This window comes from Periophthalmus magnuspinnatus, chromosome 12 (assembly GCF_009829125.3).
Source record: "Periophthalmus magnuspinnatus isolate fPerMag1 chromosome 12, fPerMag1.2.pri, whole genome shotgun sequence".
NCBI classification, from domain to species: Eukaryota; Metazoa; Chordata; class Actinopteri; order Gobiiformes; family Gobiidae; genus Periophthalmus; species Periophthalmus magnuspinnatus.
In genome coordinates this window covers 4,224,239-4,367,309 of record NC_047137.1, presented here as the reverse complement: position 1 = coordinate 4,367,309, position 143,071 = coordinate 4,224,239, and the positions used below count along the sequence as shown (strand labels likewise).

Here is a 143,071-nt window from a genome sequence, read left to right as displayed (position 1 = left end):
TCAACAGTTTGCTGTCACCACTCACTCACATAGTTAATATGTCACTTCAATCTGGAACATTCCCAAGTGCTTTGAAAACTGCGGTTATCAAGCCTCTCCTAAAGAAGAGCAGTCTTGATGCCACAATATTGAACAATTATCGACCAATCTCAAATCTGCCATTTTTAGGCAAAGTCCTTGAAAAAGTTGTTTACCAACAGCTTATTAACTTCCTTGAAATGAACAACTCCTTTGATGTTTTCCAATCAGGTTTTAGACCCCACCACAGCACTGAGACTGCTCTTATCAAGGTGACAAATGACATCCGCCTGAACACTGATGCAGGCAAAGTCTCAGTCTTGATCCTGTTAGATCTGAGTGCTGCTTTTGACACTGTTGATCATGGGATCCTCTTACAGAGACTGGAGGACTGGGTGGGCATCTCTGGTACGGCACTAAACTGGTTCAAGTCCTATTTAGAAAACAGGGAGTACTTTGTTGAAATTGGAAAATGTATATCAGATAAAATGTCCCTGACCTGTGGGGTGCCCCAGGGTTCAATCCTGGGACCCCTGCTGTTCAATCTCTACATGCTGCCGTTAGGCCAGTTAATACGCAGCAATAATGTGTCTTACCACAACTATGCAGATGACACTCAGATCTATGTCTCACTAGCAGCAGGTGAATATGGACCAGTGGATTCACTCTGCCACTTCATCCAACAGATCAGTGTGTGGATGCAAAACAACTTTCTCCAGCTAAACTCAGACAAGACTGAAGTTATCATCTTTGGCCCACAGAAACATAGAGAAAGTGTCAGCAGTCACCTCCAGTCTCTCTCTCTAAAACCTTCAAATCAGGCTAGAAATCTAGGGGTAATAATGGACTCAGACTTGAACTTTAACAGCCACATCAAATCAATAACATCTGCAGCTTTTTACCACCTAAAAAACATTGCAAAAATCAAAGGTATACTGTCGAAGCCAGACTTAGAGAGACTTATCCATGCATTTGTCTCCAGTAGGTTAGACTACTGTAACGGCCTGCTCACTGGCCTCTCCCAACGAGCCTTAACACAGCTGCAGTACATCCAGAATGCTGCTGCTCGGGTCCTGACTAGAACCAGGAAGTATGAGCACATAAGTCCTGTGTTCTGGTCTCTGCACTGGCTTCCTGTAGCTCAAAGAATAGACTTTAAAGCAGCTCTGCTTGTGTATAAGTCTCTCCATGGCCTAAGTCCAAAGTATATCTCCGACATGTTAGTGCCATATGAACCATCTCGCAATTTGAGGACTTCAGGGATCGGCCTCCTGCTGGTGCCCAGAGTCAGGACTAAACATGGGGAATCAGCGTTTAAATTTTATGCAGCTAAAACTTGGAACAGTCTTCCTGAAGATGTGAGACAGGCCTCTACTTTGACAATGTTTAAATCCAGACTCAAAACAGTTCTGTTTAGCTGTGCATATGACTGACAGGTTTTTATTCTGCACTCTTCTCTTTTAATGTTGATTTTATGATGATTATTTGTGATTATTTATGTTTGATTTGTGTGATTTTAATGTCTTTCTTATTCTGTACAGCACTTTGAATTACCTTGTGTACGAATTGTGCTATACAAATAAACTTGCCTTGCCTTGCCTTGCCTTGCCTTTAACACAAGACTAGACTAAAAACCTACCTATTCTCCCTGGCATTTAATACCAGATAGACCAGATATCTTGGTGTTTTATTGTTTATTGTGTCATATTTTCTGTTTTTGTTGACTTTTGTTTGAAGCACTTTGGGCAGCTTAAGTTGAACTTTAAATGTGCTATATACATAAAATTGAAATGTACAAAGTGCTGTGTTGTTGTCTTGCTTAATTAAAGATGGCAAACTTTTTTTTTTTTTTTATGCCAAAATTATTATATGTCACACTGCTGAATCCTACATGTATCACTTAAAAGTAAAAGGCAGTGGGCATGTACCACAGTGAAAATGGGAATTTCAGAGTAATGGGATCTTACAGTAGAATAAACATTTCTCAAATACACACGAATCACTCTTAATACAACTCTGAGTGGGTAAATGATAAGGGGAAATACAGTGCCTGGCCAAAAAAAAAAAAAAAAAGTCGCCACCAAAAAGAATAAATAAATAAATAATAATAATATATTAATATTTCGTTGGACCACCTTTAGCTTTGATTACCGTATGCATTTTCTGTGGCATTGTTTCCATATGCTTCTGCGATGTCACAAGATTTATTTCCATCCAGTGTTGCATTAATTTTTTTTGATGGTAGAGTCTAACCGCTGCACAAAGCCTTCTCCAGCACATCCCAAAGATTTCAATGGGGTTAAGGTCTGGACTCTGTGGTGGCCAATCCATGTGTGAAAATGATGTCTCATGTTCCTGAACCACTCTGTCACAATTTGAGCCTGGTGAATCCTGGCATTGTCATCTTGTAATATGCCTGTGCCATCAGGGAAGAAAAGATCCATTGATGGAATAACCTGGTCACTCAGTATATTCAGGTGTCAGCTGACCTCATTCTTTGAACACAAACTGTTGCTGAACCTAGACTGGACCAACTGCAGCAACTCCAACCTATTTGTTTAGTTAAATCCAGGTAGTGACTTTTTTTTTGGCCAGGCAGTGTAATTATAACATGGTTAAAGTTCTAGTCTAGTCTCACTTTACAGGTGGAATATCTTTACTGAGGTACTCCCACAAAATATTGAGATATAAATTTTTGTCAATATCACCCACCCCTGAAGCAGCATTATTGCTTGTAATAAAACCAAGATTAAACTGTCTCATGGCACCCAAAATAGTAATTTGTCAAAGTCTACATCTCTGAGGAGAATCTTGGATTAAAGACTTGGCAGACAGGTTGAATATATGAGATTACTGAGGCGTATTTGCATCCCCAATACCTCAGTGAATAAAACATGCTCTAAATCTGCGCTTGAGTGCTCACACATTTTACAAGGGACCGGTCCATGCGCTTATCGCCGTGTCCTTGGTAAGACCTCAGACTGTAATAAACTCTCTCTGACCTGATGGTAATCGGACTGCAGCACCTAGTTTTCTTCCTCCCCCAGCAGCACTGCCTCTCCTCTGTTCTGCTCCTCTCTCCGGTGCAAAGCTAACGGAGCGCGGGGTACATCAGCTGACAAACAAGGTCGGCCTATGGACATTTATTCCCTCTGCATACATGGAGCGGGCAGCACATCCATCTCCACCTTAAACAGCCACTGTGAATGCCATTATGTACGCCCATGTCATAAGCCAAAGCACAACCGCCTGGCAGCAATAGAATCAGTAAATAATAGGCCTACAAAAAATAGGCTTACATATAATAAAAGCGAAACACAATTTTCTGTTGGATATGTTCTTGCTTTGACTGGAATGTTCCACATGTTCCAGTATTAAACGTATGTATGTGATGTTTTTTTTTTTTTTTGCTGAGAGAATACCATAAAAGCATCCATTCTTACTGTGAGTGGGCTCACCTCTCCATACATTTACGCTGTAACTTGGCCTGGTGGTGTCCCCTGATTGTTTAATGTCATATTGTTTACCATTCCTGGCAAAGAAATAACATCTCCATGGGAACAATCAAAACGGTCTCATAGTGCAAAATGTTTCAGTTAAATTTATTAGATCTAAAGTTATATAATACAGAAATAGGTTGTGTATATTTATTATTAACAAATGATTTCATGATCATAGATTTTTCTTAACCACTCCAAAACATTCCGGACGTTTTGATGAGATATAACTGCTGGAAATGCACAATTGCACATGGATGGCGCAGGTGTTTTTATAGAAAAAGAGACGGATGACAGAAAGAAAACAGGGCTGTAACAGTCAGGGCTTGGCACACAGATAAAAGTGGCATGATGAGCTGCTTTCCACTGATGTGGCAATACAACAGGGTGTAAGACAGAGAGAGAGGATTTCCCAGGGTTTTTAAAAATAAAGCACTGCCCCAATCCAGCTGCTGGCCCACAGGAAGATAAAGAAACATCCACATTCCACCAGAAAAGTTACAAAAAATACAAAATTAAGGCATGTTTTTTTTTTTTTTTTAAAGAAACACATATAAACATGAACATTTTCTGGATGTGTAATTTTATCTGGATTCAAGATAAGGCAAGATAGGGCTAAACAAGGAGATAATTTATTCCCTCTGCATACAACATAGGACATGATGGCTCGGCGCTTATGGGTGGATTTAGGTGCCATGCTAGCAGATTTCTATCAAGAAGCATGAGGGGAAGTTAGCTCCTGATGTCAACACTGCATTCTGCCACAGCTAAGCAGAACAGACAAGCTGCAGCGCCAGCTCAAATCAGATGTTGGCACTGTCAGGAGAACTAATTGGGAATTATGTTATTGTGGTTTGTGACAAATGGTCCAATTGAAAATGGCAGTGGTATTTTAGTCACTATTTCTGGCTCATCAGTAGATGGAAGAAATATATATGCATGCACAGTGGATTTCATAGAATAATTCATGAACATTTTTTATGGAAGTGTGCATATTTACTGGACTGTAGTAGCAGTATATTGCTTGCAGTGATGAATGCTGTTATTATTTGTCTAAAAGGAAAATTGTAAGTGCCTCCAGTTGTGAAGTAAATTATAAACTCTTGACTGCTGTGCAATGAATTAATTTCTGAGTTCTTGCAGAGCATTCAATAAAACAGCTGAGCTTTGCTGAGCGCTAAGTGTACAGTTCATTTTTAGACTTTCTATTAGCACATCACAGTGCGAATAGGCAGAACAAAATCTATATTTCACATTTACAATGATTTGATGCATACGTTCTGAACCTATTTATAACATGATTTGTTGCAATTGTTAATATTTGCGTTGTATACTAATTATATTAATTGCCAGGAATGTTACCAAGTGTGGCATTAAACATACTGATCTTGCTTGTATTCAATTATAGGATTCTACTGGTGAACAAATACCTTGAAAAACATGTATTCTTACTGTGAATGGGGTCACCTCTCCACAGATCTGACTTGTAACTTGATCATGTAACATCACCTGCTTGACTACATGGAGAAAGATAAGATGGCTGTGGAACATTTCTGGCAAAGCAATTGAATGGAGACAAGCACCAGAAAAGTTCCACAGTGCACATATTTCCCCTCACCATTTACTCACCAAAGTTTTATTTGGAGTGATTTGTGAATATTTGAGCAATCTTTATTTGTTTTCAACCATATTGCAGATCAACTCCCTGGTACATGCCCACTTCTCTGCAATTACATCTTTCTACAATTTTATTTTCTTAATCAGTGATACACTTAGGAGTGTACAGTCAGTGTCGCGTAGTCATTGGCACAAATGAAAAAATCTGCTGCTCTCTAGTGTGATGTGCAGTTATCCATCAGAGGCGCCGACTCTATGTGGTGATGGCGTTCACTGTAACTTCAGCCCCCACTGGGCATTGCAGTTTTCTAACATGGAAGTCAGCTGACTTGTTTCTTTTATTAAATAATTTTAAATGAATATTGCATTTTTAAAAGTCCAAATTATAACATAATGATCCACGGGTGTCATAGGTTTTAACTATATAAGAGACACAAGCACAATATGTCTTCTTTAAAAGCAAATATGGTATACAAAAAACTAATCTACAGTTTACAGTTACTCATATAGAAGTAAAGCATGTAATATGCATTACGAGTACTTATAGTACTTATAGTAATCAAATTTGTTAGTGAATTGTACTAGCAAACTAGAATTTCTTGGCCCTTAACTAACCTCACTAACACTTTTAATTCCATGTTACAACAATGCCCAGTAATAGTGATACAGTATATAATGTATCCTTGGTGATGTCAGTTCTTGGTATCCTGTCATCCTTCTGCCTGAAATATGATATAAAAACATATAGCCTAAGCATCGTCAGAGTATTGACTGAAATTTTTAGTGAAGAGCTTAAAGCAGGGGCATACTGATCTGGCAGAGGTTCCTCAGTGGCCCATTTCTGCAGTGAATACTAAAGCAGCAACCACACAGGGCAGCTAGAAGTGTCTTACACAAAGATGTCGGAGACTAAATAGCCCAAGGTGAAGCAGAGAGGGATGGCTGTGGTGAATGGGCACTTTTATTGAGGAGAGACAGAAATGAGGCTGACTAATGAAATAAGACTTTAGACAAGAGACAGAGAATACATCTGCTGGATAAAAGTGGAGTTCATGTCATAGTGAATCATCACCTAGACTGCAATGGTTTGATATTCCAAGCACAAAATACATGTACTTAATTTTCTAGCTACAGCTGACTTGGGATAGCCTGACCAATCTGCACTTTGGTCCACATCTAGTGGTGGGCAAGGCCAAAATTTTCAATTTTTCTTTTCCATTACAGTTAATGTATATTCAGTATTATTATAATGGCTTTATCATATCATCACAGGAGCCACTTCACCATTTAGATTTTCATTATTTCTCAGCCCTACACTGAGGGACTGGTGTAGGGCTGAGAGAAAAAAAAATACCCATACACAAGTTAAGTGAGATTGAACCAACAGCCTTTGAGTTTGTGGGTGAATGCACAAACCAGTGAGCCACTGCTGCCTCGACTAATGCTTGCAATACAGAAATGACATTTGAGCACTTAGCGAGGAGTGGATTATATGGAACTGTCCGTAGTGCTGAAACAGGGAAGTAGAGAGAGGGCTAGCATAGAAAATAAATAAACTAACTTGAAGGTATTGGATACTGACATTAGGGATGCAACTAACAATGATCTTAATAGCCGATTAGCCGGTGATTATCTTTTTAGGTTATCAGATTAGTCTAGATCTATTGTGATTTTTAAAAAATATGTATTTTAAGGATATATGTTAAGTGACTTTTAGTCACTTATCACTGTAGTAAAACAAGATTGGCAGACTAAAAGCATCTCCTGGATAAAGGGGATTCCATCTGTAGGGCTGTCCAGACCTGCCTCACTGAAGCCCCTGCCCCTCCTCCCTTCAGTGCAGTCTGGTTGTATATCTCCACAGACAAGCAGATCATTTGGCCAACTAAACTGTGATTCCCTCTGTGACGCACGCCAGACCTGCCTCCTCCTCCTTCTCTTCCTCCTCCTCCTTTGACTCCTCCTTTGCCTCCTCCTCCTCTCTTGGTCTGCACTGATCTTTTGGACTGGGGTGGAGGTAATTATTATTCCCCTGGTTAACGGGAAACCCTGCAGTCAGCAGCCACCCACGTTCCATGACGTTAAACTACAAATGGCAATGATGAGCCACGGAATCCCGGAGATGATGATGACGAGGAGGAGGAGGAGGACGAGGGGTAAAAGTTTTAAGTCAAGGTGCAACGAGGGCTAAAAAGAATTCACTTCTAACTTTCTGTCATGCGGACTTCATTTTCAAAAGTAGATTTGCTTATACAAAAGCAGTTTAGTTTCATTGACAGCAATATGGTGTATGAGAAAATGCTGCATGTGTCTTACCTTTTAATTAATTATTATTATTTTTTTTACATTTATATAGACTAATATGACCAAATCAATTAATAAGTGAATCTATCATTTATGTTGTTTCTGCAGTGATGCTAGAACTGATTTCACTGATATGGTGTACTGCATGTCAAGCCTCAGAGAGCACAAACATTTCAGTGAGTTAGTCGTAGTGTTGTCACCATCCTAAAATCACTAACTCAATTCTAATACTAATGAAATGGCTTAATTATGTACTTCAGTGTAAAATGACTTATATTATCATATGGTCTGTGTAAATCCTGAGTCGTCCAGATAAGTTCCATAGCAAAAAAATGTGCTATTATAATGTGATCTAATAGTAGTTCTCACTATTTTAAAATGATTGAGGAAATTTTTTATACCATTTTGTAGTATCTATGTGATATTTGTATCAATACTATTAGTATCAAAATAAGTGTCAGAGCTACGAACTGTCTTCATCTAGGACTATGCTTGTGAAAAAGCCTAGTAATTGATACTAAAACTGGTGTAAAAACTAGATGTCAGCATGTATTAAATGACTACATCAATGCACCATAAGACAAAGTGTATACATTACTGTGATCTTACTATTGAATTTGAGTTTGACATTTTTTAGCAGTATGGTTTGATTCAACTACTGCAACCATCTTATGCAGCAAAGCGTAAATATATGTGTCCCTTTTTATTGTATACTAAGAAGTGCATTTTCCATTTGTCTAGTAGCTTCACATGACCACAGTGTATAGGTGAACAGAACATAATCCTCCCCTGCATGCACTGGTTGTACACAGTGAATAGCCTGAGCAGCAGGTGCCCTCTGTATGGTGCTGACAGTGATGAGATGGCTCTCTGCTCCACAAAAGCAGCCGTCTCTGTCCTCGCTATGCCCCTGAACACAAGTGGACAAAAGTGGAGCCCAGTCTGGACACAACAGAAGGAGATGTCAGGCCAGTCTCTCCCTCCATGCTCAGGTCAGACTGTCATGCACCCCTCTGCAGCGCCAAACTGATGCATCCCTCATAATGGAGCAGTTACACATATACAGAGCTGTGATGTATTTGGCAGCTTTGGACACTAAAGTAGACATTATGTAATTACAGTGTGTCACATTAAATAGAATTACACTTGTGTTTGTCATTGAATTTCCTTTACAATGTGCCTTTGTTTCAATGTGTTGCTCTACTCTACGAGGGGTCAATATTTCAATATATTGATATATATCGTGATATTTTGTTGATACAGTATCAATATCAATATATTGCTTATATCAATGTATATTTTAGCATTTGTTGATACATTTCACAAAAATAAGTTGTAAGTAAGGCAGAGGACACTCGTATCCAATCTAAAAAAAAGTGCCCAGGATCTGAGCAAATACTACAAAGTTTGAAAGAAGAAATGGGTCCACCAAACAAGGGTGTAACGTTTTGGGCACATCCCTTTGTCATAAGTCAGACCACATTACAAAATGAAGTTGTGACAGCACTGCATTTCAATCACTTATTTAGGGAAAATTAACATATTTATGTAATGTCGGTGGTATATTCACAGTTTTGGTCATTAAATGAAGTGCATGTAGTAGTTTAACAGCAAAATACTGTTGTAAAATGTATTGTAGAATATCATGTGCTATCTATTGATTATCACATGTATCAAGCATCAAATTATGGAATCGTGAGGGGCCTTTGATTCTCAGCGTATACTCTACACAGTTCTGGCTGAGAGTGGTACATCAGAGGATACATTTTCCATTATATGAAGGGAATATGCAGTAGAAATTGACAGAGTAATCCCTGTTCTTAGCAGAGGCTCCCTGCTGGCTGGAGGCACAGTCAGATAAATCCACAAGAAGTCCTCCGAGCACACTCCTAGAGACTGCCATGTTTATGGAAATATGCAAATGTGCACAAGTGTGGAAAGACTGAGGAGCAGAATGTGCAAATAGTTTAGTGAGTAAATGGAAAGTGCATTATACATTATGTAAGTCCAAACTTACAGAAAGGCCAGTGTTGGAGAGCTTGCCTTAGGGGGAATCAGTCAAAAGCAGAAAATTATAAAATATTTTAAAAGTCCTTGGATTACATTGATAACGTGTGTTTGAGCAATATCCACATTGTAATACATTTTAATGTCATTATTTATTTTATTTAATTAGTACTGTTCTTTTAGAAACCCATACACCTGTTATGAAGAACCCTGACCTTGTGCAATGCACTTTACATACATGCCTTGCCTCTGAAACTTGATGCCATACGTTTCCATTTTTATAGCCACATTGCACCATCCTACTTTGACTGTTGCCATTATTTTCTGTGTCAAACTTTGTCACACACAGAACACATTGATGCATCCTGACAGGGTCATGGTGAGGTCACGACACACATGTTGCTGTTATATGGGCTGTCACGTGTTTATGAGGTGTAAGCAGATGGATTTAAACAACCAATTAGTGTCATATAATAGCATCTCCTTCAATCTCATTACAGAGCATAATGGCATTTATCACAGCTCAACTCTTTATATATATTACAGTGGGAACCACATACGTGACACCCATGCCCATCCCCACCTTGTTTCACCTTGGTTACTGCAGCACACCTCTTTATATGCTCTCCTGCCCTCTCCCTCCATACTAAATCGTAACATGGATGACCAGGGTGACAGATTCTCACTATGGTGCCTAATGTTGTCTCTGGTTGACTGGAGAGCAGTGCAGTTTGATTTGTCTCTGTAGGTAAAGAGGGGAAGTGAGAGAAGAGAAATTAAATATAAGGAAAGGAAGGGCATAATTGATATACTCACACTTCTCTGGTAATTCTCAATCCTCTAATGTGGATCCAAATCGTGCATCAAATACTGGAAGCGGCTTTCCTTTGGCCATTGTTGGCCCTTTGTATCAATAATTTATTATCATGCGAGACACACTAAAAACAAATCAAAAACTACTTGAGGACATAACTTTCAGTCAGAAAGAATCACTAGAATAAGCATTCCAAAGATGCATAGTAAGGTAAAATACAGACTTGCATTGCAGTGCAAATGAATACTGAAGTAATATTGTTAGAGAGAAAGAGATAGATCAAGTTGTCTCTAATGTCCAAATGTAACTGAACCCACAGATTTTGTGACATTGGAGGATAAGCCGCTATTTAGATCCAAAATGTAAAATATGACCTTGAATTACATCAAGCAAATATAACAGCTATTTCCCGCCCTCACGTCACCTTTGTGTGTGTGCAGAAGGAACAGTGTGTCCTCCTTGTAGAGAAAAGCTGAGATTTGCTTTTGCTCTGGGACATTACTATGAAGCTGAATGGGAAGTCATACTGTCAGAAAGCATCTGTCTCCCTGCTACAATACAAGCACAAACAGGCTAGTGCAGGGGAGACGACTGCAGCATGGGCACATATCGTCACCATTACGACTCGCATCATGCAGGTAGAGAGGGGAATATACACTGGGACATTAGTACTACGAAGCCTGAATATCAATTACGCAGCCATTTAGTAAAGCCAAGATAAAAGCTCACACCATATTGCGTAACAGACTAATGGAGAGACAGAGTGATTCAGCATTCATACAGGCGGAGGAAAAAGTGTGGCTCTCATAACTGAAGCCAATTATTATATTATATTATCTGAAGAATGATCAGTAAATTTATTGTAATTTTTGCTATCCTACAGTGACTGCAGCTACATATCACAAATGATCTGATCCAAATGAACCCTGACCCTGACACCCCTGTTGTTATACTTGTAATATCCTAATTGTAGTAGTTACAGTTTCAGGCTAGTATTAATAGTAGTAGTAGTAATAGTAGTAGTAATTCTAGTAGTAGAAGCAGCAGCAGTGGTAGTAGTAGGAGTAGAGCTAGTAGTGGTACAAACAGTAGTCTAGTAGTAGCAGCAGCACCCCCACCACCAGCAGCAGTAGTAGTAGTAGTAGCAGTACTAATACTAGTAGTAGGAGTAGTAGTACAGGCTAGAGGTAGTAGTGGTAGCTGCAGCAGCTGCTGTTGTTTTTGTTGCAGGCTAGTTGTAGTATGTGTAGTAGTGGTAGTAGTACCAGCAGAAGTAGTAGTCTAGGTAGTAGTAGTTGTTCTTGTTGTAGTTGTAGTTGTTGCAGGTGTGGTTGTAGTAGTAGTAGTAGTAGTAGTAGTAGTAGTAGTAGTAGTAGTAGTTGGTAGTTGTTGTTGTAGTTGCAGACAAGTTGTAGTAAGTGTAGTAGTGGTAGTAGTAGCAGCAGCAGAAGTGGTAGCGCCTAGGTAGCAGTAGTAGTAGTAGTTGTTGTTGTTGTTGTTGTTGTTGTTGTTGTTGTTGTTGTTGTAATTGCAGGCTAGTTGTAGTACGTGTAGTAGTGGTAGTAACAGGCTAGTTGTAGACGGTGTAGTAGTGATAGTTGTGGTAGTAGTAGAAGCAGCAGTAGTAGTAGAAGTAGTAGTGTCGGTTATTGGTAGTAGTGGTAGGGACAGTAGTTTAGTAGTAGTAACAGCAGCAGCAACAGCAGTAGTAGGCTAGTTGTAGTAGGTGCAGTAGAGGTGGTAGTAGCAGCAGCAGCAGCAGAAGTAGTAGTCTAACAAGTAAAAGTACTACTAGTAGCCTCGTAGTAGGAGGGGAAGGCTCTATACTCATCGCAGCAGTAACAGTAGTGATAATAGCAGTATAATCTAGTCGTAGTAGTTGTAATAAACAAAGAACAGAAATGTGTTCAGAGAAAAACCCATGGACAGAACAGGAGCAGGAGATAAGAGACGAAAAGGGGACAACAAAGGAGCATAGAGACATCAGAAGAACAGAACTTTGTTTGATTTACTCACCAAAGCAGTTCAACTCCAGGTCAAAGCACTGACCAGACGAGTCATGGCTCTGTGATCCCACTGGTGTTTACAAGAACTGTGCTTAAGCTCTTTTTCAGAGGTGGGTAGAGTAGCCAAAAATTCTTCTCAAATAAGGGTAATGTTACTTCAAAAACATTTTACTCAAGTATAAGTAAAAAATAGTGGTCCAAGAAATGATTTAAGTAAAAGTGAAAATAGCCAAAGTAAAAATTGCACATTGCACTCATTGCACATTCCAGCCATTGCACATTTCGCTCATTGTACATTACACTCATTGCACAGTTCCCATTATTGTACCATCTGAAATATTGCACATTCCACGCATTGCACAGTTCCCATAATTGCACATTACACTCATTGCACGTCCCATTATTGCATCACACACTCCTTTAATGGTGGTGGTGCAAGGGAGTGTAGGACTTTTAAATTAGGCAAGCTCTTTTAAGGTTGACCATGTTGTTAAAGTCCAATAGTCTATGCTTTTTCAGGACATGACAGTGGTGGTGGGAAATGTTTTTTATAAAGTATTTTTAGGCCTCTTTTATAGAGGCTTTCAATGGTTTTAAGTGTCGTGAGGTAGGCAAGAGACCAAGCAGTTAAACAATAGTCAATGTGAGAGATAATCATAGAGTAGAAATAAGTTTTAGCAGCACTCATGTTTAAGTTATTCCGGATGTGACAAAACTTCTGATTATTGAATTGAATTACCTGGGACACTTTTTTTAGATGACTTTTGAAGGATAATGTTCAGTCTAGGATAACGGCAAGGTATTTAAATTATGTCTAGTATGTTTACGTAAGATATTAACAGTTAATCAGATAACTACACTCACGTAACATATAATTACAATTATTTCGCTGGACTTGTTTTGTATAGTGTTGTGTTTAAATAGTGCTAGCAATTGTTCATAGAAATATATTTTTGCAGAGGGAGGATGATACAGACAAATGGGAGTAAAAATCATCTCTGGAGAGAGAGAGCTTTTTACTGAGACGTTCTCTATTTTGACCTTGTTTTGGTACACTTGGTTGAGAATTCTAAGTAACTTTTTACATAAAGCAACATGCCCCCTCCTTCCCCCTGACTCTATCCCTTCTAAACACCTTGTAGTCAAAGTCGATGTTTGAGTCACTTAATATGTGATCCAGTGGCTCATACTTGGATGGCATTCTGCACACAGAAACCCCTTCAGTTTATAAATCATATCTGAAGGAACAGTGCAAAAACACAAATGTTCAAATTAACATGAAGCTTTTTGTAGACTCACAAACGGAAGAGAAACCAAAACTTTTAAAAGTACTCTTACATCAGCAAAAAAAATATTATTCAAGGACTTAAAGTATCCTACTAGAAAAATATTCAACACTTTTCTGTACTAAGTAATATTTCTTTAAAAAGTAAATGAACTTCTTAGAACAGTATAGTCAAAAAAAAATTTAAAAAAATGTTATGCTTCAAGTGTGCCAGGTCCATAATAAAAGTGTAATTTTGTTGTTTGAGGAGTTAGTATCTTTGTGATAGTTTTAGTTTGAATAGTCATATTGTTTTACTACACTGTATGACCTTTTAGAAATTTCAATGATTCTTGCAGTGTTGAAAATGTGTGGAAATCTATACTAATTACAGCTCGCAGCATTTTGGTAGGTATCTAAAATCAGCTGAATAAAATCACTTAACACAACAGCATGGTGCCATCAGAATAATGAGAGAGTGTGTAATTATCTAATCGTTATGTAATCACTGAACTTGTAGATTGTTTTTTTAAATTATGGAACTATGACTGTTTTGGTTTATTGCTTCTTGTTTACATTTAAAGCCACATTGTGTAACTTTCTAGATCACCTGCATGATTCCATGGAAATAGAAAGGTAAAATCTTACTTCAGAACATTCTCTTCTCAAATAACCATGGAAATAGATCAGTTTTACGGCATACTGTGGAATATTGTAGCCAAAGGAACAATATTTCCATGGAAACAAGCCAAGTAAGAATCAGATTTGTGGAGATGCAAGCTCGCTCACAGTAAGATGGTTTTCTATGTTTTTCAATGCAACTTGTGCAACAAAGTGAAAAATCATACTTTTACTCTTTAGCTAAACGTTACATGGTGGGGCTTTAATGCATCTGAATTTCCTTTATGGCTTTTGATGAGTGATGATATCGCTTGTATAGGTCAATAATCTAAACAAATAAGCATCCTGTATCGACTCGATGGCTAAGAGCTCAAAAACGATGGATTATGGAGATGATTGAGAGTAATGACAGAGGAAAGTGGTGCAGGATGGAGTAAACATGAGCACAGGGAGGCTTATAGATGGACAGTGCAGAAGACCTGATGACAAAGGCGCATTGATCTGATTATAGAATTTTTTTAGAACTGTATGTCCGCATTCTGCCTGGAAAAGGTCAGCATCTCCTGCTTCTCACCATCTCTCTTTCTCTCTTTGTCTCCATGGCCTTGGGGCGGACAGACCTGCCAGAGCATAACATTTGTGCCACCTGCCAAGAGACATGAAGGACAGAGTAACAGAATACTGGTTCAAGTTAGAGACACTTAAAAGCCCAAGAGGTGTCTTAAATGAAGACTGCACCAACTGGGATTAAATATGTAGTGAGATATCCATAACATCATCAAAAGCAAATTCATAGTTACTCTCTTGTACAAGCACAGCTGTTTTGTGATTCCAAAGGAGTGACAATGTTGCAGTGGATTAAGTGTTTGGACATTGACTGGAGGCTGGTTCGAACTTGGTTTCAAAATGGTGCCCGGATATGACAGGAAGGGCATCCGGTGTATAAACTCATCAAATCACTGTGTGGATGGTTCATTGCGACAGTCATAACTCAGTATGAGAATACAACAAAAGAGACATTATTACATGTTTTTTATACAGTGTTTTTAAATCTGAGAAAATGTATCAATTTCTTGCTTAATTGTGTTGATATATTGGACACAGAAAAAAAGACAGGGAGATTTTTAAAAGTTAATAATAAAAGTTAATCTTACCATGAAAATAGGCTAAAAATTCTAGGCTATTTTTCTGGAGTTAAAAGTCATTCTGTGTGATCCATCAAAGTCTGGTTAAGTTCAAGATTAAGTTAAGAGCTGTGCCTGTGTCTTGTTGTTGCACTATTTACACAAACGTACAATGGCTTACAGTGGATAGAATAGTGAGTTCCAAATTCAGCTAATTAAGAGGCTAAGTACTGTGCGCACTGTGTATTCATCTAACCAAGGTCAGAGCTGAAACAACATGGTGCGTTTAGTGGGAGATTATGGAGGAGAAAGGCCATGTTCACTGCTGAACCAACAGACTCTTCATGGGGGAGGAGCAGTGATGAATGAGCAGTGTCAGACAGCAGGCTGGAGGAGAGCATTGGTGACAGCTACTCTGGGACAGGACAAGAACAAAGACTACTAACATTTCACAACTCATCGTTCATAGTAGGCATGATGTAACTGCTTAATGGTTATGTAATTGCTCTATAATTTTAATATTGAGTTTATTACTGTATTTATGAGCTTGATGAAATGATGAGAGAGAAAAACATAACACAGCTATAGCTATACTTAATTTGGAATGATTTTGTTGCCACACTAAAAAATAACCATAATCTTTGGGCAGTACAGTTAGTTGAAAAGTAAATGAGTATTCAAATGGAAGTTGTGCCATTGGACTGCTGTACTATTGAATAAAATAAGAATTTTATTATAGCCTACATTTTAGGATTTTTTATAGTAGGAGAGTGATTAACACTTCTGGGTCTGGTTCTCAGATTAGTCAGAATATAGCTCAGTGACTACTGGCAATCTTGTAATGTCCAGGTTTCTCCCACTGTCCAATAAACTACATGAACTTATCAGACTAAATATCCCAGGTTACATCCTGCTTAAAACAACTGGTTCTATACAGCTACAATAAAAAGAAGCATGTGTTGTGGCCACAGATGTCCTGCTTACAATGTCTACAATTCTGTACAGTTATTTGACATAATATTAGTAGCTGTTTTGTGATGGAAAACACTTGGATAAGAAAGATTCACAAATGTGTTGTCTCTAACAGTTGGACAGTTGGACAGTTGGATAGTTTTTCCATATATATTTAGCAAAGCTGACATGATCATTTGAATATGTGTTTGCTCTAAACTAAGTGCATAGGTGTATCAAACGCCTACACTGTGGCTCTGTTGCTATCTTGGGAGAAGTTCTGCTTCTTTTAGTAGCTGCAAACACGATGACGCCACTAGCCAGCAGTGCTCTCACCTCGTGTTCCCAATCATCCATGTTAGCGGGATATTATTAGACTGTAGACAGCACTGAGCATCAGACCTCAGCTTCACTTAACTCCCATGATGACTGACTGAAACACAAACAACAATGCCAAATTTTCAGCTCACCAAAGTTAAAATTACTTACTTTTACAAAGGGTGAAAAAGCATTAGAAAGTTGGACTTACAAGGACACAAGAGGAAAAATAGATTACTCTTCAAAAATGACAATACAAATAAGTTATATTTCTCTTAATTTGAGAACAATTTGACTGGTCAATTACATTTTATTGGTAACTACATCATAACTGGCAGTGGCAAGAAGGTGCCAAGTTCAACTTCCGGGTCATCTGGGCCTTTCTGTGTGTTTGCATATTTGTCACTGAGTCTGGATAGATTTCCCCCATCAACCCAAAACATGTAAAATAGGTCAAATCCCCCAGCTAAGGAACTTATGACAAAGCCTAGGTCAAGCTTTGGAGATTGGTCCCCGGACATTGCACTGTGGCCCACTGTTACTCCAGTGACAAGGATGGGTCAAATTCAGAGAACAAATTTCCCTACCTTCCACATTAACAAAATTATTTAACAAATCTTCTGAAATCAATATACATTCCTAAATTAAAGCAGCTTCATTTATTGAAGATTTGTATTTCGTTTGTACAGCATCAACTACTAAAACTAATATTCATCTTTTTCTGTAGTTCACATAGTAAAAGTGAATGCCAACATGGTTTCAATTCACTACAAGCTACAATTACATTATATAATTTGGTTCTCTGTCTCATAGATGTGCCTTCTCCTCCAGTGTGCAGAGACCCAGAGGGATGCTCCAGGAATGAAATCCAAAATGAAATCCAATAAGATAATAGTGGTAACTGTTTCACACTATAGTACACATAAGAGCATGAATGGAGCAGTTTCATTATCTAGATGCATTCACAGAGCTGGAATCTGATTTTATAAGTTTAGAATGTATTCCACAGAGACAAAGTGTAGTTCCCCTAGGCCTGAGCTACATGTTGTGGGCTGTATCTCAGACAGACTGGATCTAATTGGGATCTTATCTGCTCATCCTGTGCAAGCTGTAGTCACTCTAAAGCATTACCTACATTGAAACATTGTGGAGGAGAATCAAATAACCCAAAGATAACCAACATCCTTTAAATTACATGGCTTTTCTCACAGCCTACAAAGACAACTCTAGGGGGTCTGCGGGAATAATAGCTTTTTTCTGCCACTGAATCCAGCATCCATGAATCCACTACAATACAGTGCTTTATACAGCTGTTACAGTCTATGTGGTTTGAGAGGAACAGGAGTGTGTCAGGGTGTTCTAACTTTGAGGTCAGTTTCACTCCTATAAAGTCTTCACATGTAAAAATGAGATTAACCAAAAATGAGTTTGTTTATATATTTTAATTATTTATTTAAAATATGATGATAATGCCAGCAACATATTATCAACTTTTACAAGCTTTTAACAATATTATAATGTTTTAGTTTGTTTTGTTTTTTTTCTTCTGATGATTAACTTGGTGTATTACAAGCATTTTTGAGTAATTTTGCATGGTCCTGCATCTGAGTGCCATTTTTTCATCTGTCCCGCCCACTGCTCTGAACTAAATAGACTCTGGGTAATACATATGGGTTTTGAGTCAACAGACCAGTTTCTATTACGATGCTGTTTAGAATGAACAAAACATGAATGGTCAACATGTAAGAATTGCATACTAAATACCTGAAAAAGTATAATATGTAGTGAAAGTACAAGCCTGAGAAAAGCTCGGTGTGTGAGGTAAAAAATCATAAACCTTTTACTTAATAAATGGCAGGATTTTGAGAATACAACACAATGAATGAAGGAAATCCAATCATATTAAAAACACCAATCATAGAGTTTCTCAAATAGGATTACTTTTTTTTCATGTTTTATTACAATTGTATTATAATTTTTAAAAATGTGATTGGAGTATGTAACATTGCGTGAAGGCCCAGTCTCAAGCCTTTTTTTTATTGATGTGAACTGCCGATATATTTGTGCTATAAAAGATCAAAAAGATCAGAAGCCCAAAAGGAGGAGGAAGAAAACATGTTATAGTCTGCATTTTTAACTGTCCAGTAATATTTAATACAGTTTTATCTAATGAGTTCTTGGGTCAACTCACTAATAGAAATTATCAAGTTCAACATTTGTGCATTTACTTTTTCAATACTTCAATACTTGCCATGAAGTATCTGCCATGAAGTATCCTCCCCATCTGAGAGTATGACATCATCACATTCTACAATTTACCACCCATAGATAAGAATTTCAAAGGAGTCTGAAGTTCCGTTTGTCTATATTTTTTTCACAGAAGAGATTGTATGGGGCTCAGCTGGCTATCCTCTGTCAGTTTGTAGGATAGCGAGAAACAGGTGTGCAGAAATCGGTGGTAGTGACATATTGGAAAGACAAGCTGCTGTTTTCTCCTCCAGGAAAAGCTGGGAAGTCATTTTGTCACATTCGAGTCTGATTTGTCTGACAACTTTTCGGGTTCCTGAAGTTTTAGACCCCAAATGAAATGAAGATAAAGAGTAGATTTTTCCCTTTCAACCCTGTTACCTCTCTGTCTCCGTCAACCAATCACAGTCTGTGTTTTTCTCTCAACCAATCACTTTTCAAGCTATTCATACATGTGTTTTATCTACTGTCTTTTCACTCTTTAATCTACTCTACCTCAGTAACAGTCTCATCACTCACATCATACATCATTTCATAGTGACATTGTGTCCCTGGGCAAGACACTTCACTCACCTCACCTGATTGTGCCTCTGGACGGCAGAGGGCGAATGGTGCCGATTGGGAACCTTGCTTTCGTCAGTCCACCCCAGGGCAGCCATTGCTACAGTTTCTTATCAACAGAAAATAGGGAGACAATGAGTGAATCAATAAATATATATAGCAACTTTGAGTGTCTGGAAAAAGCACAATGTTAGGACTAATACATTATTATGTTATTGTTATTATTCTCATTATCATTATCATTTTTGTTATATTATGGCGAGGCAAGGTAAGTTTATTTGTATAGCACAATTCATACACAATGTAATTAAAAGTGTTTTACAGAATAAGAAAGACATTGAAACAAGAATACAAACAAATGAAAACATAAATAATCATTATTAAAAGAGAAGCGTGCAGAATAAAGATATGCACAGCTAAACAGAACTGTTTTGACCCTGGATTTAAACATTGTCAAAGTAGAGGCCTGTCACACATCTTCAGGAAGACTGTTCCAGGTTTTAGCTGCATAAAACTGAAACGCTGATTCCCCATGTTTAGTCCTGATTGGGCACCAGCAGGAGGCCGATCCCTGAAGTCCTCAGAGTGTGAGATGGTTCATATGGCACTAACATGTCAGAGATGTACTTTGATGCTATGCCATGGAGAGACTTGTTCACAAGCAGAGCTGCTTTAAAGTCTATTCTTTGATCTACAGGAGCCAGTGCAGAGACCAGAACACAGGACTTATGTTCTCGTTCTTCCTGGTTCCAGTCAGGACCCGCAGCAGCAGCGTTCTGGATGTACTGCAGCTGTTAACACATGTTTAGACAGGCCAGTGAGCAGGCCGTTACAGTAGTCTAACCTACTGGAGACAAATGCATGGATAAGTCTCTCTAAGTCTGGCTTTGACAGTAGGCCTTTGATTTTTGCAATATTTTTAGGTAGTAAAAAGCTGCAGATGTTACTGATTTGATGTGGCTGTTAAAGTTCAAGTTTAAGTCAATTATTACCCCTAGGTTTCTAGTCTGAGTTGAAGGTTTTAGAGAGAGAGAGAGAGGAGGTTACTGCTGACACTTTTTCTATGTTTCTGTGGGGCAAAGATGAGGACTTCAGTCTTGTCTGAGTTTAGCTGGAGAAAGTTGTTTTGCATCCACACACTGATCTGTTGGATGCAGTGGCAGAGTGAATCCACTGGTCCATATTCAGCTGCTGCCAGTGAGACATAGATCTGAGTGTCATCTGCACAGTTGAAGTAGAACACATTATTGCTGTACATTAACTGGTCTAATAGCAGCATGTACAGATTGAACAACAGGGGTCCCAGGAATGACCCCTGGGGCACCCCACAGGTCAGTAACATTTTATCTGAGACACATTTTCCAATTTCAACAAAGTACTCCCTGTTTTCTAGATAGGACTTGAACCAGTTTAGTGCTGTATCAGAGATGCCCACCCAGTCGTCTAGTGTCTGTAAAAGGATCCCATGATCACCAGTGTCAAAGGCAGCGCTCAGATCTAACAGGATCAAGACTGAGACTTTCCCTGCATCAGTGTTCAAGCAGATGTCATTTGTCACCTTGATAAAACAGTCTCAGTGCTGTGGTGGGGTCTAAAACTTGACTGGAAAACATCAAAGGAGTTGTTAATTTGGAGAAAGTTAATAAGTTGTTGCTAAACAACTTTTTCAAGGACTTTGCCTAGAAACAGCAGATTTGAGATTGGTCAGTAATTGTTCAATATCGTGGCATCAAGCCTGCTCTTCCTTAGGAGAGGCTTGATAACCAGAGTTTTCAAAGCTCTTGGGAATGTTCCAGGTTGAAGTGACATATTAACTATGCAAGTGAGTGGTGATAACTGTTAAGCACAGACTTTAAAAATTTAGCATGTAACAGGCAGCATGTAGATGAACTCAGACTGGTGACAATCCTTTAGACAGTTTTGTCAGTTACAGGTGCAAAGTGAGTCAGCTCTAAGTGTCTAGGTGGGTGCCGGGTTGTCATTTGCGTTGTGGTATTAATGGCATTTTTTATGCCCTGAACCTTGTCATTAAAGAACACTGCAAACTCATTGCACTTAGATGTGGAAATTAGTTCTAATGGCAGCGGAGCTGGGGGGTTTGTTATTAATCTGTTTACTGTTGCAAACAGGACATGAGAGTTGTTACTACAACTTCCAATAATGTCAGAAAAATACCTCTCCCTTATTCTGCATAAAGTGTGGTTGTACCTGTGCATCTTTTCTCTGTAAATCTCATAATGAACCTGAAGCTTTGACTTTCGTCCCTGTGGCACTCCCTTTTCTGTGCCCTGACTGAGTCATCATTCCTCCATAGCACTTTCTGCTTATATTTAACCATTTTGTCCAGAACATTCAAAACACTCAAAGTCACAGAGTTCAACAAATCATCAACATTAGAACATGAGGCATTTTCAAAGTGTATCATTTCCATAAACAGTGGACCTGTTATCATTTATGTGTCTCCTTGGAACAACTGCAGGACCAGCCACTGGTTTAGGAATAACAGACTGGTCAATAAAGACAGAGGAATGATCAGACAGAGCAACATCCACCACACTGACATTTGAAATATTTACTCCTTTTGTAATGAGCAGGTCCAGAGTGTGTCCTCTGTTGTAGATGGGCTCGCTGACATGCTGAGTCAGCCCAAAGGTTTCAAGGACAGAACGGAGCTCTTTAGCGTTTCTGTCAAACACATTATCCACATGCACATTAAAATCACCTGTAATCACTAAACATCAAATTCTGTGCATACAACTGAAAGCATCTCAGTAAAATCATCAATAAAACTCAGACAGTGCTGGGGAAGTTTGTATATGACTAAGTAGAGTATGGAGGGGATTGTTTTAGCTCCATTTTAAAGGAAACATACTCAAAGGATGAACACACCCCAAATGACAACCTGTGAGTGACCAAATTATCTCTAAAAATTGAACACACACCTCCACCCTTTTTGTTTACTCGTGTTTCAGATTCAAATTTGAAGTTGGGTGGAGTTGATTCCACTAGAATTGCATTACCTGTGTTTTTGTCGATATTATGTATTCACATTGCTCTTATTTCTATGTAAGCCTAAGCAATTCAAATATGTTGTCTGGGGTACACTCTATAGCACCAAGACACAATGTTTTAAATCAAAAATAATAAAGGGATTTTAAATTACATCCCTCTGTAATGTGCCTTTTGCAAGAGTCTAGTTATCTTCGAGCGCTAAAACAAAATAGATAATTTTGGATGGTATCACACAAAGGTGCACTCGCTGCAAAAAAAAAAAAAAAAAATGTGTGACCTACTTACCTGGCTTAGTCCTTTTTGTCCCCATTCCTACATGCCCGCAGGCTCACTGAGAGAAGGAGGGTGGCAAAGGCATATGCCATTACAAACCATAGCTGGACACTCTATTTAATGACCCTGTGTAAATCAAACCCTGATTTCTCATTAAAGTCAGAAATGTCGCCTTGAAACCACCTTCCCTTGAACCAGTTCTCCATCTTGTCATATCACTTGTAGTTTGTCATTTCATGATTTGCTTCAGTCCTTGTTACGTCACCAACACGCCTCTATTTCTCTGTCAGATTACTTCAATTTCCTGGCAGTAAATTCTTGGGTCATATTCCATTTGCATTCTTCCCAGTAATGTATCAATTGAGGGTTGTGCCAGTTACTCTGCCCAATCTGTTCATTTTGTTGTGACCCAAATTCCCCCCAGTGTTCTCATTAATTAGCTGATGCAAGGCTGTGCTCCCCGGGGAGGAGGGAGATTGAAAAAGCTCATTATAGGATACATCAATAAGGCTAGATTAATCGGCCTGAGGTATGGAGATATTGTGTTGTATGTGGCACAAACAAGGCTACAGGTGTGACAGCTCTGCCCCAATAAACATTTTTTTTTTTTTTTTTATTGTAGTGTAGTTTCCCCAGAGTCTTTTAACAACCAAGGCTTTGTGTATTCTATGATATGTTTGGCTTTCATCTCATTTTCCTACTTGTCTATCTTATTGTAGATGAGTGGACTTGCAAGCCATAACTTGGACTCTAGTCAGACTTTAGAAAAAAAGTATTTTTAGGGGAAAAAAAGTAAAAATCAATTCTTATTTTTAAAAGAACATCAAAATAGTCACTGCTCTGTTTGTGACTTTTTGAAGGACTATTTACAAAAATGATTTTGATTGCAAAAATACAAGCCATAGTAGGTAATTTAATATAAAGGCTTAAAAGCACAGCACTTGAACTCATACTTGAGGCCAAAAAACTTGAGATGTGCAAAACATGGACTTGGAACCACCAGAGCCTGTTGTTGTACTTCTACTTCATTCAGAATATCATGAATTTGTGCCTTTTGATATAAAGTGATAGCAGGGCCTGCCCAGCCTATAAGTGAACTAAGCAGCTGCTTAGGGCCACCAGAAGGCCCCCAAGAGACCATACATTTATATTGAAAATAATTATTGGAAAGGGTTTTTTTTTTTGTTTTTTTTTTGGAAACTTAACAACGCTCAGATGTTCATACTAGTCTAAATATCCCTCTTGAATGATTAGATGTGTTTTATTTCCAGTACCTAAATATGTGATCCCTACATTTGTTTTTGAGTCGGGCATTGGTGTGGAGAGCTGCATGTTTATGTCAGAATCCTCCTTTCCACCATTTTCCCTGTTGTCTCTCCTCCAATCTGGGCATCAGCTTACCTGATCTGACAGCTGGCACACCTGGATCCAGTTTCCCTCTGGGTTTTCATCCACCTCTCACAAGTTTGTCATTGATACTACTGCCCGTCCCCTGCCCATCCCTGCTCATCCCCTGCTCGTCCCCTGCTCGTCCCCTGCTCGTTCCCTGCTCGTCCCCTGCTCGTCCCCTGCTGCCCGCCTACCTGCTTGCCTGTTAGCCAGCCCAATACCTACCTGCACCTCTGGACCCCCCAGCCTGATACTTACTGCATTTACCTGATTACTAGCCTGGACAATTAACAGTTAAGCTACTTATAAGTTATGTGCTGTTTTTGCTTTCCTAAGTAAAACTGTGACACCGATGTGAAGGTCCCACCAGGACTTTTTTAAACTGGCTGTTTTTGGTTGTGGTTGATCCTTTTATTATCTAAACCATCAGATGATGTGAATGTAGCCTAAAACAGGTTACTGCTCCTGTTGTCAGATTAACAACGTTGCTTGTGGCAGTTGCCTCTTTTTGTTCCGGCTACTTGACAAATGAACGACTCCTCAATGTGTTCTAAATGCTCTTTAATTTTGATTTTCATTTACATGAAACTTCCACTAATATCATATAGAAATGTATGTCGCATAGCTCAATTCTGCATTAAAAGCCTGACAATAAAAATCAAAATAAGTCAACCTTCAAATCAAACGCAAGTCTTTTTGTGGTCTGTTCTTTGAAAACATTTTTTGAAGATTTTGTGCAGTGATGCGGTCGCTGTATCAGACCATTGTGGTATAGAAAGAGCTGAGTCAAAAGGCAATTTACAGGTCAATCTATGTTCCTACCCTCACCTATGATCATGAGCTCTGGGTAATGACCGAAAAGACAAAATCACAGATACAAGCGGTTGAAATGGGTTTCCTCTGCAGGGTGGCTGGGCGCACCCTTGTGAGGAGCTCAGTCACACGGGAGGAGCTTGGAGTAGAGCTGCTGCTCCTACACATTGAGAGGAGCCAGCTGAGGTAGCTTGAGCATCTGCTCAGGATGCCTCCTGGACGCCGACCTAAGGAGGTGTTCTGGGGATGTCCCACTGGGATGAGGCCCCAGGGGAAGACCCAGGACACGCTGGAGTAACTATGTCTATTGGCTGGCCTGGGAACACCTTGGAGTCCCACCGGAGGAGCTGGAGGACGTGTCTGGAGAGACCGGACATCTGGGAGTCCCTGCTTAGACTGCTGCTCCCACGTCCCGGTTACAGATAAGCGGAAGAAAATGGATGGATGGATTTTGTGCATTATTTAATGTTCAGTCCATTTACACCAACTTCAAATTATCTGATGTTATGTCCAGACCATTTCTCATGTGCAACTCTTACTTGGACACTGTATACTTATTGAGTAATATCATTTTGAAGTGAGTTCAGTCTTGCTTGAGTACATATTTTGGTTACTCTATTCAAAAAACCATTTTAATAGAATTGATAAATGTAAGCCCACTTTAGCCAACTCTAACACATTAAATGCAGCAGAAATCAGGAAAAAAAAATCTGAAAAAATGTCTTGAATTAAAAAACTTCTCTGAGGGCAGCCTCCAGATTCCCCTTACTTACATGTTTTTATACTGTTATACTTGTGGCTATTGCCGTTTTGAGCCGCTAGAATTTTCAGTCTTTTTACATCTGGTTGAGATGATGACAGCGTTGTCTTCATTTTGTCATATATGAATATGTGGCACTGATGTGGCGAGGGACCCAATGGAAAATTATGCTTAGGGCCCTCTGAAGGCTACCTGCATCATTTTTGGATACAGACTTAATATGCTATTGAATAAAGCATGGTAATTTTGTGTAAAATTTTCAATATCTTGACATTAACATTTTAGATTAGTAACCAAGTAATCCATACCTTACAGTATCACAAAATGTAGTAAAAAACAAACAAAAAAACACCCAAAACAAAAAAAACCAACATTTACAAATAAAAATACAATAACTTTTTTATTATTATTTGGGAAGCATTGAGAGACAGATAGTATCTTGACAATTTAATATAATTTATTATAGACTACAACAGTGTATTAGTACCAAAACAATTACTAAAACAATATATTTAAAAAAAATGCAATTTGTGGTTTACAGGCATACTGGTAAACATTATGGACAAGTAATGGACAAATGAATGCCAATTGTAGGGCACAAGTGGTTGTGTGTCTGTATGGGGTGAGCTAAGGCTGCGCTGCATTAAAGCGTGCCACAGTTCCACTCATTATTGGAGCACTCCATCCATTACAATGCCCTGTTTAATAAAGTAGGCAAACATTCATTCCCTCAGACAGTTCATTGTGCTCTTTTTTGGAAAGAACCCAAAGAACTAAAAACACAAAGTGCAAAAAAACTCATCCCATCATTAAGCCACTAGTCCTGTCATTGTCCCATGCTCACATTCACTCACTTGTCCTTGACACCTTATAGGCTTCAAACAGGGCTTCCTCTTCCCTACATGTAAAAAAGACATTATATGTCTGTGTCTGGCAATCACACTGGAAAACTATCTACAGTACAAAATAACATTGAAAAATTACATTGATCTGCATATTTTTTGAGCCTAAATCAATATGTGGAAGTACAACTGGAAACTAATGAATACAAATCTATTACAGTACTGATTAGGCTTAGGTTTGTAGTAATGTAACAAATAATAGGTCAATTTCACTAAGGAGATTCACCAAACTGTCCAATCAGTGTCACCGCTTTGTGAAACAAATCTATTGATCTCTTTAAATTAGCTAGTAAACATGCATTACAAGGCATTTCTGGAATGATGTGCTTTTATGATTAACTTAGTCAGCAATAAAATAGCAGTTAAATAAATGTTGCATATTGATTAAATAACATGACAGATTCACAAACAATTACATTATAAATATAATAATATCCTTAACCATTACCATAGGGTAATGCTTAAGGATAATACACTATTTGAGATCATATCTGCTATGCAGACTGGCTGAACTTCAAGGTTCACACAGCAGATCCATAGTGTGCTGCTCAGTCTGTGTGAAGGGTTCATTACACAAGCAAATGGGAGGTTCACATTGAGGCCAAAAGAAAAGGTTCTCTTTTGGGAGTGATTACTTTCTCCTATGTCCTTGGACTGTGACAATTGACAATTGTGAAATTATTGGTACACATACGTTTTATTTTGGGAATTACATTACGGCCATGGCTGATTAGTAATGGACTTTTTAAATCTGAACCAAATAATCTGCATGCTTCAGTATTATATATTTTTTGTATCTCCTACATCTTTTTAATATTAATTTACACTACATTTGTAACCGTCTTTTTGTTATTGCACCGATTTATAAATTTGAGACCACAGAAGGCTGATGGGTTTTTTCAAGTTGTTGGTAAGAATTTCTACTTAAGAATTCCATTTGTATCTTAATATTTGAGTCACTGAACAAACAAGGTCTTTTCCTTGACACAATGCTAATGAGAATGCTCTTGACAAAGAGGCCACACACAAAAGTCATGTTAAATGAAGTAAAAAGTAAGAAATGTCAGTTGGGGTGAATAGTGATGACCTGTTCAAACAGGACTCATTTGGCTGGCCTTGAGTGGCTGGATTGCTGAGACACAACTTCTTGCTTTGATGGCTCATCCTTTCGGTTGTTGGAGGCTCCTGGAGGTGAACTCAGACTATGAGAAAAACTGTCTCCTCTGTCCACATCTTCATCCTTTAACATCAGCAAATTGTTTATTTTACAGAGGAAAGGTTTCAGGAATACATGAGCTTATGAGCCTTTTAAAGAACCCAAAGCCAAAAAATAGTATGGGTTAAGGTAACAAAAACCCAGTGTTAAACCCGATACCAAAAAACTCGCACCGTTTCTGCAGTCTCCTCCCCTTCAGTGTGCTCTGTGGAGCGACTGTACAGCTCCATGTCAGACAGTGCACTCTCCAAGGCCTCCTCCTCATAATCAGTGTGGTAGTCAGACCCCTCTATAGAAGGGAAACAGTGGGCACCAGGAAGGAAAGAATCACATAGTGGATGAAAACAGTCAAATGTGTAGAGTAAAAAAAGCTGAGGGGATAATAGACATGGTGACTGTGAGAAATTGACTCAGAAGAAGAGCACATGAAAAGTGTCAGAAATGACCATTGATGAGTGGAATGGCCAGGAAGATGGTGCATGTGTCAGCTCTGTCCAGCAGTGTGGTTTGTGTTATTTCTGGTTTAAATGAAGGTTTTAAGATACCAAAATTGATTTACCATCCATTACAGCTGGTTTAACAGGTTCAATGCGAGACACAATTTCTGCCAGGTCAGTGAAAGAGGCATTGGGGCACGTTACCACCTAACATTAGGAGGAAAAAAAAATCAACAAATCAATACATAAAACCCAATAAAATTTGCATTTTTTTTTTAATTTGCAAAACTATTTTTGACATTTAAACTTATTTGAGAAAAGCATCCCAAATTAGCAGAATAAAAGAGAAGCCTTTCCTGAGGTATAAGTGTTCATCAATCATGTACTTATGGGTTAGGGCTAGCTGTAAGTAGACATAGACTATACTACTATACTTGCCTATCCAGTCACAGCTTCTTTCCAATAAATAATCCTCATCAACCCTTATATTTGCCCTTGTACAATTTCACTTGGCTTACCTTAATTCAGCAGACGAGAACTGGGCCTGGGTTACTGTCTACTATGTGCCTTACATGATCTAATAACATGCACTATCCAGTAAGTATGCATGTGTGCTTGTTTTGTTACACAATTAGAAATTATTCTAATGCTGTTGTTATTGAAGTCCCTTAAGCAGTAAGAATAGTTATAAAAAAAAAAAAATGGTTATAAACTTTAACAAAAGAGCATTCATCCCGAAGTCTGTTTCATTAGTTCCTAGTTACTTTTGTCTTTTTCAACATTTGATTGACAAGGGCTTACACTGTTCTTGCTTTGGGTGTGGAACTCCTCTTGGTGTTTGTCCTTTAACATTTTCTCTACCACCCCACTGCGACACCACACATCAAACACTGTTTTGCCATGCTGGTATCCTACCTCCTATTAACAAGTGAGGAAAGAAATAACAATCAATCACTCTAATTGTACCACCAAGCTAAAAGCAAGAAAAGTGTAACATACAGCAATCTCATCAAACTTTCCAAACTCTAGTGTTCGATATCGGTCAATGGGAGGCCTGATGTACTCGCAGTAGTCACTGTTCTTCACCAACTCCAGCTGCCTCACACAGCACACGTATGCCAACCGAGTCTGAATCTCAGCCATGTTTAGGACCTAGGGCAAATATGTTAAATACAAAAGTACACTGCATATGTGGAGCAGGAGTACTCTTCTGTGCTCTGATCTCACCACTCCTTTTTACCTTGACTTTCTCTGCAAGGGGGTTGAAGCGTTTCCATAACAGCCACCAGCCGGAAAGTGAGTCGCCGTAATTAGTCAGGTTGGTTTCATCCCGGCTTCCCACATCAATAGCGATCACCACTTTGGCCCCCATGGAGCGTGCTACATCAGCTGGGAAAAGAAACCAAGTGTTCAGAGACTTAAGTAAACATAAGTAATAATTATACATATAACTGAACAGAAGTTGAAAATGTAGGCTAGTAAACTTCTATACACCTGGCAGGTTGTTGATGTAGCCCCCATCCATCAGCAGGTGTCCGTCTTTGGGGTCACAGAGTGGAGGAAGATACCCAGAAAGAGACATGCTGGCACGGACATATCGCCACAGGGAGCCTACAACAGCAGACAGACTTAAGTGCCTCCAACAGGGAGACTTATCCATTTTAACAGGACCAGGGTATTGTTCATATACAATTCACCTTGTACAACAACAACAAGCACATACCATCTGTGTGTACTCTCATTGTAGAGGAGCTGATGTCGGTTGTAATGTTAAAATATGGTATCCAAAGATCCTTTTGAAAAGATAAATATAGAAAAATAAGATTACACACTTGCCCATAACTTTTTTGAAGGGTTAATGTTCTCTCACCTCTATCTGTTTGCTTTTGAACAAATTACTGAGGCTTGAATTAAAGCCAGCTCCCGAAAACATTGAAGTGATTGGGTATGTCAAATCCAGAACTTTTTTAAATACTGATGTCATTTCCTGCAAGTGGAATATTTATATTATCTCACTGTTTACATTTGATACGCTGTCAGAGTAATAACAATTCTGTAGGACAGGTGATATAGAGACGATTGGCACTAACCATGGCCCATTCTCGGGCCCTGATCCTCATGTGGCTGTGGCTTCGGTCTTCAGCATATAGTGCACCCATCAAGGAGCCAATAGACGTACCACCAATAATGTCCACAGGGATCCCAGCTTCCGACAGAGCACGCATTATTCCCACTTGGGAACAGCCTCTGGGTTCAGAAAACAGAATGTTAAAGAACTATGGTGAGCACAATTAAGCTTCAGATCAGAATCCATAAAAAGCAATTCCGTAATAATGTTCATAGAACAAACTTAATTACCTTGCCCCTCCCCCTCCCAAAATAATTGCGATGCTGTTTCCTGTCAGGACTCGAGCCAGTCGTGAGAAATCTGAGTGGCGGTCTGCTGGTTTTTCAAACACACGTTGATATAGTTCACGCTGTAAAAATAATATGACAAACAAAGAAAACCTAAGACTTTAGTCACTGATAAAGTTAAAATAGCTTAAAATAGTCCAACGACAAAACTTTTTTTTTACTAGCTTGGGTAGGCTTCTTTTTGAGAAGACTCTTCTGGGACAAGAGAGGTGTAGGTGTCTGGAGATCCAGCTCCTCATATTGAGCCACTCCACTGTGCCTTTGGGTGGAGGGCCATCTTCTCTGTGCAACAACACCAGCTGCTTCTGAGCTCGCACGGCACTGCCTTCCAACATGCGCTCCAGCTGCAGCAAAGGATCACACACACATGTTCTTGGTCTTTTTCAAATAAAAAGCCCTAACATACTCAGAGTAAACACAGTTTCAATCGATGCATTATTTCACATGCCTGTGTGCCTAAAAAGATAAAACATGTAGCATGTTTCATGTTGTCCCAGGGTAAATGTTGATCCATATTTTATTTTCTTCAAGCATCACCAGTTATATGGGGATACAGCCAAAATTTTCTAGGCCTATTTGTAAACCACTGGCAACAATTACTTTAAAGTCTTCCATCAGCCTGCCCTTTATTAACAATGTCTAGTTTTTGTAAATCTTTCCCCTATGCAACAAGGCCAAATTATCACAAGCAGATTTACCAGAGGTCAGGGTGTGTATATATGCATACCTATAATATTTCAAATATGAAAAAAAGAAATAATAATAATAATAATAATAATAATAATAATAAATAATACAACAGTATGCAGATCCTCATTAGCATTGAGTTGCACGTCATATCCTCAGATTAATATAAAATACTGTAGTTAACTAGAAAAACATCCAGTTACTGTTTATTCTCATGTCAGCACTGTCCTAGAGCTGCTCACCTCCCCAACAGTCGGCTCCTGCTCCCCAAGTCCCACGATAATGATACAGTCAGCCTGACGGATGCACCTTTGAGTCCATGGAGTCAGAGTGTAGTCTGTTTGATACAACACTATGCGATGGATGTCTTCCTGTTGGCCAAGCCAGCTGGACAGGCGATACTCGTGGACACTAAAGACAAGACAAACAGGGGGCCTTAGTTTTCTGGAAGCATACATTGTTTTCATTTTCCATTGTGACAATAAAGTCTTCCTGATGTCAAACAACAAGGAAACAAAAATGTTGCTAATTTACCTGTCGAGTGCAGCACCTCCAAGACTCTGTTTGATTGTATCACTGGTCAGCAACAAAGTGGGACCTAAGTGTGGCATCAGTTATGCAACAAAAGATTATGGTATCAACTAAACATGTATGTTTCAGAAATATCATTACATGGACTAAAACAGTTTAATCAGGTTACTATTAGTTTTACCTGCAATGCATGAAGGCCTTCAATTGAAACATTGAAACATCTGAGCATTCAAAATGAATAATGCAATACAAGACTGCTCTGTGTTGTACCTATTGCAACAAGGGCATGCTGCAGCTCCAAAGTGAAAGCAGTGAGAGGGACTTCCTCAGATACAGGCAACACTGCTACAGTGGACAGGTTAGAAGCTTGGTTCCCTGCATCCCATTTGCTGCCAGGGAGGGCTAAACTGCGGGCTGAGTATAAAACAGTACATCTTCGTAAATCTTCAAGGTTATGCATTACAATTCATCTCTTGAGACATTAAATACTTAAGGACTGATTTATAAGTGTTTTAAGTGTTGACTCATCTGCAAAACCAAAAAGATATGCCAAAAATGGAGCAAAGCAGTTGGCATTTCGCTCACACATGCTAAAAACTTTTTTTCTTTTTTTTCTCTTGAAACTGAATGAATATTCAATACAAGGTGTTGCACCAAAATGCATTTAAAAAGAGGTGAAAATGTAATATTACAGTTTAGCACAAGGACTGATAAATCAGGCCGCTGGAACTGACAGGGAGAGTGACATTTCTAATAGGCAGACATACTTGTCAGTGGACCATTGACCTGTCTGAGGATCTTCTGTCCAAGCAAGTGGATTAATCTGGTGACAACCTGAAAAAGTATTGATAAAGAGTTGAGTCATATAAAATAATACCCATACCTTGGTTAGATGGCCTAAATTATCATTATTGAGAACATGATTATTTTTAATAATTTGAGAAATTGTATTAAAATCACTTACAAAATATTGTATACTCAAACTGACAATTGAGAAGGTTTCATGGAAATAAAACCTACCTGGGGAAATTTCCTTTTAATGGAGCTGAGAGCACCTTGTGGTAATTTGGCCAGTTCAGAGTCTCGGACTGCATGGACTGTGGTGGCTCTGTTCTGATGAGTGACAGCTTCAACCTGCAAAGAAATTCTGTTTGTTAGGCAACAAAAGATTATGGTATTGTAAGTACCATTTAAATTTCAACTGTATTTAGCTGATACAGTGACTTGACAAAATGTTCTAAACCAGGGGTGTCAAACTCATTTTCACTGAGGGCGACATCAGCAAAATGGTTGCCCTGAAAGGGCCAGATGTAACTGTAAGACAATATAACTGTAAGTTGATGTAACCAAATGTAATGTAAATGTAACTACTTTTTTAACTATTTAATAAATACAGAAACAGTTACAAATATTGCATATGCATTTGCATAGATGTAAAAACTATGGTTGTGTAACTATGTATTTCATGATAAACTGACATTTTAAGACAGTTATACCTTTTAATTGACCTTGCCACAGGCCACAATAAAAAAATAAATAAATAAAAAGAAAATCACATTGACGTCAACAGCATCACAGTAGTGCTAAAAATGTCTTGAATGTAACAACCTTTATACCAATCTTATTCTCATCCCCATCATTCAGGCTCCCTCCTCTAGGTAACAGTAACCATAGCATCCATTACAGCATGTATTATTAGAAGCACTGTAGCAAAGAGCAACTACCTTGGCTAACATAAAGGGAGTGTAGCTCATATTAATCTTGTCAAGACAAAATAAAATACTATAATTAAAATCACATGAGAAAGTGTTGTGTGACTTTATAGAGGAATTGATATAATTTTGAATTAACTTTTTGCACTCCCTAATTCAAATAAACCACATTGCGTAACAGGGTTAATAACTAATAATGACTTACCACTCCAATTAGGTCCCCTCGGCCATACTCTCCTATTAACTCCTTTTTACCATCCTCCTTCATGATTACAGAACGGAGTCGACCACTAAGCACGATGAAGGTGCAATCTGACTTATCCCCTTGCCTAAAACAAGATTCAGTTTTACTATTAATAGTTGAAACATTTTTTTTATTAGCCATTACCTATAGACAGCTCTACCAGCCTCCACAGCCATCCAATCAAGAGCAAAGTCTATCTGTCTGACAAAGGAGGACATCCTTTTCACAACTGTGTGCGCCACATTGAGCACTACTTTTGGTTCCACACGCATAATCCTGAAAGGCCAAAGCAAATTAATAACTTTTTTTAATGATACATTTTTTCTGCAAGGTAAACAGACTGATCTTACTCATAAAAGTGAGTTTTGGAAATGGAGAGGAAGCTGCAGTCTCTCTGAGCTCGCACAGTAAATATGAGGGGTTCCCCTGTTAGCACAGCAAGCTGTCCAACAAGCTCTCCAGGGTGGGTCACAAACAAGCGGGTCTCCTCCTCACGGTCAATCATACGTTGATAAACATGAAGAAGTCCAGATATTACAAACTGAATGCTTACTTCCTACAAGGACCAGAGAGATTTTGTCATATTAGACAGTGAGGTTATAAATGTGAAAATTTCAGTTTTTCCACCTGGTCTCCTTGACGGGCAACAACAGAACCAGCTTTGACTTGATGCAGAGTCACTCTGCCATCAAGTAGACTGGGGTCCTGGGATTGAAATCATACAAGAGTAAAAAATGTGTATTGTATTTCTAACTCAAATATAGACCACATGTTACTACAAAGTAATAACTTCAGCATAGTCTACTATTCTCTGTAGTATATCTTCAAGGTCTATATAAAGCAATCCTATATGAACTGAAAATATCTTAGTATTGATCAATTTTGTTTCATTATTCATTATCCATTTCTGCAAATCACTTAATATACATTTTATTAAAGTATTCACTCAAGTTTTCTTTTGTTTGTATCCATCTCCTCACCTGCAGTTGAATGACTCCCAGCAGATCTTTCTTTGCAGCATGGAGGATTGTGCCGCTTTTACTAAGGTGAATGGCATCAGACTGCCCTCTGCTGTCCGTATAGTAAAACACCTCTATTGGTGTGTGATGCAGGGTCACAGTTTTCTTTAGACTGGACTATATACAGAAATATAAAATCTTAGTGCAGCATACTGGGTTAATTCATATGAATGAAAAACTCAAACAGAAGAATCTCACTTTTGGCAATACAGGACTAGGTGGTGTCTCGTCAATTGTAACACGGGCCCGTTCACAAGCCATGTTCAGGTCATTACCTATAACATTAAGTGCACATTCAAGGTCAGTTTGTTTCTCTGTTTAACATTTGTCTAAAACAATGGCCTTTATAATGATAAGGTGCAATAATTATGGACATGTTGTGTATTGCTTATGTTCTTGATGGTGACTTACCTGAGGATTCGGGAGGCAAAGAAATAGATCGTTGCTTTCTATAGTTATTTGAAGGGCTGTCCTTAACGCCATCTCCTGCAGCCAAAATAAATAATGGCCATTAGTCTAAAATATAGACATGAGAAATTATATTGTGTTTAGATTTATCTTTGGGTGCTGACCCGTATCAGGAGGCTCAGAGGTCACACCAGATAACTCATCCTGGAAGTGGAGCCGACGAATCACCTTCCCCGAACTGGCCTCACTAATTGCACTGTTCACATTTGTCAAGGGAACAGCCTGGTTCTCCTGTGAAAAAAACTGTGTATTACAAAAAAGTCTATAAAAAATATTATTACACAAATTTCTATTAATATAGGTATATTTATTTATTAGTAAATTTTGTACTGGATTGAAGAGCTCCGTTGTTAAACCCAGGTAGTTATGTAATGCCAGAAATGTGACTCTTTGAAGGCGCACCATAATAATCTGCAACATACAGATACACATATAAATATATTAAGCTGTATGGGATTAAAGAATCTAATGCCTATCACATGTCATACCTGAATGACGCGCACAAGAGTCTCCGGGTAATTTTTAAACACTGATTCAAAAGCAGATGCTGGCAAGCGTAATATGGTGGAGCGAGTAGCTGCCCGTGCAGTCACAGTCTTATAGGGTGCAGGATAACCCTAGAAGAGCGCAAAAATAAATTAACTATTATTTTTTATATTTTGTACATACAGGTTTATACTTAAAATATAAAAAAGGAAATAAAATGGAACTATAATGTTAACCATAAAGATAGAAAGTATGTACTGTGATAACATCCAGAATACTCAGCAGACTGTGAACACTATCTCCTGGTAGCACATCCTTTACTAATGGTTCAGTGCCATCCTGTAAACATAAATGCTGGTATGAAAAGTGAGCTAAAACCTCTGTATACTCCCAAATTGGAGTAAAAGGTTTCTAAAATATATTTAACCAAATTGAGTAAACTGAACTTACATTCTCATGTATACAGAGTTCTAGACGTCCATCCTGTACAACATAGATGCTGTCATCATCATCCCCAGGCCTAAAAAGACCATCACCCTCCTGCAGTTCAATAAAGACCATGTGACGACAAAGCTCAAGGAAAAGAGGCTTCTCAAAATGGCCGAGGACTCTACAGGCAATGACATCAAGAATAACAATTTGAAATACAAGTCAAGACATTAAGAAGAAATAGCCTTTGCTACTTTGCAATATAAATATACTACCTGACATTTTTAAGCATATAGAGGACCTCAGAAGGAAGGTTAGAGCTCTGCACATCAAACTCAGTTAGGTCGGCCTCCAGAAGAGAAGGAGGTGGCTCTTTAGGCTGCAGAGTTGGAGGATCCTTACGAATCCTCAAGATTCTGTAAATAATAATGATTTCAATTCAAAAATATTTATATAGCACATTTGAAATACAACTTATGTTGCAGAAGGTGTTCCACATAAGATCACCAAAAACACATATATATAAAATACGACACATAGGCAAAGAACAATAAACATTATAATGTATACAAGATTAAAAAAAAATTAAAAATCCACATACTTGCGTGCTATGCTTAGTACTTTGGTTCTCTTACGTATCCGTTGTGATGGCTTTGATACAGAAGTAGAGGAGGGAGCAGGTGTAGATGAAAGTGTCTGAACCTGGGATGACCACCAAACATAAGTTATTTTGTCATCACTTTTTATTTGTATTATGATTGTGTTATAACCAGTTTCAACCTTTCGCATGATCTTTCTTCCATAGAATAGCACTTTATCTCTTTTCCTAAAGCGGTAATGTGGCACACCAGGCTGCTGTTCACCTGATACCATTTTTAGAAAGCCAGACAAAGAAAACTGTTGAAGTAGCAATGAAAGTGTTATTTCAGCAACAAAATCGGGAAGTAACTCACGAGAATGTCTGTATCTTCTGTAGAGAAAGAGCACTACAATCCCAATCAGTGCAACAGCCACTCCAGCTCCTATCAGCACACCTGTAAGCTACAAAAAACACACTTGAAATGTGAAATCGATGCATGCAACTTATACATAAAGTGCCACAAATTACCATCGTAGTCTGCATCCTCTCTTCCACAAACTGTTGCACCCGCTTTGCAAACTCATTTTTACTATTGACCAACATCTAAAGCAAGAAAAAATATCTTTCTTAAAACAATTTAACCAGAGGTAATTACACTAATTCACGATAATATCAACAATTATAAAGGTCAGCCCAAATCAAAATTATTTTCATATTTTCCATTGAGACTTTGAGCTTACATTACTGGTCCATCCACAAAATTCACTGTGTTCTTCCGAACCGTTGCAATCCACACTATAACACAAACGCATTTAAAACCTATTAAACACACTGACAGATTATTTATGTTGTTGATCACGTGGCACTGGAAGAACATGCATCTCAACATTAGCTAAACAGTCATACTATTGGAAAATGTTCCTAACTCAAGCACACAGAGATAACTGCATTATCAATCTTTATCAGAAGATGACTGAATCAAGTCTACCAGCTGTGCAGCCTGATGTTGGTTACACAGCAGACAAAACAGCAGCTGCTAGCTAGCAGAAGACAGTTGGATTTAGCTAGTTTTCTCAAAAAACGACATTCCATAGACTGTAACTATTAGGATGTAAAAAGGTAAACTTACATTTTGAACATTTCATGTGTTCCGCTTAATGCGATCTTAACCGTGTCAGCAGTAGAAAAATTAGCAAAGTTAGCAAGTAGCTTTCAAAGTTTTTTACACTAACGTCGACACCATCTTTGCTCCGCCCATATCAAACCAATCTACCAATAGGACTTTGCGATGCATGATGTTGCTATGATACCGACAGTGCTCAGCCAATCAGAAACGCACTGGGAACTGAACGTTTCCTCTGTTTACAATTTTCAGAAGAGCACTTGACTAGATCGTCACAAAAAGTGATTAATAGCGTAGATGTATGTAGACTTATGTGGTGTAAACCAGACTCACACCTTGCCTAACATGTTCTTTTTTGGGAATAAACCAGATTTTATAATGTTCAAGAATAAGTTAGTCCTTATTCTTGAACATGCACATGAAATAAGCATGTTTCATCTTGTGCAGGCACCACACCCTGCATAATTTTAAGGCTATACTTAAAACACATTTAACTCCCCTGAATGTGTTTTTATTTTATCAATTATTCATTGCCATATAACCAAAAGATGAAGTGCAATACAGCCATTAAAAAGACTTATTATAAACATCATGAAAATGTTATTATTTATTGCATTGGCTATAAGAAATCTATAGCTTTGCTACATAAAACAGACAGTTATACATTTACAGTTTCAACTACTTTTCCATACAGGTTTTTTTCCATCAGGTCTGTTGACTAATGCACTCTACTTATTTATTTTAATATATACAGTTACAAAAAAAAATGGTGTTATTTTTCCCAGTGAGTAGCCACAGTTGAGTAAGCATTCAGTATCTCTGCGTCTTGAGGGCAGGTGTAGCGAAACTCCTTCCTTTCGTAGGCATTTTCCATGTAGCGTGAGATTCCTTTCAGGGCTCTTAAGTCCACGTCACGGTATTTCTTAGACACAACCTGCAGAAAAAAGAATATAAAGCTCAAATAACCAAATTTGTCCTTTGTACTAAACATGGAAATATATAAAATCATGTCTGGCCAGGAACATCTTATTGCAAATGCAGCAACTGGCCATAAACAAAAAGTATAACATTATGATAATATCTTACCTTGACAATGTTGAGTTTAGGAAGCAGGTTGCAGTCTGCCAATGTGAGCTCATTTCCATCCAGGAAGAGCCGCTTGGATTCTGTGAGGTTTGGATTCTGGTCCAACTCATGCTCCAAAGGAGTCAGGAGATATGTGTCCAACTTTGCGAGAGACCTTAAAAAATTCTTCTCCAGTTCTAAAAACAAAATGTACACAAATGAATGGTTTGCCCAGTTACTTTATCATTTAAGATGTAATGATACACTTACGGTCATGTAATCCATTGGAGATCTTGATATAAGCTGAAAAAGTGCGGAAAATGTCTTCACCAGCAGTTTTGGACTGATTGTAACGGCAGCACAATTTTGGATAGCTGAAAGATAGAGAGCATAAACAACATTTTAACCTTAACACTTATTTAATGTCATTATTTAGAGAATATGGGTCAAAATGCCGCTCACTTTGGTGGTGCTAATGTCTCCTCCAAGAACTCCTCAATCTTATTGGTGTCTGTTTTGACCTCATCATTGTAGAGAAGGAAGGGTGGCTGGGATCCAGGGGCCAAAGACCTCAACAAAATTGGGGCCCTAAGACAAGGCAATGAATGGTTAAAATGTTTATACTAAGATAATGAAATATTTAGCTTTTTATGGAAGCCCTGAGCAGCAAGTGAAAAAAGGTGCATAATTTGGGCTCCATTTTCTCAGTTCAATATATTTTCCCCTTCTATTTTGGGGTTGTAGGTAAAAGGGGGAAAAAAATGATAACATTTTAAACCAGCATTTGTTTTTTTTGTTTTTTTTTTTCTTTTTCTTGTTTGTTCCTTACCCTGCTATCAGCTGGTGCTGGTGGTGGTGCATCCCTGTGCATGCGTATGCGACAAGGCTCTTCTAACTTTAACTAAACTGAAGTTGTGTAAAGCTGTGGTAGTCAGTGGAGCTTGGCCCTGCTAGGATATGGTACTCCTTATAGCATGGTTAGGACATTTCACAGTCCTCTGTCTGTGGCTAAGCTTTGATGCAAATGAGTATGCTGTGTCTCAAAGATAAGTCATGAGCCTACAGCACAATGCAGTGTCATAACTAGATTACTAATTGGTTTTCAGATAATATCAGCCAACTTGGGTGACTACATACACCCCAACCAATACATTGTGTGACGGTGTAATTGTTGATTCTTATTCCCCCCTTACTATTCACAGAGAAAATAAAATAAAAGACAAGATTTTTATTTTATTTTTTTTGTTAAATATTTATCATACCTCTTCATGTCTACTGTTGTCAAGGTAAAGTTGGCTCCTTTTAACCACAAAATCATGAAAAGTCGTTGACAGAATGGACAGTTGCCAACACTCTCTGCATCACTGCTTGCCTGAAACACAAAAACAATCTGCCTAATTTGAAAGGACACTTATTATAATTACTCTTATCAAACACATTAAACCCACATTATATTCCTGCCCTGCCTGTTGTGCTGTTTAACCTCCAAAGAATTTGAGCAAACCTGTATTTATATCTGATCTAACCTGAGTCAATCTTAGCAGTCTTCTACTTTAACATCTGAAAGAAGGACAAAGAAAGTGTATTCTAGGCATGCTCTATGAGAAAATACTATTCAATAGATGTGTTTGCTATGTATTTACTATTCATGTTTTCAGCTTCCCTTTAAAGGCAACATTTGGGGACTTTTCACCATTCAAAAGACATAAATTGATATAAATATTTCAAATTGCTTTGGCAACAATCCTAATTTTTTAATCTTTCTGAAACCTATGGAGACTCAAACTATTGTAACTTAAACTTAAGTGAGACTGAACCAGGGCAAACCAAGGCTGACATTACATTTTAGTTATTGTTAAATATAAATTAAGTTGTGTGCCAAGGTGGGTGTACCCCATTTGGGGAAGCTATTGAAATGTATAGTATTAACAATGAATGTGGTAATTGTATTTTTCCATACAAAGATTAGTTTTCTATTTTTTGCTGTTGTGTGGTCATAAGAGCAGTGACTCTAATGTATGTAAAAATCTGGACTACATCAAAACACATATACTACTTTTTACCTTGACAAAGAGCTCTATTTTCGGCTCTTCCGCCATCCTTATATCTCCACCAATGGTGTGTCCTCTGATCACCAGTCCACAAAAGAGACACTGCAAAACAACAAACACTTAACATAGGGACCTAACATGTGAAACATTCATAAATCATAAAATGTACTTACATTAGCAAAATGTACAAATCACCCAAGTTTGCACCTGCTCTTCTGCTTCCTTTTGGCGTTGTATGTGTGTGTTTTGAGTGTTGGCCACACCTGTGAAGAGGTACACACCCCGTGGTACTACCAGTCCAACTTGTAGGTCTGGCTCTGAGTTCTAGCATAGTCTGTCCAAAAGCTCTGTCTTCAGGTCACCTCCAGGCACTGTCATTACTGCTCTCTTCCTGTTGTCATGGCCCTTATCAATTCAAATTGATAAAATACAGATAGCAAAGTGCATGCTAATGAACAATTATGGTGCATATGTTGCCCCGTTGAACACTTACAAACATACACATAGATACATCTGTGTACAAAGTGGATTAGATGTGTTGCCCAAGGACACAACAACATTATATGCAGTTTCATAAATTCCAAGTGGGGGAAAGCTCTATTGTGCTATTTGCGGAAATAGAACAGTAGCTTTTGTTAACTATGTCTGTACCAAATACGGCCAAACTCCCACATGTAACATGTGGGAGTTTGGCCCTATTTGGTACAAACATATTATACCCATTGTTACAATTGTTACAGGGCAATGGGGAGCAGGAAGGAAAAATGTAGGCTACTGATTTTGTGTTCTGAATAATTCTATCTAATAAACATTCAAACAGTGGACATTTTCCTGAGATAGATTCTACAACTGTAAAATGTATCAATAAAATACCATATAATTGATACTATTATCCAACTCCCAATATGACATCATCTGTACCGCTGCTAAAACAACAATAACATGCCACAGTAAATACCTTGTCTTGTCAGCAGTGTTGTGTTTAAATGTCTCCTGTCTCCTCAGTAGTTTTTTTTTTTTTTTTTATTCATAAGCCTATGCTTGAAGTGGTTGATCAGCATTCATTCATGAACAACTAAGAATGTCGTCATTTGACAGGAATGCAGCACAGGGTATGGAGTTTCTGTGATTCAGAAAAACAGAGAGGTAAGGAAAAGCACTGGGTTTGGATATGTTCCTCTCTCAGATGAGGCAGGAACTATAATTTTGAATTTAATTTGAATTTAATTTTGAAATAGGGTAGGCCTATTTTCATGAGAAGTAGATACAAGGAAAATCCACAGCATTATTTAGCTATCTTTATCCTCAGAAGTTCTGAATTTTCTGAAGTCATCTGTCATGTATTTACTGAAAAGGGTGTTTTAAAGTCCCATGTAAGCAACCATTTGTAAACCAACCAGTCCAAATGTCCCATTCTCTCTGCGTAGTTTATTTTTACTTTAAATTATCCCCACAATCATATGGCAAACTGAAGCTCAGCAGTACAAGACTCCTTTCCTTTCAAAAAACACATGGTTGAGTATTATGGTTATTTTATTTTCAAATATTTACAATGTTCCAGCAGTGTATTTGTTTAAAAATGTGGTCAAACCAAGTAATTGTATAATTGTTTGGGTATGGATTTCCTTATTCCCCAATAAAATTAAAATTTCTGTCCAACCCAATTTGTAGGATTTTGACGCATTGTGCAATTTTTGTTGTGGTGGACGGTCCACCTGCTTGTCTCCTGCCTGGTCACTACGCCCCTTCAGGATAGTTTTATTTTTTTGCTGGTACTATTACATTTTCGTTTTTGGGCATTACAGCTGACAGTGTAAAACACACACAGTTACAATAGGCTATAATTTTGGAAAACATCAGATATTAATTTAATTATATTTTCAAATCAGGTTCAGTGTGTTTTTTTTTCCCTCTATAGCAGACAGTTTTCTGATGTATATTTTTAATATAAAACCACATAAGAGTTTGTGTCTTATTCATCAGATTCACAATGTTCTCATGCTATGTTTCTTTTTTATGTCTAAAACTTCTACAGATTGCAAACCGTTATTATTCACAAGAAAAGATTTATAATGATACAACACAGGTTGATCAGGGGGATCAGAATTTTCAGGAACACCGACTTTGACTCCTTAATTGTATTTGATGGAAATGGGTGGCGCTAGAAGGCTACTTATGTCCTCCAGTCCATCTATAGAGATGTTTTTGCTTAGAATGTTCAACAATACGACATTAAAGGTGCACTGTAACATTTCTGGTGGAGGCTCAGCTGCTTGTCTCCATGCAATGTTCTTGCTTACCAGAAATGTTCCACTGTAACTTATTTACTATGGAGACAAGCAGATGATGCCTACGACAACGTCAAGAGAGTAAGACTGCATGTTTTTCAAGTTTTTTGAGAAGTAAAAACATCTGTAATCAAATAAATGCTATACATATGTGTAAATGCCATATTATGAGGTATTCCAGGCAAAGCAATGACATCTTAACATAGAGAACCCTCCCCACCAGAAAAGTTAGACAGTGCCCCTTTAAACTTATCTTTCTCCATGGAAAGATGACAGTGTATAAGGGCCACTTATATAAAGTGCAGAAATAGGAAATAGGATAACATATTTTCTAGTTTAAATATGCAAATCTGCAACCATATAGGATATGGTTGATCATCTCATGACTGCTTGTACGCTACTCATAGCATGCAGCTCACTGTTTACATCCATTATTGTGGTGTTCTGGCAAATTAGATTTTTTCTGGCAAATGTGTGTGTTTTTTTCTTACAAAGTGATGTGTTTAAACTAAAAAATCTGCTATAAATGGCCGTAATATACTGTTGTACTATTTGAATAAATGCAAGAGAGTTCATTTTAATGCCATTGGCTATTGTGGAACATTTCAGACAAAGCAATAGCATTTCAATGGAGACAAGCACAGGCCTATGGCAAATCACCCACCAGACAATTTACATAGTGCATCTTTAAAAAGCCCCTTCAGCAATATGAGGTGTACATTTACAAGTAAAAATGTGTGTAGAAAATTAATTTCTGGTGACAAATACAGCACTGCTCTTTACTGTAGACTTCAGTATTTTTCTTACAGTATATGGGTGTAGGCATTATTAGTATTATTAGAGTAGATACTCTAGCATACATTCGCACATAGAGGAGTATCAAACTCTCTAATTGGCAGAGAGCAGTGGATCTGTTCAGAAGTGCAGAATGTTTTTTGTCATATTCATCTATGTTAACTCTTTTGTGGTTATGCTCAGAAAGATGTCAGCTATTTGCTTATTAGCTTGTATTTAGCACACCCCTCTGTGTCTTTTGCATGCATGTCAAGCTACAGGGGCCTCAATGGCTGAAAAAAGAAAAACTGTTTCTCAGCAGCTAAATCTTTAACCACATCCTATGTTGAGAAACACACACTGCCAAACAGGAGTAACCATGGATTTTTTAAATTTAAAGGTACAGTAACTTTCTAGAAATGGCATGTTACCTGCTTGATTCCATGAAAATAGAAAGTTAAAACCATACTTAGGAACTTTCTCTCCAGAGATAAATTAGTTTTATGCGATACTGTGGAGTATTATAGCCAAAGGACAACATAGCCAACATTTCCATGAAAACAAGCCTCCCCCAGGAGTCAGATTTGTGAAGCTGCACGTGTTTTTCAGCGCAATAAAACCATTCAAAATGAAAACAAAACATCCTTTTATTTGGGTCAGTTTTTTTGGCTAAAAAGTTATAGTGTGGCTGTAATGTAATGCATGTAATGCATTGGTACATTCAGAATTTTTTCATTAAAAAAAGTAAATACATTTTAAAAAGTAAATAAATGCGTCATTTCTGGTGACAACACCAGTCAAATAAAGGAAGCTGTGAGCAGCAGCAGAAGTTAACTCCCTTCATGCTCTGATTCACACAGAGGAAGACAAGCCTCATGATGGTAAGTCCTCAATTTCATTTTGCGGTCACAACACATTTTGTCATTTTAAAGGACAACCTTCAAATAAGAAACAGAAAAGAGCAAGACTTTTGCCACAGCTACATTTATTTGTGTATTATACTCTTAAATATTGAAATGATTAACATTTCAAAAGAATACTGGGAGGAAATTGAGGCATTCAGTCCAAATATGGTTTGGAAACACCTCACAGATGAAATACTAAACTCTGTTTACATCATCTGGTGCACAAACCCAATTTAATCCCACAGCCTACTCTTCAGATCAAAGTAGCACCTATGCCTTATATTACAAAAGATGAAAGTGCTACATTTGAGTATCAGACCACATTTGCTGTAAATGTGACTGACTTTTGTGGTTAAGTAGGAGAATGGAGAATTTGGGAGAAGTTTTGTAACCAAAATATGATATAAAATAGGTGCATTTGACTAAAATGTTCAGTGTTGTGTGCACCAAGAATTCTCTGGGATGGCTTTGTAGTCTGTATAGAACTTATTTGCTATCAAGATCGGCAGCCCCATACAAAATAATAAAACTCAAATGACAATGAGTCAATGATACACGCCAGCAGAAATATAGGATATCCCATGCACTGTTATGACTCTGGTGATGGCTTAAACTAATGGTTAGATTTCTGTTTCAGGCCATTCGCAGGAGGAACCAGAAGACCCTCTTGTACCTCACTTTTTGTGCCATATGCCTTCTGTCTGGGACTGGGTATTTAGAAACTAGGACTAAAAATGGTACCACTGGCTGTGCAAGTACCAATAATAGACCGGTCACCATTCTTCTTTGGCACTGGCCCTTTGGCAAAGCATACCCTCTGGATGGGGACGTCTGCTGGCACCTGTACAAGATCCCTGGTTGTAATGTTGTGGATCATCGCTCTGAGTTTTTAAATGCTGACATTGTTGTTTTCCACCAAAAGGAGCTGGCCTCAAAGAAACAAAAACTGCCCTTGAATCTTACGCGCCCACTGGGACAGAGGTGGCTATGGATGTCTTTAGAATCCCCACAAAACCATGGTAATGTGAGACAATTTGCAAATGTCTTTAACTTGACCATGAGCTATAGAAGAGATGCAGACATCACAGTACCCTATGGTGAGTTGCAACCACAGGATGGAGAAATTGATGACGTCGTTACAAACAAGACCAGTTTGGTGTGTTGGGTGGTTAGCAACTTTAACCGTCGCCATAAGAGAAGTGTGATTTACAGACAGCTCAGCGCCTTTGTCAAGATCACAGTATACGGTCGGTGGAAGAAGGCCCACCTACCTGCTGCCAAGCTGTTGTCTACCATTTCCCGCTGTTATTTTTACTTGGCATTTGAAAACTCAGTTTTTAAGGATTATATTACGGAGAAGCTGTGGAGGAATGCGTACCTGGGTGGTGCCATTCCTGTAGTGTTGGGGCCCCCACCTGAAGACTACAAAGCTGTAGCTCCACCCCATTCTTTCATTCATGTAAACGATTTTGCCTCAATGAAAGACCTAGGGACTTACCTGCAGGGACTGGCAGCAGATGCAATGCGCTACAAGGAGTTCTTCAGGTGGAGGCGAGAGTGGAAAGTGAAGCTGAGCACAGACTGGAGAGAAAGACTTTGTAAAATCTGCACAAAGTATCACTGCCTACCTCAGAGGAAAGTTTACACAGACTTGCATGCATGGAGTAATGTATGAAACGTTTGCACACTTGTATTTTTGTATACTGTATATTTGAAACTTTACTTTGACTTGTTTTGCATGTTAAATTATCATTAGTTCACCTGGGAAAAAAAAATGACTAAAAGATTTATGCATACAGGATAGAAAGAAAAGAGCAACAATACTGCAGTAGCTGAAAATGACCATTTGACAAGTTTCATCATGACTTGTCAGTGGAAAAGAGGATATTTCAAATGTTATCACTTGATAAAAAAAAATAAAAAAAAACCAAAAAAAAAAAACAACCTATTCTACATGTTAACAGCTGATTTTGTTTTCCTGTTGTAAACAAGTACCTCATATTCTGTGTTATTTAAGTAAATAAAATTTCATAGATCTACACATTGTGGTTTACATGAAAATGTTAAAAGGAAACTAAACATGGAAATGTGCAAAGAGTTTACTGTCAGAATTTTATGTGAAGATATGGACAGCAAGTAAAAAGACTACAGAGCAGACAACATACCTGTGCAGCTGTTCCACAGTTTCAATAAATAATTTAAGTCCATTTACAATCTATTGACAAGTGTTCACACATAGTAAGGCACTCAGTTTGTCCCATTGACACTTGAGGTCACATGAGGTAGATTTCCTGCTAAATTAGCACTGACAAAACAAGACATCCGCAGTGAACATTTATCATATAAAAAAAAGTTAAAGACACCTGACATCAGTTCCTCAAATGAGGCTGCTTCCAATGTTTTTTTGACTGCAAATTAATAATCAACGCGCATTTAGAACCACATGTTTAAAATACAGACATTCATTTTGTGCAATAATACTCATTATTGCTGCAAGAGTTCATAGAGAACTACATAGAGAAAAATACCCATTGGTAAAATATAAAATCCAAGTACAAAACAAAATTTAGCTTTTTCACTTCATGCACCAAAGTCTGTACAGTCATTTAACACTGAAGTAATATTCTCACATGACTCTGCATCAGGCGTTAGTGACCCTCTTCATTTAGTCCCGTGGTTCTGACAGTTTATCCAGTCAGGTGCCCCACCAGGCCAGGGTGCATGGCCTGCTTTAGAACATCTGGCCTGTGCAGGGAGGGCATGTATAGTGCAGAAGTGGCTCCGGTGTAGCTGGGGGCAGCGTAGCCCTGGCTGGGGATAGGAGAGGGTGCCATGTTGAGAGGGGGGCTCTGCTCGTAGTACTGCCCATCACACTCTTCATCCAGAGGTAGTGCCAGCCTTTTCCCCTTCTGTCTGCGGTTACAGAACCACACACGAACCACCTGGGAGGGAAAAAAATATAAATGTTTGTGCTTCATAATGTGGATTACCTGGATCATTTGTATAACATATGCACTTACATCCCTCTCCAGTCCCAGGTCATCAGAGATGTGGGTGATCTCTTGTGTGTTGGGTTTGGGGCATTTCACAAAATATGTCTCCAAAGCTGAACGTACTGCTCCCTCCAAACTTGTCCTCCTTTTTCTCTTTCTGGTGTCCACAAACACACGTTCGATCTTATACATCTGAAGAATTAAGAAATTCGGGTCACAAATGTAGAAAGTGCACCATGAATAATAAGTGTCGCATTAAAAAAAAAAAAAAAAAAAAAAAAAAAAAAAAACACTGGGTGGCACAATTTGCCCTGTAGTGCCTTTTGAGGTGGTACTTACATCCTGGGGGTTTTCTGAAGTCTCAGCCTCATTCAACCATCTCTGGAGCAGGGGCTTCAGTTTACACATGTTTTTAAAACTCAGTTGTAGAGCCTCAAAGCGGCAAATGGTTGTCTGACTGAACATCTTTCCTAAGTGGAAACAAACCATAGATCAAAATGCACGTATTCAAGTGTGTCCCATTTGCTCTATGAGCAAACTTACCATACAAGTTTCCTAGGGCCAGTCCAACATCGGCCTGCGTAAAGCCCAGAGTGATGCGCTTGTGTTTGAGCTCTTTGGCAAACTGCTCCAGCTCCTCCGTGGTGAGACTCTCCTGCATATTGCACATGTCAAACTATACACTGCGCATTTATTACATATTTTTTTTCTCCATTTCGTGTGTGTGCGCGTTATATTTTTTCTTACCTCCTCGGAGTCGCTGCAGCCGCCGCTGGAAGAGCCGCTGCTCCGGGCTGATGAAGCTGGATTCTGGCCCTGGTGCCCGGTGACACCCTGCGTGAGTGTCCCACTCCCGAAAAACGCATTCCCGTTATGGCCATTGCTCGGGGGAGAAGGGGACATGGATGGAGATGACGCGGAGGATGGTGTGGACGGATTCTGACCGCTACTGTTGTCCCGGGGCGTAATGTGCGCAAGCCCAGGCCAAAAAGATGGATTCCAGGGGGCAGAGTAAAAGACCCCATGAGACAAGGTCGGAGGGGTGGGGTACTGTTGAATCTTAACCTCTGCAGAGTAGTCCTCCTCGCTGTCCTTCTCCACCTTGATCTCAGGTAGCTTGACCTGTGGAGTCTGGGCGATCGGGGGACTCAAGTTGGCGGGCTGTGTGGCTGTTGCTGCGCCAGGTACTTGGCTCACGTAGTCGGGCGCTGCAAACGGGTACCAGGGTTTCGGTTGGGCCAGGTCCACGGCCTGCTGTTGGTCCGATCCACGATAGTCACTTCCCATTGGGGCAAAAGGAAAGAAAGCCTGCGAGGGGATTCCACCGTATGCGGACTTGTTGTAGAGCAGGTTGGGGTCCGCCAGGAGACCGGGTGTTGTCTGGAAAGATTCTTGCCCCAAGCCCTGTGGACATAAGTTGGCTCGACTGAAATCATATGGTCGACTCTGGCACTCAGCCGCGGGGCTCTGGGATCTTTCAGACATGTTCAAGCGACACGAACCAAACACCCGTAAAATTGGTGGGCCAGTCAAAAAGTAGGCACTTTCCAGTCACTTCGTTCAGAAATTGTTAAAAGAATGAAAATTTCCAATATCCCAGGAGAAACTAATTTTGTAACCCAAACCTGGTTTCAAAGTCTGCAAACTCCTCGGCCTAATCCATGAAGTCCACTACTCTCATGCCTGGTTTCAACTCAAATGTGGAGCTCAGTTCGGCCTCCACAGGTTTTTCCAATCACAAATGAGGAGGTGTTTGACGGACGAGTCCTGTTCTCTGCGCTGATTGGCTGTCCGGAACAATTGCTCTCAGCTGACGATGAAGTTGTGAATGACCTTGTTTTCCCCCAATTAGTAGGCGTGCCCAGGCCAAGGAAAATATTTTAGCGTAGTAGGTCTACAGGACAGCTTTTGCACGCCATATTATGGGTAACGTATATGAATTGTAGGCCTACATGCCCACATAGTTTACAGTTAAAATTACACATTTAAACAAAAGAAAATACTGTTTATCTAATTTATGGGGCTGTGCTTTGATATTAAAATCGATGTGATTGTCAGCCCAGACTTAGACTAGTAGTGGCATAATTCCAGTTGTTCCATATGTTTAGAGGCAACAAACCGCAGTATTGTCATTATAATGTTTCACTGGCTTGAAATGTGGACCTACTAAATTGTCGAATGCCAATCAACACAACAATTTGAATTTCCTGCAATAATGAGGTAATTTGTAAATAAAATAATGCTGGCATTGCGCATGCTCATTGATGACGCGGACTCCTATTTGGTGACAAAAATACCTGCGTTTCAACATCTGCATTTATCTGCAGCCCTGAGACCCTCCATTAAATAAATATTCAGTGTGCAATGTTGTAATACAAATGCAACTTTGTCACCAAACAGCACACATAATGGTAGCATTTTTCGACACCTTAGCTCCGGAGTTGTTCTGTGATGGATCAATCTTTGTGATTAAATTACGTGTTTTGTCTACAGTTATATTTACTGATGAGTTTATTGATGGTGGTCCTTACAATAGCCCGGGCTTGTGCAGATGCGCGTTGGCTGGAGAATGCAGCAGGAAGACGCACTGCGGGGGAAGAGAGGGGGACAATTGTGCCTTCTGGCCTCGGGGCACCCTGTGGATTCAGATCCCAAGTTGCGATGGCCGGCCATTAGCTCCTTTTCAGATTGAAACAAAAAGGTCTGAAGCCTTTGATTCCGCCCCACTCCCACCTCCCCCTCTCTGAAACAAACAGTAGACTGGTTTCACTCCGGTCTCCGACCCAGAGGACATACCAGAAACCACCAACCGGTCCGGCAGTATGTGCCAAATGCTTTTAATTAAAAAAAAAAAAAAGTAATATTCTTAGGACCTTTGAGTGGTCCTAGGTACGTCATATTTTAGAGTACAAATTTGCTTGTTCAATATAATCGTTTTGACACATAAAATATGTTCAATTCGCTTGTAATTTTGCTTTACAAATTGCAGTTAGAAGAATACGAAGGGGAAGTCTAAATATATATGTTTGTTGTTTAATGTTCCATATTTTAAAGATCAGTAAATGGGTTTGTTAATATCATAGACCCAAGTTCTGCCGGAGTAATTAAATCAGGTTGTGAGATGAGATGTGGCTGTGTGATTCCTCTTGCTTCTAATCTCTACAAAGATTCTGAAGATCTTTGTGGGCTGTGGAGAAGCTGGTCAATGACTTAAAAGGCATCAAACCACACCTCAACAAGTATCATTCTGGGCCATGGACTTGGGGAGGTTTTGTCATGCAAAAGCAGGGAGAGAGTGGACATGGGGGGCAGGCTGAATGGGTACAGTGAGAAGGAGATGTGTCAGGGGGCTATCCAAGGACTTAGCTCAACCCCCTCCTCAGATACAGGCTCAGATTTGCTCCTTGGTTCTTTTTGAGTGGCCTCTTGAGCACATCTGTTGTGAGCTGAGAGCCTGGCCCAGACAGACAGAGAGACTTTGGTGTGTTTCTGTGATAGTTTTAGACCAAATCAGATCAAATTCTGGAGGAAAATATTAAGTAATAAATGGCTTTTTTGCCAAACTTGCAAAGAGAGGAGGATTATCAAAAGTTGTACTCAATACAAAGCTGTTATTCCTATTATTACTGAAGTCAAGTAGGATTGTATGTGTTTTAGTGAAAAGATTTATACCAAATCAATAAATGAAAATCAAGCATTTGTCAAATCACACTAAATCACATCATGTTGATTTTGGAAGAATTGGAAAATCATTAAGCTTTAAAAACATAATTTTATTTTAAAGTAACTTTAACTCATAGTTTACAAAGACATAGAGTTAAGTTAATAAAAGTTGTGTAATGGACATATATATTGAACTGACTGACTAAAATGTAAGTTTGTGGCTTAATAAATCACAATGTAATGCAAGAGTTGGGTGAAAGACCTTTGGAAAAAGACCTCATACATATTCATTTACAGTGTCTCTGCACTTGCTCTCAGTTTCTCACTTAAAGCTGATGTGTTGAACTTAGGGTGGATGGCAACGGAATAAGTTCCAAATCAAAATTAAACAGAAATACTAATTAGAATGTAAAATAGAGCTGCAACTAACAATTATTCTAGCAGTTGACTACGGTTTCTATTATAGTCAAACAATTATTTATATTGTACATCGAGATTTTACAAACACATTTTAGAGAATATAAGTATGAATGTCAACAAAATGTTATTCTAATTTGCCATTTATGAAACGGTGCCATGCAATCTAGGCATTGATGATAGAAAACTTTGCTTGTTAAAATATCAGATCAAAAATCAATTTATTTGTGTTGCAGAGTTAAAAAGAGGACGAGTGAATGGTCTGATATTGTGTTGTGATGTTATGCTGGGCTGTATCTTTTAAAATCTTTTTGAATGTCTTTTAGAGTCTGTATAGTCCAGATAATTATTATGATTATGAAAATACAATAAATATTCGACTAGTCAACATTATTCCAATTAATTGTTGTAGCGTTAATGTAAAATACTGAACACTGTGACCTTCTGTAGCTTTTTTTGTTTTCTAGTTTTTTCATTTTCTCAACAACAACCCCCCTCCTCTCAAACAGCTCTGATAGCTTTTTGATTCTATCTTAACGACCCTGCTTGGTGTTTTTGACCTCACCCTCTACCCACCCATGAGCCTTCCCCTCACCGTTCAGACCCCCACAAAAGACTTTAATGACTGGCAGCATGAAGTCCAGCGAGCGGAGAACAGTGACCCCTCCCGGAACACACATGAGTCCATTCTCACCACCCCCAACACCTGCAGACTTTTTGGGTGTAGTTTCGGAGGTGTAGACATTATCATCAAAACTGTAATTGTCAAAGATAACACTGTCTCCTTAGTTTGAATCAACAATTTGAAAAGATGAGAGAGAAAGTGCATTTGTTTTGGCAGAACTACAACATCTACCAATAGTGCTCTATACAGGAAGGTCGCAATTTGTTTTACTACATTGCTTTTAAACCATACGGAAGCACACGTAACCTTCTCCATGGAGAATGATACATTGTATGGCATAAAATAAAAACATTTCCATGGAAACAAGCAGGACAAGGCCTTCCTTCAGGCCAAATAAGAGTCAGGTTTGTGGAGATGCAAGCTTGATCATAGTAAAGAAATTGATCATAGTAAAGACATTTTTCAGTGCAATATCCACAACTACAATGAAAAACAAAAAACATCTTAGCCTATATTTTGCTTAAAAAAGGTATATACTGTGGCTTTAAACATTTGTCCAGTTGACAGAACTGAAGGTTTCTTTTGCTATACTGCTTTAGGAATATGCAAAGTGAATCTATTGTGCTCCATTCAACAAACACATAGTTTGAAGTCAGAAAATAAGGACACGGATTCGTCATTGAGTTTGATATGTGGTAAAAAGTTTTATTTCCAGTCCTCAGTGTGCGTGTGTACAAATATCTATAAAAAGTGAATGCTTTCACTCTTTTTGTATGTACATTCTGCAGCACTAAGCTAGCTTTGGATGGACAGGCGAACAGGGGGGAGAAAGGAAACATTTTACAAGATAGTTTACTGGCCACACCGTCACCATATAGACTGATATCTGGCTTTAAAAGTGCTTAGAGTTCACTTTACATTCCTCCAGCAACAATACAAGATAGGAGGCAGAAGCATTGTTCCAAACACTGTACAGTCAAACCATGCAACAGACAAGCACTTGCTTTTAAAAGAAAATCCATATACCATTATAATGCCTACAGAAATAAAATAAATGGTCGTGTTTATTTGTGGGATGTTGCTGGATATCTGTTAGGAGAGAAGTGCCAGAAATGCATGACAAAAGTATAAGGGGTACACCTGTTTCTCAGCTTATGTGGGTTTTGTTACACATTCTTTGGAAGTAGCTGCAAAAATAAGGGTATTTGTTGTAGTGTAAAAGATGCCATTCATAGAAAGATAAAACACCATTAAAATTGACAAGAAAGTGAAATAAATTAACAAGCTACCTACTATACATATGTGGATTTATAAAAAAGCGGACAGTAAAGGGAGAGAGGAGACATTCAGGAATCAGCTTATGTCCTCTGCCACAATTTTGATTATCGTGCATGCAGTGTCAAATCAAGTGGTTTTATCCCATGAGCATCCTTATGTGTGGGTTCTTTTTGCATTCACTTGTGATTGCCCTGATATGGTAGACTTGAGTCATCAAACAAAGGGTTCTTCACCTCCATTTCTCCAGTCTGTTCGGAAAAGACAAAAAAATGTATGAGAAGCAAGTGTAAACATAATCATTATGTGACAAACTATGGACAACTATATGAAAGAAAAAAATGTGATCCTTTAAAACCAAATTATATCCTCTACACCATATTTATCCTAACATCACAAAAAGCATTTGGGGTTTAACATTTTACCAAATTTGAAAATAGGGCTGCAAATAATTATATTTTAATTGAGACTGAGATGTTATTTCTAATCCAGGGGTCTATAGCCAATTGTCAGTAAGCAAGTGGTTTGGAACAGGGTTTAGACTTTGAAGACCATTTAAATTCTTTTGAAAATTGTGATCTATCAATATGATAGAAAAATGTGATTCATTTTTTTGACATATTGCCCAGCCCTATCTTAACATAATACTGGCTTATTTTGAAGGTACATATTGTACTACACAAACTACTGTGTAAGAAGTTTTTAAAACATTTTAATAAAAAGTTACTAAAATGACTCTTATATTTTAACAAAATAAAAATAAACTACTTAATACTGAAGAAACAGGACTAAACTAAACGACCAAACCTAGTGTAAACCTAGTCTAAATCAGGGCTCAACAGGATCCAAAGTGTCCTCACCGGAGCGAGTCCGGGACATTCGTAGACTGTAAAGTCTCCTCCCACTTCTTCCTCATCTGACGTAACGTCGGTGTCAACAGCTTTTGCTTCAGGCTTTTGTCTTTAAAAATAACAGACATGGCGTAAGGTTATTCAAAGAAATGTGATTATAAAAAAAACAAAAAAAAGGAAGTGTCAAAATGTCAGAATAAAGATAAGCAATACTAACTTCCCCATTGAGAGCATCTGCTGTTTCTGATGCTGATAGTGGAACATCTGAGCGTTTTGGGCCAAGGTATGATCAAGAGGCTGCAGACAAAAATAGTTTAAATTAATTTTCACTAGCTTTGATAAATTTGTAGGAAGAATGACCAATTTAGCGAAACATTTTAACGAATTATATGGGATGTGTGCTTACTGCAGGTCCATTGCCATTCACAGGGGCGACAGTGGCTCCTCCAAATGCAGGGTAGTCCACCTTCTCAGTCAAGCGTGAATCTCTCCGTAACCTACAGAGGGCACCATTCTCCTTAGTCTTTTACAAAACACATTGCAGCCACTATACCTTGCCTATCTATCTATTTAATCTAATCAAATGAACACTTACAAAGCATCAACATGGGAACTATATGGAAAAAGTGATACTTACTTAACAGCACAGACAGCTGACAGAATCACTGCCACCGTCCCCCCTACCACACACACTGAGACCAGGACTGAAAAAAGACAAAAACAACAGGTTGGTTAGCCTTTAAACAATTAATTATCACTATACAATTTTGTTGGCTATTTCAGAGTCAGAGGCACAGAAGTATGCATTAACATTTTCGGAAAGTCTATGGGAAAATGATTGGGAATTTCATGTTCAATGTTCAACTTCCACAGAAGGAAACAGGAAGAAATGCACTCACTGATAACAATTTGGTCTGATCTGGTATTTGGAGTTACTATTACTGGATCTAGTCGAGGTTCCACTCCGGTGGGTTTAGTGGGTCTGGTAGTGGGCTGTGCAGTAGTTCCATCAACCGGGGTTTTGGTGAAAGTTTGGACTTTTGAGATTTTCTCTTTGGGAGCAGGTGGAGGATGTGGTTGTGTTGTCCTGATATTTGACTCGATTGAGATAGCAGCTGAAAAAACAAACAAACAAACAAAAAACAGGCCGATTGCTTATAATAGCCTTAATACAAAAGTATTTATGTAAGTAGTATTAAAGTATACGTTGTTGTTTACCAAAATGGTTGGATTGTTTCTGCTCTTGTCTGACTTCTGACACTTGCTGTTTTTCAATGACGGAGTGTAGGTAGTCGATCTCTTCATCAAGGTCAGGGTAACCTTCAAGAAAGAAAACATTGGCCGTATTAGTAGGTACATTTTAACTATTCAAGACTGCATCACAATGTATTTGCAAATAAATATATGATGGATGAAGAATGAATGAGTTATAGGTTGTAGGTGTGTATCATCTCCAGTAACTCACGATGTATCATATTTAATAGAGCTAGGGTTTGCCGTAGTAAATGTTTTGGTAGTAGTACAATGATTTGGTTAAGATTTTACAAACTGACCCCATATGACTATAATGTGTCAGGGCATCAATGCAAGTGTGCCTCTGCTTAGTAGTTTCTGCCACTTGTTGACTATTGTTTGACATTTGCATCCGCCTGTATGGCCTTTTTCATGCCTGTGGAGTCCATCCATGTGTTTTTCAGGGAGCCGTCTCTGAAATGACGAACAGGGAGTGTGTCTGTGTGTTGTTTGTTTGGGAGCTGGTAAAAAGGCCAAGACAATACAAATGTGGCGTTTAAAAGCCCTATAGTCCAGACAGATCACTGCATTCCTATAGCCCACCTCAGCTCTCCAGGACAATAGGGGGGGTATGGTGCATGTGTGTGGCCATGGGGGGCACTCACCGTGGGGGTCTGAGCTTTCAGCCAAACTGTGACTTCACTGCTGCTGCTCTGACAAAAGAGTCCATAGCTTATTTCTAATGAAGGTGATCAAAGTACTATTATGGTCTGAGATGTTAGTATGTAACACGACTCCTTGGCTTAAGAATTTTGTAAAAGTACACTTATCTTCATCATAAGAAAAACAATGTGTCACTGTAATTGTGTGGTCTTATCTGGTGAATGAAATAACAATTAAACAACGTAATGACCAAAATAAACCATTTGCATCTTGTACTGTACTTTTGACACTGTAGACCAAAGGAATTAAAATGAAAATAAAATTAATGGCTAAATAAACAACCATCAAGTGTCAGAAATTAAAGTTAAGCAAATTTGCATATTCCTACATGCTCCCACGTAACATTAGTGCTTACAGTGTCACTTGGCTGCAGAAGGCTGGCCATCTGGCTTCGCTAATATGTTTAATATGACGTGCCAGCACTTTCACTGCATGTTTTGTTGTCCTCTTAGCCCCCCTCTACTAATGGCCATTTAGTGTGCTCCATAGCAGGTGTCTGTGGAGGCGGGGCGCACCATCTGTACGTTGTAGGTGGGTGCGAACTCCCACAGAGCTGCCAGGAATGAGTTAGGTACTGCAGTTAGTGATGACAGATTTAGTGTTGGTGTTTGTTATAAAGTTTTGGCCCGAAACAGATAATTACGCTGAAAAGAAGAGTAAGTTGATATGATAATGCAAAAGCTGTTTTACTATAGTTTTCGAGTACTCATCTGAGGGGAAAAATAAGCTAATTTAGTTTCAACTATCACAATCCATTGACCATTATTACAACACAATGAAATACTTTTTTAAATTTTATTTAGTTTTCTTTTTGGGTTAAAATGGTGCCTAAATAAGAATCAAATAGGAACACTGTTTTTTTTGCCTAGTGTTAACGTTGTAGCCTATAAGTAAACATACAATATTAGGCATTTTAAAATAGATATTTCCTTAAAATGGGTCAATGAAAATAATATGTAACACTAAGTAAATCCTTCACACATTCGAAATAGCAGTAAATGTGAGTATGTGTGCATTTTGATGCAGCGTAGCTAATCGTACACACCCCTCCTGTGTCCTGTGTCTTGTCACTTCCATGATAATGACCTATAACCTCTAGAGATGTGCCCGGAGGTGAACGAGCCACTACTAACAAATGCAAACTTAACTAATAAATAAAATTTTTTATCTGTCAACTGTTGACAGAATAGAATTTTTCTTTTACTATAGGCCATACCTGGATGACTAAGTGATTATACAGACATCTTTCTGTTCTGAATAAACTGAACTTTAAAATATAAAAGGAGTTATTTTTATAATACATTGTAAGTAGGTTCCTCAAGGCAACTTTGTTTGATGGCATTGCAGTGGTAGCAACTAAAGCAACTGCATTATCATTGCGGAAAGTACTTGTTAGTATTCATAATATAATATGCATAACCTTGGTGAGCAAATTCTATTCTACTTGAGAATCTTCTAACAACCTTAATGGTTCTCCAGTTAAATCACCGCCCTCTAGTGGTCATTTGCACAATGGCTGCACTATTTTGATATTGCTGAAGTTCACAGCTTTTAGTCTCACACATTGACAAACAAAATTAAACCAAAACAGCTAAATATATTATACAGTGACTGATTTTGTAATAGTGGCAAAACATATGAATTTGTAAATTTAGTAAATGGATGACCACTGTCTATACTTTGTAAAGTATGCTGTTTATCAGATTATGAGTCAGAGGTCAATCAGCAGTTATGCATTTCTACCTGCACTGCCTTGAGTAAATAGAAATATATTGTCCAGAAAAGTACAACCAGGATCAACCAGGATCAATCAAAAAATACAGTTTAAGCGTGTTTTGGCTAATAATACTTATTTATGCAATATTGTTTCCACATCTGATAATATTTTTGTTTATATAGCAACAGCCAGCATCACAAGTTTTTAATTATGTCAACATGCCATATGTCTGACATATCAAAGTCTTGGTGAGCAATTACTTTCAACATAGAGGATAACCAGTATTGTTGTCACCCACACTATAATTAACAATAAAACTGGTATCGGGACTAGACAGATACTCATTTAAACAAGTATCTTTACTGAAAAAAGTCACAGAAATCTTCAGGAAATAGTTTTGGTCAGGGAATAGTTTTGGTGTGATCGTGATCTGTATCAGAGCCAATAGGTAACATTAAAGATTTTTTTGAAAATTGCATTCTATTGTCTAGAGCAGTGGTGTCCAAACTATGGCCCGGGGGCCAAATGTGGCAAGCAGACCAATTTTTATTGGCTCTCAGACCCTCAGTTGAACTGCCCCAATTGATCATACTCAGTACTTTTTACGAAAAAAAAATAAGTAATGAGTAATATTAACAGGATATTGTAAATGTATATTGTTGTGACTAGAATGGCTGGAAAGGTGACAAAAGTATGACTTATTTACTGTGACAATGCCTGACTAAAAATCATATTAGTGCTGAAGTCGAAATTATTGGTCCTGCCGATTGATTAGTTGACTGGAAAAGGGGTGTGGTGGGGTTATGTATCTCTATGTATCTCTATGTAACTTCATGCTTGCAACAACTATTTATTCAGAAAAAAAGTACTGCAAAACAATGTATTTACATAAAGATAAAATTTGTGAATCCTGAGTTTAATTTGCCTTTTTACACATAAATATAAAAAAAAACTCCAGACTTTTCTGCTGTTGTCCCATATAAATCCTTATAATCTAAATAAAGTAATTAGTCGAGTAATACAAATTTTGGTTGACTAAGACACCACTGACCAATTGATTGACTATATGACTAAAGGCTCTAATATACATACATATAGAATAGATTATTTTGGGGCACCTATAAATGTATTGTGTTGAAACATGATGTAACATTTTGGAGTGACCATTGTTGACATTGCATAGGTCCGTCTTTGAGTCCATAAGAAATGCACAGGGATAGTCCCACTTGTGCACATCTAAGATTGTAAGTTCATGGTCAGAACAAAGAACACTGCTCCAAGGCATAGTGTGTTTACCAACGGGAGCACCCACCTCAATAGCAAATAGCAGCATGTTCCTCCTCCAGGTAAATGACTGCTCTGTATCATTACCTACAATTTATGGGAGATGGTAAAATAGTTTGATGAGGGCCATATAACAGTGTGTGAGAAAAGTATATAGGCCTAATAAATGTATAGTATTTAAGAACTGAGGGCTAAGACCAACTATATTTCCTTGCTACAATTCACTATCATCAGTTAGACAACCGTTTACAGGTAATTAATGGGAGATTTTAACCTTGTGAAATGTAAGAACTATATAGGTAATCATATATTTATAGTACTAGGTAGGGTTGTTTAAAAAAAAAAATCATACCCAACTACAAATTGATACCAACATTGGTATAGAAAATGGATACTATAAGACGGCATGGTAACTCTAAAGAAAATTCTATAATTTTGTCTATAAAAGTTTTCATTGTGATATTGAAATTGGTATCGAGTATCAAGCCATTTCTTAATACTGAAATTGAGTCTGAAATTGATGGATCAGACCTGGACGACTGAGGGTCTACACGGACATGTTTATATTTTAGTGATTAACTCATTTTATGCTATCACAGAAAACGAAATATGGTAATATAAAGTAATCAGCAACATCTACTGTGACTTTGAGATCCACTGACGTGCAATAAAATATTGAATAAAAGGGCTTAAGAAACTGGCCTTGTAGTCGCAACCATAGCAACTTTAAAATCTTTAGAGCTGAATGCGATATGGAATTTAACTGAGCGTCTAAGAGAAATATCTAATTTGTAGTCTTGGCTCCAGACACACCCGGATGCCACATAACAGAAAACAGAAGATGTTTCATATTTTCATTTCTTTTTTTTTTTCAATCTATTAAACTAAACAACAGTCATTTGCTATTTTCCATAAGCCAGCACACATACACTATAACTAATTACATAAGGAAGCTGTTATGAGCTCTTACCTCTATAACAACAAAATTAATTGCATTTAGTATGTGTGATACTCGCCGCTGTCTACACCCAATTGCTTTCATATCCTCTGATCATTTTTCCATGCTAGACCAATAACATAACCTCCTCCCATTCTATATTGTTTCCAATAAAAGCAAGATGTCTTCATTTAGCATGTCCTCTTCAGTAGTATCACATTATTATACAGTGCATGCCATCAGACGCTAGGCGAATTAACAAGCTCATGTTTTTGAGTGTGACCGTGCTGTTGCCATGCGGACACCGTTTATGTAACCGCTTATGGAGCTTAGCAGAGCAGCAAAGAGCGACTATGAGCTGACCCAAACTCTCTGCATCACTGAAGATGTCCAGCCATGAACAAAACTATAAATCCACTCTCCATAAACATGTGCCACTTTGCAGAATTAGCTTTAGTCGTAGCCACACCGCTCTCATTGCCTTTCTTATGTTTACTTCTGGTCAGGTCAAAATCCTGTGCCAAGTTCACACTGTAGCCTCTCCGTGTTGCAAAGTCATTTCAATTATTAATCCTGCAGACACCAACATGCATAAGCAGTTCTGTGCAAAGAGATGATGTGAAAGAGGATTAGGTGATGGAGTAAGTGCACACAAAATACACAAAGTTACACACATAAATCAAACCAGAAGCACTACAAACACTTGAATGATTTTGCAATGTCAAACCCAGAACCAAATGTATCAAACCCTGAAACAAATGTATATTCACAATAGTAAGGAATCTGAGGGGGAAAAAAAACTAAACAAAAAAACAATTAAAAAAATATCACATTTTGTGTCAATTTTAGATTTTTTTTTTCTTTTTTTTGTCAAATTATTGCCAGCTTAGCACTCTTGTCGTGGAATAGAGTCAAATTGTGACCAAGGGCATGTCATCTAAGTGATTAAAGGCCCGATGTGTGGGGGCAGGACGTGCCAGTGTGTGGGAGGATTAAGAAAAAGTAGATCAGCAGAAAAAAGACCGCAGCAAGTGGAGGAAGGAAACAGCATAGGTGAGAAGGGAGTGGAAACAATGACAACAGAAAAACATAAAAGGGGTCAAGCCAAGATGGATGGCGGAGCAGACAAATCAATACGTTAGAGAGGGAAGGGTATTAAGGATATATGTGTGTGTGTATGTATATATATATATATATATATATATATATATATATATATATATATATATATATATATATATATATATATATATATATATATATATGTATGTGTATATATATATATATATATATATATATATATATATATATTTTTTTTTTTGAAATGCGATATTGCTACCACTGCTAAAGAGAAATATAACAATAAGCGATAATACTGAAACAACTTTATGCCACTGACACAGTAACAATAAAGCAGAATAATCTCAGAGAATATTTTTTTAAAGAAAGAGTATCTATAATTAAAGGGCCCGAGCTGCAACAAATAAATAACTAAGTATTCAACGCTCCAAAGCTCAAATCGTATTGAGTTAAACTAAAATAACAAAACTCTCCACATTATTGCAAAGAATTTGTTGCACGCAATAAATATTAAACTCAAAAATATATAGTTCCAGCCTTCATTGGACAATGAGTCGATTTAGTAATTATTGTGACAGGCCTAACTGAAGAAAGAATCAAGATTAACATCACAAAAATTTCAAATTTGCTTGCCCATTAACATGATTTGGCTACATGTTAAAAATGTAAAATATATTTTTTTATTTTACAGCTGGCCAAATGATTTGAATTGTGCTTGGTCTAAATTCAAGAGGAAAACTGTTTTTTTTTGGGCAATTTTCAGTGAACTGTACAGGTTATATTTTACTGTGGCCCTGCAATCATAAAATGTATAAACTGGAGTTGGGAAAAGCAAGTTAGAAGTGCACACACAAGATTTATAGTGCAAGCAAATATCATTTATAATACTGGACAAATATTGCGCTCGCTCATGACAGGTTTGTTATCTATCATTAGAGCATGTGACCAATTTAAATTTCCAGACTGTGAGCCAATAATTATTTTAAATACGTTAATGAAAACTATGATTATGGTTAATAATGGCATGATAGGTTAATTGAGTTGTCTTGTGGGGAACTATAAAACAGCCTTTAGACAACAATAGAATTTAAAGAGCTTCAAACTGGAAAACATGAAGGACCTACAATGAACATGGAGATTGAGAATATACTGTTAAGAATATACTGCATTAGATACCTTTTACATGTTTTTGATGGTGTTTTTTCCGAGGTACGCAGAGCTCCTCATCGTTCTCTTCCAGGGCGTAGAGACAGGGACCACACTTGGAGGAGCCAGTCCGGCAGAAGTGTCGTCCCGCTTTGGCACAGTCTATACGGGAAGGGCATCTGGGAACAGCTATGACAAAAGAAACAAAATGAAAGTAACTATTAGTATGAAACTGTATGAAAGTGGGCAAGTTTTCTCTTCACAAAAATGTTAAAGTTACCCCACTGGTTGAATTTTAATTTTACATAGAAAATGTTGTGCACTGGTAACATCCATAATTAGCTTTTTATCCAAGAGAAATAAAGCACTAAACAACAATAAACAAGAAAGTCATGATTCAACATAAATCACAGTTTTAGGTTTCCAAAATTATTATAATTATCAGCAACCTAATGATATTTTTTTAAGCATGTCATCTCATAGATACTGCATTATAACATTTCAATAATAATATATTCAAAACAAACAGTACATCAAAGCTCACAATCACATTTCCAACATAAAAACTATGTTCAAACTATATTTTAAAATAACACTTTAACAGGAAAAGGATTTAAAGTATGGCTGTGTTAGATTTAGCAATTTTTAAAAGCAATTGGTATTATGTCTGGCTGGCTTTAAGATAATAAAACCTCTTTGATCCTTGTAACTGTGTGCAGTACATCTCAGCCTATTGTAAAAACCTCTCATTAACGACATGTGGTACAATCAGGTTGAAGAGCAGTTGACCTGATTATTGATGCTTGGGCAGACGTTCCGAAAGCTCAAAGTATTTTAAAACGCATACACAGGATAGAGGGAAATGGGTCAGAGTGGAGGTACTGGCACAGGTTCACAGAGTGGATAATCAGAGCAGCAGTACAGCGCAGCAGGACAGCTTCAGGAGAACAGCTCAGTGGGTGTCCAAGCTGCCTTTAGCTCCCAGAAGGTGTCATGAGGTTAGAAAAACAGGATTTGATTGGAATTGTTTAATAAAGTTTTACAGCAATATTCTGGGAGATTATTTGTGCTATTTTCATAATACAAAAATGCAACTCTGACAAAATGTTATGAAAAAAAGGAAGATATAGGGAAGAAATTGCTAGAAGGTGTTAAAGGAAAAAAATATGGAAACATTAGAGTACTTATAATAGCTGCAAAATGTATGGACAAGAGTAAGCATAACACAGTCAATGCAGTACACATATTACTGCTGTTGGCCGGTGTAAAAGGAAATAATTCAAATTTAATGTAGGAAAGGTCATGGGGTACAGAAAGCATGGAGCCTTATTGACATCCTAATACTGATAACATTTGTTTACAGGCTTAGCTGAGGATCAAACAACTGACAGGTACGGCAAGCTATTCAAAATCACAATTTACTCTGGGGCATATTATAACAAAGGTCAAGGTCAAGCGTTGCAACTACTAACTCTATGTAATTAAATTCTTACATGAAAATTTGAATTCTGCCTGGAAAAAAGGAAACAACAGTTGATCCACTTCAATTCTGTATCATCATCAGATACCATATTGATAAAATAACTTACTGGCTTTTCATCAACTTCTTGACGTGTTAAACTATCACTGTGGGAGTTGAGAGGTCCACGTGCCAAAGACGCCCCTCCAATATCGCAGCAGTCAAGATTTATCAGTTCAATTAGTTCTTCTCATTTCGCTCACTCCAGCTTAACTGCACAGTCTATTTATATCCACCCAGTACATCTATTCTCCTCTCCAATGTAAAAGTACAGCTTCTCCTTTTGATCTTTGTCAGAAATAGTACACCGGAAAGGTTTATGAGCGTACGGCTGATGAGTTGTGTGTGGATTGATGTTTGATACATGTGGCATTCTGTCCCTGCCTTAACCAGCACGTGGACTAGAGAAAATTCACGTTTTTACAGCTAAGATTAATTTTTCTTCCAGTCAACTGTCTGGAGCAATACTCAAGGACTCTTCTTAGATAAAATGAAACTTATTTGGAAGAAAAAAAAAAAAAAGTAGCTGTACCTGATTTTGACAATCTTGAAAAAAATTTAAAACATAGATTAATTTAAGCAGTTTGCAGTGTTCCAAAGTTATTCCTCACTTACCTTATGAATCACAATGAGCCTCTGGTTCGTTAAGAGTTGGAAGAAAGGTGCACACACAAGAAGGAAGTACTTCAATATAAGGCAAATGTATGAATGGAATATATTATCTTGTCTGATTCATATGAAACACAAAATGGAAGATGCCACTACATGGAAAAACTAAAAGCTGCTAATGAATTGAATGTCAAGTCGCAGTAAGAAGCAACCTTTCGTCAATACCTCCCACACACGGCCAGTGCTAATGACTCTTTAATCAGAAATACTCCACAACAAAGATGCCAAAAAAGACAAAAACGTTGACCTTTATGACTAAACAAATCAAATAATATTAAATATCAATGTATTTTGTGTGGGTGTGACGACTGTTATGTAACTCAAGAACATTGCTGGGGTGAAAATTACTTTCTTCACCACATGCTGCTGCTGTTGCCAGGGCTGTGTGCTGGCAGGCGCGTTCTCACATCACACTCCCGCACACACAATTCAAAACAAAATAAATTAAAGTTGATTATGCAATATTTGAATCAACAACTTCCTTGAGCTATTCTCTCCATGTTACACAGCACACGGAAAAATATTTGGGATTGGAGAAGTATCCTGTTTATGAATAGCTTTTTAATTAATAGTTCATAATAATAACTCCACATTTTAAACACATCAAGAAGAACAGATATCTGAAGTGATAACTACAACTGAACTTATATCTGTATCTGGTACTTTTTCTAATTGCAACCATTCAAACTGCAATTTTGATTTTTGTTAATCATACACAGCCCTATTGCACAAGCAATGTAGGACAATGTGGCGTTTGTTTTTCCATTGTAGCCATTTCCTGTTTGGCCCAGGCAGACAGGAAGTGAGCCACTCCAAATCAAGTGGAAGCAGTGGAATAGCCACCGCTGTGTTTGGATTCAGCCATAATATGATGCACGACATTCATCAAAAGGCTATCATGTATGATGCCACCTTTGACGTAAATTATTAAGTTTTAAGGATTATTAAGTTTTGTTTACATATGGGTCAGGATGACTTAACAATTATTTTTGGTGTCTATAATTGCACTATTTACTAACTGCACTGAATCAAATAAAATTAGTCTTGAGTCACTAGTTTCGTTACTACTGCTTTTGTCCCTCTAAGGTTTCTAATGTTTACTTATTGTACAACAAGATATTTCATTCCATGTGAGAATTCAAGAAAAATAGATATTAAATGATAAAAATATGGCTGTCATCAACTAACATGGTACCTAACTCATTTTGTACCAGGACCAGTTTTAGCCTGCAGTCTGAAAATAAAGGTAAGGATGTAGCAGTGGCAGCCCTGTGTGTAGCCCCTGCCTTGTTACAGTCATAGCAGCCCTGAGGGTAGATTCCACCCTGGGCGTAGACATAGCAGCCCTGGGTGTAGCCTCCAGCCTGTGTGCAGTCATAGCAGCCCTGAGTGTAGCCTCCAGTCTGGGTGTAGCAATAGCAGCCCTGGGTGTAGCCTTCAGCCTATGTGCAGCTATAGCAGCCTTCCCAGCTTGGTGCAATGTAAATGGACTATGATTTCACACCACCCGACAGCAGTGTGCACCTATGTGAAAGAGGAAGTGCTAGAAACCAGAGCTGTGTTTTTCATTGTGGATCTTTATCTGTGTGAGCCCGTCTGTTGTGCTTCAGTGACCTGTTGTGTCACACATTGATGAGTGGAGCCATTACACACAGAATAATTACAGTGTCATTATCATTAGCATGGAACAGCACAACATGCAGGTATAAAAGACAATAGTACAAAGGCAATAGGAAGGTGGTAGGAAAAAGTTGGAGAAAAATATGACAGACATTCAACAAATCGTTTTAGCGCCGTAAACTAAAAGTAACAAATGTATGGTCTTCTACCTGCCCGTCTCAGCGGATGTTACGAATTTGGCTGTCATGTTTTACAGTATGGTATTAAACATAACTCCACTGAGACAAGAATAACGTTAAGTCAGAAGTAAGATCTATTGATAGGCATGCCTGCTCACAGTAAGAGTACATGTTTTTCAAGCAACTGAATAAATACATGATAGATACATTTTACAGACAAAACAATAGCATTTCCGTGAGAAAAATAGGTGCTAGACTCCCCACCCTTAAGTTGGACTTCTGTTATCCCTCAGTCATACAAGGTCCATAGCAAACAAAAGTTGCGCTCAGTCAATAAGTGATGCAGCTAGGACATGATGCCTGCGCTGAAGAAGCCGATTATCAAGACTTTTAAAATTGCCCTTGCGTGGTTCATGTATTTTCTTTTATTTTGTCAACGACACCATGAGGCATAGTACCACTGTCTTTAGAAAAAGCGACTTACTTTCCTGTCATGGACCACAATGGGGCAGATCAATGACAACATCCATACGTCTTTTCTAGGCTGACGCACATGGTCAACAGATGGCATGGTTTCCACAAACTACTGTAAATCCTCATGCTTTAGCGACCGCACCATTGGTCCAACACAGTCATTTAAAACCACTAATAACATCTGTCAGGCTTAAACTGCATCTCTTCTAAAAGCTTTGTGAATAAAGTAGTTGGCAAAATGAAGGGTTAAAATACATTTATTTAAATAACATCTACTAATACTGCCACTGCTAGAACCTAATATTCTATCTTGAGAAGGCAGGAGAATAGTCAAATAGCTCTTTTACATATCATCACCATTTTATTACTTCGCTGTGAAATAAGTAGGCAAATTATATTTATATTTTGTGACATTAGTATTTTTTGCAGACGGTAATTAAGGGAAAGGAACCGCAATTGAAATAACAGTTGATTGGACAGTTGAGAGATGCATATTTTCAAAGTAACTTTCAAATAAATTTAATGATTATATATATATATATATATATATATATATATATATATATATATATATATATATATATACACACACACACACACCTGTGCTGATTTCTGCACTTCTGTGAGTTCTTTCACATACTCGCACATAACAATAACATATGACAAACTCAACTAATTCGTAAAGAAACACTGAAGCACATTTCTTCTGCATCGCCTGAATATCTTTTATTATTGTTATTGTAATACTTAAAAAATATACATTTTTGTCAGCATCACCCAGTGTAGCTTCCAATATTTACCAACCTTAGAAAAACTAGCATTTCAGCATTTTCTACGAAAATATTTAATATGCCTATCTTCCTTGTTCAAAGCATACATTATTGATTTGTAACACCACCTCTATTTGTTTTATTATCTCATTTTATTACCATCCCACGACAATTCTCCCCTCTCCCCTGATTTTCTTCGTTAATTCCTCATTCCTGTCCAGATGTCACTACTGATGATTTCCTTGTACTGTTCACCTCACCATGGCAACGCGGCATGTCCTCTCACATTTCAGCACAGCCATTGGCTCCACTAACTTGATACTAGCCCCGTTATTGGATTAAAAAGCTTTTGCAGTCATGAAAGAAAAATCCTTTTAGCTTCTAGATACAAATAATTACCAGTACCCCGAAGCATGGACTCTGTGGTGTCCTTCTGGGTGTGTTCAAATTGCATGGTGGCACATTTTGCTTCCCCTGCGCACAGATGACTAATTCTGCCGCAGGGTATAAGAGGTGATTGGAAAATGCTAGGGCCATTTTCCTCTGAGGGGGGGTAGACAAAACACATGAGGTTTAATGGTGGGGAAAAGGCCACGGCGACTGGTTCTCAGAATAATAATCACAGTGATACTATATAGGTTTTGTGAATGACACAAGCAGCATTTAAACATGGCAACACAACAGGACACCATGAGAGAGTAACTGACAAAATAAAAAAGTACAAAATTTTTTATTTTGTTAGAAAATAGTAAAAATGGATTAGTCATACTACTACTACTACTACTACTACTACTCCTCCTACTACTACTACTATTGCACATATTGGTTGTAGCGTTTTGCTTGGTAGATAAAAAAATGACTCTTGCATCTTATTATTGAGATGAGATGATAAGATAAAAGAACCTTAGTTTGTACCACAATGTAGACATGGGTCGATTATCAAATATTGATAATATTGTGAATGTTTTGAAGATATTTTGAAGAACTGTTTTATTTTTTTGTTTTTTGGTCAGTTCCAATTAAGAGTATAAACTGGTAATATTTTTGGTACATTTTCATTTCACATGTACTGATTAAATGTTAACTAATACATTTACACACATTGACATAGGGATTGACATCAAATATATCATCAAATATCATCAGAATACAACAACAACAAAAATTGTGATCTAAATTTTGTCAATATTGCCTACCTACCACGATGTGGAATTAGCAGTGCTAGCTGTGAAAAGCACCAGAATGGTAAAAGTAGAGTTTACACTCATAAAGTATTTAAAATAAATAAGAAATCAAACTAGTCTGTAAACTTAAATAAACATTCACTTTGGATTAACTTTGAATTAACGTTAATATCAATGAAACTAAATTTGATGGAAGCAGAAACTATAAGGTATAAAATACAACAGGTGACTATGGAGTAGAATACATATTATAGTTGTAAATGCACAATTACCATAAGTAAGATTTTTTATTTTATTTTCTTCAGCCCTGGATTTGGCACTATATGCACACACTTTGACACCAATAATCCTTGTATTTAATTGACCAAATTCCAACTGATCACTAGATTATCATAGTATATACTACATAGCCTATACATCATTATAAGCAATTGTACAGTTTAGTATTGGATTTGTCTTGCACCCAAAGGAGTAAAATGTGTTATTTTGAATTACAATGTTATTTAACACACCATATGTGCTTGAATGGTGACACCTCTGAACATGTCGAAACTCACAAGCTGTGTCCTATACTAGCACCACATACAAACTAACATCATGCGTCACGCCAAACAAAACATACTCTGCCAAAATACAGGACAAAATATTAGGTCAGTGTTTTTTGCTTTGATTTGGAGATCCTCATGATTTTTTGAGTTATCAAAAATCATGAGGATTATAAATCATGAGTTACAGACATTGTGAGATTCATTGATTACAAACAGTGACTAAAATATACAATACCATCATAGGCAAAAAAAACAAAACACAAGACAAAGCAACTGCAATATAAAAGTATATTCAGTCAGTGGTGCCATTATAAAATGATTCTTGTTTAAGGCTTAATTCTTGTCTGAACAAGACATGTTTATGGACTGAAGAGTGGCAAAATATAAGAAAACCACAAAATGAGGTTGAAACAGCATCTGGGACTATGTCAGGTCATAACCAGCACTTAAGTATTAACATAAATTTCACCTAAATTTAACTGAACCAGAAACAGTCAAAACCTCAATAGACCCAGTGACACAGAAAACTGTTCCCATTATTGCTCAAACATGTTGATGAGTTATCATTATGTCCCTCAAAGTATCGAGTAGTTTAAAAATGTGTCAAATTGGTAAGTAAAACGTGTGTATATTCCAAGTTATGTGCAGAAAAAACACCTGCGGTCTATAGGTGTACCTCACACTATTGTTTCCATGCCTGTTGCATAAGCACTATAACATACTACAGATACTATTCCCAATAGTTCTAAATTCGATGTGGCTTGTGGTGAAACTGCTCTAAATCTTATCCACAATACTAACTCTCCAAGTTGATATGTATGAGAATTGCACATGGTACCCCAGCTGTGAGCCACTGCTGCCATGTAACATTTTATAATCTGCGTTCACACGTCAGCATCCCCAGGCCACTCAGAATACTCATATCTCAGACGCACTCACGCTCTGCCAACGTGGTGGTGGGACACATCACCAGACATAGCAAATGTCAAAGTTAATCTCAAACAGGATGACATCAAACGGAAATGAACTAGTTTGACCTCAATGAGATTTTTAGGTCTGTTATGGGACTCAAAATGAATATGGAAATAATGCAAAGTAATACACTATTCCTCTGATTATAATGTATTTAGTTACACTGAATAAAGCATTTCACTTAGGCAATGGCCAGTGATTTGTCAAAAATCTACATATTTCTGTGTCTGCATTTTGAGATCAGTCTTGATGTTATGGAATTACAATAAAAAAAAGAAAAAGAAATCTGACTTTTTACAATATCATATTAAAAAATAAAAATAAATGAGGGATAAAGCCTGTGTTTGTGTAGCCTGTTAACCGTTTACTTCTTATTTCCCTTCTCCATCTCTAGCATACTCAAGCAAATGCTGACTTTTAAGTTGCAAAACCTGTCTGAATCCTTGACAGCCAAGAAGAACAAATAAGAAAGCCCCCGGAGATTAGGTTTCCAAGTGCTAAGTGGCTAAATGTTCCAACCCTGTTAGTAAAATAGTGGATCAGGGGTTTGTATTTACCTTCGAGACTTGCTGAGGTGACATGGAGCAGCACCGCGGCTACAAGCAGGAGCGAGGCCCGGCCAGCACTAGCCCATCGCGGGTTGGAGAGCAGCAGCATCCTGGATCTGTTGTCGGGGATGGAGCACCGTAGACAAGCCTGTTGTCATTCGTCCATTACTGCTCTTTTGGGCTTGTTTTGAAGGTTTCTGCCGAGACAGTCACGCGAAACAATGGCAGAACAAGAGCTAAGCCGAGCAGCACCGTGGAGCTGTCCGTGCACACTGCGCACTGTAATCCTGGAGCTGGCGTGGCTAAAGATAGAGGAGCCTGAGGAGGAGGAGGGGCAGGTGTCCTCCTGGAGCTACTGTTTGATATGACGCTTTCAGGGACCCAAGTCAAGAGACAATCATTTACGACTCCAGCAGGTCCAAACACACACATTACAGCGTCAAAAGAGCAGACAATGATCTCCTTTTAGCGGAAGAAAAAAGTAAAAGTAAATTTGAATAAATGTAATTCTATAAATCTATCCTTTCCCAGTCTAAATAAGCCTAGGAAAACAGCTGATAAATTTGACGTCTTCTCTCTATTGTCTTAGAGGAATTAGCAGAGATGAAAAAAAAGAAATCGCCTACCATTCATACACTCTAGGTAGACAAACCCAGACCTTAGTCCTTTTCTGTAAAAAAACAAAAAAACAAAAAAAACAAAAACAAAAACGCGGAGGTCTTGGCTCTTTCCAAGGTTTGACTTCTACTGCAGGTGTGCAGTATGACTGACAGACCATAACATCCATTTTAATATTGTCATTCTTTATTGTAATTAACAAACAAAAGACTGAGAAGAAATACTTTTATTTTTATTATCATTTTAACAAGACTACTCAGCTCACAAAGTGGATAACTGAAGATCAAAGAAATCCATATGGTCATTTCTATTGGCACAAATTGGAGATTTTAGTCATCCAACATATTTCAAGGAAAACCGGCTGAAGGAAGAAAAAACAAAGTTGCCCAATACACCATGGCCCTGAGGTAAATATGTTGGCATGTTTTCGCAAAAATAAAATAAAATATTAAGTCACACTAAAATTATGCCAGCAAAAAAAAAAGAAACAAATCAATTAATCGAAAATAAAATTATTTGCCACATAAAATATTTGCATTTATGATTGGGATGGGATCTTTATCTCATACAAAAAATCTCTCAGGAAAGGCAGGTCATGCATTTTAAGAAATATGAAAACATACGTAATTAATCAGGTGTTAACTTACAATAAATACATTGATCCAGTTGCTATGTTATGTTATGATGATGGTAGCGGCAGTTGCTTTAGAAATGGTCTGGAAGATGTATGGAAGATATACAAACTAAAGTGCATAGAAAAACAAGACATCAAAATGGAACTGATCAGAACCATCATTAATATACCTTTGGTAATATTGTTACAACTGAAACATGTACTTTTTCTAAAAGGTGCACAAAATCATAAACCTAAATGTAATGTAACAGTAACAATCAAGATATTTTTACAGGTTGCATGGGCACACACAAAAGAAAACAGACACACTTCTTTATAGCATTCATTCTCACTAATCCCTGAAAAATGCTTATGTTTGGCCCCAAATTGTCTTCACCTTGTAATGTGTCTTACTACTCCACCTACTGGCCAAAAAGTCCATTCACTCATTTCAACAGTACTGTATAAATAAAAATATAAAATAAAAATATGTGCAATTCTAGATTTCAACAACTGCATTGCATAAAAACATCACTATCCATAATATATGACCCTATTCTTCCCTATTAGTAAGTGATTTAAAAATGTCACTGAACGCTCCTTATGTAACTACAAGAGCAACATTAGGGACAGCTGGTTTGCGCAAAAGACTGCGCTAATCAATTTTAACTCTATAATTTGTATGCTTAATTACACATTTTTTCAGTCCACACAGCCAAGATGTTAGGAAGTACCCATTTAACCCACCTGATCTGTCACCTCCATTGGCTGTAAACATGCAGGGAAAATCAGTACAGGCTGCGTTTGAGGCAGTGAGGGACTTTGAGGCACATTCCATCAACAATAGTGGAAAGTGTTAGGGTTCTGTCTCTGCATCATCGTTACTGTCTTTGATCAATGATTCAGCTGTACTTTGTTGCTGAGATTGTTGCTCTTCTTCTAGGCCCATGTCTAGCACTTCTTGGACCGCTGCAGCCGTTTTCTCCAGGACTAATTCCAGGGTGTGCTGGAATGCTTCGTCCAACTGTCCTTCCTCCGTCAGACGAATTTCAATGTTCATTTCAGCTGTTTTCTCAGGCTTATCTTCTCACAAAAAGCAATGTTAGACATTTTAACTAAAATGTGCAATAAATAAATTGTGCAGATCAGTTGACAATGTTGCCCCCACATATTTTTAAATGTATTTTATATTTTTGAAGTCACTACAAAACTACTTTTTTGAACTAAGGCTTCTTAAACCAGCACTTAACCTTTGTTTTGTCCAAGACAACCATAAACACTCTTGAACTCTTGTCCCATCCCTTATATAACAACAATATTTTCATTCTATTTTACCTTGTCCCAGCTGCCTCTCTTGTGGTAACAGCAGTACATCCACATTGTGATGTTCTTCCAAGGCATCTAGAAGTATTTGACCTTCGCAACTGAACAGGAAAACCAAAGGTATTGTGATGTCTGCAGTTGAGCCCCCATCGCCCACCATTTGAAATAGTGGAGAATCATTGCTGTTACTTCCTTCTCTGTGATCTGGAAATTTTAAGAAAAGTCATACAGTGGATATAATTTTGGATAGTGGACTTCTGAGATAAAAATTATATATATATATATATATATATATATATATATATATATATATATATATATATATATATATATATATATATATATATATATATATATAAATCATTTCACCTATAAAGATGACTCCAGTGGCTCCTGCATCCTGGAGATGTCGAGCCTTTGCAGCAAACATGCAGACACCTCGTAATGCCAGTGCAATATGCCCTTTAATTTCTATAGTATTCTTTAATGGTCCACATGCTGTGTATGGTAATGCTTTTACAACACGTCCTTTCACCTACAGAAAGAATAGAGACAATGAATGAGCCAATATGGACAAGTGGTAAAATCTGTAGAAGGTGGAAGCAAAACCATAACAGACTATTTCTATTTCTCCTATTCTAACCTTATGGGGTTTGTGCCATGCAAAAATAACTAAATACAGACAGATCAGACAGTGGATAGGTGGATGTATGAAAAATGTAATATGTTATAAAGATGACCTGATTATTTGTAGGTGTAGATTATTTGTCTGTGGTGCTATTTAAATATTTATTAGGCTTCGAAATTAGCATGCAAGTGACAGCAAACAACAAAGTTAAATCTGTCAACTGGACAAATCTTGTAGGAGTGAAAACTCACTCCTACAAGATTTGTCCAGTTGATAGATTTAACTTCGTTGTTTTCTATAGATCAGACCTGGACGACTGAGGGTCTACACAGACATGCAAGTGACAGACTCCACCAGAAATGCTAGACTAGGGGTGAGCAGTACACAAAAGAAATATTTAAATTTTATGCAAAAAAAAAGTTAATAAATTTAAGTTTTAAATGTTAAATTTGATCATGAGCTATGTACAATAGGCAGGTTACACGTGACTTTATGCTGTCTTTTACAGAAGCTGAGCAATAAGAGGAGTGGGCAGGGAAAAGTGCCTTTGCTCGAGCATAGACTTGAATTAAACAAACACTGAATTATGACATGATGATATAAAGAAAATAGAGTGTTACCGGTTTGCTTTTTGACCAGTTCTATACTAAAGCCAAGATTGTTTAGCCCTAGTGCCAGCTGTAAACATTACGTCGCCATCTAAGTGATTTTATCAGATTTTTCCTCAACTAGATGTGCACAAGCAAATGGAAGGAATTCATAGTGTAAATTCATAGTGACAGACAACAATATCTAATACTGTACATTGGCTCACCCCATGTTCCTGTTTGGTGAGGTCCATTCCAAACTTTGCTGGTCCTGCTGTCAGGACTGTCCGACCCAAAAAAGGTGGTGATATAAGCTGGACAATATGTGGAACCACCTCTTCCTCCTCATTCGTTTGACTCAACTCAGCAACCAGTTTAATTTGATAAACTCCTTTATGTTCCTAAAAGAAAAGACAATGCATTAACGAACAAAGATCTTTTTACCATTGTGTTGTGCATGCTTTACCTTAGAACTTCCAGCCATAGCTTCATTAAGTGGCATAAGGGAAATACCCATACTTTTTAAAAATTCTACAGACTCCATCCCATTGTCATGCAGGGGTAGTTCAATCTCTCTGTAAATGTTCCATGAAAGTGAAAAAGCTTTTTGAATGATTTCTGACACATCTTGAACCTGAAGTCTTAAGCTAAACTAATTATATGTTTCAGTAGTGAGAATGAAAAAAAAGCAGGTTCTGTATACCTGAGTGGAAGGGGTTGAAAAGCCCGGCCCACACCAGTGAGGTACTTGTACCCGTCTCGTATGCTTTTTGCAAATGTAGGGTTATTGGGAAAGAGTGCTTCTGGACTTGGACATGAGTGTGTAAATAAATCTTCAGCTTGGGAGACCTCAACATACTGTAAAAGAAAACATTTTAAACCAATAAGAGGTTTGAGTAAATCCATTGATAATATGAAGTTGAATGTATTGTGCTGTGGTGATACCGTCATATTATCCTGACAGGGTGGCTGTTTGGTTGAGAGTGAGACGGGAAGAAGGTGAGCCTCTGTGGTGAAAACATAGTCATCAATGTTGATAGGAAGCTGGCTTTTCTCAGAAAACAGCAAGTACAGGTACTTAAACATCTCTGCTAAGAAGAAGGAGTCCATCCTAGAGATTCACATATTTCATGTAGTTAGGTCAGCCCAACTATATACAAACAGACAATTGAAATGAATTCTTTTAGAGGACAAGCCCCTTGAGTGAAGACTTCTCATATTCAATACCTGTCTTCATGTGTTCCAGTGCGAACATCCTGCACAGCTGCAAACCCACAAGGCACTCGGGCATAGACATTGAGTTTTTCTACAATAGACTGCCCAACTCGGAGGTAGTAGTGATCACCAGTGGCCTAAAAAGGCAACACACAAACTAAAGAAATTGTAGTAATTTCCATAATAAACTGTACTCTACTTACCTTGTAGAGGTAGTAAGTACTTTCTGCAAACTCTGGTCTCAATAAGTGTTGGCCCCAGTGGACTCTAAACTCTGTAGTGAAAGCCTTTGGTGATGCAAAACACAGAATGTTAATGTAAAGCCTAAATGTAACCATATGTATTTAAAAATATAACAGTACCTCAGGAAGAAACTTATGCTGTTTTGTCACTTGGTAAAGCATCTCATGAGTTTCAATAGCTGGTTTCAGATCACCCCTTAAAACCTATTTAATATATCCATATTTTTTGTAATATTACTTTTTACTTTTTACATCATTAAAGCATGGCTGCATTACTGACCTGCAGACCAGGAAAGAAGGCCAAAAGGGAGTCCATCCAGCTGCGCACACTCACAGTTGGATTATGCATATGAACATTGAGCAACAGGGGAGGTTGACTAATGTACTTCATGATTGCATTGTAATGCTATAAAAATATAAATAAATAATGTTAATTTGTTAGTTAATACAAATTTGGTTTTAAATAAAGAAAGAGCTATAGAAATTCATTTTACTGTGATAACATAAGCATGAGAGGCAGGACACTTACAATGTTAAATCTTTCAAGAAAAACATGGTCCCCAAGAAGAATATAAGCCTTCATCAGATATTCATAGTAAGAATCAATGCCAGCACCAACTCCACTGTCTGAAACAAAGGTACACAGCTGAAGTTTGATTTCTGTACATTTTAAAATGTTTGTGTCAGAGTTTAGCCATTATTATTGTCACTAAGCAATTATTCAGAATCAACTCTTACCTCTCCTGATCCATTCTCCATTATGAATATTGATCACTGTTCCTACTAAATCACTTTCTTTCTGTCTCCTGTTCCAGAGAACATCCAGAGCCTTTCGGGCATGTTTCTGTAATTTAGTAAGCAACCTGTTTAATGCTGTATATTGCCATTTGTGCTTTTTAAAGTCTTTAAAATTAACAGGGTACCTCAAAAACAGAATCCCCAGACAATCGACTCAGAGCAGCAAACTCCAAAATCATGGTTCCAGCACAGGCAGTGCATGTGTCTGTTTCAGTGCCAATGCGAGAGAGTGGGTTCAGAACTCCATATCGCAGATTTATCTAAAAGACAAAAATATAAAATATCTGCATAAGATATGCCACTAATTCACTGTATATTGTAATAAGAGTTCAAATTTGCTTCTCATATTAAGTATGACAATGCATGCATAAGTATTAGTATATAATGCTTTGTATCTGGCCCTTAAAAAAACACGCTACAAAAATACATAATCTGATGAATCATTAAAAACAACAAGCCTTTGGGTAGGGAAGGCCACTTGTGGTGTTAAAGGCAGGTAATAAACGATGACCCAAGTCTTTGGCCATGTGTAAGAGTTCATCTCGGTACCACTGCATTCTCTCTCCTTGCTGACGGAACAGGTCAGCCATAACATGGGCCCCCAGAAGTCCTCTGGAGATTTTAAATGATAGAACATGAAAAGCATTTCATAAATTAATGAATACACATTCTGTTATCTAAAGGTCATGTCATAACACACAGCTCTTACCCCAAAACTCTAATGTTCGTCTCAAACACAGACACCACAACATCATTGTCAAGGCGTATGTCCCTCACCACCTTTCTCACTGCCTCCTCAAACTCATCCAGCTTGTTTAACACCTAAGCCATAACAAATAAATACTAAGAAAAAAGGACTGCAATGTAACAGAATCATAAAAAATAATGCACTTACCACTAGTGTATCAAGGGTGTCAATCAGTGTGAGAGAAAACCTAGAGTAATTACAGCAACTTACTTAAGGCTTTTGAAATGTATAAAATAAACAATATATACAAAAAAATTTATTAAGGATTAATAAATGTAGTAAAAGACTTACTTGCCCAAAGACTCATCAATGTCACCTCTGTTGGGCTCCTGACCACGTACTCTGCCCTTACAGCTTAATGGCATCAACTCATCGGCTGGATACGCATATTTCTTCAAGTAAAAATGTAGGTTTAGAGTGTGTCATTAATATAATAGGGAACTGATGACAAATAACTTCCATGTAGCAGTTTCGACAAAGATATTTTGCCTAAATTAAAATGAAGTAATCAGGGGTAACTAAAACAATGACTAAAAGTACAGCAATTTTTATGACAAATAAAAAGTAAAATTGAATCAAGGGATACATGGATAATTTGTTGTCAAAATTAGCTCTAAAATGTAGTTTGCATGTAAAATTTATTAACTTTAATTTTACCATATAACTCCCATATGCATGGTCAAACATTTCAATGATCTGTTCCCTGTAAATAATAAAACATTTAGGTGAATGCATAACAAAGGATTTTGTTCACTACAATAGTTACAAAAGCAGTACCTTATGACAGTCTTCTCTTCTGGTGTCATGTTATGACTCTCTTGACATTTTACCGAGCCCATAAAAAGGGAGGTAAAAAGAAGCATTCCTAGGACCATCTTGAGAGTAGTTTGGGCCGCTCACCACTTGCCAATGCTTTTAAAAATGTTAGAGTTCAAGGCAGTATCTGCCTTTTGTCCAATTGCCACCCACTGCCAGACAGTCCTGGTGTAATCCTCCCGGTGAGGCCGTTTTATAATTTTGTTGAACAATTTCGCAGAGCATCATTAGTTGGTCCAAACACCCTAGTTTGTCAAAGCGTTTGTCTTGCTTTTAACCGAAGCAAAATAACCAGGCACCACTACCATATAAATAATTGAGATGTGCTGCCAATCCAAAAACTAATGAGCATATCTGCGTTCTAATAGGTAAACATCATAGTGCTGTCTTCTAAAACAAATCAATAAAGATATAGTAAAAAACTGTATTTACTACATCCCTGTAGGAGTCCTGTTGTTGCTAGCCTGCTAATGCTAGTTGGTTGTTAGCATCAGCGTAAGTAGCCAATTAAAATCCAATCAAACCCGCAAAACACAAATAATGTGTTCCCAATGGGCTTGTGTCAAGGTAATCTTCATCTTGTACAGAATAATCACCACTATCGACGATCGAGCAATCAGTTAAATAGTCTGTGACACGTATTCGTGTGGTACTACAACGCACTAACACAGAACTGTCAATGGGCAGCAAAAGGGAAGTCATCAACACCTAAACGAGGATTTTCCTCATTCATTGTCTTGGGTAAAGTTTTCTGATCTATGTAATTATAAATAGGTCCAGCATATTTCAATCAGTGAATGTTGTATAATAAATCAAATGACAAGAATGTATTTCCATATAAAGTTTCTTGTGTGCATCCAATTTGAGCCTGGAAGTTTAAACTACGGGATAAACAGTGTATGGGTAAATTTTAATATCATGTTTTAGCGAAAAAGAGAAAAAAAAAAAAAAAAAGAGAAAAAAGAAAAAAGAAGTTAGCGTCATTCATTTAGCTGTCCCAATAATACAATTTCAGTATCACTTTATCTGGGACAATAAACAATATTAATTAGAAAAAAACATGACATGGCATGAAAATGGTAAGCCTGCATGAACATAGGCCTAATTTTAGTCCACACAATAGGCCACTACAATTTCGAATAACAAATATTGCATATGAAAATCTCTGTCTAACATATATATTTACTGTCATGAAAGTGGCAGTGGTTTTATAGGGTTTCAATTGTGATTTATTCACTTATCAGGGCCAGTACACAAGAAAACACCGACCAGTAATCTAACAACTTTTCCTATTTTAACTTGTAGATTCCTCTCTGGAAAGGTTGATGTTCATAATACATGGGGAAACAAAATGTTGTAACCACAATTATGTACCATGTACAATGCTCTAAAAGTTGCATTGTAATTATAATGTTGTTATTATTAGATGGGTAGTGCTCAGTTAACTGTACTCCAGACATTTACCTGAGTTACTTCTTTACAAAACTGTTCTTCTGAGTTATTTTCAGACACCATTGCAATGCATTTAATTTACAATACTGTTAGTATTGTTACTGTTATTATAAACAATAACAATACAGTACTGGCGGAAGTTGTAACTGAAGCTTGGCCTGTCCTTGTTTACAAGTCTTGACAGTTTCACACTCACAGCTTGGGTCTTTAAGGACGTTATAGTCTATACAGAGGCAAATTTTGACAATATAATTATATATTATATATTATCTAAATGACATGCCCAGAACACCTCCCTAGGGAGGCGTCCAGGAGGCATCCTAAGCAGATGCCCGAGCCACCTCAGCTGGTTCCTCTCAACGTGTAGGAGCAGCGGCTCTACTCCGAGCTCCTCCCGTGTGACCGAGCTCCTCACCCTATCCCTAAGGGTGCGCCCGGCCACTCTGCGGAGGAAGCCCATTTCAGCCGCTTGTATCCGCGATCTTGTCCTTTCGGTCATTACCCAAAGCTCATGACCATAGGTGAGGGTAGGAACGTAGATTGACCGGTAAATCGAGAGCTTCGCCTTCCGGCTCAGCTCCTTCTTTACCACAACGGACCGATACAGTGACTGCATCACTGCAGACGCTGCACCGATCCGCCTGTCAATCTCCCGCTCCATCCTTCCCTCACTCGTGAACAAGACCCCGAGATACTTGAACTCCTCCACTTGGGGCAGAGACTCACCACCCACCCGGAGAGAGCAAACCACCTTTTTCCGGTCGAGAACCATGGCCTCGGATTTGGAGGAGCTGATTCTCATCCCAGCCGCTTCACACTCGGCTGCAAACCGCCCCAGTGCCTGCTGCAGGTCCTGGCTCGAAGAAGCCATCAGGACAACATCATCTGCAAACAGCAGGGATGAAATCCTGTGGTTCCCAAACCAGACCCCCTCCAGCCCCTGTGGTTCCCAAACCAGACCCCCTCCAGCCCCTGGCTGCGCCTAGAAATTCTGTCCATAAATATAATGAACAGAACCGGTGACAAAGGGCAGCCCTGGCGGGGTCCAACATGCACCGGGAACAGGTCTGACTTACTGCCGGCAATGCGAACACAGCTCCTGCTCCGGTCATACAGGGACCGGACAGCCCTTAGCAAAGAGCCCCGGACCCCATACTCCCAGAGCACCCCCCAAAGGACACCACGAGGGACACGGTCGAATGCCTTCTCCAGATCCACAAAACACATGTGGACTGGTTGGGCATACTCCCATGAGCCCTCGAGGACCCGATGGAGAGTATAGAGCTGGTCCAGTGTTCCACAACCGGGACGAAAACCACACTGCTCCTCCTGAATCCGAGGTTCGACTATCGGTCGGATTCTCCTCTCCAGTACCCTGGAATAGACCTTACCGGGAAGGCTGAGGAGTGTGATTCCCCTGTAATTGGAACACACCCTCCGGTCCCCCTTCTTATACAGAGGGACCACCACCCCGGTCTGCCATTCCACAGGTACTGTCCCCGACCGCCACGCGATGTTGCAGAGACGTGTCAGCCAAGACACGTGTCAGCCCCACAACATCCAGAGACTTGAGGTACTCAGGACGAATCTCGTCCACCCCCGGAGCCTTACCACTGAGGAGCTTGCCAACCACCTCAGTGACTTCAGCCAGGGTGATGGACGAGTCCGCCTCTGGGACCCCAGTTTCTGCTTCCTCCTCGGAAGACGTGACAGTGGGATTGAGGAGATCCTCAAAGTATTCCTTCCACCGCCCGACAACATCCCCAGTCGAAGTCAGCAGCTCTCCACCCGCACTGTAAACAGTGTTGGTGAAGCACTGCTTCCCCCTCCTGAGGCGTCGGACGGTTTGCCAGAATCTCTTTGAGGCCGTCCGATAGTCCTCCTCCATGGCCTCCCCGAACTCCTCCCAACCCCGAGTTTTTGCCTCTGTGACTGCCCGAGCCGCGGCACGCTTGGCCCGCCGGTACTCATCAGCTGCCTCAGGAGTCCCATGAGCCAACAAGGCTCGATAGGACTCCTTCTTCAGCTTGACGGCATCCCTTACTTCCGGTGTCCACCACCGGGTTCGGGGATTGCCGCCGCGACAAGCACCACAGACCTTACGACCACAGCTACGAGCAGCCGCATCGACAATAGAGGTGGAGAACATGGCCCACTCGGAGTCCATGTCTCCAACCTCCCCCGGGATCAGGGAGAAGCTCTCCCGGAGGTGGGAGTTGAAGACCCCCCTGACAGAGGGCTCCGCCAGACGTTCCCAGCAGACCCTCACAATGCGCTTGGGCCTGCCAGGTCTGTCCGGCTTCCTCCTCCGCCAGCGGATCCAACTCACCACCAGGTGGTGATCGGTTGACAGCTCAGCCCCTCTCTTCACCCGAGTGTCCAAGACACGCGGTCGGAGGTCAGATGACACGACAACAAAGTCGATCATCGACCTCCGACCTAGAGTGTCCTGGTGCCACGTGCACCGATGGACACCCTTGTGCTCGAACATGGTGTTTGTTATGGACAAACTGTGACTAGCACAGAAGTCCAATAACAAAACACCGCTCGGGTTCAGATCGGGGAGGCCGTTCCTCCCAATCACGCCCCTCCAAGTGTCACTGTCGTTACCCACATGGGCGTTGAAGTCCCCCAGGAGAACAACGGAGTCCCCGGTTGGTGCACTGTCTAGTACCCCTCCCAGGGACTCCAAGAAGGCCGGGTACTCTGCACTGCTGTTTGGCCCGTAGGCTGACACAACAGTGAGAGACCTGTCCCCGACCCGAAGGCGCAGGGACGCGACCCTCTCGTTCACCGGAGTGAACCCCAACACGCAGCGGCTGAGCTGTGGGGCAATGAGCAAGCCCACACCAGCTCGCCGCCGCTCCCCGCGGGCAACGCCAGAGAAATGGAGAGTCCAACCCCTCTCAAGAAGTTGGGTTCCAGAGCCCAAACTGTGCGTGGAGGTGAGGCCGACTATATCTAGCCGGTAACGCTCAACCTCCCGCACAAGCTCAGGCTCCTTCCCCCCCAGCGAGGTGACGTTCCACGTCCCCAGAGCTAGTCTCCATGTCCGGAGATCCGGTCGTCGAGGTCCCCGCCTTCGACTGCCGCCCGGATCTCTCCGCACCCGCCCCTCATGGCTCCTCCCGCAGGTGGTGGGTCCACGGGAGGACGGCCCCACGTCGTTCCTTCGGGCTGGGCCCGACCGGGCCCCGTGGGGAAAGGCCCGGCCACCAGGCGCTCGCTGCCGAGCACCCACCCCAGGCCTGGCTCCAGGGTGGGGCCCCGGTAACGCCAGTCCGGGCGACGTAACTGGCCTCGTTGTTTTTCTATTCATGGGGGCTTCTGAACCGCTCTTAGTCAGACCCGTCTCCGAGGACCTGTTTGCCATGGGTGACCCTACCAGGGGCATGAAGCCCCGGACAACATAGCTCCCAGGATCATTCGGGTGCTCAAACCCCTCCACCACGTTAAGGTGGCGGTTCGGGGAGGGGTGCTCCTCAGATCGTTTGAATAATTTTCAATTAAGATTTTGATTCAACTCAAATGGTACCATCTAGTGTTTTTTGTGTGCTTTAGCACATATTGTAAGCCCTTGGCTTTATATAGTTTTTTTTTTTTTTTTTTTGGCAAAGTTGTATCAAGCTGAAAAGGAAATATTTTTGTTTATTTTGTATTTTGGTTCAAAATCCAGTTACAATCCACACACAAAGTAAATGAGAATACAATACATTAAAACTATTCCCTTTAAATTAATATTGATACATAAATACAAATAGTGAAATACCGGTGTAAAGTAACTGTGTTATTGTTGGAAAATGGTATTCAAAGTTCTTTGGCATTGAACATGAGTGGAAAATTAATGACATTGTGTTATTTAACCAGTAATGATAGTGAACTTTGTGTAGCTATGCACAAAAATGAAATTGTTTTTATGCAGGCTCTGTGTCTTGCACCAGATACGATCCTGGATACTGTCCTGGTGGAGCTGGAGAGCTTTTGGCCTCATTTTTGTCTTCAGTATTAAAACACAATGTGGTAACAACTCAAACCACCACAGGAACACTACTGAAACAGACTTGTAATCCTCTGTAATATAGTGACAAATTTTCTTTCCTGAAATCATTAGCCTTGGTTTACACTTCCAATTTCTTGTGCTTTAAACTATTTTTTGTTCTTCATCAAAAGGATGTGTAAATCCCAATCATCAGTTGGGGTACTCTGTTTCAGACATCTCATCAGCTTGTGCCAACCTGTCATATCCTTTGCACCATCAGATCCAGACTGGTTTCAACTTGTACCACAACCAGTGTTCTATCTCCCAGTCCAAGCCATCTAATGCTCATCTTACTTTGCTTCTGCAATATAACATAACAAAATCTAATGAGTTCTCTTTCGCTATGATTCTCTACAGGGTGAATTTGTGTCCAGATGTTGTACTTAGTCACCAGCAGAACCTGGCATTAATTCTCATTTGGTTATAAAATCTGGGTGACATTTCATGATTTTCTTTTTCTTTTCTTTGTATGATGTGCTGCACAACCAAAGTTGTCAGGAATCACAAAATGTGCTGGATCTGTGTCAGAACAGCATACAGGGCAATGGGTTTAGATCATATCAGCAATCTAGTTTAGAAACAATAAGAAGGACACAATGTGTATTACCTTTGCTGTTTCTATGAGCAGGCTATTGCAGAGGGCTTTTTGGGTGACAACTGTCAATATACTACTGATTTGTTGTTATGCATCACTTCTTTTCAATGTCAATTTAAGACATAATTAGGTCCTGATAAAATTGTGGTTTTGAATGCAAAAAATGCAAGCACTTTGATGTGTAAGATGTTTAAGTTTATCAAATAACTCTATTTGCAATTCTGTCTGCTTGCCACATTCTCACAGTTGCCATGTTTGCCATGTTTGTTTTTTGAAATCTTTTCAATCTAGACATCTGGATTAAAACAGATTTAAACTGCCATGAACATTGTTTGGCGTTTACTCTGTGATTGGCTCAAGGTAACACAAGTGGGGGGTTCATGTAGTGCCAGCATGTGGGCTTGATACATTACTCCTTTGTTTTAATATCAAACATTTCTGGGTGGATTTTGCGTTTCTACAAAAGGTCAATTTTATTTACAGTAAATGGCCAATACATATAATAAATAGGCCTATGTATTTAATCTTGAAAGTATGCTTGAACTGATGTCTGTAATGCAGGACACATAACTAATGACACCTCAGCTCTCCAGGTAAATCCCTAAAGTAAAATGCAGACTTGTAAAATAGTAAGTAGTAATAGTAAAATAATAAAAAAATAAAGTAAAACGACAACAACTGCAACGCTAAACAATTTACACTGACCATCGACAAAGACGCAGCAACTCCAGCGGCTTATTTTTTTGACACAAACGGAACCTTATAAAAAAATGGCCTGTGATTCCACTTCCTCCTCATGGGCGTCGCCTCTGGGGCTTGTGTGGTAAAAGGTGCGGCAGCTCTGTGACAACTCTCCCTTCTGCCTTTTACTTCGGTAAGATACTAAAAACACTGTTTCAGCATCAATCAGGGCAGCGGGTTATATCCAGGAAGTTGCAAGTTGATTGTAGTTACCTTAAGGCTTATTTTCCTTTCCATAAAAACTCTAGTATTTTTGTTTCCACATGTAGCCTAGTTGCAGCTGAGTTAGTGAGTGTAGCCTGTTGTTGCATATTTTGTTGGCTATGGGGAATTATAGGCTTACCTTTTATAGGCTAATATTTGAAATAACTTTATCCAAGTGAACAAAGATTCTTAAAACTTGATGGTCTCGTTGAAATAAGTGTTATTTCTAGTTCATTAATCATTAGCATTAATCATTGTTTGTTTCCTGGTGTATAGGCCTTATTATCAACGACTTCAGGATGTCTGTGTGGGTGAGTATAGCCTGGGTCTAGTTAATGTAGGCTAATATTAATCCTATATTAATAATTATATTGTTTGGACACTGAAGGATGACTTAGATCTGCTATTGGATTCCCCTTCCTCACTGACAATGACTGTAAGCTTTTTTATATGTCCTTTATTTGATTGGAAAGTTATGCAAAATATGTGAGCCGATGCAGCTTTCACTAAACATTGTATATATGTTTTGTATGTGCGTGTTTCAGTCAAATACAAGAGGAACTGTGAAAGACAACCCAAGTTTCAAAGTTGATGAAGATGTTTCGGCGTTAAAGAAGGCCATAGAGGGTCTTGGTATGTTTTAGGATTTACATCAACCATACACTGACAAATTGCATCTTTATATTCATTGGCTACAGCTTTTTATTGTCTTAACAGTTTCAAGTTTAATAATGTTCTCTCCATAGGTACAACTGAAAAAACACTGATTGAGGTGTTGACCCAAAGAAGTAATGCTCAGCGACAGCTCATTGCTCAAGCATATGAGAAAGCAACTGGAAGGGTGACTGAAATCTTGAATTTAAGATTAGAAAGATATGCTTTTAGGCTAACTTTTATCTTTATATTTTTTCAGAAACTGGTGGATGACTTGAAGGGCGACACCCAGGGAGATTTTGAGGATGTACTTGTTGCTTTGGTAACACCTCCGGCAGTTTTTGACTGTCATGAAGTCATTAAAGCAATAAAGGTTGGATTGGAAAAGATTTTCTAAGCAAACATTAAGTATTTTCTTATTCTTCATTTTTCAAACGGATATCACTCTTAAATCTTTAAAACTGTGTTTTCCATAGGGAGCCGGAACAACAGAGAGTATACTGACTGAAATATTTGCTTCCAAGTCCAACAAACAAATTAAAGCTTTATCCGAAGCTTACATGGCAGGTTGGTGCATAGGTTATTACATTATTCTATACACTTGTATTCATTATTGGTAACTATTACTGTGAATGTGTTTTAACTAAAGAAACTGGAAAGTCAGTGCTTCATGATCTAAAGGGAGAGGTGTCCGGGGAGTATGGCAAAGCCCTCCTTATCCTTGCTGAGGTAAGAACAGGTTGAATGCAGTATTTGCCTGCATCTCTGGCATGAATGTACATGAATCGTTATGAATCAATTGTAACCATGGGAAATCACACAAGGTAATAAAAATGTCATCATAGGGCAAAAGAGATGAGAGCACCCATGTCGACACTGCTAAAGCCAAGGCAGATGCAAAGGTTTTCCCTTATTTGTTTGTTTGTAATATTTTGGAATAGGTTTTCCAGGATTTATATTAAAACTTTTTTGGCAGGCCTTATATGAAGCTGGCGAGAAAAAGTGGGGAACGGATGAAGACAAATTCATTGATATCTTATGCCACAGGAGTATTCCACAGCTGAGACAGAGTGAGTGCTCATTTGAAGGTGTATTTGTTGGATGAAATTAAATGTGTAAATAAGATTTTTATTAATATTGAACAGCTTTGGTTGAATACAAGGAAATTAGCAAGAAAACTCTACAGGAAAGCATAGAAAGTGAGATGTCTGGCAATCTGGAGACACTGCTTGTTGCTGTTGGTAAGAATAATTTAGTTTTTGTTTCCTTGTAATTAGATCATTTTTTTTTATTTTAATTGCTTGTGTTTTCTCCTCAGTGAAATGTGTTAAGAATGTCCCAGCATACCTTGCAGAAATACTGTTCAAGAGTATGAAGGTAAGCAAACATGCCCATTCAGCATGTACCACTGAGTGCTTCTATTCCATCCACAGCCCTGATGACGCTCTCAAATCCATGCATTGTTCAGTGTCGCTCACTCTTTTCCTGTGTATTTAATTCACAGAATGATAAACAAAAGCCTGTGTGTAGCTGGGAACACCAAATCTCTAGAAACTCACTACTATGGAAATAACAGCAATTAACGTTATTTAGACAAATTTAACATAAATAAAAATAAATTTGAAATTGGTCAACAGCATACAATACATTAGAGAAAAATCTAATATTACCATGAACCACTTTGGGGTTACTTGCATATAATCTGAAATGAGATTAGATACAGATTACGTTTTCCGATTGAATATTTTGTATTGCTAACAGTATTTCACTTACTCAGGGTGCAGGTACCACAGAGTCCATTCTGACCAGAATTATCGTCAGTCGTTCAGAAATTGATTTAATGGACATCAGAGCAGAGTACAAAAAGCTTTTTGGATATTCACTCTACTCTCAGCTTGAGGTTGGTACAATCCAATATAATGACATAACCATGTCAAGTGTCAGCAGTTCTTTCATTTTGTATCTTTTTACTCTTCCATGTTTGTACAGTCTGAAGTATCGGGTTGCTATGGTGATGTCCTCAAACATCTGTGTGGACAAGACTAACTCCACCCTTGGAGGAGATGAGAAACATGTGGGGTAGTTCAGCATTCAAACAGAACAGAAACAAAAAAAACAATTTAGTAGCATTTTATTGAAATAGTCTTCTAAAACTCTAACAATTTATTGCGACCTGCTGAGGAATTTTAACAATTTCTACCCAGGCCTAGATATTTCACATATACAGTAAAGTGAATTCATGCACAACAAATACTACCATAAAAGTAAGACCTACTTTTTACTCAAATAGGACTATATTATGTTCCATTTAATAATGTTCCACAATTTTTGTAGTATGCACAAATAACCTGTAATTAAAAAAAAGATACCAAATCTGAGTTGATGTGTTTTTATAAAATGTTTATTTAAGAGTTTTATTAATGTTGCTGTATCCAACTCCTACACAAGTCATAAGGGTTTTGTCTCCACCTTTCCTTTCATCTTCAAGAGGTTTCTGGACTTCTATTTTGAACATGATCTGAAAAAAATCTCTAATGTGTCTGAGGAATTCAATCCTGGAACAAACAAAAAACAATTCAAAATTTTGTAAGCTCATGTTATTCCTTTAAGAACAAAAGTAAACGCACTGTCACAATGAGGAGGGCTTTGTGATGGCACTGCCAATCTTCAGTTATCATAGTACTGTACTTGAGAGGTACACAGCACCGGTACCATGATAACTGAAAATGGACAGTTCATTGTATTCTCCTGCACACATAAATGTAAAATAAATGCATTGAATTACAGCTTTTAACATTAGAACATTTTAGCATCTAAGAATCTGCCCATTTAGTAGGCCTAAATGGACAAAAAACAGATGTCGTTATTTTTGGTGAATTTGCCTGTTCCACATTGTTGCATAACTTGTGAATTATCTACAAAAGTACAACTTGGTATTAAAAAAGGTGTGAATGGTTGCTTACGTGTAAGGAGAGAGGGGTCCAAGCAGCACCTTAGACACGTCCGGTTGGCCAAGGGTCATCAGGAGCAATGCCAGACTCTGATTGGATGAATCTACACAGCCTCCCTAAAAGAGACAAAAGAGGAGGGGTGATGTGTTGTTTTGGTTGCTCAAAAACAGACGTCATAGAGGTGGAGAGAGTAAAGAACTCAATCACCCCAGTCAGGATTTGTTTTTGCATTACATAAAGTCCCAATGACTCCGAAGACCATAGAAAGTGAAGCGAAAACAAGTGGGGGGGGGGGGGGGGGGTTTATCTGTAAATACCTGTTCAAAGAAAATTGTTACATGATTCAATATTCCTAGCATTTGAAATAACCAATTCAAAGTAAAGTTTCTAGAAAAAAAGATAAAACTGACTTAACCTGTTAATGAAGGGAATCCTGTATTTTTCTCAATGAGATCACATACATTATAATCTAATGACAGCATGAACAATTTGTCAATAGTCCGTAAGAGTCCGCATGTTACAGACAAGTTGCAAATTGTACAAATATCCATTGTAAGTATGAAATAAAGAAAGGTCAGTGGGTTATGAAGTTCTAATTAAGCTTGTGTCAGCAAAATTACAATTAAATTGTGTAATTATATAACAGCAACACAATTAACTATAGTGATTATGTTCATAAAATAACCACTGACTGCATTCTTTAGCCAAGTGAACCAAAAAAGAACAAGATCCATTACAAGTTTTGCGTCAAATTGAACAGCAACCAATGAACATGGGCAAAAGTCTCTCAAAGTCCATGTAATCACAAATGTAAAATGAATATTTAAACAGGTTCTGCTCTGTCATCTAAAAAGTAGAATACAGTAGGATCAGACATTTAGGATACATGTAAGTTCCAATTCTCCTTTGACAGTTACCTTAATAAAGGGTATGTAAAGAAAAGGGTAATACACCTTTCTTTTACATAAAATGAGAACACACCTCCAGACTTGAACATCTATAGTTGCCAACTACAAAATTATCTTTACACAACACTAACTTTACTATCACATGTTGATTTTGAAGATTTTGTAGTACACTTACTTACAGCAGTAGCAGTAGCAGCGACCATGGAAAAAACAAAATCTCTAATGCGTTGCTTTGGTTTACTACAAGTAAACTACTCATTAACCACAAAACAAATAGACAAGTAAGCGTCGACACGCTCAAAAAAAAATTCCTGATCAATCATGACATGAAATATGGCTTTCTTAAAATATTCCTTGTCTGGACTGAAGCTAAAATATAATAATAATAATAATAATATACACCTCACCACTTTACCTTATCAAATAGTTTAGCCTAAGAAACAAAATGCTTTTCAAAAAATACCTTCCGATTTGCTCCACGCCTGATAAACAGAATGGTTAACTCTTGTCACCGAGCTGGAGAATCTGTCCAACAATCTTTCTCTTTCAGAGTTAATCAGCGCTACCCTGACCAGTTAAATGGACTCACATGGCTCCGATGAGAGAGGGCAGAGCCATGAGCAGGCAGATTAAGTCACAGTCACTGGCACATTCTGATGATCTAGTCATGGTCATTTTCCATTAACATAGTTTTTATCCAGCTAAAAGAAATTAACTTTTTTTTAAAATACAACAAAAAGGCACAACCAACAATCACGATATTATAGAAAGAAAGAAAAATAAGCTAAATCATTACATTTTTGTGACCAACCATATGCAACCATGCATTTATTCATCTTTGTTATTAAATTCAAGCACATAGTCCCATGCCTAAGCCTTGTGAACTTCTTTGTTAAAAGAATATTATTGTTGTAGTTTTACTTGGCCCAGACTTCAACAAAAGAAATATCATCACAGCCATTATGTGAATTTTAATATGCTTTCATGAGTTTCAACCTCTGGTTTATAGGCACCATTTTGTTTTGCACTGTTCTTTTCTATGGAAGCTGTTAATTTTGTATTGCTCTGAAACCCATGAATACATTTTTTTGTTGGTTCCAAGCTGAACTCTTTATTAATAATAATTTTCAGGGTATGTTGTTCGACAAAGCAAACCCATGTCATAGTCCTACTGCAAATAAAAATGCACTCCATCTGAGCATTGTCCAAATCTCTACATGATTCCAAATCTCTACATGTGTAGATATTAGAACATATAGGACATAATTGGGTGGTTTAGTAGGTAGCGGACTTTTACACTATGTAGACTTTACATACCCTGTATATTTCATCCAAAAGTAGTTTGGCACAGTTTTTACCGATGTTCTCTGGTAGTACAGGATCCCCTTTACCCTGTGGTGTTGAAGACATCTCCGCACTAAGAAAAGTACCACTCAGTGTCTCAGCCACTAATGTTAGTCCAAACCCTGGGGATCTTAACATACAGAAAATGAATTAAGTGGACAGATCTTATAAAATTAGAACAGCAAGTATATGCATAGTACTCACTTGCCAGAATGTGTGCCTTTCATGTGGTCAGTGTAAATGTAGATGTCAGGAAGAAACTGATTAAGAACACTCCTTGCTGATTCAACTATTCTATTGCCCATCTGTGGAGAAACCCTAACAGAGTATCTAAGATTAAAGGTCAAGGTCAAGACAGACAAGCTTTCCACATTCAGTTGGGGGGCTAGGGTAATTTGGTTTAAGATCTCTCTAAATGGGATTGTAGGATTTTGAAAAAATGTAACGTGTGCCAACAGTAACTATTCTGAAGGATACGCTATTCCTCTAATCCTCTTGATCTTCCCTGGGTCAGTAAGTTGGACTGGTTTGATTGTTCTGCGCACAGGACATTTGAAAACAATTTCGCCTCCCCCTCCAGGAGCCATCCCTCTTTTTACAACCTAAAAAAAAAGACAGTCAAAGCATTACCTAAACTCTTGCTAATATTAATGGTATGATTGTACCTTACCTTTAGATCTAGTCCTTCCCCATCAATACCAAATTTCTTCATCAGAGGTATAGAGGTTAACTTCAGCAGATCAACCTGTACATAGTAAAAGATAATACTGCCATATTTACTGTTGTTGCCAGAAATTTTGTGAAACTAGACAAGATCCCACTTTGTCTTGCCATTTGCAATCATTTATTTGTATACTAGAGAGCAGTGGTTTTACAAGTCTATCATTCATTTTATTTCAGCATTTACTTACTGTTGGGTCTGTGGGATCATTTGTTACTCCTTTTAGTGTTGCCTGCAAAGGTGTCTTCATAAAAGGTGCAAGGAGGAGCAGTGCTTCCAAATAGTAGCCAATAGAGCGCTGTGGGTTACATTCGTGTTCAATTGACCCACCATACAATAAACCAGGCTGGTAGAACAATACAGTTCCTGCAAAAAATAAAGAGTTAATTTTAAGTTCTATCACTTTAAATTAGAATAAACTATACCCATCATAGTGTATCATTATTTTGAGCATTATAAAGTAAAAAAGTATGCAAGATTAAATGATAACAAACCTGTTTGATTAATCTCTATTCTGGATCCATTGGTCACTTTGTCTAGAAGTCTGATAAAGCTGGCTTCAAAATCTGGTGATTCACAGAGTTAGAATATGAATATAAATAGAAGAACCAAGTGAATAATTCTATTTGTGCAGGTCATTGGATAAGAGCGTAACATTGCTGTTATGTCCCATAATTTGTTCATCTCCTCTGCCCAGTAAACAACACACTCCCAACTGCGTAACAGCTAGCAGGTTAGCCACTGTGCTAATTGCGACGCCACTCGCAAAGAAAGGTAAACTTACCACGAAGCCCAGGCTCGTCATCTCTCGACCGTATATTCTTGATTTTAACTCGCTTCCCGCTGAGTGTGGACAGCACCAAGCGTTGCCTAAAAAAATTACAGCCATCATATACAAGTCCCTGACTTGCCATGTTATTATTGTTTCTGCCAGGCGTCAGTAGAATCCACGTGTGTGTTGATGAGATGCGATTGTACGGCAAAGCATAAGGGACAAACGAGCTTTTTACCTACTTTCCTAAATGCAGTGCATTTGATGGCCACATGATGGCGCCATAATGCCGAACTGGTGACGACAGGGTGTGGTTGTTGATTCTACCACGTAGCATAAAAGTGAAAATGATGCTGCTTAACTCTTAATTCTGCCAAATATGGAGGCAAATGTATGTCTATTTTATTGTTCAATTACGACAAGGCACGTGCCACATTATTTTTAGGGAATATCCATATTAAACTAACTTATCCACGCTTTAATACCAGTGTAGTACAAGTGAAAGCGCATTTAAAGAAATAAGGCAATTCAAGACCTTTGCGGTCATGGTTTTGGATGTCCATGTGGATGAATATCCCTTATGCTCAACCTGCAGCCTAGCAGCGAGGTGCGGAAGGGCTTAATCATGCAACGCAACCGCAAGTTTTTTTCAACTGTAGCAATTGCATAACAGGATTATACAATAAATGCATCTGCGACGAGCAAACAATAGACCTGTTTCTAAAACAGGTCTAAAACAGACCTTTCTAAAACAGGTCTAATGCGGGTCATTTCAGCCGTAAGGACAGTATCGTCAACCATCACCACTTCGAGAGTCCCCATGCTCACTTGCACGTTTCATCCCTCCCACTTTTCTTCCTGCTACTTGAGGCTGAGGTACGGATCAAGGTCCAGTGGGAGCAGACGTGCCCACTTTTCTACGTTGCGCACTTCTGATATTAAGGCAAGTCTCCTGACCTTCAGCTGAAACTGAATATGCAAATGCGACTTTGATTGTATCATCCAAAGGCGTTATATTCTCACGCTGAGTGGCAGAGTCTTCAGTTCAGAAATGGTGCTACAAAGGGTTTTTCGGGCTGTCATCATGGGACCCCCAGGGTCGGGGAAAGGAACGATATCGGAGCGCATAACGAAAAGTTTTGGACTCAAACATGTTTCAAGTGGAGACATCTTAAGAAACAACATGAACGCAAAAACGGGTAAGGGATCAACTACACAAACTCGTCCATGAGAATACAAAAACTTCAATACAGCCACGCATGTTTTCTGCAGTGATGACTTTTGCACAAGTCTCTCTAAAGATGATAAGAGCACCACACCTTGGGTTGGCTATACTGTAACATGTCTTATCATGCAGGGACACACCATATTTCTGGGAGTCAGGCATTTTCATCCAAGGTCAGACCTACAATGTTCTAAATTGTTGATACTAAATACACTACTCATGTGGCATAACATACTTACTATAACAGGGCAAGAATATAATGGGCAAACTTCTCCTGGTATGCATAAGGAAAGAGAATATGAACAGGAACGAGTTTAACGAGACTGAAGTCAGTGTTACTATTCAGAGTTTATTCACAGTGTACTCTGCACACAATCTGCAGCTGACAACTACACAAGAACACTTGGCAGGCAAAGCACCTCTAGCTGACATTTCCCTAACTTGGGACTCAACTAGTGTAAGTGCTCTCATGTTTGTTTTACTGAATTTGTCACAATTTGTCCCTTTCCACAAGCCTATTTTCAGCAGCATAACATATACAGTGTCATGGATATATTTACATCTAATACCACAAAGTAATACTACGGAACAACAACAAGACAGCTCCCACTGAGAGGGTAGACCCCCACTTTCTTCTTGTCAGGCTACCAAAACCTTTCTACCCAACCCCCAGACTCGCCTTACTGGGGGTTGTGGACGAACGTTTGATGTTTTTTTGTTTTTTTGTTTTTTGTTTTGTTAAATAAAGAAATACTGATAAAGAAGTCTCAGTAGTCTTGAGTGGACACAAAAGAGAGCACAAATGTGGTGTAGACCGCAAATGTTTCATTCAAATGCAGTTGTGAGGTTGAACAGCTTACACAGTCAGGAACTAAAGCATGCTAGGAAATTCCTTTCTTCAGCTGAGAAAGCTCAAAGTGTCTTAGCCTCTTCGCCTACTTGTAAATACTAACAAAATACTTAAAATTTGCCGTATTGGTTCAAGAAGGTCAAATCTTTTAGGCAATCCTGTTGCTTCAGTCCGTTATGAAGTCTTTAGTATAAGTAAAAGATTAACAAAGAATCACTTCTACATAAAGAAAGATTGAATTGTATTTGTATTGTTGTTGATTGTCAGATAATAAACTGATGCAGTGGTATATATGGCTATACCAGTGTTACCAGTATAACACTTTAACCCAGCCCTTCCAAGTTTTTATTTTAATTACTATTGTGTAGTAATGGATTACAGTAACCTATATTTTACATACATTTGTTTATATTTGATATTCTTACACCAGATATCTGTCTGGTCTTCCCATATTCCTGGATTTGGATATGGCTCTCAGAAAAAAATAACCCCTGGCCTATGTTATGCTTAATTTGTATGAAGAATAAGTGTTCTAATGAATAATCATTTAGGAAATTCAAGGTGCTTCACAGCTTTATTAAAATGTTTGTGTTGTTCTTACATGCATTATTCTGCTAACAGTCTATCTGTTTTTCCATGCACATCAGAGCTGGGTCTGCTGATGAAGGCCTGTATAGATCAGGGTCAGTTGCTTCCTGATAATATGATGGCTCGACTCATCCTTCATGATCTCCGGGCACTGGGCAATGAAAGCTGGCTGCTGGATGGTAAGGATTTATAGGTTTACTGCATAAACATTATCTTATTAAGTAAATTCTCTTAAATGGGTGTCTTCTGTAAGGGTTCCCCCGCACAATCCTTCAGGCTGAAGCTCTCGATGATGCATACAGTGTGGACACAGTCATCAACCTCAATGTTCCATTTGAGACCATCAAAAAGAGACTGTCCTCACGATGGACGCACACTCCCAGTGGGAGAGTGTATAACATAGATTTCAACCCACCCAAAGTCCCTGTAAGTACACTTTACCTTTACTAAAAAAAAAACCAACTACTATTACTACTATAAGGAATTGAAAAGGAACTGATTGTTTTGCCAAAAAGCAGGTTCAGTTCCAGCTTGTACAAGCCTAGAGGGATAGTGAAGTCTTACAAAGAGCACAATTATATTTACACCCACTACACAATCAAACAAAGATAGAAAGAAAGAAAAAAATGGAAAGGCCAAATATATGCAAATGAGATATATCCTCCTGAGACCCAGCACATTCATTTGTGTCCTTTATAAAGGACAGTGAGTTAACCAGTCTATCTTTTAAGTGTTTTGAGATAGTCCCTTAATTCCTGATGTACTCTGTAGAGCACATCAAGGGCTTTCTGTTGATATATTTGTTTGGCTGGGACTTTTGGAACCACCTTATTAAGCTTTCAGCTTTCTGAAAGCTTTCAATTATTTTATTTTATTTTAATGCTAATGCTGATGAGCCTAATTTACAAAATAAAATATTCAAATCAAATAAATATTTAAATAATCTACAATTTCTCAGTTACATAAGTAAATAGTAAAAGACATAGGAGTTCAGTCTCATCACTGAACTCCTACTCTGCTCTCAGGCTGTTCTTCTCTGATGGTTCTCTTTGGCTTAAGAACCAGGTCTAGATTTGGCTCAGGTTTGTTCCAGTGACTTTTATAGAGAGGCTGTGCATTTCCAAATCAGGACCAATCTGCAAAATTCACCACAAAGGGACTGTAATGAAGGTGCAAAACAGCAAAGATGTTGGGTGTTTGTACTGGGAACCTTCTGCACTTCCATTTTAGTAGCCCAGTAGTTTGAAATAAAATCAATTTAAGTTTATTTATAAAGCACATTTAAAACAGCCAAAGCTTACTAAAGTGCTGAAGAACAGCAATAATACAACAATAGTATAAGGCATTAAAAATACATTAAAAACACAGTGAAAACACAATATAATATAAAATATAAAACCTAGCTGTCACTCTCTAACTCATATAAAATGCCAATGAGAAAACGTGTGTCTTAAGTAGAGATTTAAAGTGTTGCAGTGACTGTGCTGTTCGGATGTGCAAAGGTAACTAAGTACTTCACTGTGCATACTTGGACAGGGGAGGAACTGTACAAGGCTGCTGTTTTGGAACTGTGTTTTTACATCCTAATCTGAGATGGCCCCTGATTTGACAGGAAGCTGCTTCCTTTTTAGACTTCTGCTTTTGTTGGTTCAGCCACAAAACTAAAACTAAGTAAAAAAGTCAATCTTTCACTACAGATCAAAGTCGTAAAAAGAATAAAGTCTTCAAGCTATAGAGTAGAGCATGAATGCAGCACATGAATGTAGTTACTTATTGACAATAACATTAGCATACAAACAGGAAGGACAAAGAGGTTGCAAGAGTTAACAGTCTTGGGAGGAGAAAGGGAATTTATTTTATTAATACATTTTTTTTGCCATGGATAGTCTTTGACTTGAATTGGAAATAGCAATAACCTTATGAACCGTATTTGTTGGTACATTTAGCAGTGATGTGTTTATGGTTAATGATTACCTATTGAGTTTGTTCTTAACAGTCCTGTCTAGAAGATGACAATGTGAAGGAGCACATAAAAGTAAAGGTTAGACTGATAAGATAATGATTTGCTGCAGTAGTGATTTTCGCAATAGTTGTATCATAGTATCAGACGATGTACTGTTGGAAAGCTAAATATATCAGGGAATTAGACAGTTGGCTGGGTGATTAAGTAATAATCTCATCAGTCAGCGTTGTTGACATTCTTAGAATGGGTTGGGTGAAAACATCCGTAAATATTCAAAGATTTTGTCCACATTGTCTTAGGATCCTGTGAGCTGATACAATTTTGTCAACTTAAAAATGAATATCTGAAATAAATCAATGAATTATAATCCTTTCATAATATCTTAAATATACTCTTGTTGCAGAAACAGCTGTAAAATAGAACCAGATGCATTTGTTATGAGCACTGTTGGCATTTTAGTCTTGAATCATGGAGAGCAGGAAGCCTTCCTACCAACGGCCTTTGTATCTGGTGATTTTAATGCTATTGCTTGACTGTTTGCCTGATGTGTCCAGGGTTTGGATGATGTGACAGGGGAGCCTCTGGTCCAGAGAGATGACGACACTCCACACACAGTCTCACGCAGACTTAAGGCCTACGAAAACCAGACAGAACCTGTCCTAGAATATTACAGGTGGGTCATCAAAGTATATGATTACATTAGGAGGATTTCCACACATAATTATTTAATTACTGTTAAAATAAAGGCATTTTTCTTTATTAAGGATTAGTAATATAGCAAATGTGTTTTAATTCAAGGTTAACACCTATTATACCTTTACTAGTCATATCTGTCATACTTTCCTTATGCACACCTCTGATATAGCTATTTCTTTATCATTTTATTTATGTCACTTTTTATGTTATGTAAAACACATATTTTTACAATTTTCTTGAGTAAGTGTGTGATATTGGAACCAGAATCAACTCAATATGCATGTTTGAAAAATACTGTGGCTAAATGTTCCAATGAATAGCATGTTATGCACTGGTAACCGTAGATGTTGTCTGATATTTCGTCAGTGTTGCCTATTTTGTTTTTCAGAAGTAAAGGTGTGTTGCAAACCTTTTCTGGGACAGAAACCAACAAGATCTGGCCACATGTTGAGGCATTTCTCCAGCGAAAACTCACCATACTCAGTAAAAAAGTAGCTTAAGGGAGTTACAAAGGCCATTAGGGACACTAACATGCAGAACAACTCCTGTGCATTGTCTTCTTTCTGATAAGGCAATAACACGCCCAAGTACTTGATACCAGAAAGCAATACTACAACATCATGTTGTTTTAATATTGCACTATTTTCATAGACTCTGCAGTGTGCCTTCATTAACGCTTTGATTGTGCTTAGAGGGAAATATGTTGATTATGTGATATTACTTTGAATGATACAGCAACATTCCAGACGGGCCAAAGGAGGGCTCTTTGGCTGTCCATAGATAGGCACTAGTGCAGATTTTAGAGGGTTTTGTCTTTTTCCAAGGGAAGATGCCTTTTTAAGAAATTTATTGCCAGGAAGCTCATTGACTGTAGTTTATATAAGGCTGTATGTTGATGAAGACAGTAGTTTTAATGGGAAAAATAGCCTTATTGAAAGTTGCTTTCATATTTAACCCAACCAGCATTGCAAGTCCATTTGCATACTATTTGAAAGGACCATAAAAAACAATCTGCCTTGAACTCTGAATGTATATTTTGAGTACATTTTTGTCACATGACTCACATCTTCTTGTACTGACTTGTTTATTATTTATAAGCTGTAATAAACCTGTGACACAGCAGTTGTTTTTGAGTTGTTGCAACAAATTTAATTAGGTAAATACCAGTATGTTATGTTATAAAAAAATATGTATAATCTCAAATATATATCAACCAAAAAATTGACAAATATATGTTGCACTGAAAAATTGTGAACTTGGCTTTCATCTCCCAAACCTGACTCTCATTTGGCCTGGAAGAGGATTTTTGTCCCTTTGACCACAGTATGACCTAAAATGCATTTATTTCCATAGAAAATGTATAGCTTTAGCTTTCTTTTCTCATACACTCATGCAAGTGATACATCAACTCCAGAAGGATACGTACTGTAGAGCTAACATACCAAATAACTGTAAAAAGAAAATATACATTGAAATAATTATGAAAATTAAGCAGAATCACGCAGAATAAATTTTTAATGAAAAGTGTTTGAAACACATCACTACAAACAAACAGTGTTCCATCCTTGGTTGCAATGAAAACAATCCTACAAATGAATTAGAAGGATACATTTGGTTTATAAGCCGCTCATATTAAGAAATAAAGATTATGTCATCACATAAGTCTAAATGCAGAATGCTCTGGAAAAACACCAAATCATTGACTGCATTTATTTTTCCCAAATGTGATTCTGCTTTAACATCACACTCTGAATGTGTTACCATTAAACTCAAAACACAGCGATAACACTTGGATCAAAACATTTGTTTTTGCTTGTTGTATATTCATTTAGATTACTCCTTGTAAAATGAGGTATTCAGTGTCAACTTAATTCCATAGGAACACTCTCCATACATTTTATGCAATCAGAACTAATAATGTCATAAGTTGGAATTGTGAGCCCACGAGTATTCAGTTATAATTATAATGTAATTATAATTAATACATAATTGTAAGGTCTGAGGATGACAAGAGTCAAAAATAGTAAAACAACAGTTAGAATGAAAAGATATGGCACTTAATTTGCCTGCAGCTAAAAACCTAGTCAGTAGTTGATACAGAGACCAACTTTATATACACAGTAACAGCAATATTGATTAGTGTAAACTAGTGGAAGCTCTGCTCAGTTGTCAACCACAGCCTAGCCAAGCATGCCATGTTTACCTGGTCTGTGTGAACTTGGGGCATTTGATGAGGGAGGAGGTGCACTAAGATGTTTCCATCATGAGAATATCCTCAGATTCTACATCATCTTCCTTGGTCAACCTAACTGTATTTGTCCATAGTCCATGTTTCATAGAGCACTCCGCCACCTAATCAAGGAAGAATACATAGCACAAATAAGCACATGTTGAACAGAAAAGGACAAAAAAAAACACAGAGGTTAACCTTAATGTTTAAAAAAAAAGGATATTTCCCAAGCTACCACCTCTGTGTCCAATTACATTTAGAAAACTAAATTTGCTAAAACAAAGGCTAAAGAACACATCTGTAATTCAGAACTCTGAATGCTTGACTGACAAGCTTTGCAGAGGGTAGGCTGAACTGCATTCTTGCCCTTTTGGTTTCAAACTCTAGTTTGAATGTTTTTGCCTATTTTCTCTAAACAGAGGGCCAAAACTGAAATCAGTTATTTATCTATAGTAAAAAAAAAAAAAAAGAGTATGATTTTTCTTCAGAGTAGAAAATTTTCTAATTTACATTTGGTGCAAGCTCAGGTATTACAGAAAGCTGTGGACATTGGAAGACTTCAACACTGTGGCATGGTGCCAACCTGTGTCAGATTACAGTAACTGCAAACACTGTTGTAGTTGTTATTGTTGTGATTTCTTATGTTGTAGCAAAGACTTGACTTGAATAGTGTTACAAATGTTATCACGTTTTTCATACAAACATAACTTACCGATAGTAAAGAGTCTTTAGGGTCACTTCTCTGTTGCCCAGCACTGTTTATTGAGTTTTCTTTACACTTGAATGCATAATCCTTAATTCGAAGTTTAAAGGCCTCCAACTCTGAATGGAAGACTTCCTGGTAGACATTACTTCCTTCCTATTTGACAAAGCAATGTTAGTATTGTGTAACGGTAAAGTGGTTTAAGTCTTATAAGTATGTCATACTTTGGCTTTATGAAAAAAAGGTCTAAAGCAGCCTCGAGGATCCTGATTAGAGTTTGATGCCATCTCCAGAATAAACTGCATGACCACAGCTTGGTGAGCTACCTGCGCCATCAGTGCTTCTTTCTGCAGCATAAATGAAAATGAATCAAATAAAACTTTGCTAATGAACTATGCACACAGAATAATAATAACCATAATACTAACACTACATCAAAGTAAACAAAGGTGAAATAGTTACCCCTTCTTTTTGTAAAGTAATACACCATAAAATTAAAAAGTTTGCAGTTTCTTCACAAATAAGGTGAGGCATGTCTGAAAGAAAACGCTGGCTATCATCCCATCTATGCAACATGCCTGAAAACAAATATACCAATTTAACTTTTAGTAAAGATCAATTTCTTTAGACAAATAAAAAATAAATCATTCTGTTGCAAAGCGAATGCATTCCTTACCAAAATGTTTAAGCTCTTCTTCATATTGTTGGATAAATGTTTTGCAGGTCTCCTGCCCCTGGTCTACAGGCCGACTTGGATATTGAACATTAATTATACTCTGTGGAAAAAAGAAATGTGTTAAAATCCCCAGAGACCAAGTAAAATAATTAAAATACACCAAAGTAATACACGAACACATAAAGTAAATACAACATGTAAACCATTGTTGGCTCACTTTGTTAAATACATCCCAGCTTGCAGAGACTCTCAGGACAGGGCTGCAGCTGGGCTCCGAACCAGCCAACATGCTCTCCTTGCGTTGCCATTCCTGCTCCGTGTGCGAGAGCTCAGTGGGACAGGCCCTGGTCCGAGCCCTTTCCTGCTGCACAGACTCAGAGCTGTGAACCTCCAGGGAACACAACTGATCCTGGGCCTCAGCAAGTCTCCATCCAAACATGACTGAAGCCTTCACACAGCGCTGCTGGCTCTGACAAAGAGATGCCATAGCACTATCACAGAGTTGTGATGATGGGGACTGCTGTAGGAGAAGAAACAGGATATGATTGTATGGCATATTCAGATGTCAAACTGTGTTAGCTTGAATTTATTAAATTGGTAATTTAAAGAAGATATATAGCCCAGGGCTTATTTTCAATCTACTGTCAAACTGGATAGATGCACAAACATTTGGGTTAGTATCTGCTGTTTGTGCATCAGCACAGATTATGCTCTGTTTGTGCTCAACTCGCCCTTTATTTTACATTTCATAATAACTGAATTATTCAAATTGTTAAATTATCTAATATTAAATAAAAACACATCATAACAATGCATGAATGCATTTAGACAGTCATACAGCATAGTCCATAATGCTCTTCTTTGGTATTCGTTCTTGACCCCAGTCATTTCAGACTGAACACAAAAACTCAAAAAAATAACTATTTTCTTTGACTGCTCATTGCTTGTATAATTAATGACATAAAATGAATGTTGTGCTTATCAGTATAAATGTATACTCACCTCTATTACTCATCGCTGAAACCTATGTTTAAAAATAATGAATGTATACCAATAAAAATACCTAAACACAAATGTGTAATATGAGCACATCTTACCACCTAAAATCACATTTCACAATGAATATGTTTAATCTAAACCACATTTCACAATGAATATGTTTGAAATGACATAAGAGTTAAAATAGGCCACGCCTCGTGTTTATGTTTAGTCAAGGAGTCGACTAAACAGAATAGCTATCGGACATGGCTGTGAGTGCTCAGAATATCCAGCACCACAGGAAGTGTCCTGTTGCTTCACTTACTCATTAGTAGCTCTGATCTCATGCTCTCATCAGCAACATATTTCACTATGAAATGCACAAAGTGGCAGTGGAGTGTTGACGCGGTCACTGCCTAGCCTAGAAGTAGATCTTGGAAAGTGATGGAAGAAACGTAAAACATAAAATAGTCCAAAGCAAAATCCCTGCTAGCGTTAACTGTCTCACTCATAAAGCTAGTTTATCAACAAAAAATTGACACCACACACAAAATAATTGCATCTTTAAGAAGTTGTTTACCTGCTCATGAGGCTGGACATGGTTAAATCCTCTAGTCGGCGCAGATGACTCTTCCCCTGAACAAACAGGGCGTCCGTTGCCCATCCACTCCATCACTGCAGTTATAGCAACAACTAACAACTAGCTCTCGCTAATGCTAGCTACGCTGGAAACACACTGGAAGGCTTTAGTATTCAACTGTCAGAACACGTTAGTTGTTCCTTACTACAGGTATATCATACCGACAAAACCTATAAGGTGGTGTTTTGGACCAAGATGACACTCTCGCTCCCATAAATAGCATAATTATCAATAACAACATGCAGAACAGGTTGTCCCAAAGAGTCCTTTTGGCTTTTTTAAGAAGTGACACATGAACCACGTGGTACACTACTTTGACCACGTGACAGTACTGAAGCACACTGTATTTACAGCGCTCTCCAAATTTCTGGACTTTTCTTTGTCATGTTTTTACACACAATCCACGTTTATTTGTTTTCAGTTTTCAAGTTGTGTGTCTCTTTTCCTATCCAAATTAAACAAAAGAGTTTTTAGGAGGCATAGTGGCCAAAACGATATACAAAACCAAATGTATTAATTTCTTTTTCACTCCCACAAGGGGTCGCAAACGTCAAATCCAGAACATCAAGTTATTCCCACTCACTTGTCTTTCAGGCTCAAGGCTCGTGGTGTCACGTCCTGATCCTGGCCCAGATTGGGACAGATCAACACTGAATTTTTTGTTTTGTTTTCTAAACATAAATCAAAGTGGTGATTACGTAGGTATGTGAATGAACCAAACACTAGCAATACTAGACCCAAACATAGCAATAATACTTGTGTCTACGAGAATTAACAATGGGAAAATTTAGCCTACACTTCCCGGTAGTTTAATACACTCATGCTGTCACAGTTGGTAAGTTATTTGCCTTTTCTATCGCACTAGTATCAATAAAAAATCTTCAAATACATCGGAAGATTGTTCTTGGGTACGCTCTCACACCGGCACATTTATGCGTCTGCTTTTAACACCCTAAAAAGTGCATCCTGACCAAGCAGCGTTTCAGTATTTCGAGACGTCCTACTGCTTTTTACGCAGTCATGAACGCAATCAACACAACAATATGCTGATATGGCCCTTATGTGTTACAGTAAATTGATGGAAATAGTAATGGGCTGTCTAGTTTGGGTGTTTTCATAATTTAGTGGTACCACGTCACCATTACCGCTTGGGGGGGATGAAGTACAGTGAAAAATATCTAGCAGGGGATTGCTGCTTGTCTTGTCTTCATGTCATACAAGTGTTGAGGGATATCAGACTGGATACTAAACATACACTCAGCTGCTGCAAAACACGAGAGGTGGCCTATGGGTTTATTTTTGTTGTCCAGTCCTACTTCAAATACATGTATACCTTCTAAGTAGTTCTATTAGCGTTCATATTTGGGGTTAACGATTTATTGGTACTTATGCACCTATTCAAAAAGTCTGAAAATATAATTTCAATTTCCCATATTTTTTAACAGACCAACTGCGGAAAACTATCAAGTGTATGAAGAATGAGCCTTGTCCATTTGGATATAGGAGGTTTGTTCTGTCTCCATTTACCACACACATTTTATACTATAGTAATAGCAATTCCTTAAACATCAAATATTTCATATTTCATTGTATTTGATTATGTATCTCATGACCATAGCCATGGTGTGGAGGACAAATAGATATGTCAATTCATGAAATCAAATATACACTTGAAAAAAATGTGTTTAGTGTGAAGCCAGAAACCCTTTCGAGTAGACACCAAGTACAAATAATTTTGTACTGGCACTTGATAACAGCTTCATTTTACATTAAATACCAAATTCCCTATTTTCCCTATTTTTGGCAACTATCTGGCAATAAACCTTTACACTTACGGGTCTTTGGATTTAATCTAAATTTTATTATTAACCATTTTGTGTGCAATATGAGAACTCCATCCAAGTGTCAATGTGTTTCAAATTCCACTACAACTTACACATTTAGGCTTTCAGACAAATGAAAAAAAAAAAAAAAACACCTTCAGCTCTACTCCTTCATGTCTTTTGATCAACAGATAAAACTGTCCACATCTACTGTCCACAGTTGTCCACAGCTTTCTCTGTGGGACTTGAAAAGAGGTCTGGGACTTTCAAATATAGTGTACCAATGACCTCCTAAATAATACATCAACAAAGTTATATATATAGTTATATAGTCTTTTTTTTAATGGTAAGTTGCAGTTTTATTAGGATTGCTTAACTCTTAACTACCGGTACCTTAAGTAAAGTGCCTTAAGACATAATTTATTTATTACTTTTAATGTTTATATTACTTGGTTAAAAATTAAGAACAAACTCTTATTTACACTGAAAAAGGTGTATCGAACAATGTCAAATACAATATAAGACAGAACACCAATGCTGAGAAAAGAAGGCCTTTTGGCCTACTTTCCCAGACTTTGCATCAGGAAGGCTGTATTTTTTACACCATGACCACCACATAGTCCTTTCCTGGGGAAATCCGAGACAGAATCGACAGAGGCTGCTGCAGGGAGGGTGAGAAGAACAGGAAAACCAGCCCTGGGAAGGAGAGTGAGATTGATGGGGGGCAGGCAGCTGGAACACAACACATGCATTAGCTCCATTGACGACTCTGTCGAAGACAAGGAAAAGTAGGTATAAAAGTTTGAAAATGTAGCCACAACAGCCTTCCACGATGCTCTGTCATCTCTATATTTTAGCTGCAGCTTCACCTGGAATGCAGCACTAATACAGGGTTCCTTCACTATCCAACCAGCTGATAATCCACTGTTCTGCTATGCTATTAAACCTATGATTTAAATGCTATATAATATATAAAATATATTTATGAACAAGTCACAACAAATACTCTTGAGTACAATTCATTAACATTATCAAATTCAAATTCATTTCCATCAAATGGTTCATACACAAGTTTGTCTTCAGAAATAGAAGCTCTTTTTCTTAAAATAAGTTTGACAGAATTTTAATGCTTGTCAGTATTGCAATGAAAGTAACCCCCACAAAACATGAAATGGCAAGGGTATAGTAAAGGTTTGATTTCTTGACTGGTTTAAAGAGTTCACAGGTCAGAGTGAAACCCTGCCTCATCTATGCACACAGGTCTTGACCCCACCGTGCTGAGGGACCAACTCTTCGAGCTATGGACACAGAAAGATCTAAAGACGGTGAGAGTGCTTTCACTATGGATTTCACAGCATGGGCCAGTTCTTCTCATACAGCCTTGTGTCTGTGTCTGTGTGTCAAAGATAGAGAAAGATGGAGTCTTTGTGCATCAGAAGAGACACTTGCACAGGAAAGAATACAAGAAAGAGAGGGAGCTTAGATACCGGCATGTTTAAATGAATCTCACTGTGTGTGTGCGTGTGTGTGTGTGTGTGTGTGTGTGTGTGAGCGTGAGTCTGTTAATGAGGAAACCAGAGTGTCTGTCTGTAGGAAGGAAGGAATTTGTGCTGCACTGAATGAACTTGAGATCTGTGTGAGGAGGATACTGAGTGGATGACATCTGTTTTGCAAATTAAGACACTCCGCAGGAATTCTCACATACATATTATTTTATAGAAAGTTTTTAATGTCTGAGTTTTTGCATTCATGTGCTATAGGCTCACAATTAAATGTTTCTCAGCAAATATGTATTTATTATTATTATTTGTATTTAATTCTGTCAACTGGACAAAAGTGAAGTGAAGACATTTCACCACTCATCCGAGCAGCTTCTTCAGTTCTGGTCTTTCTTTTCATAGCTTTTAACCATGTTATAGTGTTTTCCTCTTACCATTTACTCACCTGAAGTTGTATTTGGAGTGATTTGCGCAAGTTTGAGCTATCTTTAATCACTTAATATGACATCTTGAACTGCTCGTTCAAGATGTCATATTGCCGGTCAACCTTCATTTTCACAGCCACCAGCATACGGAGATACTTATAGGATTCAGGAGCATTAGAGAGTAATTTTGGTACAAATGAAAAAAAAAAAAACAACACAGCTTGCTAGCTTGATCTGCAGCAATCTATCGGAGATGCCGACAGCTTCGTGGCTCTTTGTTGTGAGAACCTTCTTAATGACGTCCGCTCCCAATTGGACACCACAGTTTTCTAAAGCAGAAGTCAATGGACTTGTTTCTTTTAAGTCATTTTAGATCAATATTGCAATTGAAAATGTGCAAATTATTTGGTGTCACAGATTATAACTATATAGCAAACTCAAGTACAATATGTCTTCTTTAAACAGTAGCATTTCAGTTGTATTGGATGCTTTTTAACATTGCTGAAGCCTGTTTACAATTTAAAGGCTTTAGAGTTAGTGTTGCTCAATATATACATTTTTACATGTTACACTTTGGCTTCAGTCAACATTCCCAAGGCTATTATTCTTTTCTCTGTGCCCACCCATAGCTACATTTGGCTGTGCTCCAGGGCTTTTCAAAACTCAACGATCCCCTGGAGGCCATCCTAACAATCCTGGAGAGCTGTCCAGGCAAACAAAAAGGTCGGAGCCACACCCTTGGCTACTGCATCCTCATGGAATTTCAGACATGGATGAAAGAACATCCTCAGGTACATTTAATAGAAGCATATACATTGTGGTCATGATGGTGCATACAGTAAAAAAAAAATATATATATATAAACTTGCTAGCACTGAAAGTTATGTATTGTTTCTAAAAAAAATAAATTTGTCCACTGTGAGAGCCATAAAGTTCAGTCTAATCTTATCTCATTTTAAATTATGTATATGCTCTCTCTCTCTATCCAGGTGAGCCTGAATTCGCTGCCAGAACAAGAAGCATTTTCACTCCAGCAGCGAGCGTTGCACCTGCTCACAGATGCACAGCCCAACTTTGTGGAAGCCCTTATAAACATCTACCAACTCAACACTGTGGATCCTTCTGTACTTAGACTACAAATTATAAGACTGCAAGCGCTTAACTGTTATAAAGAGGTATATAAAATCAGCTTGAAGCAAGATTATTATAATTATTGTAAAATTAATTTTTCTTCTTTTTTCAAAGGCAATTGATATTGCCAGTAAACTGAAGTTGCAGAATGAACTAAGTGTGGAGGAGGTGAGACAATACATTCTTGGAATAATATTATTCTATCTAAAGCAGCTCTGTGTCATTTTTCTGGTGGAGGCACCCTTGCTTGTCTCCATGGAGATGTTACTGCTTAGTGTGGAATGTACCACAGTATGGCATTAATTTTATCTATCTTGCATTTGCTCAAATACCTACAAAACATGCATTCCTATTGTGAGCAGGTTCGCCTCTGATCATGTAAATTAACCATGTGGTGCCAAGCAGGTGATGTACTTTCCACCAAAAAAGTTACATAGTGCATCAGTATAATTGTTTTTCTCCAACACCTTTTAATAGATGTGTATACCGCTCATCTTGCAAGATAAGTTGTCAATGGCAGAGTCTTATGTAAAAGGCCACAAACACCTTGTACAAGCACTTGTCACTCTGCTGGACTCCTGGTGCCACCCCAACTTTGACGTGAACCAAATAATCATGTATGGGCCCAGTGTGAATTTGTTACATATATTACAATTTGATAATCATTGATATACTATATAAGATGGCTATTTCTTCATTCATAGGCAGTTTCCACGGCTCTCCCTCTCCAGACATCACATGGGAGTAATTCAACCCAAGATGCTCACAAAACACGTGATAAGACTGGTGGAGAAGTACAATATTGATCAAGGTGTGTTACATTATACAATTATATCTGCATTTATTTGAACTTTTTCTTATCTTCCAGCACTGTGCCCTAATGCATTGTATAAAAGGAGACTGGACTCTTTACGCTATCTCATGTACAAGGCATTTGTGGAGGTGAAGATGTAGTTTTAGAACATGCAAGTCATCTAACTTCAGAGAGATTTCCTTTATAGTGTGAGATAAATCATGGACGTTATATTTTTAATGCTGTTCTTTTTCCAGAATGGAATGTCAGAGGAGAACTGGAGTGATCTTGTGCAGGTAAGTTTTGGTGCTGCATGGTTATAAATTGTCAGAATGCACCTTCATTATAATTGGCCTGGTGCTTTATTCAGATTGTTGTAAGAGAGGACTTGGAACTTCAGATCCAGCTGGTGGAGATGTTAGTGAGATATAGTTGTCTACGCAAAGCTGCTCAGTGGTCAATCAGATACAACATCCCTCCAGAACGCTTACCCTGTGGAGTTTGGGAAACTCAGCAGACATTACCTCAACATTTGCGGTTAGTATTCTCAAATAACAATTTCTTTTTCCTTTACAAATATACATAATATGCATTGTTATGATATTTTTGATCATTAAATTTATTTCTTGATCTATATGTGTGAGCAGTTTTAAAATAAGTTACTGAAAACATTTTTTCTTCAATAAATGTATTTATGATATTTATGTTGACTTTTTCCTACCCAATTTCAGGCATGTTCTTTTGGACTCGACTCAAAATGAAGACTGGGTGCCATCTTCATCTCATTGTGAAAGGTTTTACCAGGTCCCTCTCTCCAGAGACAAAGTTATATTTGTAGACACCCCCGAGGCTCTACAAAAACATCAAACGTTGTTACTTAAGGTAAAAAGGATGTATGAGATCTGTACTTAAATTGACTTTATCTCTTTTTGTGACAACTGTAACTTAGATTTATTGTCTGTATTACCAAACTTCTAGGAAGGTGGTGTTGTTGGAGTGGATATGGAGTGGCAACCAACTTTTGGTTGTATCTTGACTCAGTCTCAAGTTGCTCTGATTCAGCTGGCTGTTTCTGAACATGTTTTCCTGATAGACCTTTGTCAAAAAAGCTACTGTCAGCATCCAGAAACTTTAAATTTTATCAGGAGGCTCTTCTCGCAATCAAATATTCTTAAACTGGGTAATGTCTACTTTAACAAGTTTTATAAATCTAAATCCAATTTCAGTTTCTTCTTTGATGTCTATATCTTTTGTGTATTTCCAGGTTATGGTATGTCAGGTGATCTCAAGTGTCTCTTGGCCACCTGGCCCCAGTTAATAGATCAGCCTCTCAAGATGGAAGGGGTGTTGGATCTTCTCAATGTTCACCAAAAGGTGGCAATAACCTTCATGCAACTATATTAAGGCAGTGGAATTTTTTTTGTTAAAATAAGGATTATATAAATACAAAAGGCAATGAATGCAATATGGGGCGCATAATTTGCCAATTTTAATATTAACATTCCTGATAGATTTAAACATCCATATGTAAATTGCACACTATTTTAAGACATCTTCATATTTAAAAACAAAATAATCCCTTTAGAAAGTTAAACTTATTGTGTGTTTGTATTTGTAATGACTTTGACAGATCCAGCGCAGTAAAAAGAAGAGAACACAGAAAGGCCCTAAAGAGGTGCTGGTCAGCCAAGATTCGTCAGAGAAAGGCCTCAGTCTGCTTGTACAGCAGGTCCTGGGACAGCCCCTGGACAAAACAGAACAGATGTCCAACTGGGAGAAACGGCCACTTCGCGTCAGCCAAATTAGATATGCAGGTGAGCCCTAATGTGCACTGTCACACACTTACTGTAGGACAGCTGGTATGTGCACTTCTCAGTTGAATGTTGACTTCATAACTTGCTCACATTTGTAGAGAATGAACACCAACAATCTCTAATTTGTATTACTCTTGTCTTAATCATGTCCATTTAGCGGCTGATGCATACTGTCTGGTGGATGTATACAATGTCCTGTCAAGCAGACCAGCAGATTTTGGGCTGCCTGCAGACCTGCGTACCATCTCAACCAGTCAGACAGAAAAAGTCAAAGAGAAGAAGCAGAAAAATAAAGAAAACAGCAAAGAGGTCAATAACTGTTGGAAACTATTTCTGTTCTAAAGGCAGCATGCTGTTTATGACAGAAAATATGTTTTTTATATGCAAAACTTCAGTCCAATTCACTTAACCCTATTATTTATTCAGTCTTTTGTCACAAAATAAAATTAACTTGTAGAGAATATTTCCTTTCAACAAATATCAATGCTGTGAGTTAAACTTGCAGGTTGCATCTTCAGATTAGTGATAAGTGGAGAGGCTTTTTGTTGAAATGAAGACCTGATACATATTTAACTAAGACTTCTCAGCAATGCCTTTTAGCTCCGGGGGTGCTGTTGTATATATCCCCCTTTGCTATGACCTCCCTTCACTGAGATACAAGTGAAAAGAAAATCCCCCTGTGGGGATCAGTTAAGTATCGCATTATTGTCTCTCTTCATTTAGGAATGTCATGGGGCTCAAAGGGTCAGCTCCCCCCGTTCTGCAGCAGAGAAAGACCTCCTGTGTGGGGAGTTGTCCTGTGAGGACTTCCCCCCTGTACCCCCACAACAGCTCCGGGTGGTGTGTGACAACATGCTGCAGGGGCTGGGCAGGTACCTGCGTTGCTTAGGAGTGGATGTAGTAATGTTGGAGAACACTGATGACCACAAGAAAGCAGCAGAGGTCAGTAAATGCTTAAAATATAATACATCAAGGATGAAAAAGAAGAAACCATGATATGCAACTAATGTTCAAAGATAAAGCCTCCCTTTAGTTAAGTGCTGTATATATTCCCCCAACGTGGTGTCCAACTTCAGTCCCTGGCCCAGATAAAAGGATAATAGGAGAACCAATACAGGAACGGTACAAATACTTTTTAAAATATAAAGTTTAAGCCTGAATCGTGAGTCTATTTATTTTATGAATCAATTATAATTTCTAAATTATTCAAATGGGATCACTTTAAAAATCTGAGGAACAAAAAAATGGCTTTGAACCATGTAGGTTGCATTTATTTATTTTTTCCAATCTGTATGTTCTCAGTTAGCACATTGGGAAGGCCGTTTCATACTCACTTGTGGACAACCCTATCAAAGTGTATGTACATACTAAACATAACCATATAAACATGCATAAGTGTGTTTTCTCAACTCATTTACTTCAATGTAAATATTCCTTTGTAGTTACGGTCTCAGGTGGGCGAGGGCCGCTGTCTCTTGCTGGACTGTTCGGAGAAGGCTAGAGACCAGGCTGTCAGAGTCCTCAGATACTTCAACGTCAAGCTAACTCCCAATGACGTATTCAGTCGCTGTCAGGTACTAAAGCATTTTTTTAAACAAAAGATTGTGAATCACTATTACAAAAGTTGTGGCAGCCATGACTTTGTTACGACTGTGTTAAAATATACAGGAAATGAGAGTAAAAGAATTGAGCTAAATGATAAATAAAGACAAGTTTTACTGTGCAAAAGGGGGAAACCACTTCAGTTCCTTTATTTGTGAGAACCAACATCAATACGCAGGCAATATTTTTGTGGTTAGAAAACACGGCTGGGCTGATTGAATGCTTGAATCATGAGAACCAGGATTGTGGTCACTGTGGAGCATTGTGTAAGAAGCAATGAAAAGGGGAAGAAATTAATACAGTAAAAGGGAAACACAATGGGCCTTTTAAAAGATACCCGTCACTTTACAATACTGAGAAAATGTTGCTGTGAGCTGTGAGGCAGTACAATTATGGAACATGAAATATATATTTACCTCCACGATATGCACTGCGGCAAACAAACTTTAAAGAGGACACTTTGTGTAAAAATGTTTGTCCATGTTATACGATTGTTCCCTCATCATTATGCATGTTGTATTTTGATAGATTGATGCATATTTGAATAATCCTGTATTGTTGGTTGTTTGAGGCTTAAATGCTCTGAAAATGTATTTTTTCCACCTATCTCGTATCTCCTGTGACTTATATCCAAAAAACTCCATATCAAACATCTAGCATTTGAAAATGCCCCATAGATTTATTTTAACATTAAAAACAAGAAAATAAAAATGCTGTTTGCTATGATTTAATGTCACTATGAAGAGGCGGAGCCTATCTGCTCTGCCGCTTTAAATAGGAAGTCAATCAACCCATTTCAGTTATTAAGCTTTTTAAGGCTAAGGCTACGGTTAGGCTTCATTGTCCCCATAGGGAAATTCATCCTCTGCATTTGACCCATCATTCAATGCCTGCGCTGTGGCACCTACTTGTCCCAACATCTTTGTCCGGGGAACCATCTCCAGATCTTGAGCTAGGTTTCGTCAGGGCCAGCTTAGCTGGAGGATTTTACCTACTGTGCATTTTTTAGGTTAATGGGGGAAACCAGAGTGATCATCCAGACATGTGGAAAAAATATGCAAACACAAAGAAAAGCAACCTGAGCAACCTGGGGATCAAAGGTGGAACCTTCTTGCCGTGAGGTGACAGTGCTTGATATTCAGCAACTGTACCACCAATAATCTAATCAACAAAGAAACAAAACAATGACCTATGTACAATGACCTGTTGTAGTTTAATATTAAATACCTGAGAAAGAAAACATAATATCATCTTTAACTGTCCCGGAGTGGCTTGGCAATGAAGGCAGTAGTGTATTAGTGGTACTACTAGTTATCAAGTGCATGTATCATATCTCTTGCATTTTTCCTTAGGTTATGTAAAATAGTCTGGGTGACCTCACTGCACTCCTCATTGGTTTTGTGAACTTCTTTATGAACCGGAGTGAACGCAGCATTATCACTTAAGTACCTTTTCCTCAATGACACAAACTCTTGTCTGGGCTTTAAGATAATCTCTAAATGGACTGCTCTGTATTCAGCTCAGTTCTACTTAGTGACATGTGTGAAGTCTGGAGAGCTTATTTGTTAGGCATCCATCAATGTAGAATTTACAGTGACTGACCTGTGGATGTCTGCATGGGTGGCTGTTTAGAAGGGCCTGTGCATACTCTGTCAGCCTGTTGTATTTGTGTGTGTGGCACTGTTTGGGAGAGGAGCATTTTTAAAACTTGGGTGTTCTGGTTGACTCTCTCCTAGAGGGGGCTCAGGTCTGTCAAGACAAGGTACATTTGTCCCTGAACTAAAATGATTTAACTTGGTTGGACCACCTTATTGCTATATGGTCTTACAAGAATGATGACACACCATTCTTGGACCCAGTGATGGGCCCAAATGGTAGAGAACTGTTTATTGCCCCATTTTTGGTTCACTTTAAAGAGCTGTGAAATAATTTGGTCAAAGGAAGGCAAGGCAAGTTTATTTGTACAGCACAATTCATACACAAGTTAATTCAAAGTGCTTTGCAGAATAAAAAGACATTAAAATCACAATACAACAAATCAAAACCTACATAATCCAAATAATCATCATAAAATTAACATTAGAGGAGAAAAGTGCAGAATAGATTTTTTTCAGTCATATGCACAGATAAAAAAAAAGGCTGGATTTAAACATTGTCAAAGTAGAGGCCTGTCTCACATCTTCAGGAAGATTCTTCCAGGATTTAACTGTATAAAACTGAAATGCTGAGTCCCCATTTTTATTTCTGACTCTCAATGAACACCAGCAGGAGGGTGGTCCCTGAAGTCCTCAGAGTGCGAGATGGTTCATATGGCACTAACATCTTGGTGATGTACTTTGGTGCTAGGTCATGGAGCGACTTGTATGGATAAGTCTCTCCAAGTCTGGCTTTAACAGTATACCTTTGATTTTCGCAATATTTTTAGATGGTAAAAAGCTGCAGATGTTATTTATCTGATGTGGCTGTTAAAGATGAAATCTGAGTCCATTATTACCCCTAGATTTCTAGTCTGATTTGAAGGTTTTAGAGAGAGAGACTGGAGGTGACTGCTGACACTTTCTCTGTGTTTGGGGCCAAAGATGATGACTTCAGTCTTGTCTGAGTTTAGCTGGAGAAAGTTGTTTTGCATCCACACACTGATCTGTTGGATGCAGTGGCAGAGTGAATCCACTGGTCCATATTCAGCTGCTGCCAGTGAGACATAGATCTGAGTGTCATCTGCATAGTTGTGGTAGAACACATTATTGCTGCACATTAACTGGTCTAATAGCAGCATGTACAGATTGAACAACAGAGATCCCAGGATTGACCTCTGGGGCACCTTACAGGTCAGGAACATTTTATCTTACACATATTTTCCAATTTCAACAAAGTACTCCCTGTTTTCTAGATAGGACTTGAACCAGTTTAGTGCCGTACCAGAGATGCCCACCCAGTCGTCTAGTGTCTGTAAAAGGATCCCATGATCACCAGTGTCAAAGGCAGCGCTCAGATCTAACAGGATCAAGACTGAGACTTTCCCTGCATCAGTGTTCAAGCAGATGTCATTTGTCACCTTGATAAAACAGTCTCAGTGCTGTGGTGGGGTCTAAAACTTGACTTGATGACATTGAAGGAGTTGTTAATTTAGAGAAAGTTAATAAGCTGTAGGTAAACAACTTTTTCAAGGACTTTGCCTAAAAACAGCAGATTTGAGATCGGTTGGTAATTATTCAAAATTGTGGCATCAAGCCTGCTCTTCCTTAGGAGAGGCTTGATAACCGCAGTTTTCAAAGCTCTTGGGAATGTTCCAGATTGAAATGACATGTGCCAGCGAGTGGTGATAGCAAACTCGATCAAACGATCCTTTGGACAGTTTTGTCAGTAACAGGTGCAAAGTGAGTCAGCTCTAAGTGTCTAGGTGGCTGGACGGTTGTTATTTGCGCCGTGGAATTGATGGCATTTTTAATGCCCTGAACCTTGTCATTAAAGAATACTGCAAACTCATTGCAACGGAGCTGGAGGGTTTGTTAATCTGTTTACTGTTGCAAACAGGACGAGACGTTACCACAACTTCTAATAATGCCTGAAAAATACTTCAATGCCCATATGGAACCCTCAAGTAATAGTACAGACATAAGGGTAAATAGTTACTCAAGTAAAAGTAAAAGTATCACATGAAAAAAGTATGGTTTTAAAAATGTTTTTAAGAGTAAAAAGTAAAAGTATTTCACCCAAGTGTTGTTGATTTGTTTGTTGTGTTTAACAGTGTTAAATGTAGTGACATGATACATATTTTGGTCAACAGCAGCAATATGAATCATTGTGTGTGTGTGTTATTTATTTATATAATTATATGTATAACATTTTTTTAGGTCAATTAGAATTACCAAAATTATTTCTATTTGCTAAATGCCAGAATAATGACAAAAAGGATTTTTTAAAGACAATTTCTTCATGACTTTCTTCAAAGTCAGAAGTTTACATACATTTCATTATCATTAGGTACCATTGCCTTTAAACTATATGACTTGGATCAAATGTTTTGGATATACTTGCACAAGATTCTCACAATAGTTAGCAGGAATTTTGGCCCACTCCTCCTGACAGAACTGGTGTAACTGAACCAAATTTGTAGGCTGCCATACTCACACATGCCTTTTCAGGTCTGCCCATAACTTTTCAATAGGATTGAGATCAGGGCTTTGTGATGGCCACTCCAAAACATTGACTTAGTTATCCTTAAGCCACTTTGTAGCCAGTTTGGCACTATGCTTCAAATGTAGTAAAGTAAAAGTAAATAAATCCACTGTAAAATGTACTTAAGTAAAATGCAGATACCCAAAAAAATGTATTTACCTTTCACCACTAGGATTAACTGCTTGTGTGATTGAAGTTATGAGTTTGAGACATACTGTATTTAGACCACCTGAGTCTGTAGACCAACAATGGTTCCTTTGAGTGAAGAACTGTAACAGTAGGTAGCCAGCTCGAGTAGACTGCTGTTCTTTTATAATGATCAAATGCAGTTGTTAGTTAATACTAACCATTGCATGGACCTGATTTGTGTATGAGTATGTTGGGGAAAGAGGAGTCTCACTCCAGGGGCAGCTCGTTGGCCCACCCAGGCGAAGTTCACCCCTTTGTTATCTGATTGTAAAGCTCTCTGATTAGCATCGGATGGGTTAGTTTCTCAGCCTTTGTCTGGGTGGCTATGCTTCATACACACCGGTGAATGCTGTGAGGAAAGAGAAGTAGAAAAAGACAAGGGCACAGGAGATTAACCAGAGACGTGTGTGAGGACTGTGAAGGGAAGGGGTTAATGTTTGTGTCTGTGTATCAATAGGCCACACAGATTTTGGAGGCTTTGGAATGCGTCTCCACCAGAGACCCCAAGAGGGGAAGTGAAATGTAGAAGGGCCTCCCGTTTGTCTGTGCTCTACTGCATACTTGCACTGGGATGAAAAAAATGGCGTCTGCAATTATCGCACATTTTCTTATAGTTTGACTAAAACTATAAAAGTAAATTGGTAGCAGGTTTTAAAATGAGGAACTGCAGAGTAAAACCACATATGTACTTGAGCCATCTGTAGCTTGGTAAACAAAAATCAAATCACAATCAACACCACATCCTCTTTTTGTGTTTTTTAATATTATAATGTCTAAGAGTATTACATTACTGAATAAGATTAAGATCGCATAATGAAGGAATTAATTGAGAAATATTTGCTGGTGTTGGCAATGGAATAATCTTAAGTGTGTTAGAATTGACAGTATGTTTAGTAAATACTGAAATCCAAACCTGTCTTCTCCCTTAGATAAGACAAATGCTTTACCGCTGAATGCTTTGATGTGTTCTATCTATCCCTACAATGATCCTCTTGCTGTATTTCCCCCTGTTGATCTTGAAGTGCTTTCAGGTCAGTGTCCCCGTCCAGATAGGGTAACAGGCACGCACACACCAATGATTTAGACTCTACACTATTGCAGCAGAAACGCTGGTTCCCACGCACCAGACTACTGGGGAAGTGAAAACAAGAGCAACAGGAACTGCCACACCGTGTGAGGGAGGGGTGGGAGAGACTGGGGGGGAGTGGAGGGAGTAAGTGTGGTGACAGGAGGACTAAGCACAGAGGTGATAGTATGGACAGGAGCAACAAATTAAGCTGAAGGATATAGAATTGGGGAAAAAACACTTGGTTTAGTGATAAGAAATCATTGTAATTTAACCCATGAGCTATATGTTGGGGGAAAGTACGCAACTGAAAAGTGGCACCAAAGGAGGATGAGCAGGCAAGGAGGGCGAGGCAACAAAAAGACTTGTTGTCTATATGCTTTCATCTACAAAGGAGCCCGCGGGCTGAGGACTAGAGGAATGCAAGGGGTTGAGACACGTTTAAAGTTACCCTTCATCAGCTATGTGTATCTGTGCTTGTGAGAGGCCTATATTTATGCTTGTTGATTTTTTTTATTTTTTTTATTGAGCTAAATAAACATAAGTCTGATTTTATCCATTTGCTAATTATGGGATGTTGTCTATTGTATTTATTTATTTATTTATTTATTGGTTTATTTGACAGGGACAGTGTACATTAATAGCATTGCTGCAAATGCACCAGAATTAGCCAAAAGGCTATTTTTCATCTGTTGTCCCTGGACAGATGGCAAACCTGTCTCCCTAAAAACAAGAGTAAAATATTATAAAGTGAAAATTACAATATAGTATAGAAAAAACATTAAAAACAGATATAACAAACACTGTAAACAAAAGTGTTCAGAAAGGACAAACACAACACAGGCATTATACCGACAGTCCACAGCCATTCAACATCCAACTCAAGAGAAAACACAAGTGTTTGGTTGTAAAGAACATCTATAAATTAAACAAATATTCGTATATTTTTCTACATTTCATTTTGATTTCAATATTGTGTCATTACAGCCTATGGCTCATACTATACAATTCATCACTGATAAATAAAGAGTTCACTTTGTGTATCCTGCTGTTTCCCTTTCTCTCCGCGGTTCACAGATATGACTAGAAGCGACACAGGGAAAGGGGAAAGGGGGACATGGTGGGGAGGGGGGCATTCCTCAGGCACGCCAAGACATTCCGAGGAAAACCATCCCAAATATTTCCCACTGTGTGCGGTGAGGGTTATGCATTTCTGTTATGCTTACAAAGCTGGCTTGAGAAAGTGAGCTTACTGCTTTACGTATTGTTAATTTTGGATGCTCAGAAGCATCCACAGATATGTATGGAAGCTCTGTGTGTCCAGAGTGTTGCTTGGGAATCTTCCTGCTTGTTTTCAATTGGTTGCCGACTTGCTGTCTCTGTGTTAGTCTGCATAGGGAGCCCCGTCAGGAAGGGCCATTGTCATACTTTTCACACCACTGTACATGTTTATGAATGAGTCTACAAGCACATCATGACCATAATGTTTTCTAGCTCTAGTCAGGGATTTCCTGCTCCAAAATCAGAAAATATCAAAATAAAATCAGAACAGAAAATAGACAGGAAAGATAACGTCATTTCATAAAGCAGTAGATTGCCATCAAGGATTTTTCTAGACTAGTGTTCCTCAAAGGAGACACATTCACTCAGAGAATCTAGTTTTGAAATATCGTTCTCACTCTTTTCCCACGATCACTTTGGCCCCAGGACAACATTGCAGTGCAGTGACACCTGCACTGTGCACACATGATGCATATCTGTGCGTGTGGTGCAATGTATAGTTCTGAGAAAGAGCTGAGGTTCAAGTGGAGGGTCTAAGAGGTTGAAGAATGTTTGTGTGAGCTTTTGTGGGTCCCTCTTGTGAGAACTGTGTGAGCAAGTTTAGACCTGGTTGTCTGGAAATGATATAAAGCTGCTGTCTTTTATGATCGTCTGTATTTTCAGACTTCAAAAGCCTTCATTCTTCTTTGGATGTTGAACACAGCCAATTTCAGAGGTTGCCAATGGCGTGTTTTAAGATGCATCTGCATCAGATAGTGAATTATCCCTGCTTTGCAAACCTGTTCTATCAATCAGATGATCATTTTATATTCTGATGCCTCAAAATATAAAAATATTATTATAACAAAGTGTGTTGTATGGTCTCCAAAGTGAAATAAAGATGCTGAAATTTTGACTGAATGCATGTTGTATTTCATCACTTCCTCTAAACATATATTTTGTACCTCTGTTTATCCCGCTTCCCACTTTCCCCTTCCTGTTTCCTGTTCAGTTGGAGCTCTCTAGATCCTAGTATCAGTATCCTGCTCACCCTCAGTGTGACTCCCCACAGCTCCCTCTCTCTCCCCCGGTCCACTCCACTCCCAGTCTCACTCTCCGTTTCAGATTAGCCAAGGCGAGGAATCCGGTGCAGCCGGCAGCTGGAATGTCCTGTTTGTCTTGCTCTGTGTGTGTGAAGCTGGTGAGGCTGGTGCTGCTTTTTGATGTGTTCCATTGTCTGGGAGCCAAGCTGCTTCCTGTCCCTGGCTCCATTCCCCAACAGGCCCGAGAGAAACACTAGCCAGAGGAGAGGACTGACAAAAAATGCACTGACGAGTTGTGATGGAGCAAGGCATGACATAAACTAGAGGAGGAAGAGCCTGTGATTAAGATGGCTGTGATATTCCTGGGTGTGATGGAGGGATGAAAACAGGATGAGAGAGTTGTGAGAAGGAAGGAGAGAGCGCTTCAATAGGGCTTTTCCGACAAACACCAATACAATGCACTAGTGCGTAATTTCCCATGTCTCCACACCCATCAACACAAACGTTTCTCATAGGTGATCCAAGTTTAGGTTCAGCTGGTTCTCCTCACGCGCTTTTCCTCGCTGCTCTGTGTGGTCTGACTCTGTGGATGGCCCAGGGCAGAGGAGATGCGTGCGCATGAGAAATGATGGGAGAAAACTGACCTAAACATGCTGCTAGAGATAAGGGCTGCAGAACAAGTAAGCAAAGCAGAAGGCAGATGATGACAATCAGTACACTGTGTGACTTTAGAGAAAATTAATTTGTTATGTCTGACAGTAATTGCACTAAATCACATTTGTCAGTGCTGAGCAAATATCTAATGTCTGTACAAGCTTACTTTCACATGTGAATCCTGGTGTATCTTGGTTTGATCTCCTCATTTTGTGTTATACAGAGAATTGCTTGTCTAAATCTAATTAGGTTATGTCAAAATTTAAGTGACACTTAATGGTGGTCATACCAAGATTCATCAGTTAGGACTGAAACAAGGTAATCAGCTGAGTGCAACTAATTGATTATTGCAATAATCTTTATCTAATGTAGTAATCAAATAATTGTTATCTAGTCTATATACAGACTACAAAACATGTCATGTGATGAGAGAAGAGGTTTTATGACTCAGACAATGACGTAATTAAATCATAATGGCGCAGGAAATATGTACATTTAGTGTTTTTTTATGAAAAAACTTCATTAATATCTTAATCATTGTTCTTTTGCAATCTAAACAGTTAATCAATTAATCAAAATAATAATTACTAGATTAACAGATTAGTAAAACAATCCAATAAGTCAATATCTTTGCTATAAAACGTCCATTTGCAGAAATCACTCAGCATGTGTTTTGCAGTGATATGTGAGTTCCAGGCCGCTGGACAAGGTTTTGATGGGGCAGAGCGCTGCATTCCTGCTGGGTGGTGATGTCATGAGAACTAGCTGTGTGCTCGCAGACAGACAGCCCTGTTTATGTTCCCCTCCAGAGAAGAAACCGCACTGTGTGTATGTGTGCCTCGCTCGCGGTGCATTATTGGCTGGTGGGGGAGGTGGGGGAGGCAGAGAGGCACTTGAGAGGGTCTACTTTCCCCTGCTGCAAAGGGAACTACTTACCGATGCCTTCCTCTCCAGGGTGCTCACAAGAAAGAGGAAGTTTCTCATGTTTAGCAGAGCACGGTAGCTGCATGGTCAGACTGCACTGCTGTGAGTGACTGCCCCAAGCTTCTAAATAGGATCCTATGGGGAACAAAACTCTTTGCAGTATAATAACAAAGCATAGCTCATATAATGACAGTATCACGCAGCAATATGCAAAGGCAATACATGGCATAATCTTGAAAAATAGAGCCTGATGCAACCAGACTTAAAATAGGTCAAACATTAATGAGGAAGTAAAGAGTCTGCAGTATGCATCCCAAAGTGCAGGATTTCCCCCACTGCTGCAATGGAAAGTAATAGGTAACTTTAGAAAAATGTTGTGAGAACCAGCACTTCCATTTGTGTTTTCATATCACAGATTGTGCTGCTATGGCTGTCTTTGTGTCAGTGGTCATGGTATAATGGTTTCCCTTGCGGTGGTGAAATGTGATCTTCGGTCTTTGCAGCTCAGTAAATCATCGCTCATTCTCCCACACTCTGTGCTATGCTACACAGAACACATCTAAGTTCACACAATACAGTTTTACAGGAAGGATGATAAAGCCCTTGTCTGCTTGAATATCTTGAATGTCTGAAAAAGTATTGCCCAACTGTTTCAACTTTTATTAGGGTTCTCCATACACCCTCAGTTAGTGGTGCAGTCCTTAAACCACTCATACTTTTTCACGAATAAATAGAAAAATTAAAAACAAACTAATGGCTGCTTTGTATCTAGTTTCTTTTGTTGTGAATTGTCAGGAATTTGAGGATTACATCATCCTTTTGTTGAGAGAAAACAACCTAATAGCCTGACATGGAGCCAATACAGCTTGAACACAGTTATTAAGCTGTAGGTATGATTATGTCACCGAGTATTCTTAATAATACTCCGGATCTACTGTCTTGTTAACACATGTTTAGTAGCTTTATTTATTTGAACTACCTGAACTTGTGACAGAGAACCAGATAATTGCATTGTATTTAAATATTCCAATAATATTGCCAGGACTTAATTAAGGTTAGATGAGCTTAAATACTGCACTAAGCATCAACATCTAGCCGTTCTGCTCGATGAATGACTTCATACCTGGCATTCAAGTTTGCCATTTATGAACTTAGGATGCATTTTATTACCCATCTGGACAATATTTTCCTGGCTAAGTCACCTGTATTAAAAATGTCAGTAGACTGAGCACTTTGCCAATATACACACTGGCACTTTTGTCGTGTGAAACTTCAACTAAAGATCAGTCATCAGCTAACTTTTTTGGAAAGGCTAACTGGTAAATTGGTTCCAGAGACTTGGGAGTGTGGTTAATGAGCTGAACTGGCAGTAAACCCGGAATCACTGACCTACATAACGTCCCAACAATAACCTCATCCATTATAGGCTTGAGTTGTTGTTCTTTTTCTGCACCTCATGTGTATGTGCGAACCTTTATATGCGTGTGTTTGTGTGTGTGTGTGTGTGTGTGTGCGTGTGCTTGTGCTTTTTCGCAGAATGAGTTGTGTCAACAATCAAATTTAAACCTCATGGAGATAGAGATGGTAGACCCCCTCATAGCACTGTGGTTTACTATGTCTAGTGTTGTCTGCATGAAGATTCCTGCAAAGTACCACTCTTTTTCAAAATTAGTAACTTCATTTTTACATTTGAAGTTTTAATTGTTTACATTCCACCCGTACAGGCGGCAAACATTCTTTAGATTTCTGCTGTCTTGTCTGCCGACGGTGCATGCATGTGTTGGGGCTCGGGAATGTGAGAAAGCGTACAAGTCTTCCCAAACTTGCGGTTTGCGTGATGAGATGTTATCAGTCTGCTTTGTGAGCTGGCGGGCATACACGCAAACCCAAGTGCTCTGTTTTCTTCTGGGCTCTTCTCCTTCATTACTCTGAGTCAGAGTATAGTGAAAGTCTGTGCGGGGTGGGAATGACCATTGGCAGGATCCCCACACCCCACTGCACCACTCCCCCCCCAGGGAGCAAGAGGTAGCAGGCTTCAGAGGTCAGTCTGCTTGGCCTGGGAAAAAAGCAGTGGATGGGGCACTGCAGATAAAAAGAGGCTGATGGACTTAGAGATATTGTTAATGAAGAAGAAGTTGAAATAAGTAGATCAAGTGTGGTGCACATTTAGAAAGAGAATGATTATTGTAAAGTGCACTGAATTCAATTATTTTTTAAAAGGACTAGTGCAAATAATGGGTTTATGCTGAAACGTATGAAATAAATGGGATGGAAAAATCCAAAGTTGAGGCTAAAAAAAAATTGATGATGCTCTACTTGCGTCTTTCCTGACTTCCTCCTCCTCCCCTTTCAGGCCATGGAACTCCAGTGTCCAGTGTTTCTCATAGGAACAGTGTCCCATTTAACTTATGCCATGTAGCCAGAGGATCATGTTTACATGTAACTCTTTTTGTTTGTAGTCTCTAGAGAACAGGGCTGCGCAATGACAAAATCGGTTTGACGTATAAATTATGGAGCATCAGTATGCAGGAAGTTATGACATGGGGGGCACTTTGTTAAAAGTTAGACATTTTTTTATTTAACTTTTTTGTAAAATAAAATTGGTGGTGAGTTGAAATGGGGTATTAAGATGTATTAAAATGTATTTCCATTAATTTTTTTTCCAAAGCCACATCTCAAATTGATACACAGGCAACATGACTGGAAAATTGGGTGATTCTATTAAAAATGATTGAAATTTACCACAGAATTTGATACTTGCTAAAATGTGACTGATTTAAGAAAAAGTAGCCTTGAGTTAAACTTCAAAAATTGCGTTAAAGCTGTTATTATGCACCTGACACGCTTTTCTGTATGCTCTGAAGTTTTTATTTTGTCTTTGTGAACCACTCAGAGTCAAAATAGAAAAATAGTCATTCTCTTTTGGCGTTTTGCTTTGATTTGTGTCCCCTTTAGGGCCATGCTTGTACCCTTTCTTTTCTGAATTACAGATACCTGTCATTCTTGTGTTATCACTCTGGCAGGTCCCAAGGAGGGACTGCGTGTGACAGGGCATGGACATGTCAAAGAGATGTCTGAGAACATAAAGCCTGGTCATGTCCCACCACCTCCAGTAGGTATTAATGAACCCTAAGCACCCAGAATTCCCTTTTCCTTTTATTGCAGCCTAGAGGTGACTGGAGTCCTGAGTACCTGACTATCCGCTTGATCCCATAGACCTCCTACACAAACACATACAGCCCTCCTTGGGACGCCTTTCTTTCTTTCTTTCCCTCCATTTTCCTCCTGTCTATTTTGGTCAACTGGTGGCCCGTTCCCACAGTGCTGCCGTTCCCATGGTTATCGCCGCGGAGATAGCGAAGGGGGTGGGGGGTGGCAGTGGTGGTGGGGGGCTTGACAGAGAGCGGGAGGGACAGCGTTGCTCTGTTTGAGGAGATAGGGGACTGTGTGGCGGTAGTGCGGAGGGGGGGTGTAAGGGGTTGAGAGTGTTGCCGATGCGGAGCTCCCATGAACATCACAGGTGGCCCATGAGGATTGGGGCAATTTCAAAGCAGATAAAGTTAATTGAATATGCCAGTCAGTCATATGTCATAGCAGGCTTTGCTCATTCATTAGAGTTTTGCTATGTCTGTATATTCTAAGCCAGTGTTTAGCAACGTTACATTTTATATTGTATTATCCTGAGGTCTGTTTTATCATTTTCCTAATATTTAAACTACTTATGTGGCACCCTACACATTTGGTGTTGTAAAAGAAATTGCCTGAGCATTGATAATGTTTTTGTTCACTTATTTTAAACAATGGGTTTAATAAATTGCACATTGTCATAAATGCTTGCTGAAATAAAATCGATATTTGTTCAGCCATAATAGTTATAACATGCTTGTTGAATTTTGTAGATGATTAGAGCTTGTAGATCTTATACCAGAAAGTAAATATATTTATGTATGCATCATTAGTAGTTCCAAGTTCCAGTACTTAATAGTCAGAAACACTGCTTCTGCTGTACTGTATTTCCGGGGTGAAGTGCTCAAAAAGAAGGTGGCAGAGGAAGTTCAGAGGGAAGAGGTCTGGACCCCAAAGCTGCTCAGGGGGGCAAGGGCCAGCAATGGCCAGCGAGGGGAGGGGCGTGGGCTCCGAAAGAGGCACGGATTCAGTTCCCACACTTCTAATTACTGTGTCACTGGAGACTGAAAGGGGACTGCCCCTGGCCCTAGGGAATTTGCCGGCGCTGGTCGGAGAGAGGGAGCTACAGTGGAGGCAGGGGGTGGGACAGAGGGTGAAATTAAAGATGGTGTATGCCGCAGGAACTCTCTCTTCAGAGACACTTCTTACCTCTGCTTATGCTCCAACATGTCAGAATATATATGTAATATAATTCCATAGCTTAGATAGCTCACGGTATAAAATGTTGCTTACTGCCAAGTAAAAATAATTAAAGACTAGCAATTGTACTATATAATATACAGTGCGTTATGAGAACATTTCTTCATTTACAACAGATTTATTTGAGAAGAGCCAGCGTGTGAAATGTGAAATTACTAAACCTTCTAAGCCTATGGGCCCAAAGTTTTGTTGAGCATCATTTGTTTTCTTGGGTGATAGTAAATACTGCACCTGGTCAAATGTCATTAGTGCAAAAAGAGAAATATGTCTGACGACAATTCCAGCTTCATGAAAATCATCTTTTCTTTTGTAAGATTAATGAATTTGTCCATGGCCCCTGACAAATATAGAATAAATTAAACTAAATTAAACTATTATAAGATACCTTAAATTAGTATGAGAGAAAAATGCTACTGAAAGTTCAGCTCTCTTGGGTGAACTGTGGTTGTAATTTATTTGGAATTGGGAAACAAACCCAGCGAAACCCTAGCCTGGATTAATGAACCCCCCCCCCCTCCAACCTCTCACCTACGACCCATTTCTCCTGCTCCCCTGCAGCCCCTCCCTCTCTTCCCTCCAGCCTTTGTTCACCATCGTGTAGCGCTTCCTTTTTACACCCACTACCCCCACTTTTCTGACCTCCCCCTGCACCTCACTGCCGTTTCAAAGCTGCGTCCATCTCCTGCGTGTCCTGTTGACATGAACAAGACTCTCTGAAAAACTTTGATGTGAGCTTGAACTCAGACGCACTTTAATGTCCATCCTGCATCATTATTAGCACTTAACCCTGTGCCCTCTGCCTCTTTTATTTGCTTTTATCTCACCCTGCTGAGCCCCAGCACTCCAAGCTGTGTGTGGCTAGATTATATCCAACCTATAGTAAAAGCCAAAGCTAAATCTGTCAACTGGACAAAACATTGTAGGAGTAAAGATGTAAAGATTTAACTTTGGCTTTTACTATAGATCAGACCTGGACGACTAAGGAATTACACAGACATCTATATCCAACCTAATTCCTCCCATTTAAAAAGGTATGGACTCTAATTCTAAAGGGAGCAACTGGTAAGTAATTTAAATTTCCCACAAATGCTATTTAGGTAAAGGTGCACTATGTAACATTTCCGGAGGCGGGTGCACCACCTGCTTCTGTTCATGGAGATGACATTGCTTTACCTTGAATGTTCCACAGTATAGCATTAAATTTGGAATTTGTTCAATTACATATGTTTTTATTGATCAAAATTCCCTTTCAAAACATGCATTCTTACTTTGAGTGGGGTCACCACAGATCTGACCTGTAACTTGGCCCGGTGGGATCACTTGCTAAATGTCTGTGTAATCTCTCAGTTGTCTAGGTATTATCCATAGTAAAAGAAAAAATCTATTGAATTTTTTCTTTTACTATGAATCTCACGAAAATGAAGTTTAATGCCATACTGTGAAACATTCCAAGCACAGCAATAACATCTCTATGGATACAGGTAGCATTCCCTGCTGCTAAAAAGTTGCATACTGCACCTTTAATATAACATGAGAATATCCTGTCTCTATGGGTTTCTGTTATGTACAAACCATGCTGATCTTTTCGTTGGGATGGTTAACAGATGTTATCATTATTATTCATGCACTATTTCAGTCAACTCTCAAATGGTTAATGCTCCTGGATTGCTGTGAAAATTCTTAATTCAGTTTCAACAATTTTTCAGCCTTTCCAGATATTTGAGCCCAGGATAACTTGAAGACATAGAAACAGCCTAAATCCAGATTGTAAGTAGGCCATAAAACGTGTGGGAGTAATGTGACCACCATGTACAGATCCTCTCCCATTGTCCCATAAAGCTGAGGGGCTTTTGCGATCCTATTACTATTACAGTTTACATCTTAATAGCACTCACTGTCATTTGTCCTGGATTCGCTTAAGATTGTTTAATTACTGGACCACTAACTGCCTGCTCACGTGATCAATTTAGTTAGTGATTTACGCAAGTTGTAAAGTTGTAATACACTCAATCATGTGACTTCTGCTGCTGTGGATGCCATTTTGAAGACTTCACAGACCATGTATATGAGGGAAAGGCATGGTCTCAATTTTAATCCCAGTCTCCCCAATAACACCTATTATAAGAATTAAAGGTACACTGCATTGCTTTTCTGGAGGACATTCGCCAGAAAAGTATCGCAGTCTCCAGGAAATGTTGCTGCTTTTGCATGTTATGTTCTATCTATCGTATTGCATTAAACATAACATCTTGATTTTTTTTTTATTACCTGTATTTTATTGCTCAAAAATACAGGGTAGCCACTCCACAGGTATGACCTCTAATTTTGCCTGTGATTTCTTGTCTCTGTGGATATAGATAATACAATCTATATCCACAGAGACCCCAGCCTCCAATGCACCTTTTAAATAACATTTGTAACGCCTCTTTGAAGTGCCTTATAAATATCATGTATTATTATTAGCTATAGAAGTTGTAGGCTAGTTGTATTTGAAAGTTGTATCAATCATTGTATGTTGTGTTCTGTTGTGTTATTTGACATTTTAACATTGTATTGTTTAATTTGCTTGTAAACTCTTGCCAGTCTTCTGTCCTTGCTCTAAAGAAAACAATTTGGCAGGCAGTCCATCCGGTCCTTTAACTTGTAGCTCCGGGACTGCACAGCCTGGAGCAGCCACCACTGGCACTGTCAATATTTACAGTCGTGGATGAATCACTCTGCATTACAATAACATTCCCTGCATGCCTGCGAGCCTCTGCATCAGGAGCAGATGAGAACAGAGGGAAGAGCGCGGGGGAGGGGGGAGGGGGGTATGTACCAGCAGCGATAAGAATTGAGCACACAGGTCGGCTGGTGGCTCTCCCATGACGGTGGAGATGTGGTGATGGAGGTTCAGTTTGAGTGTGTGGGCGTAGCGGCAGTTTGGACGGTGGAGGATGTCGTAACACCAGGTTGAATGGGTTTGGAGGAAGGAGTGCACATAGTTTACAGCTTTAGTGTCACATGTAGTTAAACAAACAGCACTTGGGTGCGATTTGGAGCCACTGGTCTTAATAAAGACAAATGTGAAACTGACAGTTGCGCCTACAGTGGTAAAGCAGTTGTCGTAATAAGTGACATCTGACTAACAGCACACACCATTTGCTCCAGTAGGGTTCCCACTCTACATCTCGAGTGACTTCTACTTGTTTGTATATATATATGTGTGTGTGTGTGGGGGTGTGTGTGTATATATATATATATATATATATATATATATATATATATATATATATATATATATATATATACACACGCAGGTGGTGAGGTGGTGGTGATCAGAGAGAGTGTCAATTTGGGTTTAAACTAACTGGATTTAGATATTGGCAACCCAAAAGAGAGGCTCATTTGAGGCTTATTCTATTATTTCTGATTGGATAATTGTCTTGTCATCCAAAACACCAAATTAAAACTTAAAAATAACTTGCCCATCCAATATTTTGTTATTAAAAATTAATAAGCATTACAGTTGTTATCAGTAAGAGCTATGTTTATGGAATTTAAAATCAAAATCTTACATATGGTTCCTTTAAATATGTTTCTAGTAATTGGTATTCAGACCTTCCCAGATTACAGAGTCCATCAGCCTTGTAGAGATTGTAGTCTGGTTCTCACTCAGGCGTGTAACCTACACAGTCACAACTCCAGCTATGAACTTAATCCAGTCTGATGATATGTGTCATGCAACTATGATAGATGCATGCTAGTTTTGAGTTCAGTCAGCAAATGATACTCTTGCAGTATAAAATTATTTATTATGTAGTTTGTATTGTCTATTTTATTTTTTTTTTCTTTAGCTTTGCATCTGCCTCTGTTGTGCAAAAATCAGATACTTTGACTGTTCCAACTTTGAAAAGAAGCTAAGTTAGTATGGTTTAAAGCCACAGTGTAGGTTGCCTGGAGGCTTAATCCAGCTTTTTTATATCAGCGAGATGAGCTGTTTTTATCCCTCTTCAAGACCCATTGCCTGGCGAGTCGCATTGTCAACAGTCCTTTTCAGCACGTTGTTTTCCTGAGCTGTTTGGCTTAGAGCGGCCCCAGCTATCCTGCATCTGAAGAGACAAGGGTGCAAAAAGAAGTACTTGGAGAAGCAGAGGAACAAAGAGAGGTTAGAGGTGAGACACAAGAGACTGAAGGGGGGACTGTGGAAAGGGGTGGTCGGCGCAGGATAGGAGAAGACATAGGTTGGACAGCGGGAAGCTATGGAGGATCGGGTTGAAGGTTGAGTGGGTAACAGACAGAATGAAGTGACAGTGCCAACCCCGAGGGAAGGCATAAGGGTTGTTTGTGCAATGGTGGGACGTGTTATTTGCTATTATCTTCCTCATTACTTCTTTAGACAGCTACGGTGAAGAGGGGCTGACAGGGTAAAGGAGAGAGTGGGGGGAGAGGCAGTCAGGCAGAGGGCAAGTTGTGGGTGAGAAAATAGTCGAAAACATAGTTGACTTAGACAAACAGATTGAGTTAACGCTAGTGCACTCAGGCTTGTCTGTCCACATATTAATATTTAACATAATAATATTTCACTTGTGCTAGCACGCTGCTGTGTTCACAACAACATGCACTTTACTGAAAATTTGAACTGATTTGGGTGCAGTGTGCCTCAGGTATGTTAAAGCCAAGGAACAATTATGCTATAAATTTTCGTCTCAGATTTGTCTGGCAGGTCTGACATTGATGGATTTCACTTTAAATTGGCATGTGAATTTAATGAGCTTAAAAAAGTTCTGATGTTTTTTAACAGCTGGGAGTCAAGGATGTAATCCTGGGGACAGACCTCTAAGTCTTGCAATCGCTCTATATTTTTATAATAGACATGATATAGTATATTGTAGGCTGGGATATGGCAAAAAAAAAGTACCCTCTTAAAAATGTAAAAAGCAAGTAGTTTTATTGTTTGCAGTGGTCCAAAGTTATTCCTTACTTCTTTTTTTTTATTATTCACCTTGAAGAGTTTATAAGAATTTTTCACAACTTTTAGAGACCAGGTGTGGAGTTTTGCCATCATGGTAACAACGACCTATCAACAACTAACATGCTAACAGTGCACTTTCAGATTATCAGACTATATATATATATATATATATATATATATATATATATATATATATATATATATATATATATATATATATATATAAAATAATAATAATTATTTTTATTATTATTATTTATTATTTTTTTTTTAATTATTTTTTTTTTTTTTAGATTCAAATATAACACAAAGGATTTATTTTGACTTCAATAGGTGCTTATACAATATGTCTGTACTGGAGCAAGGCAAATTTCGCTCCAATACATGGAAAGAAAAAAGATACGTTAAGGTGATGAAAATATCATCACAACAAGCCAAAATACTGCACATAGACATCTACAGCAGCGACTGGTAACAACAGGTTTTCACATTCAGCCTTGTGCCTCTTAAAACTCAAGTATAGGTTTGGTTTGACAGGCCTGGGAAAACGAGGAAGCATATAATAGAGCATGTCCCGTGTGATTTGTGTTCCTTGCAGGTGAAATGAGTGGGTGCAAGGTGACTCAGGGAGGGTGTGTGTGCTTAAGTTGACTGCGTACATCTTTTGCATGCCTGTTGCACTGTGTGTGCATATGTGTGTGTACGTGCTCGTGAGTCAGAGGGAAGGTGTGAGTGGTGTCAAGCCCCGACAGGCTCTGTTGCGGTCCAAGTTCAGGCTGCTGTCAGGTGGTAGTGGTTAGTTAACAGACCCGGTAATCACCTCTGGCTCCTCAGCAGGTGACAGTGGCCAGATACCCTCAGGACGCGGTGGGAAAGTACAGGCAGTTACAGTGGCTTTCTCTACAAGATTTAAATCAAAACAAACAAACAAAAAAAGACCTGTTACATACCAAATACAGAGTTAGATTATCTTTGACTGTATACGTTTTATTGTAATAAAATGTAATAAATCAATGTTACACATAAAGTTTAATGAAAAGTTTTTTCAAACATATCCAACATTTTTTGCAGTATGACCCAAATAAGATAAATTTTCTCTCTAAGATTACACATATTCTCAGTGCTATAAAACAGTAAGAATGAGAATAAATGGTATTAAAAGTTATTTCAAAAATGAATGATTGTAAATATTGATTAACAATAATCAGATTGGCAGCTGTATCTTGTAGGTCTCATATTGAATATATTTAGCTTTAACATTAGTCAACATCATTTGATTTACTAATCTTGTAGGTTGTGAGTTTGTGCATATTTTCCCTGTGAAACCTGACTGAATTATATAGGCTGTTTCTACTCCCTTCTCTACTTCTTTCTGTCCAAAGAAAATAAATCAGGTGCATGGTCCACAGGTTGTTTCCATCAGTGAGAATGTGCAGTGTGAGATTCAGATCAGTGTTGGGAAAAGTCTGCATCACCCAGACTGACCTTGGGTCTCTGTGGGAAAACAGAGAAAACTCCACTGTTTTGGAGCTCCACATCATCTCAGCACAGATCACTGTGACAGTCTCATGAAGCAGTATTTTCCAGTGCAGCGTGCCATGGTTTCAAACGCTTTATGCAGGCAGAATTTGACATCTGCTCAAACACAATCATAGGGAAGCAGAGACGAGGCTGCCGTCATGGGATGGTGGTACCAGACAAAGGGTTTGTGGGATCTATGCTCTCTTTTCTTGGGAAGCTCTCCTATATTCTTATAGGCTGTATATATGTCTTAGACCACAGTCACATCAGACTGTTACACAAATAAGCTCAGAAAGGGGAGGGAAAACATGGGGCTTTCTTTCTCCTCTATTGCACACATCCCATAGTTCCCACGCTGCCCTTTACCTGGTTTACCACAATTTGAACCACATCACTAGTGCTCAATTGGCTGTTTTGACCATGTGACCTAGTGCTGTCCGAAAAGCCCCGCCTTTTTTAGACTGGACCAGGATTTTCCCATGGGAGCTGCCTACAGAGCGCTGCACTGTATGCGTCTGTGTGTGAGTGTTTGAGCATGTTACCCCCCGTCCTCTCTGTGTTCCCTCCCTTTTTTTCCTAGCTCCTCTCAACTATCCCCTTTCTCTCCTCTTTCCACCACCTCCCATCCTTTGAAACGCAGTATCACACTTTAGATACTCTTTGTTGTCACGGCAAGGAGCATTCTTTCTGTGGCATGGCCACACGGAGTGTGAGAATGCAGGAGTTCCCTGAAAAGCACAAAGGACAATGGGCAGAAAGAGTGAGAGAATGCAGATGTAACAAATACACAAAGCCATGTATAGTTACAACCCAATAGAATGCATTTATGTGCATGATTTGATCTTTGTAACAGTTTAACTGAATGTGGACATGTGAGCCAAAGGGATCAGTAGAGAAACTGCCTGCCTATTTTTTACAAGTACAGTAGAAAAAGACAGTTGGACGCATATGTTTAACAGTAACATACCAGAATGGAGCGCAGATCATTTGGAGGAAATATATCTGTGAAGTTCCAGTTGTGTAGTTGCCTTGTGCTGCTCTGCTCTTAAATAATTGTGCACTGACCATATTTAAGTTAGTTTGACTTCACTGTCAATTTGATGCTTTTCTTGTGAGTAGATGTGCTGATAATCCACCTGTGTATAAAGGAGCTGCCACTTCTTATATTGCCTGGCGTCTGAGCCCTTCTTAGACCACAATGGATCAGCAATAATGTACCTTACAATGGACATATTTACTTGCAATATTTGAACAGCCAAGCCTCTTACTTCTGTACACATGTAACTGGTTGTGTTTTGATTAATCAAGACACTAAATTGTTTCCATCCAGGTTGCGTGCATTGGAGACAGTGTGCGTGTGTGCTTGCCTCTGCGCTGCTAAGCCTTGGGAGTTCAGAGCAGGTTCTGGCTTGCTCGGCTCTGGGAAAAGTTTGAGCTGAGCAAATAGCTGGGTCTGTTTTCCTGGCTGTTCCTATGTGTGAGAGCCGTGTGTGCGCACCAGGAGCATTTGTATTCACAGTGCAGAGGGCATACAGTAGTCTAGTCGAGACGTGTGAGCTGTTTTGTCTGCCTGGTCATCTCTCTGGGTGCGTCTTCTGTCATGCTAGCTTGCCTCAGGTACTGCACACGAGGAGAGACGACAAAGAGCTTTTTCAGGCAGATAGATGGGCTCCATTCCCAGACAAGACAAGAGATGACACCTCTGCTATTCCCACACCTCCTCTGTCTAGCCATGCGCTCCCGTCTTGACCTCACAAGCCACATGCAAACACATAGGGACCAGGGATACTATGCAGTATGCACTATGTATGCTAGTAGGGCTGTAGTCCTTTAGTCGTTTAGCCGATTAATTGGTCGATGGTATCGACTAATTGATTTATTTAGATTATAAAGATTTATATGGACAACTGCAGAAATAGAAGTTAGTGAGTGAGTGAGTGCGTGAGTTAGCGAGTTAGCTAAAGATTTGGTATTGTTTGGTATTTTATAAAACAAGGCAAATTAAACCTATGATTCACAAGTTTAATCTATATAAATAAATTGTTTCCTAGTATTTTGTTCTGCATAAATATTTGTTAATAATATACTGTATTAAATGAACTCCTGTGCAGTTGTAGTCTTGTGAGTGCAGTTTGGGTCAGATACATAGAGATATATAATAGTTTGAGAGCTTTTCCCAGGCTCTCTTTTCAGTCGACTAATTGATTGGTAGGACATATTTTTAGTCGACCAAGAATTTCTTTAGTCGACTACAGCCCTAATCACCAGTACAGGTGGACTGAGTAATACTGAAGTGAGTCAATTCTTAATTCAAGAGACAAGTATAAAGCTACTACCCACCTCCCACTAAACATGGTTCAGTTGAAGTTTATGTAAAATATTATGCAAAAATACAGGAATTTCAAACAGGAAGAAGTTAAATCAAAAGCATTTTAATATATTTAAGAATCCAGATGCACAAAAAAGTTCTTCTAAATATTTCATCTTATGGAAATGTTGAATTCAGTCATATCCTAATTTGGTGATGTGATTTTGTGCTTGAATTGTTAAAATTTTTACTAAGTAGAAGTAGTAAGTTCAAGGATTTATTTAAAAATTAAGGCCTTATTACACCATTCTAACCCATTTTTGGGTAAAGCATTTGTACTGGTAAAGCATGAAATCACCTACAGTAATCTTTCCTGGACAGTTGACAGATTTTTGAGATAAGGATTCTAAGGTGCTGTTTGATTTATGAGCCAGCTTTAAGTGGAGCTCTGTTTGCTGGGTGGGTCTCAGGTGTATTGACAAGGCTTTTGGCGCCAACATGTTGTAGGATACAGACCGGGGTATGTGCACGTCAAGGGCCAGCAAACAAGGGCCCACTAATGTCCTCCTAGCCAGACTTTAACCATGGAGAGGGACTGGCCCGCATTGACATGTGAACGCCACTGAGGTGTGAATGCTGTCTCCACACACACACTCATCTGTGTCGTTCTGCAACACTTAAACCCTTTCACAGCACAGCAACAACCTGGGAACTGCACGTTTGTCGTTAGAGTGGGAAGAGATGCATAGTAAGTAGTACAGGAGCCCTATCCCAGTGCTGGAGAGTTTAGGATTTTTATTTACCTACTTTAGGGTTAAGTAATATTAATCTGAAAAAGTGTTAAATAAGCAGTGTTGGGAAATAACTAAATACATGTGCTGAAAATACATATTTAGTATACACTTTTTCATTTGTTGGTTTTCATTTGGTGGTATTCAGAATACAGTTACTTCCCTAACATCAAAGGAATACATTGCAGTATTTGATCATACAATTTTGTGTTCATATGGCTCAGTATTAGTGCAAAAAACATTGTCTTTCTGTGCATGCACCGGTGACTTTTTCATTCATAATATAACAATTAAACTTAAAGTGAGCATATTTCAGGTATTCAAAATACAGTATTCTAAGTGGAATATGTTACGAAATGCATTTTAATGCTGGTATTCATAAATCCATTGTCAAAGTAATCTTTGCAGCCTCTGTTTTATGTAATAATTTGTGTTTTCCAGGCTTGTAACAGTGACGAGTATGTGGCAGTGCCTAGAGCAGATATGAGAAATATGCTCAAACAAAAAGGTCTGTCACAACACAAACACTTTATGATTTATGTCATTCTTTTCCATGGATACTGAGATGTTTTTCATGTTTCTTCTGTTCATAGGCTTCCTCCAGGACCAGAATATAGACCTCACTGATGAAGTGTTGCCCCAGATGGAGGAGGAGAAGGCGTCGACCTCCAGCGTGACCCCTGCCCTCCCCAGGTATACTCACCAGTGTCGCTGGGCCTCTCTGTCAGGCCTGGACCCAGACAGCCTGACCTTTCCCGGTGGGGCACCGATCCAGCTCCACACTGTGCCCCATGGCCTCCTGCCCAAGATCCCTGTCTTCTATGTGTGCACCAGATGTGGGAAGGTGTTCTGGGAAGGATCACACTTTGAGCGCGTCCTGTCCATGTTTCAGGACGTTTTTCACATAACAGACCAGAATGCAGTGGTCACAGCAGCGCAATAACCTGTCTTTAACATTATACTCAGAAGGCTTTTACATTAATGAGGGCGTGGTAGCAAATGTGCGGGCGTGGTTTTGGTTATTATTATTTCTTCTTATATCAAATGTGTTGAACAGTAATGTACTGGTACTTCATCTCTGTATTCTGTATGATTATTATTATTATTTTTTAATTACTATAATGTAAAATTTTACAAAAATGGCTATATTCACATGACCTTTGAATCTGAGATTGTCTGAAAGGGACTGTTCAACTTTTAGTTTGATAAATAGTTCAATGTGATTTTTGCACTGTTATAGTTTACCCCCTTATATTTGTGTGTTAATGCTCAGTTTTTTTATACAAAGCAATTGCATAAGAGTTGAGAGCTGATATTTCTTTATTTTTCTTTATTTTTATGTGATTGTTTAATTGCAGTAAAATAAACAATGTTCAACTTTAATTGTGCTTTACTGAGCAAATATTCTGTATAACAAAAGGTGTAATATCACACACAGGCTTCCGCATTTCTTAGGTTTTGGTGATGCCAAACCTAAATATTTGTACAGAAAAATATTTGACACTTTAACTAATTGTTAGCAACATTTCTTTAATAGCCATGATTATACAAGTATATACAGCCAAGGGTGGAAAGTAATTCATTACAAATACTCACGTTAATGTAATTGAGTAGATTTTTTGGGTAATTGTACCTTGTTACATTTTTAAACCTGTATCTGTATGAGGGGTGTGCCAAAATATCAAAATATCATGATACTAAATTTGGGGATGAAGTACTGATATCATAGGCTACTGTGTCATTATATCATCAAGAGTAGTTTTTTTGGTATATTTCAGTAAATAATTTTGTGACAGCGCTACAATTTTCTTGGTTATTTAGTGGAAGGAAACTTGTTGTTGACATATTCACTGTTTTAATGATTAAAATGGTATACTACATATTATGCTCACGCAGATTAAAAGCAAAGAAATATTGTTGTTAAAACATATTTAGTTCCTCAAAAATAGTGAAATATGTGCAATATGCCATTTATTGCCATATTGTGATAATAGTGTGTCATGTACCACATTGAATCGTGAGGGACCCTGTGCTTCCCAGTCCTAACTTGTACTTGTAATTGAGTATAATTCCAGGCATGTAAATGGAATTTCTTACAATTAAAATCATATGAGTACTAAGTACAGCGCAAGTCCCAATCCACTCCTGTCCCACTGTTGTACCTCCTCCTTTCTAAACCAACAAACACACATAACAGCTCTGTATCGCCTGCTCTGATTGGACAGAGCTGAGGGAAAATGTGGATTGTGGTTTAAAATGATTAAATTCAGCTTTAAATTGTTCAATTTATATAGAATACTGATCTAAAATGCCGATAAAAAACCTGCTAAAAAAGTAACTAGTAACTAGTACATTTTAAGCTATGAAGCTGTACTTTTACTTGAGTACATATCTGTATTACTCTTTTCACTACTGCATACAGACAGGTTAGTACAAGCAAATACTAAAAGGAGGAGTGATATTTGCTTGATGTTAGTGTACATTATATACAAAGTATATACACTTAAATAAACTACTATTATATGGTAATAACCTCAAGTTGACAGGGAGCTATGTGTTTTGTAGCCTACTCTTAAAAAACAAAGAAAAAACTTTGTGCAAAAGTGACAAATCAATTTATGAACTTTACTGCAATAATTTGTGGACGTTGACTTGTGGATATCAAATCAGCTGGAAAATAAGCTTATCTGACAAATACCATAGGGTTAGTTACAAGGGCCCACAAACAATGTTGGGAAGTAACTGAATACATGTACATAGAATCCACATTTAGAATACTAATTTGAGTATTTGTACTCCAGTACAATGACTTTTTCATTGGTGGTATTTGGAATACTACTACTACTAATCAGAATCCTTTTATTGCCATCGTTTGTGAACACAGTTCACAAACTCAGAACTTATTTTGGTGATAAAGTGCAACATAAAAACACACTGAATAAATACAAATACAAATAAGGGCATGCACGAAGTAAAAAAAAAAGAAAAAAGATATGCTTAAAAATCAAATAAATACTTAAAGGTAGAAATCAGTACTTGATGGAACTTGATCACACCGTTTATAGTCCAAACTGCACTGAAGAAAACACAGCTCTTATAGTGAGGGCACGTGTCATTTTTCCTTCTGCAATTTGTGACAAGAAATGCATAACAAACAGTGAAACAAATATAAACCTGTTTTTAATACTATGTTGCCTCTTAACACTATAATTTTAAACAACACTGTGAGAAAGTATTCAAAGTATTCAAAATACAGTACCCTGATTGGACCATGTATCGAAATACACTACAAAATATGTTTTAATGCAGGTATTCAGTATTCTGTAAATAAATACATAAATACATTTTCAAAGTATTCTTCACTCTCCACAAGCATTAAAAAAAACAACAACAATATATTATGTGTGTACTGCTCTCTGCACAGTTTTATGATTGAACATATTGAGTATTGCATTCCTGAAGAACCAATTCAACAAAATCAATTTAGGGTATTAGGGGTGTCAGATTTTAGCGTATAAAGTTTTGTGGGAAATCTTGAAAACTGGAGAGTGGGGGGCTACTCTGGACAGTTTGAGATTATGAGGATTACTGTCCAGATGTGACTTAAACATTCTCAGGGAGAGCGTCAAGCAGCGATATGATACGTCTATACAAGTCTATTCTTTGAGTGCTGGCTCTTGTCAAGTGTATGATTTTCCCATATGTTGTAATATCTTTATTGCAAGTACAGACATGGGAACATTTTTAACTGTGAAAGAGTGGTGGTGTATAGAGGGTTCTTTTGAATTGTCTTCCCCCTTTGCAAATATGAGACTGTATTATCCCCAGTATATGATGGAGGCAGACAATGACATAGGAACTCAAGTATGCAGCACTTTAATGGGGCCAGGAGAGGAAAAGGCGTTGCATGTTGCCCCACTCTCTTTATATTACATCACATACAATTCCTGCATCCCTTTAAATGTTAAACAGTTGTTCAAATAAGTATTAATTAATTTCTGTCTCTGGCATGTACCAAACCCCACATCGCTTACAAACACAAACACACACACACACACACACACACACACACATACAATAAAACTATACAAGGCAGACTATTTCTTGAGGTATATGGGCTATAGAAATAAGAAAAAGGCATTGCAATGATGATATTTCCAGTTTATTGCAAATCGATTACTAATTATGAATAGATTGGTATAAATTTGGGTAAAGTAATGTATGATCTACAGTCAGTGATTTTATAAATAGGATATTCTAATAAACTCCCACAACCGTGGAGTAGTCTACGTGAGTTAACAAGCCAAAATACGACCCAAATAGGTCTTGTTGCGCACCAGTCTGCGTCCTGGAATCTATTCGGCTTCTGCTCTAATGACTTTTAAACCACACCATATAAAATCTACTGCATTTTTATTGCTGTTCGAGTGAGTAGACAGCAGCTCCGGGTCCAGAATAAGCCCCTCGGTGTCCCGTTCTTGTCCGGGTGGTCGCAGCAGCCTCTGCGCAAAGCGAGAGATTTCTGCAGCAGCAACGTGTTATTTGATCCTTGCTCTTTCTTTGCTGGGAAGAAAAGCTCGCCTCTTTCCCACGCTCTGTGAACACGTGGTCCCCGGAATGAATTGGACTCACATGCCCCTCCCTCTAAACGAACGTCACAGCTCTCTCTCTCTCTCTCTCTCTCTCTCTCTCTCTCTCTCATACACATGCTTCTGTTCTCGATGCAAAAGAGGATAACTAGCTCATATTAATAACACTCAGCACGCATTCCAATCTATGATTCTCAGTGTACGCGTTTTTGGAACACTGGCACCTCTCGTGCGCTTTGGACCAAGTTTCCCTGATGCTCGGCGTCAAGACAGGCACAGTGTCGCCCGACTGCGTTTACAGGACAGCTCCACAACTGGTGCTCCACATATACCGCCAGTACAGTCACTAGAAATAAACATGTATTGTACATAAACAACCTGTAAGAGAATGGTGTAGCGTGCGTAATCACGCTGTTCAAGTGGGGTACAGTCTCGCCTAACGTTATAAAAATGCGTAGTTGTGTATTGATTATGTTTTTTTGTTTTGTTTTGGTTGGTTTGTTTTTGTTTTTTCAGTTAGACAAAATCAGATTAGACAATACAATCCTAGTGGTTTTGCGAGGCATATGCCAATAGTGGGAGGTAAAAGATAGGTATTATTCCTCTTTATGCGCTTTTGTGCATAAACATTGCGGTGTGCGCTTGTCTGAAATTGTCTATTTCCCACATATTCACTTTACCGGCAGCAGCGCGGTGCTGGGTGGTGGGGGCAGAGAGACTAGAGCAAATGCCACAGAGAGTTTAGTGGAGAAACTCGTCCAATCAGAGAAACTTTTGGCTCATGCTGTGGTCTCTGCAAATGTTTTCCAAGTGTCCAGAGGCAGCGCAGCCAAAAGCGCTGATAGCGGACAGATGTTCCTGATTTTCCAGAAGATGTTCTGCACCATTCATTATGTACGCAAGAAAAAAGACACATATACAGCAAGTTGAAGGAAATGCAGAGAAAATGTGCCGTTGTTGTGCTTCTGATGGAAGCTGATCAAAGCGCGCACATCTGTGGCTACTTCGCTTGCATCAAAGTTCCAGATTTTTATGAATGAGTCTAACCTGCGGTTTAAAGGCATGTACAGCTGTGCGTGACTTGGCAAACCAAACTCAGAAATTGCACATAGAAACCAGGAATTAGTCTGGTAAAGATGCAACCCTCGCGCATTTTAACGATGAAATTCACGAGCAAATATGTGTTGCGTTATGTAATTAATTTCACAGTTCATTTCTACTGTCGGATTTTCAGATTATAAGGGCACAGTTATGTGGGTTCTAAGCAAGAGGTGCAATATCTTATATCTAAATTAACTTCATGAACTACATGTAGCATGACTTTATGGGGAGGATCATTGTGTGTTATATCTACAATGTTTCTTTTAGGCCTACTAAAGGTAATTTGCTCTAATTTAATATTCGGATTATATGATTTTACATGTCATTGTCGCTGGTGAGCTAAACAGGTTGTGACCTTCATGCACAGACGCTCAGGCAGATGCGGACACAGACGTGCGCCAAATGTACAGTTGTGCGTGGGAAAATAAGGACAGTGTGAAACCCACCAACCAAAAGAGAACAGAGTGGTTTATAAAGTGTTACACAGATGAGACGACGAACAGACAGGCGGCCAAACGGAGCAAACGGCCCGGAGATGGTTTATAGAAACGGCTGTGGCCTCCCCTATCTCCTGTTACCACTACCTCTCACTGTCACGTTCACACATTCATTTGTTACGATATATCTTCATCTCTCTATTACCAGTATTACTACCTTTCTCACAGTCTCACAGACGCCCAGTTCCCACGGTGGTGGGGGCTACTGATCAGCGTGTCAATCTGCGCACAGCGTCACCTCTTTTCACTTGCAAAAAGGAAGTAGCTTAAAGCTTTTGTTATGTCAAGTCCTAGCCTCATTTAAAAACAACTGGAATATATCCGTAGTTTATGATTCAGGCCCCTACAGCCCACAATCTCCTGCGCCAGCAGAGGCGTTTTATGTTCAGTGGCACCATTCTTTGGCACTTTTTTGTATTCTTCTTCTGGGATTTGAAACTGTAAAACCTGTCTCTAAAATTGCATAGACTACTGTATACATTATTGACAAAGTAAGTAGAAAGTCTCTGTGGAAAGCTGTGCTGTGCTCATTGGCCCTGCCACGTAGTGCCAACAGCAGCGCTTCACTGTCGACTCCACTCTCTGGTATGAGTATGTCATTATTGGCAGTTTTAGCCCCAATCACAATGAAATAATATGGTGCTAATGA

At 38.6% G+C, this 143,071-nt stretch overlaps 11 protein-coding genes across 12 annotated transcripts; 4 read left to right on the top strand and 7 right to left on the bottom strand.

The window, feature by feature from the left end:
* Positions 1–26,344: 26,344 nt before the first annotated feature.
* pnpla7a (patatin-like phospholipase domain containing 7a) lies at positions 26,345–37,983 on the bottom strand. The gene is made up of 36 exons (XM_033975960.2): positions 37,852–37,983; positions 37,463–37,517; positions 37,251–37,325; positions 37,096–37,183; positions 36,923–37,005; positions 36,744–36,844; positions 36,418–36,558; positions 36,164–36,323; positions 35,972–36,052; positions 35,716–35,844; positions 35,558–35,638; positions 35,332–35,458; positions 35,171–35,245; positions 34,958–35,034; positions 34,721–34,876; positions 34,368–34,445; positions 34,091–34,296; positions 33,885–34,016; positions 33,702–33,825; positions 32,805–32,918; positions 32,552–32,618; positions 32,055–32,198; positions 31,788–31,851; positions 31,496–31,664; positions 30,728–30,910; positions 30,510–30,628; positions 30,242–30,398; positions 30,022–30,138; positions 29,875–29,944; positions 29,646–29,762; positions 29,392–29,540; positions 29,151–29,303; positions 28,953–29,069; positions 28,274–28,358; positions 27,888–28,003; positions 26,345–27,738 (listed from the first exon to the last, which is right to left on the bottom strand). Exons 1-36 carry the CDS (start codon positions 37,860–37,862, stop codon positions 27,601–27,603), a joined length of 4,059 nt encoding a protein of 1,352 aa, XP_033831851.1. The 5' UTR covers positions 37,863–37,983; the 3' UTR covers positions 26,345–27,600.
* Positions 37,984–38,564: 581 nt separating this feature from the next.
* Positions 38,565–41,261, bottom strand: clic3 (chloride intracellular channel 3). The gene is made up of 7 exons (XM_033975961.2): positions 41,135–41,261; positions 40,974–41,063; positions 40,173–40,282; positions 39,373–39,498; positions 39,181–39,284; positions 38,932–39,107; positions 38,565–38,779 (listed from the first exon to the last, which is right to left on the bottom strand). The coding sequence occupies exons 2-7, from the start codon at positions 41,007–41,009 to the stop codon at positions 38,618–38,620; spliced, it is 714 nt and encodes a 237-aa protein (XP_033831852.1). The 5' UTR covers positions 41,010–41,063; positions 41,135–41,261; the 3' UTR covers positions 38,565–38,617.
* Positions 41,262–44,898: 3,637 nt separating this feature from the next.
* Positions 44,899–46,603, top strand: fut7 (fucosyltransferase 7 (alpha (1,3) fucosyltransferase)). Its single transcript, XM_033976398.2, has 2 exons — positions 44,899–44,904; positions 45,566–46,603. The coding sequence occupies exons 1-2, from the start codon at positions 44,899–44,901 to the stop codon at positions 46,601–46,603; spliced, it is 1,044 nt and encodes a 347-aa protein (XP_033832289.1).
* Positions 46,604–47,009: 406 nt separating this feature from the next.
* pou5f3 (POU domain, class 5, transcription factor 3) lies at positions 47,010–49,639 on the bottom strand. Its single transcript, XM_033976099.2, has 5 exons — positions 48,669–49,639; positions 48,465–48,576; positions 48,261–48,391; positions 47,949–48,113; positions 47,010–47,870 (listed from the first exon to the last, which is right to left on the bottom strand). Exons 1-5 carry the CDS (start codon positions 49,404–49,406, stop codon positions 47,616–47,618), a joined length of 1,401 nt encoding a protein of 466 aa, XP_033831990.1. The 5' UTR covers positions 49,407–49,639; the 3' UTR covers positions 47,010–47,615.
* A 3,666-nt stretch (positions 49,640–53,305) lies between these two features.
* Positions 53,306–71,638, bottom strand: npdc1a (neural proliferation, differentiation and control, 1a). The gene is made up of 9 exons (XM_033976290.2): positions 71,365–71,638; positions 62,903–63,061; positions 55,971–56,072; positions 55,652–55,867; positions 55,390–55,456; positions 55,159–55,249; positions 54,970–55,049; positions 54,762–54,861; positions 53,306–54,152 (listed from the first exon to the last, which is right to left on the bottom strand). The coding sequence occupies exons 1-9, from the start codon at positions 71,462–71,464 to the stop codon at positions 54,081–54,083; spliced, it is 987 nt and encodes a 328-aa protein (XP_033832181.1). The 5' UTR covers positions 71,465–71,638; the 3' UTR covers positions 53,306–54,080.
* Positions 71,639–72,188: 550 nt separating this feature from the next.
* si:ch211-282j22.3 (ER degradation-enhancing alpha-mannosidase-like protein 3) lies at positions 72,189–79,638 on the bottom strand. Its single transcript, XM_033976077.2, has 20 exons — positions 78,905–79,638; positions 78,785–78,830; positions 78,419–78,519; positions 78,275–78,314; positions 78,089–78,201; positions 77,838–77,991; positions 77,505–77,639; positions 77,320–77,425; positions 77,111–77,208; positions 76,862–76,987; positions 76,702–76,785; positions 76,543–76,626; positions 76,352–76,476; positions 76,070–76,235; positions 75,828–75,982; positions 75,591–75,699; positions 75,352–75,525; positions 74,279–74,444; positions 73,922–74,113; positions 72,189–73,669 (listed from the first exon to the last, which is right to left on the bottom strand). The coding sequence occupies exons 1-20, from the start codon at positions 79,000–79,002 to the stop codon at positions 73,443–73,445; spliced, it is 2,499 nt and encodes an 832-aa protein (XP_033831968.1). The 5' UTR covers positions 79,003–79,638; the 3' UTR covers positions 72,189–73,442.
* A 6,195-nt stretch (positions 79,639–85,833) lies between these two features.
* anxa3b (annexin A3b) lies at positions 85,834–89,005 on the top strand. Its single transcript, XM_033976165.2, has 14 exons — positions 85,834–85,903; positions 86,251–86,285; positions 86,363–86,410; positions 86,520–86,607; positions 86,721–86,815; positions 86,888–87,001; positions 87,105–87,195; positions 87,278–87,357; positions 87,474–87,530; positions 87,605–87,698; positions 87,774–87,869; positions 87,947–88,005; positions 88,406–88,528; positions 88,618–89,005. The coding sequence occupies exons 2-14, from the start codon at positions 86,274–86,276 to the stop codon at positions 88,672–88,674; spliced, it is 1,014 nt and encodes a 337-aa protein (XP_033832056.1). The 5' UTR covers positions 85,834–85,903; positions 86,251–86,273; the 3' UTR covers positions 88,675–89,005.
* Positions 89,006–89,013: 8 nt separating this feature from the next.
* On the bottom strand, positions 89,014–93,546 carry rcl1 (RNA terminal phosphate cyclase-like 1). Its single transcript, XM_033976158.2, has 9 exons — positions 93,337–93,546; positions 93,047–93,118; positions 92,743–92,918; positions 92,502–92,576; positions 92,309–92,433; positions 92,036–92,161; positions 91,805–91,961; positions 89,592–89,695; positions 89,014–89,183 (listed from the first exon to the last, which is right to left on the bottom strand). Exons 1-9 carry the CDS (start codon positions 93,464–93,466, stop codon positions 89,030–89,032), a joined length of 1,119 nt encoding a protein of 372 aa, XP_033832049.1. The 5' UTR covers positions 93,467–93,546; the 3' UTR covers positions 89,014–89,029.
* Positions 93,547–94,196: 650 nt separating this feature from the next.
* On the top strand, positions 94,197–99,250 carry ak3 (adenylate kinase 3). Its single transcript, XM_033976174.2, has 5 exons — positions 94,197–94,523; positions 96,047–96,166; positions 96,241–96,413; positions 98,505–98,623; positions 99,035–99,250. The coding sequence occupies exons 1-5, from the start codon at positions 94,376–94,378 to the stop codon at positions 99,144–99,146; spliced, it is 672 nt and encodes a 223-aa protein (XP_033832065.1). The 5' UTR covers positions 94,197–94,375; the 3' UTR covers positions 99,147–99,250.
* An 894-nt stretch (positions 99,251–100,144) lies between these two features.
* Positions 100,145–104,195, bottom strand: cdc37l1 (cell division cycle 37-like 1). The gene is made up of 7 exons (XM_033976166.2): positions 103,814–104,195; positions 102,473–102,775; positions 102,256–102,355; positions 102,042–102,157; positions 101,804–101,926; positions 101,589–101,735; positions 100,145–100,998 (listed from the first exon to the last, which is right to left on the bottom strand). Exons 1-7 carry the CDS (start codon positions 103,904–103,906, stop codon positions 100,894–100,896), a joined length of 987 nt encoding a protein of 328 aa, XP_033832057.1. The 5' UTR covers positions 103,907–104,195; the 3' UTR covers positions 100,145–100,893.
* A 463-nt stretch (positions 104,196–104,658) lies between these two features.
* On the top strand, positions 104,659–137,615 carry exd3 (exonuclease 3'-5' domain containing 3). 2 transcript variants are annotated; one of them, XM_033976121.2, is made up of 21 exons: positions 104,659–104,708; positions 105,319–105,379; positions 106,957–107,021; positions 108,250–108,411; positions 108,610–108,795; positions 108,866–108,919; positions 109,229–109,368; positions 109,456–109,562; positions 109,620–109,693; positions 109,802–109,840; positions 109,915–110,081; positions 110,276–110,426; positions 110,523–110,724; positions 110,809–110,918; positions 111,175–111,358; positions 111,516–111,667; positions 112,082–112,300; positions 112,661–112,714; positions 112,801–112,932; positions 136,677–136,743; positions 136,829–137,615. In XM_033976121.2, the coding sequence occupies exons 2-21, from the start codon at positions 105,352–105,354 to the stop codon at positions 137,176–137,178; spliced, it is 2,643 nt and encodes an 880-aa protein (XP_033832012.1). In that variant the 5' UTR covers positions 104,659–104,708; positions 105,319–105,351; the 3' UTR covers positions 137,179–137,615. The 2 variants fall into 2 exon arrangements, with proteins under 2 accessions (XP_033832012.1, XP_055081702.1); XM_055225727.1 differs by lacking the exon at positions 104,659–104,708 and adding an exon at positions 104,764–104,781 and having other exon boundaries at positions 136,829–137,248.
* The last annotated feature ends 5,456 nt before the right edge of the window (positions 137,616–143,071 follow it).

Coding starts and splice junctions, on each gene's coding strand:
- pnpla7a (XM_033975960.2), bottom strand. Junction 36,324..36,417: donor TATATGCTTAAAAATGTCAG/GTAGTATATTTA, acceptor CATTGCCTGTAG/AGTCCTCGGCCATTTTGAGA. Junction 30,911..31,495: donor AGGAGCCGACTGTTGGGGAG/GTGAGCAGCTCT, acceptor CCTTTGCTGCAG/CTGGAGCGCATGTTGGAAGG.
- clic3 (XM_033975961.2), bottom strand. CDS start 41,009: ATGGCGGAAGAGCCGAAAATAGAGCTCTTTGTCAAG. Junction 40,283..40,973: donor AAATAGAGCTCTTTGTCAAG/GTAAAAAGTAGT, acceptor TTTGTGTTTCAG/GCAAGCAGTGATGCAGAGAG. Junction 39,499..40,172: donor ACAACAGTAGACATGAAGAG/GTATGATAAATA, acceptor GCCTTGTCTTAG/GGCCCCAATTTTGTTGAGGT.
- pou5f3 (XM_033976099.2), bottom strand. CDS start 49,406: ATGTCTGAAAGATCCCAGAGCCCCGCGGCTGAGTGCCAGAGTCGACCA. Junction 48,392..48,464: donor GGCCCTAGGAAACTTGTATG/GTAAGTTTGCTC, acceptor GTTTCCACTTAG/GAAAGATGTTCAGTCAGACA. Junction 48,114..48,260: donor CTTCAGAAAACCCCCAGGAT/GTAAGTACCACC, acceptor TTAATTCTTCAG/ATGTATAAGATCGAACGTGT.
- npdc1a (XM_033976290.2), bottom strand. CDS start 71,464: ATGCTGCTGCTCTCCAACCCGCGATGGGCTAGTGCTGGCCGGGCCTCG. Junction 55,250..55,389: donor TCAGCTGTCTGTGCTGTTAA/GTAAGTATCACT, acceptor TGCCCTCTGTAG/GTTACGGAGAGATTCACGCT. Junction 55,050..55,158: donor TGAATGGCAATGGACCTGCA/GTAAGCACACAT, acceptor TTTTGTCTGCAG/CCTCTTGATCATACCTTGGC.
- si:ch211-282j22.3 (XM_033976077.2), bottom strand. CDS start 79,002: ATGGTCCTAGGAATGCTTCTTTTTACCTCCCTTTTTATGGGCTCGGTA. Junction 77,426..77,504: donor CTGGGGATTCTGTTTTTGAG/GTACCCTGTTAA, acceptor ACTAAATTACAG/AAACATGCCCGAAAGGCTCT. Junction 76,477..76,542: donor GTACTTACTACCTCTACAAG/GTAAGTAGAGTA, acceptor TTGCCTTTTTAG/GCCACTGGTGATCACTACTA.
- anxa3b (XM_033976165.2), top strand. Junction 86,411..86,519: donor CTTCCTCACTGACAATGACT/GTAAGCTTTTTT, acceptor TGCGTGTTTCAG/TCAAATACAAGAGGAACTGT. Junction 87,358..87,473: donor CCCTCCTTATCCTTGCTGAG/GTAAGAACAGGT, acceptor ATGTCATCATAG/GGCAAAAGAGATGAGAGCAC.
- rcl1 (XM_033976158.2), bottom strand. CDS start 93,466: ATGGCAAGTCAGGGACTTGTATATGATGGCTGTAATTTTTTTAGGCAA. Junction 92,434..92,501: donor GGGAAGGACTAGATCTAAAG/GTAAGGTACAAT, acceptor CTTTTTTTTTAG/GTTGTAAAAAGAGGGATGGC. Junction 92,162..92,308: donor AAGAGGATTAGAGGAATAGC/GTATCCTTCAGA, acceptor CTTTAATCTTAG/ATACTCTGTTAGGGTTTCTC.
- ak3 (XM_033976174.2), top strand. CDS start 94,376: ATGGTGCTACAAAGGGTTTTTCGGGCTGTCATCATGGGACCCCCAGGG. Junction 94,524..96,046: donor CAACATGAACGCAAAAACGG/GTAAGGGATCAA, acceptor CATGCACATCAG/AGCTGGGTCTGCTGATGAAG. Junction 98,624..99,034: donor CCTGTCCTAGAATATTACAG/GTGGGTCATCAA, acceptor TTTGTTTTTCAG/AAGTAAAGGTGTGTTGCAAA.
- cdc37l1 (XM_033976166.2), bottom strand. CDS start 103,906: ATGGAGTGGATGGGCAACGGACGCCCTGTTTGTTCAGGGGAAGAGTCA. Junction 102,776..103,813: donor ATGTCCAGCCTCATGAGCAG/GTAAACAACTTC, acceptor CTTCTCCTACAG/CAGTCCCCATCATCACAACT. Junction 101,927..102,041: donor TTACTTTACAAAAAGAAGGG/GTAACTATTTCA, acceptor TTTATGCTGCAG/AAAGAAGCACTGATGGCGCA.
- exd3 (XM_033976121.2), top strand. CDS start 105,352: ATGAGCCTTGTCCATTTGGATATAGGAG. Junction 108,796..108,865: donor CGCTTAACTGTTATAAAGAG/GTATATAAAATC, acceptor CTTTTTTCAAAG/GCAATTGATATTGCCAGTAA. Junction 112,715..112,800: donor GTGGACAACCCTATCAAAGT/GTATGTACATAC, acceptor ATTCCTTTGTAG/TTACGGTCTCAGGTGGGCGA.